A 110,409-nucleotide genomic window follows, 5' to 3' on the forward strand; every position below is an offset into this window, starting at 1 on the left:
TCCCTTTCCCATGAGGTGCTGCTTTTCTCTTGCTTTCAAGATTTCCTGTTGGTCTTTGATTTTTTTTTTTTTTTGGTAGTTTGATTATGGTGTATCTACGTGAGGATATCTGAGTTTGTTATAGTAGGAATTTGTTAAACCTCTAGTATTAACTAATATTTTCACTCAATTTGGAGAATGTTCTGGCTGTTCTTTCTTCAGATATTCTTTTTTGCCCCTTTTCTCTTCCCCTCTGTTACTGGTATGCTTGGTCAGAGTCCCACAGGTGACATCTTGTTCATTTTTTATTCATTTTTATATTAGTCTGTCCTTAGACTCTGTGATCTCAGTTGATCTCCAATCCTTTCTTCTGACAGTTTTATGCTGCAATCGAGCCCCAGAATGAATTTTAAATTTCCCCAAATTACTTTTTACCTCTAGAATTTATATTTGGCCCTTTATAGAATTTGGATTCCTGGTTGATAGCCTGTATTTGGTGATACATGCATTGTGTGTATGTGTGTGTGTGTGTGTGTGTGTGTGTGTGTGTGTGTGCCAATCCTGGGGCTTGAACTCAGGGCTTGGGCACTGTCCCTGAGCTTCTTTCACACAAGGCTAGCGCAATACCCCTTGAGCCACAGTTCCAGTTTTGGCTTTTTTGGTAGTTTAGTGGAAATAAGTCTCACACTCTTTCCTGGCCAGGCTGGCTTTGAACTGTGATCCTCAGATCTCAGTCTCCTGAGCAGTGATAATTACAGATGTGAGCCACTGGCTATGGATGTCTTTTGACATGATATTCTTTAGTACTTTGAATATATTTTTAAATTGCTAGTTAAAAAAATCTATTTATATTTTCTCAGGAGCACTGTCTGTTGACTGCTCTTCCAGTTTGTGTGTGTGTGTATTTTCATTCTTCTTTGCCCATCTTGTGACTTTTTGCTGAGACTTGGACATTTAAATAACATAGTCTGTCAACTTTAGAAATTGAATTTTTTCCTCTTTCCTAAAGTTATTATTATTATTAATAGTTATTGGTCCTTGTTTCTTTAGTAACTTTATTTCTGGAAAGGATATATATTCTTTGGTTTGTATGGTTCCTGAAGTTGCCTTGGCTAGCTAATAATTGCACAGATTTCTTTAAGTGATTTAAACCAGTAAATCTCTCAGCCTTTGTTTGGAAGCTGTGTGTATGTTTGGAGGTTGTCTTTAGTGTTCAGGCAAGCTATGGACCTAACTGCCTTACCTTTTACTTCTTGTTTATCCAGAGCCCCAAGGTCATGGAAGTGAAAGCCTAGAGCCTAGGAAGTTCTCCAGTATTTCCTGATCTTATGTACTGCTCTGTTTACACGTATGGCCTTCTAGATTGCTAGGCATGTATCAGTTTTTAACATTCCTCTGGGTCCCTCATACCTTGTCTTTTCTTCTGCTTTGGTAGGGTTGTTGGTTACTCCAGCTGTTTTGTAGCCTCAGTTGCTGTTGATGCTTTTCAGAAAATACTGCTGTGAAAGGATTGTTGACAATGGATGAACTCTTGAGTTGGAACAAAAATAAACCAGTGAGTGGGATTTTCCAAACACTGGCCAGACAGATCAAATGAAAAGGGTCTAATGGGCACTTCCAGAAGTGTCTGAAGGGGTGGCGCTCACACCCCATTCTGAGACAGTTTAGGCCGCTGTTCTCATTGTGATTGCAGGGCTCTAGATTTTAACTGGTCGTATGGAGGTGGAGTGAGAGGAATGGTGGAATCTACATTCAAATGCCATAAGGCTCATTGTTTTTACCAAGATTCAGTCATTTTCTAAACAGATGCTCATCAGGTTGATATATATTTTAGATTATTTTTAGAGTTTTGAAAAGTCAATTTAGATATTTTTTATCACAACTTTTAAAAAGGTGATGTCCAGAGTTCGTTACTCTTCTCTCTCTCTCTCCTCATGTTCTCCAAGATTCTTCCAAATGAATATTGATAACTTTTAGATTTTTTTTCTTTTGCAAATAAGACACATTTAGGCTAGGTACTAATGTTCCTCAAAACTGGATTTTAAAAGCTTTTGGAAAATGTCACTATATCTTGCTAATCTTACTTAAATGATTGATTGCTCTTTGATGACCTAAACACTTGCTCTTGCCTCTCTGTCTATGTGTATGCATATATACATTAGATTCTGAATCTTAGCTGAATTTATAAGTGACATGAATCATTCAAAGAATTATTTTTTTCTCCACATTTTAGTTAATGTCAAAATTCGGGCTTCCATTAAAAAATGTTATAAAGCAATGAGATTTCATAGATTTTTTTTTCTCCTTGTTAGGCATTACCATCAAAATATTTTGACTATTCTTTTCACCTCTTCATAGATGTTTTGGCACCCTGTGTCCAGCTTTTCAAGAAGGTTTTTAGAGGTATATTTTTCAGTTCTGATGTTTCCAGTCTGTTATGTCAGAAAAATATTCTAAGCTGTAATGCCTTTGGCCCTGTTATTTGAGTACTTATAGGCTCCCCACTAAATTACTTCTTCGACTTCAAATTGATGTGGAAAATACTCAGTACAGTTTCAAGAATGGATGCTGTACATCATGTACTTATTGCAGTTTTGAGAAAGAAATCTGACATGGAATGTCATACTCAGACACACATTGCATTATCGTTATCATCAATATTTTTATAATTTATTTTACTCAGTTTCAAAGTCTCTTTTTCAGTATCTGTAAACTTTTTATGTAGCAGAATAGGTAAATATTGCCCACACATACAATAGAACTCTATGCAGCTTTAAAAAAAACCAAGATAAATTTACATGACCATATGGAAAGACCTCCCTCCAGAGGGTATTCGAAAGTGAAAAGACAGATTACAGATCAGTATAAATGAACCCAAGTTTATAAAAGTATGCATATAGACACATGCTTTAACAGTTCCAGATTGATACCTGTAAGACATAGTAAGTTACTCTTGCATAGAGTGTATGGGTTGGTAGACAGGAAATGACTTATTTTTAAATATACTTGAACAAGAAAAAGAACCCAAAATACTAATTTTATAGCTTAAAAATAGTCTCAAAAATATATTTTCAACTTGACATGTGAACAATAAGCTGATCAAATGATTCTAGAGTTAAACCATCCCTGGAGAATCATATAGCTTTCATAACACTGAGATATATTTGAATTTCTCCTTTGCTTCTTATTCTCATGCATGTGATTTTCATTCTGTTTTTCTGTCCATTACAAAGTCCCTCTTAGTGGGAATGGGAGGGAAAATTGGGAGAGAGAGGGCAGGGGTGACATTGTCCAAAAAGAAATGTACTCTTTACCTGACTTATGTAGCTGTAACCCTTCTGGACATTACCTTTATAATAACAATAATGTTTTTTGGGGGGTCAGTCATGGAGCTCTTCAGCTCAAGGCTAGCACTCTACCATTTGAGTCTATTGGAGATTAGAATCTCAGGGACTTTCTTGCCTGGGCTGGCTTTGAACCATGATCCTCAGATCTCAGCCTCCTAAGTAGTTAGGATTACAGGCATGAACCACCAGTGCCTGGCTAATAACAATAATGTTTTAAGTCCCTCTTAGCCAGGTGCTAGTGGCTTATTTCTGTAATCCTAGTTACTCAAGAGGCTGAGATCTGAGGATAGCCAGGGGAAGGAAAGTCTGTGAGACTGTTATCGCCAGTTAATTACAAAAGCTGAAAGTGGAGCTGTGGCACAAGTGGTAGCACCTTAGCCTTAAGCAAAAATGTTCAGGGACAGCACCTAGCCCCTGAGTTTAAGCCCCAGGACCAGCCCCCCCCAACCCCCCCCCCACATTCTTCTCTTTTATCATCCATTTTTAAAAGTTATGAAAGTACATACATAACAAAGTTTACTATTTTAATCATATTTAAGTTGATGGTTGGGGGACATTTAGCATATTGATATTATAGTACAACCATCATCACTGTAATTCTATAGGAGTTGATCAGCTGGTAACTAACTGGTTATCAAGTTACTGGTATTATGATGATTGTTACTGAATTTTGATATCACAGTGTTGTCCTGGGTATTTTCAGTGGTAGGAAAAAGAACAGAAGAAAAGGAAGCCGAGACTTTGGCACAGTGGGGTGCACGTTAGGTTCTAGGGAATAACCTGAGCTCTGCCCCAGGCAGTAAATGGAGTAGGTAATGATAGGATGGGGCTTCAGAGCCTGTGCGTTGGCTGATTACATAGGAGGCACTAATTTGAGGGGTGTCTTCAAAGACCAAACAGCCCTTTGGTTTTATATCGAGTGAGCTGCCAATCCTGGCAAAAGATGGCTGGAACTATCCAAGCAAAATGGCAGAGACATGTGGTAACACTTGAAGAGGCAGTTTTGCTTCCTGCCCTTGTTTTCGCCTGTGTTGTTCTCCTACATCTTGTCCATTTTCCCAACGAAGGAACACTCTCAGAGACTTTACAGCACCTGAACAGCATAAGCCCAGGAACTTTTATTGTTTTTCAGCTTGGGCTCTGCCATTAAGCAGCCCATGTGAATGAGAATATACACTTTACTTTCTGAGGATCTTTTTTTCTTCTTCTCAATTATACAAAGTTGGAACAAATACCATTTTAGGATCTTCTAGTATTATTCTGTAGGTTGTACAGGTAAAGGGAATATGAAGGTTTTAAATAGACAGCTTGTCATATCGGTTATTCTGAAGAACTAATAGCTTGATGTTCATGAATCCTCGAAAAGAAATGTAGTCTTCCAGCTGTATAATGTGGGCAACAATGTTGGAAACCATAAATGTCTGTCCATGTGATGGGCTGGTGACAAGGACCACTCTAATTTCTCTCTAGAAAGGTAAGAAAATCACAAGTGCCCTGGGAAGTTAAGTGCTTAACCCAACTGGAGTGAACTAATCCTTCAAGACAGAAGGTGAGAGTATTGAGCATCAAACCTCTTTTTGTCCTTGAACTCCAGATCCATGAATTTATCATCCCCATAGGAACCAACTGAAATATAGGAAATAAACACATCTTATAGTACTGAAAACAGTTCCAAAAATAGACTATTGATCTCCCAGACAATACCTTTCAAGTGATCAGTAGTGCCACTTATTTACTCAACTAAGTTTTCTTCCAGTATTGAGGACTGAATTTAATAAAAATGGGTAGCTACTAAATGTGAGCAGCCACATAACAATATTTCTATTTAGTTTCCTCTGGCATCCCTAAGGGTATACTTACATTAAGGAAATATATTAATGAAGGCATTCTTAGGTATAAATGCTGGGCTGAATTATGGAACATTATTTTTTGTAAGCCCAAATGTTTCTTGAGTTGGGATTGGTGGCATGTGCCTATGATCCCAGCTACACTGGAAGTGGAAATGGACGTATCCTTTGAGCCTAGGAATTTGAGGCCAGCCTTGTCCGCCATAATAAGACCCCATCACTCCCTTAAATTGTTTTTGCTACTCAAGATCCTTTGTATTTCATGTAAATTTAAAAATCTGATTTTAAATAAACATATATATATCTTCTGAGCAGGGTGCTAGTGGCTCCCGCCTGTAATCCTAGCTACTAGCTACTCAGGAAGCTGAGATCTGAGAATCACTATTCAAAGCAAGCCTGGGCAGAAATCCATTAGACTCTTATCTCCAATAAACCACCAGAAGTGGCGCTGTGGCTCAAGAAGTAGAATGCTAGCCTTGAGCTGAAGAGCTCAGGACCAGCACCCAGGCCTAGAGTTCAAGCCCCACGACCGACTAAAAAAAAAAAAAAAAATCTTTTGAGACCTTTTATTGAAAAGGTGATGAAATCTATCAATCTACTGATCAGTTTTAGACACCTTAAATTTTTTTAATCTTTTATATCTCCCACATAATATAGGTCTTCAGTTATTTAAGGTTTCTTTGATTTCTTTCAATGATGTATTGTTTGCAGTGTAGAAGTCTAACTTTTTTTTTCTTAAATTAGAATTTTTCTTACAGTAGTTTGTTATTTAGTTTGTGCCAGTGCTCGAGTTTGAATTCAGGGCCTTGTGCTTCCTTGGCTTACATGCACATCTGGAACTTTACCATTAGATCCATACACCTTGTCCTGTTGTTTTTCTGATTATTTCAGAGGTAGAATCTAGCAGACTTTTTTGCTCAGGCTGGCTCAAACTCTGACCTTCTGTATCTCAACTGCCTAAGTTACTGAGATTGCAGATGTGAGCTACTGGTACCTGGCTAGATGTACGTTTTTTTTTTTTATAGCTGTCTTTCATCATATTAAAGAATTTCTACTCCTAGTTTGCTAAAGGTATTTTATTTTATTATTTATTTATGTTTTTTTGTCAGTTGCGGGGCTTGAACTCTGGGCCTGGGTGCTGTCCTTGAGCTCTTCGGCTCAAGGCTAGTGCTCTACCACTTGAGCCACAATGCCACTTCTGGTTTTCTAGTTGTTAATTGAAGATAAGAGTCTCATGGACTTTCCTGCCTGGGCTGGCTTTGATCTCAGCCTCCTAAGTAGCTAGGATTACAGGCATGAGCCACTGGCACCTGGCGGTTTATTATTTTTTGAAATCTGGGTTGGTATTAAGTATTTTTATCTTTTTCTAAACCTATGAAGGTAATAATATAAATTTTAATTTTTATTATGTTACTAGGGTGATGTCAATTGACTTTTAACCTACTCTGAAATAATTTTAGATTCAAAGGCAAGTTGCAATGATAGCCCAGAATCTACCTAGAATTTGTGTATTCTCATATCCCACTGGGAACATAACTATAGTCCATTTATCCAAACTAAGAAATTAATACTGACCCAATACTTTTTTCTCTTTCGTGTGTGTGTATGTGTGTGTGTGTGTGTGTGCCAGTATTGGGGCACTGTCCCTGAGCTTCTTTGTTCAAGGACAGCATTCTACCACTTGAGCCATAGTTCCACTTCTGGCTTTTTTGTAAGAGTCTCCTAGACTTTTCTGGCTGGACTGGCTTGGCACCACAACCCTCAGATCTCAGCCTTCGGAGTAGCTAGGATTGCAGGTGTGAATGAATGGTGTCCAGCTCTTAGTCCTTTGCCGCTATCAGTGTCGAGTTATGGCTATTTGGGTTAGGATTCAATGCTGGTGAGAGTGTAAAAGAACTGCCACTTGGTGGGCAGAAGCCACAGCAGCCACGGTTGGCGGCACACTGTCTCCATCAGATTGCAGGCAGCTCTTCTTCCACTGCTTCCCTCCAGCAGCCACCAATGTGATGTGTACGTTCACAGACAACACCACCTTGTTTTTAAAGCTAAAATGCAAAACACCTTGTAGCCTTGTGCATTTTTATAATTTTACTCATAGAAAGCTATACTACTGTTTTTTTATTAGGTCCTACCTTTGGGGGAAAAAATGTGTCATTGAAGAAGTATTGGAGTGCTCATTGTTCCCGTGACACCCATGGTTTTTACTGTGCAGCTTTGCATAGCGTGATGAGTTTTAAGAACACGTAAGACATGTGTGGCAGAACTGATTTTAACTTATTTTCCTAACAGTGAGAAATCTGCCTCCGGTCATCTACCGTTTATTGACTTATTTATTCAACACTGCTATACCTGGAGAGTGGTTTCAGAATTGCAAATCAATACTCCCGTGTGAGGTAAATTTGTCAAACAGTGTTTATGCACAGCTTCTTTTATCTTTAGCCTTCTACCATCCAATCAAAATATTATTATCCTAAGTTATTTAAGTCAGGTCCTTTCCCTCTCCCCTTGAGGGAAGTAATGTCATTTCTTAGTAAAATGGCTAAATTGTCGTTTCAGCCTGGCATTCTCCTATTATGGCTGACTTTTTATTAAGTTTGTATAAAGTCCTCTTTTGAAGTATCTACTTCTTCAGACTTTGAAAAATGTATAGAGTTATGTGTTTACTACTTAGATTTGGAACAGAGCAGGTTTGTCACCCTAAAAATTTCCTCATGTAGCCCCCGCCTTTCCATCTCCCTCATCTCCCTTAACACCAGCAAGCACTCAGCTGTTTCCCATCCCTACGCTTTTCCCTTTTGTGATATTATAGAAGTTAAACCATGTAACACGTAGCCTTCTGGACCTGGATTATTAAATTTAGTGAGATGTATTTAAGATCGACTTGAACTGTTGCATGAATCAGTAGCTCATTCTTCTTTGATGATGTGTATATTTTATTTTATGAATATACCATTCACTCACCCTGTTAAGGGAGATCTTCCAGTTATTGGTGATTATGAATAAAGTGTCTTCAAACATTTGTATACAGTTTTCATGTACTGGGATACATACATTGGCAGGAAATCTCGGGGTTGTATGGATAAGTATATGTTTAATCATTTTTGGCTTTTAAAAACTTCCTTTTAAGTAGTTGTATAAAGGGGTTCCAATTCAACATGTCAGTTTGTGAGTACACGGCATCTTGTTCAATGTCACCTCTTTCATGATCTCCCCCATCTCTTGCAACCCCACCCCTCCCCTCCTCTCAATTTACCTAGTTCCATTTTCACACCTACATTGAATATTATGCCTATATTTGCCCACTGTTTACATTTTTAAGAAAGTCTCAACCCTTCTCTCTCTATAATATATATGGATACATATGTGTGTGAGTGTATACATATACATGTATGTGTGTACACATCAATGCACACATTTTAAAAGTTTTAAATCAGACAATGTTTGGAGGTTAATAATGGCTCCAACGTCATGCTTGCAACATAATTCCCTCTTTGTATTATTAAACAGAACAAAAACTAATTATATCATGTCTATCCTTTCCATCAATATTCATATCCTATGAATAAACCATTATGTAATGGGAACTCTGTACCTGGGGTAAGTGACTCTAATTGCCATCCCAATAATTCATATCATGCCCTTGGGATAATACAGTATTGTGTTTCAGGTGACTGTCTTAATTTCAGAGAGGTTATAGGAGATCCATTTCAAGAGGCAGCAGATTCATTGTGGGACCAAAACTCTTGCTTGAGTGTAGCCTGGATAACTCTCTTGAACTCCAAAGACACTACTCAACTATAACTCAGTAGAGTCAAATCAGTGGAACTTTGTAAGCTAACCCAAGCTTCTGGTGGACACTCTGCTTAAACTTGGTAGGGAGAATGAACTTGTAGTTACTTGTGTTTGGTTGGGACTGGCTCCTCCCATTAGACAGAGTTAGGGTGGCTCTCCCCAGACTGCTCTACAAAGGCTAGATGGCCATGACTTGTCACCCCAATTTACTTTTATTTTCTTTCTGGAATAAGATTTCTCTTTACACAGAATACCTGTGTAAACTATTCCTCTTTTCATATAGTGGAGTATGAATTGCATCCTATTTCCTGGACTTCTTCAACTCTGAGGACTAAAATGCAATCCCAGGGTAAAGACCATGTGGTTATCCTCTGGATCTTCATAGCAGTTGATCTTCAAGTATTTTGAATTATCTTAGAAATACCAGAGAGAGGATGGAGTACAAAAACCTCATGCTAAAGTTATTTTTCAAGTTTCAACTTTTTATTTTCCTCCATTTAGAAGTACCAGAGCATTGGATCACTAAATTATGCACATTTAAAAAATACTATATTGCCATTTTGGAAAAGTAGAAAGCAATGCAACATTTCCCCCCTCCAAAACATTTATTTTGAATTAGTTTTTAGTAATGAATACCAGACAGATACCCATTACAGGACTTACCAAAATGCCAGCCTCCCTCCTTTTGCTATGTTGCCTGGTTTATTTGTTCTGGAGAGAGGGACACAGCACAGGACTGAGGGAAGTCTAAGCCAAGTGGCCTACTGAGACAGAAAACCTAGTGTGCCCAGTGGATTTAATTCAATTTGGGTTTACCTTGGATGCTTAATGACCAGTGTGAAAGGATGGTACCTGTTGCAGGTTGTAATTAGCAGCCAGAACTCTTTTTCAAAACTGTAATCTTTAAAAAAAAAAAAAAAAAGCTGCTGACTTTAGGATTTAGTGTTTTAATCATTTTCCTTCCCTGTGCATCCTTCCAACTTGTCCTGGAGGAAAACTGTCATTCCCCCCCACCCTCCACCATGCATGTGTGTGTGTGTGTGTGTGTGTCAATACTGTGGTTTGAAGTCAGGGTCTGAGGCCTGTCTCTCAGCTTTTCTGCTCAAGGCCGGGACTTTACCCACTTGAGCCACAGCCCTGCTTTCAGTTTTTTGCAAGTTAATGGGGAGATGCGAGGCTTATGGAGTTTCATGACCAGATTCTCTTTAGGACTTTGAGCCTCAGATTTCAGCCTGCTGAGTTACAAGTGTTAGCCACGATTGCTTGCCCAGCTCTTTTCCTTCTGTTTTTTTTTTTTTTTTTTTTTTTTTTTACTCTTATCTTTAAGTAGTTGTACAAAGGCACTGCCATTTCACAAAGCAGTTTTGGAACACATGCGTCTACAGCAGTGTCACACCTTTCAGCATTCCCATCCATACCGCTCCTAGCCTCACTTTGTGTAATTTTGTAGGATAAACATTGGATTCCTGACGACAGTCTCCCCCCTTCTCCTCTCTCTCCATGGCCACACCCTACTCCTTTCAAAGTACTCACTTGCTGGCGTTCTTTTAAGCTGAACTTTGACTGTCTTTCTAAGGAATTACACGGTGTTTCTAAGGAATTACACTCCCTTGAATCTGCCCTATTTCAGTTCATGCATTTGTACACTTGCCTACCATCTACTATATTTACTGACCAGTTTATAGGCTAATTCTGGCTTCCACCTATGAGGGAAAACATGAAACCTTTGTCTTTCTGGGCCTGACTTACCATCCTTTCTAACGAAGCTTTCCATTTCTTTACAAACGGTACAATAGCGTTCTACAGCTCCGCGGAGGGGAAGGAAGGGCCATTCATTGCTGGGCTCTGTGGCCCCTCGGCTCCGTGTGACCTTGGGCACTGGGGCTGAAGTGACAGCCTCCCTAGAGCTAAGGTCCTTCCGCGGGGAGCAGGGGACCCCACGGCCCTCCAGACCCAGAGCTCGCGCGGCGGGGCTTACGTCCCCGTCCTCCCCCCCCCCCCCCCGCCCCGGCCCGAGGCCTCGCCCTCCCTCCGCCCCGCGAGGTGACCCCGAGCCGCGTGGGGCGGACAGTCGGGCGCGCTGGCCCGGTGGGGTCTCGGCTCCGCTTTGGGGAGGGGCGGAGGGGCGCCCCGAGCGCACCTAGCTTTCCGGCATTGCCCGGGGAAGGCTCTTGCTTATTTACTGCCTGTGGCGTCTGTATTATTATTATTATTATTATTAGGGGGGGTTGCGATTCCCAGGGGGTCCCCGAAAGTGGGGTCCGCACAGGCGCTGTAAGGCGGGGACCTCGACGCGCGTCCCCGCGTCGGAGGGTGGAGACGGAGAGCGGGGCGCCCCTCGCCCGGCCCGCGGCCCCAGGGTGCAGCCCCCTCCCCGCGCCCGCGGCCCCGCCCCGCCCGGCCCCGCCCCGTCCGGCCGCGCGGGCGGCGCAGGTGCGCGGCGCGAGTAGGTGCGTGGGGATGATCTCACTCGCGCGCTCGGCGCCCGGAGGAGGAGGAGGAGGAGGAGGAGGAGGAGGAGGAGGAGGAGGAGGAGGGGGAGGAGGAGGAGCGGGAGCGAACCCGACTTCCGGGTAGAGCCGCCGCACGCCACCGGCGTCTCCTCGCTTTTTCCTTCCCCTCCCCCGGGTCCCCCTCGCCGCTCCCTCCTTTCCTTTGATTCCCAGCCCCACCCGCCAAAATGAACAGCTCGGACGAGGAGAAGCAGCTGCAGCTCATCACCAGCCTGAAGGAGCAAGGTAGGCGGGCCTGCGGGCGCCAGGTGTGGGAGCCGCGGCCCGGGGGCGGGACGGCGTCCGGGCGCTGCGGCAGGTGGCCTGGCGGCCGCCGCGGCCGCCCCGGGACGGGCGCCCTCCGCGCGCGCCCTGGAGAGCCCAGGGCGGAGGGTGAGGTGCCCGGGTCCCGGAGGGTAGGGCCGGGTGAGGGGAGGAGCGCTACCCGCCTGGGCCCGCGGCGATCGGGGCCGGGCAAAGGAACCTGCCGGCGATCGGCGTGCACGAGGAGGCCCAGCACCCCCTTCCACGCGGCAGAAGCGGGTGGGGCGGCGCGCAGGGCGGCCTGGGGTGGCTCTCCGGCTGTCTCAGGGCTCTGGGCCCGGCCCCACCCTTGCACACTTTGCGCGCGCCTGCTCGTGGGCCTGCAGTGCTGATTTCCAGCCCTTCCATCCCTGGGTTAGGTCCAGTTCCTCTTTTCCTTAGCTGGCTGGGATTTTCAGGCCACAGTGTGTGTGTGCGTGTGTGTGTGTGTGTGTGTGTGTGTGTGTGTGTGTGTGTGTGTTATCACTTCCCCATTTTTAGCAATTTATGAGTCAGAGCCAACACTGCCTGCGTGGGCCTCCTGGGTGTGCAGGGTCCGCCTGCCCCAGGCCCTGTGCATGCCTTTCACCAGGGCCTGGGAAATGGGGATTGTCCTTAAGAACTGTTGCAGACGGTCATTTTCATCCCTTACCACACCGAACAAAGCCAGGTCGGAGAGCCCGTGTGAGCCTAACCTTACGCTCTTGCAAAATGATTATCACCTGGACCAAAAGGTGGTTCGAGAATGTGGACCTAGAAAAGAGCGGAACCAGATTTAGGAAGTAAAAGTGTGGAGGGTCATGTGCTTTTCTGAGTGACTCGTTGACAGCACCATGCAGTGGACAGGGCTCTGCTCATGGCTAAGCCTCTTGGCTTAGTCCCAACTCGGCCTCTTACATTCTGTGAACTTGGAAGAGTCTCTTCCCTTCATTGGATCTTGTGGTTCAAAACTCCCACATGACTAGACAAGGGTAAACCAGATGACCTCATGAGGTCAGTGTGTAGGACTATGACCTGCTGCTGCTAGAGTCCACCCACCCCTCTGGAATCCACATTCCAGGGCAAACACATCTCTACCGGAATGTTTACTGTGACTTTTGGGGAAGTTACTTCACCTCATTGAAATGGACATGACCCACTTCTCTGTGGTTTGTAGCTTCTAGAAAGTGCTGGTTAAGTGTTAACTTGCATCTTTTAGCTCTCACTCTAGATTAGTTTACTATCATAAAAGTAGCTACCAGTGACTGACTATGGTAGGATGTGAGCAGGGGTGAGGGAGGACAGAAAATTCCTTCATCTGGAATCTCTCAAGTCAGGGCCAGATTCTGCAAATATTCTTCTTCATCTTCTTCTTCTTCTTTTTTTTTTTTGAGTAATATCTCCCATTCCATAACATAAAGACTTTGATTCACACTTAAGACTTACAGAACTTCCCTTATAGATAATAGTCGTCAATATTAGCTCTTTCCTTGGCTAATTTTTGAATAATAATAAACCATGACTCATGTTTATTCTTTATATGACTTCAAGAGTAGAATAACAATGTGCATAATCCACAATCGGTTTTTACTTGATTTTAGAACATATTCTGGTCTCTGTTGGATTCAGGGCTCTTGTGATTATTGTATTGGACGACCAGTTCATGACATTGGTATTTTTAGAGGCATATTTCCTTGATCAAGTACATATTAAAGTCAGTGAAACTATTAAGACTTGAAAATTTGTGTTATTTCTAAGTAAACTTTCGTAAGGGTATTGAATCTGCATGCATAGATGTTGGGATTTTTTTTCAGCATTGTAAAACCAGGGTGGGGGTGTGTGCCAGTAGATGGTAGTGTGAACAGTTGACTGCAATAATATTTGTTATTTGGCCTATGGAACTAACTGGGAAGCTAGGAATTTGAGATGGGAACAGGGCAGCTAGGTCTTTGGCGACTTGCCAGTGTCATGACCAATTTTGTAAGTTAGTTTTGGGTCAGAATTCCATCATCATTATTTAACATGTAGAAAGAGAACTGTGGGCTGGGAAGGTGGCTCAGTGGTAGAGTGCTCACCTTGCATGCATGAGGCCCTAGTTTTGATTCCCAGCATCACATAAGCAGAAAAAGCCAGAAGTGGTGATGTGGCTCTAACGGTAGAGTGCTAGCCTTGAGCTGAAGAGCTGAGGGACAGTGCCCATGCCCAGAGTTCAAGCCCCACGACCGGCCAAAAAAAAAACAAACTGTTATTAATCAGATGCCCTACTTTCCTTTTTTAATGCTGAGTAAACACAATGTATTCATACCTTTAACAGCTACCAGGAACTTACTATATATGACACCCATCTGGTAGACATGGGTGTTATGGGGTGTAAACCAAATAATCTATATTTCAATAAATATTCCTCCTTGTCAGTAGTCATTAAGATAATCATACAAATAGATGTACAGTTATGAAGTCTTTCTGGGGTAAACAGGAGTGGAGTTGTTGGATGGGAGGGCATGCAAGGGCATGTATAAAGTTTGGCTACACAGTGCCCTCCCCAGTGGCTGTACCAGTTTGCAACTTCCCCTGAAGCAGTGCCTGTATCTCCACAAGACTGGCTGAAGCCTCACAAGTTTCTGAGTTTTTGCCAGTCTAATGAGCAAAATGGAACCTTTTGAAATTCTCTTTGCTTGGGTTATTAATGAGGCTTGAGATCTCTTCAGTGTGTTCACTGGCCAGGTAGATATCCTCCTGTGGTTCCTTTGTCTGCAAGGTTCAAGTCTAAAACTTGAACCCATTCCCCAGGAGTGTGCTCAGAAAGAACGTAGCTGTCTGAGCTGCTGTGAGCTGCAGAGCTGACAGCAGCCTCGCCTAATGGGAAACCTTCAGTGGTGTGGTGAATGAGGTTGCTTTTGACAAAAGTTGTGAAATGTAATGACGGAGTCTGTCATAATATGAACAATCTCTAATTTCTACTTACCATTCCCTGAGCTCTATGTCTTATAAATCACACCCACTTCTGAATGACTTCAAAACATTGTATGTTCCCTTCTAGTGAATGGTGTAATTAGCTATATTATGTCTTTCTAGAAAGTTATATTATGTCCTTTTAAAAAAAATTAGCCAGTGTGTGATAGCTTATGTGCAGCAGATGTTGAGGTAATGAGGTAATTCTCCTTTTGTCTTTTTTTTTTTCTGGGCTTTATTTTATTGGACTGATTGACATCTTTAATGCCCAAGAAATGGCAACTTTGGATACTATTTCCGATGCATATTTCCTAGTCACTAAAAGTGGACATTTCCCTCACAAAACATCATACAATTTTCTCTCTCTTCAGAATTCTGTTGGAAAATGATAGACTTGGTTCAGCATTTGTTTTTAAGGTGCATGATTTTCTGTGTAATTAATTCAGTTCACGTGCACTGAATATTCATAGCCAGGCAGTGGGTTAGGCATCCACGATAAAGAGCGGAGTAAGACCTGGTCTTTGCTGGTGAGGGCATGTGAATGCCAAGAATATGTGTCTGATTGGCCTAGTTGGGGGTCATGAATTCAAGGCATTTGGCTAGAGAGCATCTTCACTGGCACCTTCCAGAAAAACCCAAGTTGGAGTAGTTGTTGTAAATCCTTACTGAAGGAAGTGTGCAGATGGGGCCCACATAAACAACAGGTGTCCACTAGACTGGTCATTGTAATAGTGCCATGTCACTTGGAGCTTGTTGATGACATTTTGATGAGAGTGAATGCATTTGCCTTTCACAATGGTGGTGGGGAGGAGGGAAAAAGGGTGGGAGAGAAAGGGAGAGAGAGAGAATGACAATGAGTTATGTGTGTATAGTATTAGGGATTGAACCCAGAGCCTCATGCATGTTAGCTAAGACCTAATACTAACACCAACAAAACAAAACCTCTGAAGTTACTAGCTGCTCTTGGGAAAATACTATCTAATGTGGATTTTCTAAGTTAAGATGGTTGCTTTTTATTTGTTTATTTTATTTATTTATTTTTTTGGTCTGGTCGTGGGCCTGAACTCTGGGCTTGGGCGCTGTCCCTCAGCTCTTCAGCTCAAGGCTAGCGCTCTACCACTTGAGCCACAGCGCCACTTCCGGCTTTTTTCCCCTGCTTATGTGGTGCTGAGGAATCGAACCTAGGGCCTCATGCATGCAAGGCAAGCGCTCTACCACTGAGCCATCCTTCCCAGCTCAGATGGTTGCTTTTTAAACCAAGTTAACCTGCTCTCATATTGAGTCAGTGTCATTTCCCCTAGGTTACTAAGACATATGTAAGGTTCAGGTGGAAACAGAGTCAAGCTTATTCTTAGAGCTGAGTTAGTAATCCACAATACTTCCACTGTCCCCTTGGCTTTTGGGTCTATATAGGCTAGAGCCTATTTTTGACAAAAGAGGCTCTGTGGCTCTATTCCCTCTAATGTATTGTTTTTTTCATGGACCCTTCTAGACATTTTATGTAGCATGATCATTTGGAATGTCATAAGTCATTGAAAGATATTCTTTTCTCACTCTCTCCTACCCCCAATGCCTGCTTCACCCCTATGATTCATGTAGTAGATGTAGCAGAGAACCCTCATCCTTAAGCGGGGACTGTTATATCTTTGTACTCCCAAAGCTCACAGTGAAAAAATGGGGATAGAGTAACTCTACAGTAGCAATACCGGAGGGAGGACACTAGCTCAGCCAGGTGACCCATGGCATCAGTGTCCTGATGAGTCATGCTGAGAACATGATGTTGTACAAATGGCCACATTTATCTTTGTTCTTTCCTAACACACGCACACACACACACACAAAACAAAATCCCCCAAAACCCAAAGCCCAATCTACTCAGAGGAAAATATCATAGATTCCAATTTGCACACATTCTACAAAGTACTTGGTCAACACTCTAATAAAGCTGCCAAGTTCTCTAGAAATAAAAGAATAACCTGTCTAGGAGGTCAAAATGGAAGAAAGTCTGAGAAACAGACAAGAGCCATTCCTTTAGACAGGGCAAAAGGAATGTGGCAGGTGGGGACCTGGAACAGAAAATGGGACCTTAGGTTAGAAGTAAAGGAAGTCTGAATAAGATAGAGACTTCAGTTCATCATAATGCATTCATATCAGTCTACTAATAGTAACAAACACACCAAGATGTAAGTAATGGGATGTAAGTATAGGCTGCCCTTCAAACTCACATCTGTGCATCCAACCAGCTTCAGATTGGAAATACTTGAAGAGAAAATGGAACATGTGCAGGCTTTTCTCTTATTATCCCCTGAAGTAATGTAACAACTCCTTATGTGGCATTTACAGTGCATGGGGTATGATAAGTGAGTGATCTGAGTAAGATTTAAAGAATACAGGAGACTGTGCCTGATCTTCCAGATTCTGGTGTGCGTGATGGTCTGACAACCAATACCTTGTGGATACCGAGAGGCCTTGTACTTACTGTCTTTGTGGGGTTTTTTGATACCTAACATATATGTAAAACTAAAAAAAAATAATGCCACGACATGCTATACACAAACCTATGTAAGTGTGACTATGGGGGAGGAATTCTTTTACAAAGTTTTATTTTTTTAATTTACAAATAATTGAGTATTTATGTGGTAAGCATTTTTTTTCTTTTTTTTTTTTTTTTGTTGGTTGTGGGGCTTGAACTCTGGGCCTGGATGCGGTCCCTGAGCTCTTCAGCTCAAGGTGAGTGTTCTACCACTTGAGCCACAGTGCCACTTCCGGTTTTCTAGTGGTTAATTGGAAGTATGAGTCTCATGGCTTTGAAACATGATCCTCAGATCTCATTCTCCTGAGTAGGATTACAGGCAGGAGCCACTGGTGCCTGGCTAAGAAAAAATTCTTTAAAGAGGAATTGTTGGCCAGAGGTATTCCTCGCTACTCAGGAAGCTGAAGTCCAAGGATCACAGTGCAAAGCCAAACTGGGCAGGCAATTCTTCAAGACTCTTATCTACAGTTAAGCAGCAAGGAAAAAAAAAATGCTGAACTGGAGTAGAATGACAGCTGTGGGTAAAACAGCCAAGTGAGGATTAAAGGCCTGAGTTCAAGCCCCCAATACACCCCTGTTCCCCTCCCCCATACACAGAAAGAATTGATGGATCCAAAATGTCTGTATATTTTAAGCTTTGTTCTGCTTTAGACTTTCACACTTCTTGTTTTTGTGGTGCTGGGAACGGAACCAAGGACCTTCTGTATGTGAGCCAAGTATTGTACTATTGAGTCACATACCTCAATAGTAGATTTTATTCCTTAAAGCTGAGATATAGCTAGGCTTTACTTTGAAATATAGAAGGAATGCACTTGAGAAAAAAAACATTCTAAGCATTTAAAACACGAGTTCACCTATTGAAGATCATCTTGGTTGCTTCAAGTTTGGAAAGTTTTATGTGGTGGTCTAAAGTATGGAAGTGTTCTTTTATTTTTTTTTTTACATTCTTAGGCGAGACTGGAAAGGCTAGACTTGGTTTCCCCACCCTCCCTCCAAAGTCTGTTAGGCTCCAGTAATAGTTTCTCTTGAAGGTCAGGCCTTAAGGATAGCAGAATTTCTAAGCATCTTTCAGAATGTCTCGTTTTCTCCTCTACCTGGTAGAAGTTGTAGAGAAATTTTCTCTGACCTGAAAAGTTTCCCAGAATCCTTTCTCCTGCTGCACTGCCATCCCTGGCATTTTAAATTCTTTAAACTCAGTTCAAATGGAGCCTCCAACAATTGGGCAATTACAGTTAAGCTTTCCCTGTGTTGGTGCTGGTTCTTGAGAGGAGGTTTCTGTTTGTGGGTGTCTGGTCTTATAGTTGTGTCCTCTGTATCTGCTAGGAAGTTTCTCCAGTTTTGCAGATGGTGGCTTGCCCTGGGCCTCATTTCTTTGTTGGATCTAAGTAGAGTTGTTTATATCCAGTTTTGTTTTGCTTTCTTTGTTGTCATGAGGATGGAGTGAATTACAAGCTACTTATGCCAGACCAGAAATTAGACCTCCCTATGAATTTTAAAGGTACTTGGTTTTCTGCTTTTCTGTTGATCATGAGAAGTCATTAATGTATGTTGACTGTACTTCTTAAGTATCATTACTTCATTAACACCAGATTATGTATTCTACCTAGTCTGAATGAATCTCAGGTTTGCCATCATTTCTTTTCTGATCTGAAATCTATCATCTTTATTTATTTTTTGGGTCAGTTTTTCCAGTAGTGTTTTCTCCAGCTTTATATGACGTAATTAACAAGTGAGATATAAATGGCTTCTCTTTTATACTATGGCGTTAAGAGGAAGACCCATTGGGATGTGTGCAGAAGGGAATCATGTCCTAATTAGCACTGTCGTTTGTGACTCATGTTCTCATTGTCCATTAATAAGGTCTCAAGGCTCCCCAAGTCTCAAAGATACAGACTCAGTGGATGCAAATCTGCATTAGAAGATCTCATGAGGCGGTGGTTTTCTGGTTACATCTGGTAGCTATTTAAAAGTTTCATTTCAATTAAGCATGTTGATGGGGCAAGAGAGTATGACCTCATTCATGATTTGCTGATGTGAACACTTAAATCCATTTTTCCTTCCTCCTGAGTTTAGCACATATTTATCATATGCCCAGTATAAATGGGGCATTGTGCTTGATTAGGGCATCTGGATTGATAGACATAGTGTTCACCCTAGAGGATTGTTTCCCTTTTAGTGCTTTGTTGAATTGGACACAGTAATAATGTTCAGTAATGTCTATTTTTCTTACATATGACTTTGGGAATCTGTAGACAGGTACTGCTTCCATTTCTTGCTGTGGAATTTGACTTCTTTGAATTTGTGTCTTCTTTTGCAAAATGGAGGTGTATTTTCCTTAATTATTTGGCATAAAAGACAGGTAGAATTTAACCATTCAACATAGATGTCTTTATGCCAAATAAAATGGATATATCACTATGAAGTAGGAGAATTGCAAGAAATAGGATTGCATGCATGTAGTTTATAATGTCATATGTAGGAGCTCTTCTAGAGGTACGGGCTGAGTATGCATTAGCCAAAATGCTTAGTTCAGATTTGGGGTCTTTTTGGATTTTGGAATATTTACATGCACTTTACTATTTGAGCATTCCTACTCTAAAAATCTGAAGTCCTTCTGGATTTCAGAGTGAGAGATGCTCAGCTCAAATATGAGCAGGGCACTTGGTAGTATTTTAAACTATGAGCACTCACTTTGCCTGGGGCATAGAAGACAATTGAATTATATTGCAAAGGGGGAGGAACACCTGCAGGCTGAATGGAGAACATTTGCAAAAGGTGTACAGGATTTGGGTGTGGTCCAGGTAGCATTGAAACTTTGGGTGTGATGGAGTGGGTTAGTTAGTTTCTGAGTCTCAAAAGACTGGAAGAGAGCAGTGGCTCCAGATTATGGTGCTCAAGTCTTTGCAGGATTATAAGCAAGAAAGTAAAATAATCAGCTTGCTTTGTCAGTGTGCTTAACTACCTTGTGAAGAATGAACACATCTAGGAGAGAGAGAAGCTCCATCCTCATTGTTGAGAGTCTGAGTTCAGGGTTGAGAACTTGGTTACAGGGAAGAATAGATTGGAGAGGCATTCTTTCAAGACCAGGGGAGTTTGATGGTTTTTTGGAGGTAGTAGAAAGTAGACTCAAGGTATCTGTAGGTGCTATCTTGAGGGATGAGTGGATGGTGACACAACTGAAGGAAATATTCGTGCAGGAAACAGAAAATTGGGTGGAGGGAGAGTGTTGAGTTCTATGTCTTACGTGGTTGAGGTTGAAGTACTTGAGAGGTAGCTCGACAGAGACACTCAGAATAGTAGCAGCTTGCTATGCTGGGAAGATTCTGTGTCCAGTGTCTAGCTTGCTGTCTTTAAACCACATGCTAAAAAGGGACCTGAAGAACCGGAACTTTACATTGTACTTAATTGCTTAAAATGGAAATAGCTGCAATGGCTGCCTTGTTGGGCAGTGCAAGTCTATCTGGCAAATGTCAGTTGGAAATGATAGTGTGAGAAGATGCTAGAAGGAGAGTGATTAGGCTGCCAGTGATGGAGAGGTTTGCCAGGGACACTGGACTTCCAGTGCTAACGCAGATGGTCCCAAGCAAGCCGGGTACCAATCCTCCCCGAAGTGTTGTTAGTGGCTTGTAGTTATGAACTTCAGTTGTTATATTTCTGAAACGAGTAAGTCTACTCAGCTGCCTCCTGGGCTGGCTATGTCATGATTTGTGGCGTGGGAGGAAAACTTGGCATTAGGGAGTTAGGAAATGGAAAAACAGCATGATTCTTGCAACACGTGCTCTGCCTGATATTATCCTCGTTTTCTCCAAAACCGTCCTTTTTCTTCCTTTACGTACTGTTATGTGGTGGTTCTCTACTTTGGTTGCACATTAGAATTGCTTGAGAACCCCTTACAAAAAGCAGTAAAGATGCCTCAACTAGACCCTCAATGAGCTAAATCAGAATCTTGTGGAAAGGGGAGTGTGGAGAGGGGGCTGGGGTCTGTGGGGTTGCAAAACCACTGGCTGATTCTGAGGAGCGGGCAGGATCAGAAAGAATGGCTCCATGCCTCGGCCACATTATTCTACACTAACTAATGGTTTGAACTTGATCTTTAGCTCCCTTTTCCCTTCCTTTTTTACTGGAGAAGAGTAGTATCTTGGGTTTCAGATTTTTGTTTGTTTGTTTCCAGTCAGCTATCTTTTGGACCATATGAGACAAAAGGAAGCCTGAAACTCAGGACATCAGAGGGGGCCATCTAATTGCTGGTCATGCCCTAAGATTCAATGAGCTTTCGGTAGTGAGTACTCTGGCCAACATTGGATGGACCAGTTCATGTGCCTTGAATAATCATGTATATTAACTCCTTTTCTTTTTATAACAACACACGGTGGAACCCAAGGGCTCAAAAGAAGACCTTACCTGTCCAAGTCCTTCCCACTACTGGTGATCAGGCTGGGAGTTAGCCATATGTTACTGTCATATGTGACCTTACAATGCAATGACACAATGCTGTATCTGTAAAACTGAGCACGGAAGTCTCCCAAGCAATGCGATTTTGTGTGTGTGTGTGTGTGATTTTTTTTTCTTTTGGTCAGAACATGGGGCCTGAACTCTGGGCCTGGGCGCTGTTCCTCAGCTCTTCAGCTCAAAGTTAGCTCTCTACCACTTGGGTCACAGCGCCACTTCTGGCTTTTCTGCTTACGTGGTGCTGAGGAATTGAATCCAGGGCCTCATGCAAGCAAAGCAGGCGCTCTACCACTGAGCCACCTTCCCAGCCCCTGTGAATAAATATTATTTAGGGTGGTGAATATGACTTTTAAACTTCCTTACAAACTCTTTTCTTCCCTTTTATGTCTTGGCCAAATTATCCTCTGTGCATCACCAGGTGGTCAAATTCTTCCTCTACTTTTTTGTTTCTTTTCTTTGTGCCCTATCTTTTTAAAGTTGCATATAGTCACAAGAAAGATGTCATTTCCATTAAAATAGGATTGTTGAAGGGCTCTTCCTTAATGTTTTTGAAGAAGACCCAGTAATGAGTTTATGATGTTTCATCTTGGGCTTATTGTTAGTATAATAGAATAGCATGGACATTTTAAAATCTTCAGAACCATTATCCAATGTTTTGAATTAGGAATTTCTTAATGTCAACATGAAATTATGGTTTTGTAAACCATTTTCGTTTGTGTGTATATCGATAAAGTAGCTCACCAATAGATTATTAAATCCATTTTGATTATTTAACTTTAACTACAAATACTTTTAATGTCAAGTCATCTAAGTCAAAGTCTCTCAGTGAAGTATTTGTGTTAATTCTTGAAGCAATATTAGGTACAATAAAAAGATTTGGGGCCTTGAGCATAGACTTCCCAGTGGAATAAGTACAGATATGTAGTCTTATTCTTAGTTAACGGGGAACATCTCATTGATGGTTTTTTTTTTGGGTTCAGTCATGAGGCCTGAAATCTGGGCCTGGGCGCTGTCCCTCAGCTCTTCAGCTCAAGGCTAGCACTCTACCACCTGAGCCACAGCTCCACTTCCGGCTTTTTTTCTTTTTTTGCTTATGTGGTGCTGAGGAATCAAACCCAGGGCCTCAGGCATGCAAGGCAAGCGCTCTACCACTGAGCCACCTTCCCAGCCCCTGATTTTTTTTTTTTTAAATTCAAGGACAATTTGGTTTACATTCAGCCATTGAGGTATATGTTCAGCTGATAAGCAGCTGAACTACAGGGGGTTTCATTGTATGATCCATAAAATTTTTTTTTATGTTGAAAAATAGTAATTTTCAAAAGGGCTGTATCTACTCAGAACTGTATGATGAGCTACTTAATGTCCAAGGGATTTAGGGGGTTATGGCTTCAATTAAATTATTATTTTATAGTAATAGATGCTAATAAAATCTCTGGACATTGATGGTATAATCCCATGAACATTTATTGATATGAATTAGATATTTAAGATTTCTGTGCTATTCAGCAAGTATTCTAAACCCTTTAGATCACTGTTGGGAACAAAGCAAATATTTTTCCTTGTTAATTGTTTATTTCTAGGGTGTTATTCACCCTAGTAGTTAGTTATGTATTTCTGGAATTGATGATCAGATTATCTGGGATGGTTTTAGATTTTTTTTTTTGGTAGATCTCTGATTTCAGATTGTTCAAAGAAATAATCCCTGTTAGTCTTATATTTTTATACATTTCAATTTTGAAAACCTTAAAGTTCAACCTAAGATTCACCGACTATCTGGGGCTATCTGGCTGGAGCAGGGTAAACAGCAGTTCTAGGCTTATCTTCTGTTTTCTGCTCCATCATCCATTTTAGGTCATTGCTACAAACTTTATGTTCTTTTTTGTCTTGTGCCAGTACTAGGGCTTGAACTCAGTGCCTAAGCACTATCCTTTTGCTTTTTTGCTCAAGGCTGGCACTCTGCCATTTGAACCACAGTTCTACTTCTGGCTTTTTGGTGGTTAGAGATAAGATTTTCATGGCCTTTCTTGCCCAGCCTGGTTTCAGACCTTGATCCTTAGAGGTCAGCCTCTTCAGATGCTAAGATTACAGTGCCTGACAAACTTTGTATCTTAACTTGTGAGATACTCAAAGAATAGTGCTTTTGCCAAAAGTTGAACATGTAGGTTCTGGTTGTTTAATTTTTTTTTTTTTTAGCAATAGAGTATTTTATGTAGCAACAACCTGCCCACCACAATTGTAACTATATCCTGTTTACATGTATTTCTGACCTAGTAATTTAATCTGGAGATTTCTGGTCATTGTTTGATGACTGCCAAAAAATAATCATTCTTAGTTGAATGTTCATAGCATAAACTTTTGCTCTAGATAAAGTAGATATGGACATGGAACTAAATATCCAAATCAATTTTTTTTTTCTTAGTGGTCATTTTCCCAATAAATTTGTGGTTACAATGACAGGGAAGCCTTTCAGGGACACCCCATGTCCAACTCCTAGGACCAAGCGTTGAGCACTGGAGAGGAGAGGGGGCTTGGCTCAGGTCACTTCTGCCTCAGCCATCTTCCTGTAACCTAGGGAGAACTGAAATTTAGTGTGGTAGACACACATCTGCTATGATCTCTTCTTTAAAAAAAATGACTAATCATGTACATATGTGAACATGGAACCCGGTATCTTGAGGGGAAAGGTAGGACTGGGGTACATGGGAGAGGGAGAACAATGAAGGGGTGACACTAAGATACATGGAACTCATGAATAGACATGTTGAATGGAAACCCATGTCTACAGCTGCTTAGAGATAATAAAAACGCACATTTAAAAGAAAGCAAGTTTTTTTTTTTTCTGACCTTTTCTACCCTATCTCAATTTAGTAAACGTAGTTGATGGGTAAGGGGGAGTTGGTCCCCAGGTTTTCTCAGAGTAAACTTATGACAGAGTTGTAATATTGCTTTGTTTTTTTTCTTTCTTTCTTTTTTTTTTTTTTTTTTTTAGCAATAGGCGAATATGAAGACCTCAGAGCAGAGAACCAGAAAACCAAGGAGAAGGTTTGTACTTTACTCTTCATTTTTTTCTCTTTTCTTAATGTGGGAAAGCCTAGGCAAAGTAGTATGTTGTTCAGCTATGGATTTCAGTTAAATGTGAGTGCATGAGGTTCTTTTTCTTTCTTCTTCTTTTCTCTTACATGTGTGGTTCGAGCTCATATCAACTCCACACTCCAGATGGTAGAGAATAGCAGGCATGCCAGTGTAGATGCCCCTCTGGGAGATTAACCACACAGCTAAATGTACAGCAAGGTACCAGGCCAATCAGTCCAAGGCTCCCAGAATCATACTTTTCCTGCGTCCGCAATTTGTATCTGGGAATGGACTGGAAGGTCTGAGATGTTTGCCTTTGGCACTTACCCATGTGTGCTCCATCTTGGAGAGACCTCTGGAATTAGCTGTTGGTGGTTAGCCAGAGAGCTCCATAAACCTTTTGTACATTTGCTTTTAGCCGTGTGATTAGCATACCGGAAGTTGAAAAACATTCAATGTGAAGTGGGAGAAGCCTGCCCAGTATTTTCAGGAGTTTGGCAGTCTTAATTTTTTTTGACTATTAAATAGTTCAATTGTACTTACTTCTATAAACTATGTTCTTTTGTCCTCTGAAAGTATTTTCTTAAAATTTTTGAATGTTTGCTAATATATACACAGTTCCTGTACATTTAGGGAAGAGGAAAAGCAGCAAGTCAGAAAAGAAGAGGGACTGGGTAGAAAATGAAAAAATGGAGAGGATGTAGTACTGCCCATTTTTGTTTTTAGATAGAAATACAATTTACTTTTAAAATTGCAGTTTTGATAGACCAAATATTTCTAAACCTATCTCTGGTAGAAAATTAATCAAAAGTTCCCAGTGTTTATTAAAGTGACTATCACTGCTGTAAATTGTGAAACCTCATTTAAAAAATTTCAGAGGAAGAACTGTTATAAAAATTGGCTGTGAAGCTGGGTTGGTATGGTGGTTCACACTTGTAATCTTACTGCTTGGGAGGTTAAGCCAAGAAAATCATGAGTTTGAGGTCAGCTTTGGCTGTAAAGCAACATAGGGAAACTGTCTTAAAAAAAAAAAGAAGTTATTTGTAAAATTTTTGACATATTGGAATTATTCATTGGGTTGTTTAAAATTATATTTTAATTTTTCAGCTGTATTAGTTCTCTATATAGCTACAGTATGATTAATACTATTAGTAATAAATACTTTAGTTCAAAGCAGAGTAAAATGGATTTTTAAAAATTATTATTTTGTTTCCTAGTTTTAAGTTTCCTTTGCTCTTTGGTAAATTAATTTTTGGTGGTCTCTGAAGTCTTATTTCCTATCTTCTCTCCTCCAGACAATTCAGGAGTTGGTAGCTGGTAATGATAAAACTGTACCACGCAAGTACAAATAGAAGATATGAAAGAACATATAAAATAGTGTGATATGTAGTCTTAAAAATTATTTTTAAATAATTGTACAAAGGATAAGATACCCAATTTCATCAAACCCCTCCCCACAATCAATTACAGATGCCCTGAGGATATTAACAGGTAGATACAGTGTGCTTCCTCTTTTTTTTTTTTCTTGTTTGAGTCCTGGGGTTTGAACTCAGAGCCTGGGCATACTGTGTGCTCAAGGAAAGTACTCTACCACCTGAGCCACAATGCTGCTTCCAGCCTTTTTGGTGGTTAATTGGAGACAGGAGTCTTGAGGACTTTCCTGCCAGGGCTGGCTTTGAACTGTGATTCACAGATCTCTGCCTCCTGAGTAGCCAGGATTACAGGCATGAGCTACTAGCATACTGCAAGCCTCCTCTTTTTGAAGCAGATTTACTGGGTGATGTCTACATCAGAGAGCTTGGTCGTCCTCTTTCCTAAGATGATAACCATCATTCAGCTCCAGGAGAAGAAGGCTGAGAAGTTGTTCTGCTGCCAAATCTCTTTCATAGCTACTCCTAGCTCAAGAAGGAGAAGAGAAAAGCAAGTTGGAGGGGTTAATGCAGGAGAAACATTTGACATAGAGGCAAAACCTAGTAGTAACAAGCCAGCACCTATAATTCTAGCTACTTAGGAGGCCAAGATCTGGGAATCATTATCTAAAGCCAGCCCCTGGAGGACAGTCCTTGAGACTCAAATTAACCACTAGGAAAACTGGAAGTGGACCTGTGGCTCAAGCAGTAGAGCACCAGCCTTGAATGAAAAAGCTCAGTGACAGCTCCTAGGCCCTGAGTTCAAGTCCTGTTACTGGTACAAAAGCAGCAACAACAACAAAAAAACAGTAGCAAGGAAGAGAAGATATGGAATCTCTCTCTCTTCTCTTTTAACCATTGTTTATAGTCCTCGCTGTACCCTTAAAGAAAGAAAATCAACTGAAAGCTAGTGGCTCATACTGCCTATAATCTAGTTACTCAGGAGGCTGAGATCTGAGGATCACAGTTCAAAGCCAGCCTAGACAGGAAAGTCTGTGAGACTCTTTTATCTCCAATTTACCACCAAAAAGCTGGAAGTGGAGCTGTGGATCCAAGGGGTAGAGCACTAGCCTTGAACAGTGGCCCACACCCTGAACACAAGCCCTAGGACCAGCACCAAAAGAACAAAAAACAAAACAACCCCCAACCCCCAGCTCCCCCCCAAAAGCAACATTCCCCCCCTAAAATCAATGCTCCGTAAACACCACCCTTTGGTAGAGATGATAGTTATTTAATGGAGAGCAACTTTGTGCAGTGAGGTTTTAACAGAACCGTCTTGTATGCACATATCAATATAGGTAAAATACATTTTGGTAAAAGGAGGATTATTAATGATCTCAGCCCATCAACTGTTTGCATGCTTCTCTCTCTATGCAGAGTCTGCCTAATACTTTTGTGACATCTGTAGGCATTATTGACCTGCTTCTGTCCTGATTCTTTAAAAATAACTGTTAACGGTAATGGGAAGAAAAGAACTGAAAGCAATATGGAATGCTATGTGGTTGGGTAAAACAAAAAGTAGAGAGGTTTTAAGTTCACTCCACTCTGTTTACCTTCTGTGAAAAGACTAGCTTGCTTATTACTGCAGATTTTTCCCCAAAAGGGGGGCCGTATTACAAAGGAGGGAAGCATATAATAAAAGCCTTTTATCCAACACAGAATGAGTAAAAGCAGCTTTAGTTCCGGAGGTGGTAAATGGAGGACACCATTTTCTCTGGGAAAGCACTTTCTTGTGCCGGGCTGGGTAAGCTTTGTCCACGTCAGCAAGAACACATGGCTATCTTTCCTCTGTGGCCCTGGTCTAGAGTTCAGCTAAATCCATCAGCATTAGCCATCTAAAATAAGACTTCTTTTGTCATCTTTAATTTGATGTGGGGAAATTTGGCACAAATAGGAAGGGCAAAAAAAAAAAAAAAGGCAAAGGGCAAAGTATTTCTCCTCTCTCCAAGTCTTAACCATGTCTTTTACCAGTGAGAAGAGGCAGTGGGTACAGTTTCTTTGGGTAGGATCTTCTTGTGCCCTATTGGCCTCTCCTCTTGGGGATGCCAGTGGCTGGACACGTGGTCTCTAGGAAAGGTGGTTGCTTCAGAGGCTGTGTTTATGAAGAAGCAACTGTGGAGCTGGGTGTGGTAGGGCAAGCGTGTGAGCTCAGCTCTCTGGGAGGCAGATAAAGAAGGATCAAGAATTTAAGACTTAGCCCCAGGCACATTTAACTAGTGATCATATCTTAAAAAAAAAAAATGAAAGGGCTGGAGGTGTAGCTCTGGAGAGGTTAGAGCTTCCTAGCAAATGTGAGGCTCTGGGCTCAATTCCTAGTACTACTATGGAAAAAGAAAATCCAACCAAACTTCTTTAGGAAGAAGGAAATGCCCCAAATAGTTGTGCCAGGCCTATTTCACAGAGAAGAGAATGGGCTTCGTGGGTTTCCCGAGGTTTTCTAGGTAGTAAGAGAGTGTAGATATAAACTTAGGTCTTCTGCAAGGCATGATCGCATGCACTGTAATCTCAGTCCTTAGGAGACTAATGGGAGAGGCTGAAGGAGTAAGAATTTGGGTTTAGTGGCTATCCTGGACTACATAGCAAGATGACATGTATGTGAACACACATGCATATGTATGCACATGTGCGTGCGCGCGCACACACACACACACACACACACACACACACACACACATACATTGATTCTTGACACTGCACTCCAAGGAGAAAAGTAGAAAGTAGGAGACTTAGGGGTGGGCCACTGTTTTGTTTTCAGTGATGTTTTCCTCTTCAGTTCTCTCTTAGAGGACAATGGAATGTTGGCTATTTATGTATTTTTTAATCATTGCCTTTGAAGATGGAATCAAACTGAGTATATAAGAGAAGCTCTTCTGAAGGAAAACCTTTTTGTTGAACACCTTTGGAGTTCCACCATATAAAGAAAAGTACATGATGGTCCTATACTCAAAATCATATGAATGGGGGACCCAGACCAGTGGACAAATAGCCATGATAAATTACTCAGTTCTTGTTTAAGTGAGTGGCTAGAGCCTAGCAGTGAATTGGAGGAGAGAAAAATAACAGGGTTTCCTGCTCTTTTCCACATGACAAACTTACTAACCCTTAGTGCTGGGCTTCTATGTCACTTGTTTTTCTTTTTAAAGCCTTCTGTCACATAAGCAGAATTAATTGCTTTTTTGGGGGGATAACAAACCATCTGTGTATTCCTGTGTACTTGTCACATTTACTAAATATAATGTGTTATTTAAAAATGTCACTCCATTTTGAACTAGTGCAAACTAATAAAAAAAAATAGCCAGGTGCCAGTGGTTCATGTCTGTAATCCTAGCTACTCCAGAGGCTGAAATGTGAGATTCTCAGTTCAAAGCTAGCTAGGGCAGCAAAGTCCATAAGACTCTTATCTCTAATTAACTAGAGGAAAAACAGAAGTAGACCTGTGACTCAAGTGGTAGAATACTACTCTTGAGTGAAAAAAGCTAAGCTGTCTGTTTACAAAATGTACAAAGCCCTGAGTTCTAGCCCCTGTACTTGCACGTGCGCGCGCGCGCACACACACACACACACACACACACACACACACACAGAGTGTGTTAAGCAACTGGTGTAGTTTGGATTAAATTTTCAAAGCTTGATTTTTCTCCCTCCCTCTCTCCTTCCCTCTCTGTCTACTTTTTCTCTCTCTTTCCTTCCCTCCCCCTTCCTTCCTTCCTTCCTTCCTTCTTTCCTTCCTTTCTTCCTTCCTTCTTTCCTTTTTTTTCTTTCTCTCTTTCTCCCTTTCCTTTCGCAAGTTGTGGAGCTTAAACTTAGGGCCTAGGTACTGTCCCTGAGCTGTTTTGCTCAAGACTAGAGCTCTACCACTTGAACCACAGCTCTACGTCTGGTTTTTTGGTGTTTAATTGGAGATAAAAGTCTCATGGGCTTTCCTACCTGGAATGGCTTTGAACTATGATTCTAAGATCTCAGCCTCTTGAGTAGCTAGGATTACAGGTGTGAGCATCAGAGAACTCAGCCTGAGTGTGTGTTTTAACATCAGGATCTGAAGATTTTGAAAGGATGCTACTAGTTGCAATTCTTTTTTTTTTTTGTCTATTCTCTAAGTGACATCATAAAGTGAGGAAATCAGAGAACCTATCACAAGGATTGAACAACTCTTTAAGTCTGTATTTTGGGGTGGGGAAAAATAGACAAGTGAACAGTTTGGAATTAGCCACGTGAAGTGTGATACTATGCTGTGTAACTGTTCCTGTAGTCCAGTGCTAGTCAAGCATCTACTGTTGAAGGACATTTTCTGATGACTCAATTAGGATCATTTGGGTGGTATTTATTTATTTATTTACTTCCAATATGTGGGGAGAGCCTCAATGAGCTTTGAATGGACTGGCTTTCACATTTCTCAGGGTAGTGGTATGTGTGTAGAGATCTGTATAATAGAAGAATGTCTACCATTAAATAGTAAGTATTTATGTTTAATGTTATATTCAGAGATGGAGTTTTGAAATGCATAAATTTTTAAGTGGCTGATTAGAAGTCCTTTGGTGAGCTACTCTAACAGTGTATCAGGCGCTCTGTCAGCCTGCCAGGAACAATGAATGAAAAGAGAAAAGAGACAGCCACTTCCCAAGACTTAGGTTTCAAGAAGCAAGATATCTGATACTGTTTGCCTCCTGGCTCTGTTGTCTATTGTTAATTTTCTTCCTCATATGTAATATTCACAGGTGAAGGTCCCAAAGTATCTTTTTTTTTTAAAGACCCACTAAAGAAGCCACTTTAAAGAGCAAGATATGCTTCTATTATGCTAACTGTTCATGCATAATACATCCACATACATGCAGTTTCTTTGAGACAGAGTGGCAAGTGGTTGTGCCAGAGAAAAAGTAATTACTTAGCAGTTTGAAAGTGAAAATGAGTCTCTTATTAACAGCAATCTATCCAGAAACAAAGAGCCAGGATCTTAGTTCCGATGACATGCCTTTCCAGCTAACACACAATACCTAGAATTTGGAGACTGCTACAAGACAGCTTGGGGTGGGGGTAGGGGACAGCTTCTACTTCTTTATGAACTGAAAACTGGAGGGAAAGAACTCTGAATTGGAAGAAAGAAAACACCAGAAGAGAAAAAAGAATGAAAGGAATTCCATGCTAGCAGGAATGAGTTATTGTGTTGCACCCTCCAAAGATAAAGGTAAGCATGTAGGAATCCAGAAAGCATAGACTTAACATACAAGGAACAATAGAATCGTGGATTATTTAAAAATGATGTGATGGTCCTCTCTCTGCACCACTGAGGATTCTGAAACAGGTAAAATTCAGATGCTATGCATGTTTAAATTGTTGAATTTTTAAACCTGATATAAAAAAGAATGAACTTGGAGAAAAATGGTGTGCGGTTAAAAATCCTTCTAGACTTAGCATGACTGCCTCTGCTAGCTGTTTCTGTAATAGGGTGGAATTTCTGTCATTATATGTAGTAGCTTTTTAAGTTGCTTGTTTTATTGTTGTTCTTTCCTGCTAGATTATAAATTTTATGCACACGTAGCATCTGTGATGCTCCTACCACATTTCCCTCTATTTTAACAGTGTCTGGCAGGTATAGGTACTCTATGGAAGGAATGATCACACTTAGTGATGACAGAACATCAGGAGTCTACTTCAGTAAATTGTAAGGTATATGTTTGCCTATGGATAGGTTGTCACTGCTCTGGGTAGTGTATATAGACAGTGCATACATGTAATTTTTGGGATACAAACTGCCTTTTTATAGGCAGGCAACCCTTTATAGTATTTGTGTATCAAGATAGAAATGAATGTTTACATTCGTGTAAGTTAGGCACAGAATGTTGAGATTTCTCTTGTATAAACTATCCACACAGCAAAATGGAGAGCTATCTGGGTCTCTCCATTGGTTGTCCAAACATAGTGGTCATTAGCAATGTCTGACCCTCTTTGGCAGGCCGGTAGGAGCTGCTAGGATGGGAGACTATCTTAAACAGGTTCTGTTGAATAAGAGTTTCCAACATCATGGCTTCTGATAAGGAGATGATACTTACCATTCACGGTAATGGGTGGTAAATGAGAGAGGAAAATTGAGCCCCTATTTGAAGATGCTAGTTCACACTGGAAGGACTTTCCTGTATGAACCTGTCAACCAGTGCTGGGACATCTGGGTAGGTCTCACAAGCCAGGTATGAGTCTGAGTGAAGCTCAAAGGAGAGATCTGGGAAACAGCCAAGACTTCTGATATTCAGGGCTTTCCTCCTCCAGTCAATTCATCACTTCATAAAGGGAGTCTGCAGAGTAAACCATTCATATTACCCAGCTTGATTACATCAGCCAGCACACAGGCCTCTGGGTTCTACCGTCGCCTTGAGCTGCAGAAAGTCGTTGAGCATCATAATTAAGTGACGTGGGCCCAAAAACATCTGTTGCTTTTGCAGAGTCTTCATGAGCAAGTCTCAGAACAAAAAGAAGCAGGTTTTTTTCTTTGCTTTTTCTTTCCTTTTTCTTTTTACAGATGGTGCAGCTGCATGTGCATGGAGGGAAGGGTGGGCTGGGGGAGGGGCTTCTGTGTGGCTCAAGAAGAAATGCTCTTCCATAAAGGCCCACAAACCTCCCTAACCTGTCTCTGATAGAATGAAGAATGAGAAGGAAATGGCAAGATGCCTTGATTCACCTGAAAGGACGAATTAGTGGACATTTGGAATTCTTGCTCAGTAAATGGTTACAATCCTTCAGATTTTGATCTGTTCTGGTTTGGAAGAAGTAATTTGCAGCATGTGTAAACCCCCCTCACCCGTAACACACACCCTTTTCAGCATAGCAGATGGTAAATTCAGTGGCTGCCAGTTCCATCACAATATGGTTGCAGAAAATAGAAAGCAAAGCCACATGAAGACCCCTGATAGAACACAGCTGGGGTTGGGAGACAGCCTGTGAATCTATTGGTGGTAACTAGAGCATTAGTGTGAGCTGAACTGTATAGAAACAAACCAGCAGAAACACCCCAGGTATGTAGCCTTTGCCACTCCTGACTTAGGCCCTGAGTCTAGCCAGGAATTGGGTTTCTCTTTGTGATCTAGACAAAGCACAGGCATTGTTGGGGGTGGGGTGGGGAGCGGAGTTGGCCAAACCAGCAGGAGTTTGGGGGAAGTCCAAAACAAACGGAAGACCTGGTCTAGAAAAGAAGAGGAACATTCTAGAATCTGCTGGGCAGCAGGCTCAGAGTTAGAGCCTGTATTGTATGGAGTAGACCACTTAGGTGGGAGAAGTTTATTTGAGACTCTAGAGCTTTGGCAAAGGGAAATTTAAATGACCGAAAGGGATAAAGTGTGTTTTACCTGTTAAATTGGTGGGAGCTAGCCTAGAAACATGTTAGATTTTTGTTTGTTTGTTTATGTAAGATAGATTCATCCTTGAAACCTAAATGAAACAATATGACATCTGTAAAAAATGATTTTCAGTTCAGCCCGACTCATTTTGAGGGTGCAGGTCAGAGCATCGCTGGTCTAGTCCTGTGCGCCCGCCTCAGGGTGTGGCAGGATGAGTTGTGTGAACAGAGATGGGCTTTTAACTCTTCAGTAGTTCTTTGAAGACTAAAAGAAAAATCGGAGTTGGTTGCTCTTTTCTTTATCTTTAATGTTTTAAACTAGGAAAGAGCAGAAAATAATACAAAAATACCCAAATGTACAGAATTAACTTACTGTTTTTTTTTTTTTTTTCTGTACTAAGGTCTAGGGTTTGAATGCAGGGCCTTCCTGTACTTGCTCTACTGTTGCTCCACTGTATGAGCCGTGCCTCCAAGCTGTTTTTTTGCTACATGTTTTGGAGATGGAGTCTTGCAGACTGTTCTGCTTAGGCTGGTTTCAAACTGCCATCCTCTGGTTCTGAGCCTTCTGAATAGTTAAGATTTGCGGGCATGAGCCACCAGTGTCCAGCCTTAACTGTTTTGTTTTTAAATTTTTAAAAAATGCTTGGTGCTGGTGGCTCACACTGTAATTCTATTAGCTACTCAGGAGGCTGAGATCTGAGGATCGTGGCTCAAAGCCAGTCCTGGCAGGAAAGTCCATGAGACTCTTCTCTGCAGTTTACCACCAGAAAACCAGAAGTGGTACTGTGACTCAAGTGGCAGAGCACTAGCCTTGAGCTGAAGAGCTGAGGGACAGTGCCCAGGCCCAGAGTTCAAGCCCCAAGACCGACTTAAAAAAAGCATTCATGAGGAGTGGTAGTCATTAGACACTATGTTGAAAATGAACTATACAACTTGTGGGTGGGGATGTGAGGGAAAACCCGAGAGTGCGAGGAAAGGGGTAACATTGTCCAAAAAGAAAGGTACTCTTCACCTGACTTACATAACCATAACCCTTCTGTACATCACCTTTGGAATAACAATAAAAATTTTTAAAAAACATTTGTGGATGCTGTGGATAAAATTGAAGATTTCTTTAGGCCTATTTTCCTCCTGTCCCCTAAGGGACAACTGCTGTTATAAGTTTGATTATATATTTTGCCATTTTACCTGTTCATATTTTAATATACCATGTATAATACATATGCACACATAGATCATAATGTATCATCTTTTTATATATACTCTATTCTTTGTGTACTTAAGGTATCATTTGATATATATTCTGCTGTTACTTTTAATCAACATGGTCTTTGAGACTTGTATTGACATACAAGTTTGATTAACTCATTTTCATTGCTGTGTAGTTTATTACATGAATAAGCTAGACTTTTTTTTTGGTTAATCTTGGGGTTTGAACTCAGAGACTCAAGCTTAGTCAGTTTGCTAGGCTGGCATTCTACACTTGAGCCAAGCCTCCAGCTCATCTTTTTGTTGGTTAATTGGTTATCAAGTCTTGAATACTCTGCTTTGGCTGGTTTTGAACTACAGTCTTCCATATCTCAGCCTCCTGAGTAGCTAAGAATACAGGTGTGAGCCAAGGGTATTTGACAACTTATTGTCATAATTGCCAAACATTTTGTACTATTTTGTGCTCATTATTAGGTACCTATACACTAGAAGAATTGAATATTTAGAATTTTGATAGTTTAGTTTCTAAGTATACGTACCAGTTCATCAACTGAAGAATGTGAGCTACCAGATTTTGACATGACATTTTTTTTTTTAGTCCAGTCTAGTAGATGAGAGTCTCACGGTTCCTTCTTTCAATTAAAAAAGTTTTTTTTTTGCCAGTCCTGGGGCTTGAAATCTAGGCCTAGGTGCTGTCCCTGAGCTGCTTTGTCTCGAGGCTAGCGCTATACCACTTGAGCCACAATTCTACTTCTGGCTTTTTGTGAGTAATTTATTAGAGATAAGAATCCCACGGACTTTTTTGCCCAGGCTTTGAGCCGCAATCCTCAAATCTCAGCCTCCAGAGTAGCTAGGATTACAGGCATGAGCCACTGGCGCCCGGTGAGAGTTCTCCTGTTTTAACTTTGAGTTTTCAAATTACTTGGTGCCATCACAATGTTTTGACCACTGAAATTTAAAATTTAAAACATCCAACAAGGCTGCAGATGTCCATTATGGTAGAATGCTTGCCTACTGCACTCAAGGCCCTAGGGTATGATCCTCAGTGCTACAAAAAATATATTTGTCTGACATGTTAGGAATCCAGCTTAGTGTTGTGCCTTATTTATATACTTCTTTTAAAGAACAAGGTATTACTAGAAGATTCACTTTTTAAGGATTACCTTAATAGTTTAATTTTAACTCTCTTTTTAAAAAGCTTTAGGCATCCTTTGAAGAAAAACATCCCTGTTTCATACTTCCGGATAAGAGTTTAGTTCTCATAATGAATACCTGTTTTTATATAAATCATTAATGCTCTTAGCACTTGTTGAAATGTAAGATACTTGCTTCCATTACTAGTGTAATGCTTTGATTGTTACTCCTGCTTGTTTATGGTCTTGCCAGCTAAAGTCTCTTCAGTGAACACCCCGACCTCTTTTGAATAAAATGTCAGTTTATATTTGGGAATGTTTTGCCTCCTCTCCTTTTTATTTCCCACCTTTTTCTATTCAAAATGCTGAAGACATGAAGAACACTTTTTGTTGGGTGAGAGAGGGCACAGTGGTGTGTCAGCACTTTTTCTTCATTTGCTTGTCCTCCCATTTGTTTCCAAGATGACATCAGCATTGTGGGTGGTTAAAACCTGACACGCAGGAGCAGGGTGGTCACTGTTTACCTTCCCCAAAATGAAGCACAAGCACTGCTCTAAAGAGAAAATACATTTGAACTCAAGGATGGCCTGTTGATCTGGTGTTCATACAATGAGGGTAGGGAGTCTCGTTATATTAGAAGATCCACGAATATTGGCCAGATACAAAATAACTACCTGTACCATGCTAGTTAAGCAATACACAAACCATGTATCATTAGAGTTCATAAGACACATTTTGTTTTTAAAAAAATTGCTATTGCTTATGTTTACTTTTGATGCTCACCTTTCGAGACTTAAAATTTATGAAGTTTAACATTTCCCTTTTTTTCTCATTTCAGTGTGACAAAATTAGGCAAGAACGAGATGAAGCTGTTAAAAAACTGGAAGAATTTCAGAAAAGTACGTAAGCATTTCAGTGAAAATAGTACAGACACATAACTTTCGGAATTGTTCAATAGGCAAGAACTTGTTTATTACATTAGGCATGCAACCAAGAAAACAGAAATTGTCCCATTTTCCCTGGAATTACTGTGAGTTTTAGAGAAATGCAGTGAACATTATTGTTATTATAAAATCTTGAGCCTGTTATAAGAAAACTTTGCTATATTAAAAAGTCAAAGGAAAGCAAAAAATGAGTTTATTTTGACTCCTTGAGAGAAGTCAGTGATAGTATTTTATAGTCTCTCCTTTCTGGCTTTTTTATTTGTCTTCTATATCTTTTACAGAAAAAAATTTTTGCATTCTATTTTGTAGCTTACTTTTTTTTCTGGTAAACTGTATTTTGTCATCTTGGTTTGTTTGTAGACTGATGCATCAGTTTAAATTGTTAATGGTTTATATAATAGTACCATAATGTATTTATTCCATCATCACTTTATTTGTTTTTTAACTTTTATAAATAATACCTCAGAAAATATTCTTACAGCTTTATAGTAATCTGATTAGTTTTCATAGGTTAATTAGGAAGAAAGGAATAACACTAGAGTTCTACTGTACAGCTTTGGGTCCATAGCTAACACAAGATTTTGTACTTAAAAGTGTCTTAAGATTAGAATAGATCTTACGTTAAGTGTTCTAAAATAAATAAGGGTTGAGGATGTAGTTAAGTGGTAGTTTAGCACTTTGCTGAGCATGTGTCAAGACCTAGGTTTGATCCCCAACACTGTAAAATAAATAAGATAAATAAGTAATGAAAATGAGTAGAGTAGAAGGGAACTTTGGGATAGGTATGGCCATGACTTTGGTCATGGTCATAGTTTCACACGTGTATACTTAAGCTCAAATTCATCAAGTTATGTTACTCACAGGGCACTTATACCTCAATAAGATTTTTTTTAAGGCAAAGCAATAACAGGTTTGCAGAGTTTAGACATTCTACAAGCACACGTGTTTGAAGTAGGTCTTTCCCTATGGCAGGTTTTAATCCCATAAAAGCTGCAATAACTGTCTTCTAAAATTTTGGTATTTTTTAAATGTGTCATAAATCTGGTATTTATCTTCCAAGATAGAACATAACCAATGAGATCCAGAATGTGAGATGGGAATAGAAAGGAGGCATGGCAGGGCAAATGCTCCTCTCTCGGAAGAAAGGCCCTTCTCTGTCATTCTCCAGAGGTGATGCTGTATCGTCAGGCCACTTGATTCTGTCATAAAACCTTGACTGGGTAACTACACCATGAATCATTTTACCCTTCTGGAAGGTGAAATAGCTGTAAAAGTGCAGCCTTATAGTTAAATAACTAGTGTATTCAGTACCTGGCTCTAACCAAGAAAAATCTGAGAGTAATCTAGTTGGTGGTGTTGCCTGTCTGAGAGACCAGTGTGCTGGAATAGAAATACCCCTTATTTGTGAATGCATGACTCACAATTGCAGGAGCCTTTCTCCTTCCTTAAAGTAGGGGTGATGGGACTAGGCTTACACTGGTGCTGACACTGCGCACATTTGAAAGACTGATCCAGTTCCACCGTTACATCTGTTTGAATTATTAATAGTGGATTGGTGTATTGTGTGCAGTGAAGATAGTTCAAGTTTCCTGTGGTAGGATTTATCACAAGATGTTTTGATCTAGGTAGATAGAAGGGATTTGGTCTCCTGCATTATGTAAAATGAGTAACACTTTTCATCTATCATTTCCTTTTTCCTTTTGTCTTCTAAGTACCTAGGGTAGTTAAAAAAAAAATTTCTCCCTAGAAGCAACTCAGAGTAAGACTTGTAAGGTTAGTACAATAATACCATTCATTTAATTTTTCATTTTATTAAGCCTGCTTAAAAAAATTTGGATGGCAGGAAAATGACTATTATTTATTTGGTCTTGAAGCAAAAATAAACAAACAAAACCCCCAAGCAACAAAAGACAGTAGGAAGTAAGAAAACTTCAGATATTTCTTTAAAATTATATCCAAGATAAATGGTTCATGGCTTTTGAATGGACTGTAGGGCTGGAAATCTGGGAGAGAATTGCTAGACTGTATTACTACTGGAGAGCCCCAGAATTTATGTAGCCCTAAGAAAGTTTCTGCATCAGTAAAGTTGGGATGTTCGACCATGCTATGTAGATGGGAGGCTAAAATGAGAGAATGCACACAAATAGTATCAACACTGGATCTGGAGTGTAATGAGAACTTGATCTGTTTTAGTTGCTCTTGCCGCCATTTTAACCTATGGAAGTATCCAGTGCCCAAACTCCACTCAGTATTGAGTCCATTCCATTAACAGTTAGGAAATTGGTCCTGTACAAATCTGCACATTTGCATACCTGGGGGGGCGGAGTTTCTTTTGGTAAACAGTTGAAATCTGAAATCCTTGTGCTTATTTACCTGCTTACTTATTTCTCGAAGTGTGAGAAGAACATGTTGAGTAGGATTCAGGGAAAGCTTTGTCAGGCCATCAAGCTCTGCTCGCCCTAGTTTAGTCTGCCTTTTCTAGGGTAAATATGTCACTACCCATATTTCATGCCACTCTTGGCCCTCTGCCAGTTCCCCCTGAGCCCGCCTCCTAGTCTTTCTACACAAAGAACACTCCCCAGAGCAAAGCTGTGTGCCCTGGAGGCCAGATTCCCATGAAAGGAGAAGTCACTAGAGTCCTTTCTCATTGATTTGAGACCACAGCATTAGATCTTGTGTTCTATTTCAGGGCACAGCAGACCACCAACCACCTGGCTGCTTTCTTGCCTCATGAAAACCTGTCTCAATGATCTGACCTTGAAGGAGAATTTGTGTTATGTGTGGGTTTTAGAGAGGAGTTTTGCTCTGAAAGCAACACCATTGGGGTTGACCTTTAACTAGACTAATGAAAGAAGACTGTGGAAAAAGGGAGTTGTCTAGAAATGGTCTTGGCTGGGCTTTCTCAGTTGAAGCTCTGTTCTTTGGAATGTTACTTCTCTGGGCTTCTGGTGTTGTGCAGAGACAAGTTGCTATGATGATCCCCTTTGTAGGATGCGATAAGGATTCCTGGAAAACCCACATGAAGGATCAGCATGAGGCTGGACAGTCAGGTTTACTGACAGTGAGCACTCGGATAAGAGGATGTGCACAAGCCAATGTAGCCTGATAGGTTTTTCAGTCCTTCAAACAAACACGAGTACCTTCTTGTGTTGTTCTAGACACAAGGGAACCAGAAATGCATGAAGCAAAGTTCTGCTTTAATATTCTGTGAATAGAACACAGAAACAAATTCAAACAAGCAAACCAAACAAAAGCCAGTTATCTGCAGTGTGACCTGCATTCAGTGATGTATATGTAGGAGTACAGTAGTTTGAAGTCACAGAGGAAGGATGTACTGCTAATTCAGCTAGCTGAGGCAAATGATGGTTGGCAGGCTTTTAGGCTATACTTTTGAATTCACAGGATCTTAATTATTTTTTTCTTTTGGTACCAGTCTTGGGGCTTGAACTCAGGGCCTGGGTGCTATCCCTGAGTTTCTTTTGGTCAAGGCTAGCACTGTATCACCTCAGCCAGGGCTCTACATCTGGCTTTTGTTGTTGTCTTATATATGTATCTCACACTTTTTTGCTTGGGCTGGCCTCAAACCAGGAACCATGCTACTTAGATCTCAGCCTCCTGAGTAGCTAGGACTATAGGTGTGAACCACTGGTGCCTAGCTCTTAATTTTTTTTTCATGCCAAGTGTCAAAGTTATTCAAAAGTGAGAAAATACATACGAACCTTCATGTGTCCTATCAACCAGCTGTAAATAGTTACCAATGCAAACCTGTCATCTTGATTATTTGCTTGCATATCTACTCGTACCCACCTCATATTACTATAAAACTGATGCCAATTGTTGTATTATTTTAATATTTGCTATCTATGAATATTTCAGCCAGAATTTCTAAAAGACTAGTTTGTTTTCAAAGCATAACTGCAACATCAGAGGACTTTACTTAAGCTTATCTTAAAAAAAAAAAAAAAAGGACTTCTTGTTGTCTGAGACTCAATTGTCACCAGCACAGTGGCTGCGAATTAGGATTTTACAGAACAAGCTTACATTCAAGACCAAAAGGTCAGTTATTACATGAACAGCCAAAGCTTTTGTATTTTCTTTTTTCTTTCTTTCTTTTTTTTAGCTTTTGTATTTTCTTTCCTCTTTTTCTCATCTCCCTTCCATTTTTTCCTTTCTCTTCCCTTCTTTTTCTTTTCTTTTAGTTTTTTGAATTTCAGTTCTTCAAAAGGTACATATTTTTTGTTTTGTGTCTTGTGACTTGACTTTCGGGTTTGGAAATGAGGTTATATATTTTTTTCAAGATGTAAATTGCCTTTAAAATATATTATTCCCTTTTGAACTTGGAAAGTTGATAGGCAGGTTTCTTTGCTTACCAGTTTAGCATTGGGATAATAGTTTTTTTTTTCCCCTCTTTTTTCCTTCTTTTTCTTCCTCTTTTCTTTTTAGAAATAAGGTCTTAGTATGTAGACCAAGTTGACCTTGAACTCACAAACATTCTTCCTCAGCTTCCTGAACACTAGGTTTATGGGTGTGTTCTACCAAACATGACAGGTTGGGATAGTTTTTTAAACTAAATGAAGCACAATTTAAAGATTTCTTCTGGTCCCCCTTTGAGAAAGACATAAAACCCCAACCTGATAGAGTACACAAACTCCAAATTGGAGAAGATGTTAGTGAGTCCTACCTCGCCATGTTTATCAAGTTAAATCACAGTGTAGCTCTTTACAAAATGTTTAGAGAAATGAATGTTTCTTTCTCCTCCCTTTTCAATCTTCATGCTAGGCCCAAACCTCACCACTGCAGAATGATTTTTCTTACGCTTTCATGAGCAAGAATGTTATTGAATAAAAAAGTCAAATTCCTGTGAAAAATGCAGAGTGTTTATGTTTTTGTTATGAGAGTAGAAATACCAGATTGTGGCAGAAGATGTCAAGTAGTTAAGGCTAAAAATTCAAAGTAATATTTGATGTTGTAAAAAATTGTATAGGTTTCTTTTCTCTTTCCTTCACATTTTTGAAGAACCTACCTTGTAAACATAGTGATAAAATGCCAGGAATATTAGGATTTTAAGGAAATAATAGAGCCTATTATTTAAACTACAATATAAAAGGCAATTATATTGATGAAGAGCTACATGGGCTTTGTGTGTGTGAATAAACTTGGCCTGTGTTCAGCTTCTATTTGTTCTTCTGGCATAAACACATATTGTGTGTGATTCCACTTTAATGGGGACCCGTTTGTATGCCAAGCAGCTGCATTTTAGGACCTATTGCGTGATTTCATAGCTCTCTGAAAATTGGTTCTATTCAGAACAAGAGATAGAAGAGGACAAGGAGGGGGGGTGGTGTGGAGGGGGGGAGCTTCAACACACAATCATTTCTTTTCAATTGGAGCCAGAAAGGTTGATGACAACATGACCATTGTGTTATAATGATAAGACCGCTAAGGCATCTGTACCGCTCATCAAGGCTTTCACTCCGCAGCAGATACAATTTAATTCACTGCTCCGTCAGCAGCGCTGATACCATTATGCCGTCTGTCTGCACAGTTATAATCACTGTCCTCTGAGAAATGCAGTTGGAAATGATCTTGAGCAGTCAAAGAAACTCTCAATTAAGGCTGCCACTTCCAATGTGTCAGATTGTGTCTTATGCACTTGGTACAATTTTCACTTCCAATCCTGTTTATTTACAATGTCTACCAGTAATTACGCTTAACGTGTCATTTAGTGAGGGGGGCCCCTGCCAAGCCGATTGTTGGGTGCTGCTGTACCATTGAGTGGGAGTTTCTCGAAGTCAATGCCATCAGCAGCTTTTAGGCCCTGATGGGATGCAGTAGTGATGTTGATAATGCAAGTATCGTGCTCATCAAGTCATAATTAGATGCCACTCAAATGTGCCACTTGTAATAACAGTGTTGATTCATGTTTTTCTCGGTGACTGCAACTACTAATTAGTTAAGTGGTTTTTGGTTGGCCTGCATTTGCGGCAGATTATTATTACCCCTGAAAAAAAAATGTCAAGGTTAGAGATGTTTCTGGCCATTTAGTGCTGCTTTATGAATTTGAATATTAACATAATAAGAACTTTGGGCAGACTTAGGAAGTAATACATTTTTTTGTATTTAATTTGGAGAGAAAAATTTTTCCCCTGAGTTTAATTATAATTGCAGGTTAATTAAGCGTAAATGAAGCAAAAGTAATCTCTCTTTGTGTTATGTGAGCCCAGTGCTTTTTTTTTTCTTTTTTTTTTTTTGCCTAACTTTGTTGGGTTTCACATTTGGATGAACTCTAATTTTTTTTTTAAAGCTAAACAAATGTCAATTAAGATACATGTCTACAGTATGTCTTAACTAGAAATATGGGTGGGAGGAATTGACATTTTTCTTTACTTGATTTTCAAAGTGTAGTTCAAGTTCTAAACTACTGGGTAGCCTTGTCTTAGTTTACATGAGCCAGCTACCGAAAAAGTAAAAAACCTAATTTTTTATGTTGATATCAGGTAAAATTTAGTTTTTCTTCTGATCCTATTCACAGTCTTTTATGCAAATATGAATTAGCACCTGGTTTCATCGCATAGTACATGAATCTTGGCATTATACTTTTTGGTCTTGGGGTTTGAAGAAATGGCAGTCATTCATTTGAAAGATTCTTAGCTAAGTTGCCCTATTGCTATTTTAGCCATAAACTCAATTTATTTTCCTTCTATTTCATATAAGACAGCTTTTCTTCTTAGATCCATATGTCATATCCCGCTGAGGATGGCCACTGTATATGCGGGAGATTCTTTTGCTTAAATTAGCAGATATATCTCTGAAGGTATGAATAGTTACACAGAAAAGAGACTCTTTAGATCTGGCACTAGTAGCTCACACTGTAATCCTAACTACTCAGGAGGCTGGGGTCTTGATTATGGTTTGAACCTACCCAGGACAGGAAAACCCATGAGATTCTTATCTCAAGTTAACCACCAAGAAGTGGGGCTGTGGCTCAAGAGGTAGAGCACCAGCCTTGAACAAAAAGCTAAGAGACAGCACCTAGATCCCGAGTTAAAGACCCAGTACACACACACACACACACACACACACACACACACACACACACACACACACACACACACACACACACACACACACACACACACACACACACACTGACCCTTTAAAAAAAATCGAAATAGCTTTTTATAAATGTATGGAATAGTAGCAAAAGTTATTGGATGGATTTTTTTTTTTTCTTTTTGCATTCCGGTATCAGCTGAGATTTAATCAGGATGGCTTCTGAGAAACTTATTTTAATGCTGGCTAAAAGGCCTGCAAGAAATAGAATTGCAGTATTCTTAATCATGGGATGATGTGTGGGCTACTGGAATAGCTAACTAATCTCTGAATGCTAAGACTTTCCCCCTTCATTCCTAGTTTCTCACATGGTTATAGAGGAAGTTAATTTCATGCAGAACCATCTTGAAATAGAGAAGACTTGTCGAGAAAGTGCAGAAGCCTTGGCAACAAAGGTGAGCCTCTTCGAATGGATGATTTGTACCTGAGCTTTCTTATATCACCCCAGTTGTCTAAAGAATGCCGTGTTTGCTGTTTTGCTTTTCTTCCTATCTAGTCACTTATTTGCACTGATGAGGAAGAAAATGTTCTAAGGTCTCAGAATCTTGGAATATGATTATGTAAATACCTGCTTCCATGCAGAGGTTACTTTGATTGTAGAAGATTCATTTATGCTGTTCAAAGCCTGTGAAAAAATGCCCCAGAGTATCTAGTTTGTTGGAAGACTTTCCAGATGTCTTTGCATTTGGTTAAAATGCTACCCAAGTTTAAAACTAACCTGGTGTGACCTAAGCGTGATGAATGTTTTCTGTTTGTATCGGATGAGAATGTCCGCCTCCAGCCTTACATCTCAGGTGATTATTTCTGAAAGCAGAGTGAGGGCATGCGAGAGGTGACCTCCAGTGCTCTGCTGATTGCTTCTAGCTGATGAATTTACCAAGTGTGTAATTTTCTATATTCTATCTCATCAGAAGTGCATTATTATTAAAGAATGTTTTTATCTCTGTCTTCTGTATTTTGGGTTGGGTAAAATGCATCTGAACCGCTTCATCAGAAAATGGATTACAGCAATTTTCAACCAAATTTCATTAGTAATTCCAGTTGGGCTCTTCTCACGCCCCCCCCCCCCCCACTTTCCTTTCCCTCCTGTCACCCTCCTCTGAAGTATTACTTTGGATGTGACTGAAATCCTATTCCAATAAATAATAAATAAATTTAATTCGCATGCATTAGCAGTATCCTTGCCCCAGAGGTTTTTGCTTAATTGTTTGCATAAAGATATTGCATTAGCATTCATAAGCTATGCAATCAGAGCCTAACTAACTTAAGAATATAAATTTATGTAACTTCTCTCCTGTTACTTGCCTGGTAAATACATAGCATTGCAGGCCCTTGCTTGGAAAACAACTATAACCCAGACTCTCTTTACCTCCTTCTTACTCCTATTGGAAATCCTCCTGGATTTCACTGGTCCCAAGATGTCATGTGAATTCTCTTTTCATTTTCTTTATCTCTTTTGGAACAAGAAGAGCAAAAAAATATATTTGGAGCACACTAGCTACTCTGAATCTTCCAGTACCTTAAGATAGTCTCTGTATTTTCTCTTGTTATGAACAAATTTCTGTTGCAGTAGCACAACCAAGTGAGGACATTGACCTCCTTTTTGGGATGGGCCAAATGTGTAGGGAGCAAAGGTTTAGGAGCAATGTATATGTTTCATCCCTGGCTATGTTATTGGTGCATATAGGGTCCTAGCATGGAAGTTCTGTTTCTCTCGGTGCAGTCTCTTGTTAGGGATTCCATGGACTAGAGTTAGGACTGGAACAACTTTAGGAATGGCCTATTTTTTTTTTCATGATGCCTTGTAATTCTTAGTCCACCTATGGGCCCCCTTTAAGAATTTTCTAGTCTCTACTCCCTTTAACAGGTGGGTTTTGGGTGACAGAATTCACGTCTTTATCTGCAATAGCTTATTTGATCTTCATGTCTGTGGAGAGAGCCTATGCACAGAGAGTCTAAGGCTAACTCACATGAACCTTAGCTTGCTGATGGGAAAACAGATACAGTAAGATTAGGTTGGTTCTAGAGACAGAGAGAGAGTTGGTTACTGAGGTAGGTTGTATATAGAATGTTACGTGACTGTGCACCAGTGATTCTTAGTGTTGATGTTCATCAGACTCTCCTGGGAAGCTCTGGGAGAGTCCTGTACAGGGGTTCCAGGAAGGAGATGTTTGGTTCAGGGTTTAACACTGAAACCTTAAATGTTCTCCATGGCTTCTGAAATGCAGCGTTGGAAACCTTTAGTTTAAATATTAGGAGGGAGAATTACAAACTGCCTTGACTTTCCCCCCTTTTTTTCTTAAAGTGGTCCTTTCTATAAACATTCAGAAAGATGGCACAGCTTGGGAATTGCAAGAAGGCTTTCATTTGTGGAGGCTGTGCTGTAGTGTTCATGGTTCAAAGTACCCACGACATTTGCCTGAACTTTGCATCCTGAGGAAGAGAGATTTGAACCCACAAGGTTCTTAGCCTAGATCCTCTAGTCTAAAGTAGGGAGACAAAAGCTGGGGCTAGAGAATGAGGACAGGATAAAGGTGTGTTGATGTCCTGAGCAGTGCTTTCCAGTCCTCCCAGAAAGCACCGGTGTGCAAGGGTTCATGGCCTTTCTAAAACCTTGTTCTTAATTTCCCAAAGATTTAGGGAAACCATTTGGGCTCTATAACATGCCACTTGGGGTACGTTTAGGCCCCACATTTTATTGAGATATGGGCCACATCTCCCAGATTGAAATGAGCAGTGAGATACCCAGAGGCTTGAATTATGATGATCGCAAATGCAGGGCCAAATTGCCATATTGAACTTAACTCTGGTATAAGGTTTAAATGCAGAAAGAGCAGTTAGCTTCCCATTGAATTATGTTCACCTCTTTCTAGTATTTTTTTTTTTTTTTTTTTGCCAGTCATGGGGCCTGAGCTCTGGGCCTGGGCACTGTCCCTCAGCTCTTCAGCTCAAGGCTAGCACTCTACCACTTGAGCCACAGTGCCACTTCTGGCTTTTTCTGCTTATGTGGTGCTGAGGAATCGAACCCAGGGCCTCAGGCATGCAAGGCAAGCACTCTACCACTGAGCCACCTTCCCAGCCCTCTTTCTAGTATTCTTAAATATAGCACCTGTCTTGGTGGCCTGGCCAGTGGCTTTAGCAAGGAACTATGTTTGTGTTTCTGCAGCCCAGATCCTACTCTACATTAGAGAAAAATAGTTGATTAGTTACTTCGATATGTGTAAATAAGAGAAAGCCTTTTGTTTTCCAGTCTTGGGAAGAGAAAGCATTTTAAAAAACACCTATTTTTCTTCTGTGGATATTGGGCCAAGTTTAATCTTTGTATGTGCTTTATACTACATATTTGTGCACAGAAGCATGTTAGCTAAAGACAGTGATGAATAGTTGAGTAACTAAAGTTAAAAACCCACTCATTTCTTTGCCAGGGAATAATAAATACATTTACAAATTAAGATTCCTTTTTGCTGCTGCATTAGAAGTCTTTTTGAAGTGTTATTCGGGCTCTGAACAGATAGCAGAAATCCATCTTGGACTAGCTTAGGCAAAGAAAAGGAGAAATGAAAGAACAGACAGTATATTGGAGATTCCTATTGGATCTATAAGCCAGGAGCAATTTGGGAATGGGCTGGAGACAAAGACTGAGGCCCTGGGGAGATCCTTTCTCTATTAGTTTTCCCTGCCTCTTTGAACATCAGCTCTATTTGTGGATTGACTGAGACTACTTTCTCTTCTTAACTCTGTAGTGGAATATGGTCATCAGTACCACTCAATAGCCAGACATAGAGCAATTCATTTCTGTCTTCTAGCCTTCAGATTTTTATAGGAAAGAGCTAATTGGCCAAGCTTGGGTCATGTGTCTAATCCCTGGATTGGCTACAGCCAATAAGATGAAGAACATTTTGTTTGTGTGTATGTGTGTATGTTCGTGTGGAAAGTAGTTGGGGGGAAGGGGGTTCCACAAAAACCAGGTAAACAATGAAGAAGAATTGTAATGCCTCCAAAGAGATAGCACTCTGTCAGATTTGTATGACATAAAGCACGTTTATAAAGACAATTATGATAGAAATATTAGTATTTCATCTGAATTCCTTATAGTTCTTATTGGTTATGCTTGCTTAGTATCTTCACTTACACTGGCTGTAATCCAGGTGTCAGGTTTTACTTAAAGTAATAAATTTAATATTAAAATGCATGCATAATGCCCTGTTTAATGAGTTCTAATTGTTATGCCCTGCTGTGAATGTTGATGAATACGTAAGACAAAAATACACTTAATTCGTCTATTGTTTAAAAATCCAAGAACCTCATTTGACTGCTGTTAAAATAACCGTTTTTGTATTTTGTCTTAGCTAAATAAAGAAAATAAGACACTAAAAAGAATCAGCATGTTATACATGGCCAAGCTGGGACCAGACGTAATAACGGAGGAGATAAATATCGACGAGGAGGATTCAGCCACCGACACAGAAGGTGCAGCTGAAATGTGTGTCTCAGTCCAGTGTCAGAAGCAAATCAAAGGTGAGATTCTACACTTCACTCCTGAGAACTTTCTTGAGGCCCATTACCATAATACTTCTTGCTTCGACTGTACATGAGAACTTTAAACACGATAGTGTCTGGCTCTTACTGTCCCGCAATTCTGATTTACCTGATTGGCCTGGGATGTGTATGTGTGTGTGTGGTGGGAGGATGGGGGAGTCCTAACTAAGAATCATGACGGTGTATAACATTTGTGAGTTGCTTTCTTGTTTGGAATTAGGTACTTTTGAAGGTGTTGTCTGTGTAAAAGTAGTCATATACCACATCTTTAAGAGTAAACCATGCACCAACCTTTTTTTTTTTTTGTTTTGGGTCCAGTCGTGGGGCCTGAACTCTGGGCCTGGGCGCTGTCCCTCAGCTCTTCAGCTCAAGGCTAGCGCTTTACCACTTGAGCCACAGCGCCATTTCTGGCTTTTTTCTTTTTGCTTATGTGGTGCTGAGGAATTGAACCCAGGGCCTCAGGCATGCAAGGCAAGCACTCTACCACTCAGCTACCTTCCCAGTCCCCTATTTTTATTATGTGAAAGAAACTATGGATAAAAGTACATGTAGTAGGGCTGGGAAGGTAGCTCAGTGGTAGAGTGCTTGCCTTGCATATTTGAGGCCCTGGGTTCAATTCCTCAGCACCACATAAGCAGAAAAAGCCAGAAGTGGCACTGTGGCTCAATTGGTAGAGTGCTAGCCTTGAGCTGAAGAGCTGAGGGACAGTGCCCAGACCCAGAGTTCAGACCACATGACCAGCAAAAATAAATAAATAAATAAAGTATACATAGTAAAGCCAGGTGCTGGTAGATCATGCTTGTAATCTTGGCTACTCTAGAGGCTGAGATCTGAGGATTGCAGTTTGAAGTCAGCCCAGGGCAGGAAAGTCCCTGGGACTCTTATGTCTAATTAACCACCAAAAAACTGGAAGTGATCATTTGACTCAAAGTGAGAGAGCTCTAGCCTTGAGCAGAAATGTTCTGGGACAGTGAGTGCTCAGGCCTTGAGTTCAGGCCCCGTGACCAAAGGGGGAAAAAAAAAAACTAAAGTCACATAGTTGATCTGGACATTGTTGGTTGACACGTGTAATCCTAGCTATTCAAGAGACTGATCTGAGGACCATGATTTGAAGGCAGCCTGGCTAGAAAACTTCAGTTAACTAACAGAAAGCCATCAATGGAGGTGTGGCTAAAGTGATTGAATACCAGCATTGGGCAAAAAAGCTCACTGAGAACTTGGTAGCTTGAGGTCTTGAGTTCAGGCTGTGCGAGCGCGCGCGCGCGCGCACACACACACACACACACACAAATGTCTCTATAGCTCAAAGTGTAGTTCAGTGATATACATCAAACTCAGCATGCATAAGACAGTTCCTGAACAATGTGCGCACATGCGCATGGGTGTGTAACCAATATGCCTTTCTTTTTTGGGGGGGGGGCTCTTAACTCTGGGCCTGGGCGCTGTCCCTAGCTCAAGTGGTAGAGCGCTAGCCTTGAGCTGAAGAACTGAGGGACAGCACCCAGGCCTAGAGTTCAGGCACCACAACTGACCACAAAAAAAAAAAAAAAAAAGAGAGTCTCATGTACTTTCTTGCCCTGGCTGGCTTTGAACCATGATCCTCAGATCATAGCCTCCTGAGAGGTAGGATTACAGGCGTGAGCCATTGGTGCCCTGCCTCAATATGCCTTTTATGTTGTTTTGGTCTCTTCCTTCCAAGACAACTCTCATTCAGTTAATGAGCTAAAAGCAATATTCAGTAGTAGACAAGCACCACATGGTTGCTCTAAGAAAAGATTACATGTTCCATCTTTATTAATTGTACACAGATTTTATTTCTACACATATAGACACTTGGCTTAAGTTGAAAGAAAACCAGTTCTTGTTAAATAATTATTGGATTGTTTAACTTAGAACACATCCAAGAGCAGTGTTTCTTTCTTGGAAGATAAAACTTCAGATGGAAGTGATTTTACTTGATTCTTCAGTCCCTTGAGCTAAGACAAAATAGAATTTGTTCTGGTATTCAAGTATTTTCTTGTTCATTGTTCGATCTTGAACAATGGGGTCTCATGTTCTTCCTTTTGGAATGAGCCAGCCAGTGGAGAAAGTGATTTAGAACTGAATTTCAAAACTTCTTCAAGCTGGGCTCATGTAAAAAATTTAATTCAGTTTATAAATAGCCACATAGCAGGTTTTCTTACTGCCCTTGGAGAAAGGTAGGAAATTAAAAGCCATTAAAAATGAAGTGACAAAACCCTAGTCCTAGGTATAAACTTAAGTTGTCTGTGTTAATCTGGATATTTTTAAATATTTCAGTGGCAAAAGTAGCTTTAACCTAATGCCAGGAGCTTTTGACTGAGGGTCGCTAATACTTTCATTCTCCTAACACTTTTTTTAAATTAAATTTCAATACTAAAAAAATAGAAACAAATTAAGAAACAAAATACTCACATTTCTGGAGGGAAAATTACTAGCATTAACTCTTCTTTATATTTGCAAGTCAGTTCAAATAATGTTTAAGGGCTATAAATTGGCAGTGAGTCAGGCTCTTTTCCTTCAACTCAAAATCTCCAAGTTATTAACTGCCCAATTGTTTGTTTATATTGTATTGTGGCAAGAGCTCATGGTCATTATGAAATGAAAAAAAGAATCAGTACAATGCCTTAATTTGTTTTTGCTGGAAGCTTAACATTTTTACTCCAAAATGTCAGATAGTTTTTTAGAACGTGGTTAGCTAGGTTGTAAAGAAAACTCCAAAAGTCCTATGAGTCCTTGGTTCTTCATCTTCTTCCTAACTGTTAAATAACCTTGTCTTTAAACTGCATATGAACTGACTTTTTGACTTGTTTTGTCCAGATTGGTTTCTTCTTTGAAAAATAAGTATAATTTCTACATTTTTTCCCTTTAAAAAAATGCAGAACTTCGAGATGAAATTGTATCTGTTCAGGAAGAAAAGAAGAAGCTAGCTATTGAGCTGGAAAATCTCAAGAGCAAACTTGTAGAAGTAATGGATGAAGTATGTATCTCAGGCCGAAAGGCTAAAACCTTTCAGCTTTTTAAACTAAAAGCTAGATTGAAAACTGACTAGCCGAGTTAAACATTTGCTGTTGGAATCTGATTTCTGCTGGGAAAGCTATCTACCAGTTTTCATCTCCTCTCCTCTCTCCTAGTTCAGACTAATAAAAAGGTACAGAAAATAGGATCATGAACAACAGGGACCCACTCTGCAGGTTAATAAATTAGGACATTAAATAGCACTGGCTGCTTCTTGTTGTCCCCTACTACTGCTGCTTTTGGTGAAGAAGGAAGCATTTTACTTCTCCACTGGCTGCTGGTGCAGAGGGGAAGGCTAATTCTCTGCACACTTCCTGCACAGCTATAGATGGCACAAGGAAGAGTGTGTTCAGTGAGGATTTGAAGAACCTTTTGTTTTCCTCCTGAATTGTCATCAAGAAAAGGGCCACACGATTACCTTTTATTTGTACCTGCCTTCATAATCTCCATTCACTTTGCCTCCTGGTTCTCAGAGTCTATAGCCCAGAGTTTCCCAGCCCTTGTGTAGCTCCCTTCTATGGCCTGCAAGGGTGCCAGGCACTGGTCTTGTCACTTGAGTAGCTGCATCCTTCATTCCCACCTGCATGCTCATCTTCCCTGAAGGTGCCACATGAGAAGGTTGAGAAGCAGTGCCACCAGCCTCCCAGCCCCTGCTGCTTTCCCTTTGTTTTGCCAAAACCTTGTTCTTATAGGAAAGAGGGAGGTGGCCATCTTGGAAAGGGAGTTTCTTAGTGAACAGTGTATACCACTTCCTAATTTAAATCCCAAGCAAAACCAGTTCACAGCCTAGAGGTGAGGAAAGATTCAGAACCCCTGGTCAATTCATTATCTTAGTTTCTTCCTTCCTTCCTTCCTTCCTTCCTTCCTTCCTTCCTTCCTTCCTTCCTTTTCCTCCCTCCCTCCCCCTCCCCCTCCCCCTCTTTCTTTTTCTTTTCTTTTTTTTTTTATTGTGAAAATACCATACAGAGGGGTTATAATTACATGGGCAAGGTAATGAGTGCATTTCTTTTTTTTTGGGGGGGGGGGGTCTGGTCATGGGCCTGAACTCTGGGCCTGGGTGCTGTCCCTCAGCTCTTCAGCTCAAGGCTTACGCTCTACCATTTGAGCCACAGCGCCACTTCCGGCTTTTTTTTCTTTTTGCTTATGTGGTGCTGAGGAATCGAACCCAGGGCCTCATGCATGCAAGGCAAGCGCTCTACCCCTGAGCCACCTTCCCAGCCCATGAGTACATTTCTTATCAAGCATTGTTGCCTCCTCCTTTGTTTCCCCTTGCCTTCCTTCCCATCTCCCCCCACCCCTCCAACCTCTTCTCCCCTTCTTTCTTTCTTTAGTTGGTCGTGGGGCTTGAACTCCGGGCCTGGGTGCTGTCCCTGAGCTCTTCAGCTCAAGGCTAGTTTCTGCCACTTGAGCCATAGCGCTACTTCCGGCTTTTTCTGTTTACATGGTGCTGAGGAATCAAACACAGGGCCTCATGCATGCAAAGCAAAGCACTCTACCATTGAGCTACCTTCCCAGCCTGATTTGATACTTTTGGGATGATTTCTAGCATTAAAAATAGACACTGAATGTCTAGAGTGTGAGTACTGTCCTGATGAGGGACAAATGCCATCCATCCAGAATATGGGAGTATGATCAGTATTCACCACACATCCCAACATAAGCAGCCACCCTGCCATCTAGAGAACAGCCAAGCGACCACTGCCTCCTTTGAGGCAGTGCCTCCTGTTTACATTGCCATGTCACGTGGCTGGGAAACTAGACAGCCTTTTGAGCGTCGCACATTGCCATCTGTCCTGTTTCACCATTTTGGACGTTCTCTCTCTTCCACATCTTGCATTTCTAGGTAAATAAAGTTAAACAAGAGAAGGCTGCTTTAAATTCAGAAGTTCTTGAACAGAGAAAAGTCTTAGAAAAATGCAACAGAGGTACGTATGTCTTCCTGGTTTTTGTTCTCGAGTATGTACGTGATGTGTTTTCTGTATTTGTATATGGTATCATTTTACACGGTGCTCTACAGATCCTCATAACCAGATTCTCCTCTCCTCGCTTGAGTCTCCCCAGCAGTGAATTCTTCTCATTCCTATTATTTTTGTCATTGGAGACATTTAAATGCAGTTTCTTTGAAGGACTTAGAGTCCACTCATTTTGAAACTTCAAATAGAAAAACACTTCCTTTGTTCTATGTGTATCTGGGACCGTGGGCATTTTTGCTGTTCCTACAGTGTCAACCTATTTGACAGGTTCTTTAGTGAGTTAGGAAATCTAGGTTATTTAGTCAATCCAGAATTGATTAGGACATCTACAGAAGTACATGCGACATGATTACATTTTAAATGAAGAGGGTGTTTGGGTGGAAAGCGGTCTATGGGAAAGGGCGAGAAGAGTTGGACATGCAACGTATACTTGCTCTGAGCTCTTGTACATTTCTTGTTTGTGTACCTGAAATCTATTTCTCAGCTATCTGCAGTCAACACCATGAACAAACCCAGGGCAAAATTTGATAGTCATGGGGAAAGTCAGACCTGGCCTCATTGAAAGATGGAAGTGTTCATGATGTCTGCTTGCAGAGGGAACTGTATGACTTTGTCAACTGTGACCCATCATCCTTGTCAAACCTAGTATCAAGTCTCCTCCTGTGTAAGATGGGGAATGATGCCAAAGTGCAGTTCTGCAAAAGTCGTTCTAAGGGAGGGGACTGTATTAGTCCATTTTCTGTTGCTATTATAAAATGCCAGAGGCTAGCTGCTTGATAGAGAAGAAAAGGTTCAGAGATTCAAGAGCAGGCCATCAGTCTCTGGCTGTGGTGAGGCCTTCCTTGTTGAGGTCACACCGTGGTGGATGGCATCACCACCGTGGCTGTGTGGCTGTGTGGGTGTGCTAGAAAGACAGGAGGTCATTGCCTTTCGGGGGAGGCGGGCAGTCTTATACTTTTAATAACAAGCCCCTCTGGTGAGAACTCACTCACTCCATGGGTAATCCCTTCTGGGGCTGCTGACTGCACCTCCATTTACCTGATCACCCTGCAGTACACTCCCCTCTTAAAGGCCCATCACCTCTTGGTCCCTCCACCCGGAACCAAATATTCAGCACATAACCTTGGAGAATAAACTACTTCCAAAGCATAGCAGAGAATACATGTGTTGTCCGGTTTCCCTTTTCCCCTTGGCCATTCGATGTAATTAGGTCTGAAGCTCTGATACTAACAGGATATCCTTTATGACCCACAGGGCTTTCATTGTCTTTCATGGTAGTGCACTACCTTTGTGTCATTCCTTGCCTGAGTCTTTGTACTGAAAGGCGCTGTAATTGAGAGTGGAAAGTGGGTTAGGTTGTGGCGTTTCTTCAGGTCCTACCTTCTTTACAGATAGGAGGATTTGCTGTCCTGCTGCGGTGGGTTAGAACAGGGGGCTGTGGGGGTCAGTCATATGGCCCTTGCCTGCAGGGAGCCCCTCCTCTAGGGAGAGAGGATATGTGTGAACAAATAAATACACTATAGGACCAACTTCATGTCTACAAAATCCAAGTCAGCGGGACCTGGTCATGTGACAATTCTCTTTTTATTACAGTGTTCTGGACATAGGAAAGAACGTCAATTATCTAGCCCAGGGCTTCAGACAGTCAGAGTCTTCATTGTTTTCTTTGCGAAATTTCTTTTTTTAAATAGGTTTGAAAATCATTTAGCTCTCAGGGCCCTATAATTCACATCCCAACCTACCACTTACATGACTTTACCTGAGTAAGACTCCTTGCCTTCCGTCTGAGGAGGCAGTAGATTTACAGAGTGCAGAGTTTGAAATTCTATGTCATTAAGCACCAAACCTGTCCTTAGTCAGTTAGGCTTGAAGTGCGCAGCAGAACAGTGAGTGAAAGCAGCCATTAAGGGGGCCTTGGAGAGATGTTATTGCTGTGACTCGGCTCAAGATTGAGGGGAGGCCAGGCCAGAAGCAGACAGAGGCCGTACCTTTGGAATCCCTATGGGTACCACAGCTCCCTCCTGCCTATCTATACCATTTCTTAACAGGGCGGGCCACCAAATGTCAAATGTAGCAAAAAATCACAAGTTGCTTTGATTGACAGGACCTTCATGTTGAAGGCTGATGTCCTCCAGTAATGCTTCAATGCAAAGCTCCATAATGTGGGCCTGAATGAAGCTAAGGCTATTAAAAATGATCAGTTCTTCAACCGGGTCCTGTTGGCTCATGCCTGTAATGCTAACTACTCAGGAGGCTGAGATCTGAGGATTGTGGTTCAAAGCCAGCCCAGGCAGGAAAGTCTGTGAGACTTATCTCCAGTTAACCACCAGAAAACCAGAAGAGGCTCCGTGACTCAAGTGGTAGAGTGCTAGCCTTGAGCTAAAGAGCTCAGGGACAGCGCCTAGGCCCAGAGTTCAAGCCCCATGACTGACACACACACACACAAATAAATTTTTCTTTCTATTTGTCTGCCTGTCTATGCACATACATACATATATGCACATGTATGTAGATATATGTGTGGGTATGGGTATATATATGTATATATTCTTTCTATTGGATAATGCAGTTTTTGTTGGAAAATTTAAATTCATAGAGGAAAAGAAAAAATTTAACCTTTGTAATCTAAAGGTAAATACATTTGATGGATAGATAGATATACAGTGTATATTCTTCTAATCAAAAAAAACAAAACAAAACCGGTATAAGCTGGGTACCTGTGGCTCATATCTATTATCGTTGCTACTCAGGAGGCTGAGATCTAAGGATTATGGTTCGAAACCAGCCTAGGCAAGAAAGTCTGTGACACTTATCTTCAATTAATCACCAAAAAGCTGGAAGTGGAATTGTGGCAGAGCTCTGCTTGAGCAATAACTAAATTCAGAGATACAGCCCAGGTCCTGCATTCAAGCCACAGGGCTGGTGCACATGTATGCACACACACTGTGTGTGTGTGTGTGTGTATATGTATATACATATATATGCATATATATATATGTTTGTTATATATCTTCTAATGTATATGGAAGAAAAAGAATACCAGCAAATGAAATCTGTATCTTTCTTCCAACATAGAAGCCTCTGAATGTCTCTTTATCCTCATACTCCATCCTTGAAGCTTTTATCATTTCCTTTCTCTTATTTGTAGTTTTGCCAAACATACATGTATCCTTAGACAGCACATTAATGAAGCAGGCTTTTCACTTGATGGAAGTGCAGTGATTTTGCATATGACTTGTGTTACTGTTGGTGTTCGTGAGATTCATCCGTGTTGAAGGATGTAGCTGGGACATGTTTATTTTCACTAGTGCATAGTATTTCATGAGCTAACTATACCAAAATTCCAGTGTCTTATTGTCAGATAATGTCTCCAGTTATTTATTTGCTTTTTGCCATTCTGAGTCATGCTGTTATGAAAAGTCTTCCACATTTTTTTTTCTGGAACATATGTCTAAGAGTTTTTCCACAGTGGGTGTCAAATGTCAAGTCTTACCTTCAGTTTCAATTATAAGTAAATCTGCTAGTTTATACTCCTTTTATACTTTTATACTTATAGTTGTTTTGTGTCCTCTTCCCACTTCATAAAAGCCACATTCTACCAATGTTTTCATGTTTACCAATTCCTTCCTTCATGTATAAGGGGGCTTTGTTTACTTTGCATTTCACAAGTTCTAACACAGATGAAAGTCTTTCCTCATGTCTTTCCTGTGCCTCCTCCCCTGTGAAATGCTTTTGAGGTCTCTCATCTGTGACTTTAAAAACAAAAATGAATTTATTTTGCACTAATTATTTACTACTTAAAATACATCACAAGTGTCTTTCTTTTCCATTCCTGTGTTCATTACAATACAATTTTGATGAAAGAGTCATTTTTTTTGTAGTACAGTTTAATTGATGCTTGGATATTAGGAGATTCCAGTGTTTTTGGCGATGATATGAACATTTTTGCAAACAAATCTGTGTGTGTGCTTAGGATTTTTTTGTGTGTAGAGGGGGCAGTACTGAGTTTTAAATTCATAGCTTTACACTGCAAGGCAGATACTCTCCTGCTTTTAGCCACACTTCCAGCCCTTTGGGTTCTGGTTGTTTTTGAGATAGGGTCTCACATTTTTCCCATGGCCAGCCTGGACCCCAATCTTCCTATTTACCTTTGCTACCATACCTAGGATGATAGGTGGGTTTCACCACACCCAGCTGTTGGTTGTGATAGTTCTTGCAAGATTTTTTTTTTGCTTGGACCACTATGGAACAACAATCCTGATCTCAGCCTCCCAAGTCTCTGGTACATGTCTTCACACTCAACTGTGGGTGAGAAAGAGGTCTTGTAACCTTTTGGCCTGGGCTGGTCTTGAACTGTGATTCTCCCAATCTCTACCCTAAGTAGATAGGATTAGATATAAGCACCTTTTAGGAGAGGGATTTCTAGAAGTGGAATTGTTGAGTCAAAGAGTATAAATAGTATTTGTTTATTTTAATCTCGCTAGTACTAGGGCTTGAACTCAGAGCTTAGGCACTGTCCCTTAGTCCCCCCACCCCCAAAGGCTAGTACTCTATCACTTACACCACAGCTACACTTTCACTTTTTGATGATTCATTGGAGATAAATCTCAATACTATGGGATGTCTTTGGACCACAATCCTCAGATCTCAGTCTTCTGAGTAGTTAGGATTGCAGGAACCTGTCTAGCTTTTGGTTTTTGATTGACATTGCCAACATGTCTTCCAGATAGCTTTTTATCAACTTATACTCCAAGTAGGATTGAAGGAGGTAAGTAGCCTGCTGGGCTGTGTGGGCTTCCTTCCAGACTTTTCTACTCGTGTTCTGATCATCTGTGCTGCATACTGCCTCTTGTTTTTTCCTCCTGAAGTGTCCATGTTAGCTGTGGAAGAGTATGAGGAGATGCAGGTGAATCTGGAACTGGAGAAAGACCTTCGGAAGAAAGCCGAGTCATTTGCACAAGAGGTGGGTGTGTGCTAAATACCTCATCTCTTTTTTTTAAGAGGCTCTGCAGGTAACATGGGGGGAAAAAGGTACATTGTCAGATAGGAGGAATAGAGCTCTTGTGTCCTACAGCAGAGTAAGAGAATTGAAATTTACAGTAATTACTGTATGTTTTGTAAAGAACTCAAAGATAGGCTTTTTATTTTGTCAGTTGTGGGGCTTGAACTCTGGGCCTGGGTGCTGTCCCTCAGCTCTTCAGCTCAAGGCTAGCACTCTACCACTGAGCCATACTGCCACTTCTGGTTTTTAGTGATTTATTGGAGATAAGAGTCTCATGGACTTTCCTGCCCAGGCTGGCTTTGAACCATGATCCTCAGATCTCAACCTCCTGAGTAGCTAGGATTACAGGTGTGAGCCACTGGTGCCCGGCTAAGATAGGCATTTTGAAGGTAACCCAAATAGTAAATGTTGAAGGAGATGGAAATGTACTTATCCTGATTTGATCACTATACATTATATACATGAATCAAATTTTCATGGTGTAAATCATAAATGTGCATGATTATTATGTCAGTTAAAAAATTAAAAGCCCACCTTTTGAGGCTGCTTGATAATTTACCACTTTAATGAAGAACCACCTAAATGCAGGAGGCAACTGTGCTGGGTTTGGAATTTTGGTCATGTTGGATGTTGGTTCCGTGACCATCTTCCCTTTCCCCCCAAAAGCTGGCTTTAACCTCTTGGGACTTGTCACTGTAATATGGGTGCTGCTACAAATTGAACAGAGTCGATTTTGGAATCAAATGGAGCAATTAAAACATTTCATAAATAATCAAATACTCTGTACGGAAAAGGAATTGCCTTTAGAGATAGCCATAAGTTGTGGTGAAAGTCAGCTGGAAGACAAGACATCTCTGGGTTACAGATAACTTTGAGAATCAGACCACATCTCCATGTGTCGTCTCAGATCACAGTGAGGTGGGATCAGCCATTGTCTGCTGTTCTCATTCAAGCTGCTTCTTCCACTGTTTGTGGAACACTGCCATGTTGTACAGCCATTGTGTCAGCCTTTCATCCATGTAATCATTTCCCTCTGCTGCTCTAGATAAGCCTTGAGCTCCTCTACTTACACCTGACCTTGTTGGTGTGTGCAGTTGGGTATTCTGTGGCTTAGAGCTGCGCTGCAATGGGAGCTCCACCCTGCATAAATACTTTGAATCGGTCCCTCATATGGGTTGCAGGAAGTAGCTAAGGAAATGTGGAGTACGTAGGTAGTCATAGGGAAAAGTATCCAAGACACAGAAAGAAGATATGGGTGTAATAGAAATGACATTTGACAATCAGATTATGGTTTTGTGGAAGGGCGGGGGGAGCCTTTCTGTGCTTGAGTGTGCTAGCAGTGTTCGCTATGCTAGCAGTGAACTCTCCAGAAGGTTTAGTCCAAGTGCATCTGATTTGAAATATCATGACCCATTTTATTCAAGGGAGTTTAATGAGAAGTGAGTGAATGCTGTTCTCATTTTACTTGTAAGAAAGAAAAAAGAATCCAAGTGTGTCAAGCACTCTGTTGGGAGCGGCAGCAATATAAACAATGTGACTGCATGCACAGTGCCAGGAGAGCGAGGTCTGGTAAACAGAAGGGTAGGGATAAAGCAAAGGCCCCTCCATTGCAAAATTAAACAGATCTGCTAAGCTTGACCCGAATGCCAAGGTGTTATCTCAAGACATTGCAATCTCCCATATGCTGTTATTTCAATGACGTTAGACTACAAAACAGCTCGAAGAAAATCTTGAAGGCCGTGCTATAGCTGAGAAGACAGATGGGAGAAGCAAGATTCCAGGAAGAGGGTCAGAAATGGAGTGATTTCCTCAGCCATTCACCTGGTAGTGTGTTAAGCCTTGGGGATGGGTGGTGACAGTAAGACGGGCCATCAGGCCGACCCAGCGCAGGAGGCAGGAAGTAGGTCCCTGGCTGAGGCGGGAAGGCTTATGTTACTGCTAGCGTAGATATTTACAGTGGTGCCTGATACTTTTACAGTGTCTAGCTTTGGTCTACAAAATAATGAAAAGAAAGCTTTTTAAAAAAATAATAGCACTCAATTGGAACAAGTATGTTTTCCCTTTCCCGTAGATTGCAGATTCTCAGATTTGCAACAAGGTGCACTCACTTTGTTCATGGCTAGCACTCTTAACCACTGGAGCCATACCTCCAGCCCAACATTTTGCTGGTTAATTGGAATAGAATTACAGGTTTAAGCCACTGTACTTAACATTTTTAATTGCAAAAGGAATACATGTATATGCATATATACATATGTATGTATATAAACACATACATTTGGAAAAAAAATATAACCGGTTCTCAAGTATGTTAAGAAACAATTGAAAGTTTTTCCACTTCTACTAATATACTCATTTAAAATAGAACAAAGAACCCAATCTTCCACAAGAAAAAAATTAAATTGTCTTCAGAACTATATTATTTTTAAAATTTCCCTAGCATACTCCCAATTTTTAATATAATGTTCTTATACTTTTTAATATATTTATCTTGCTACTCAGTATAGTGGTTCTTTTTAAAGATATAGATGCTTTGATACGTATTCCCAGTAACCTATAAAACTATTATGCAAATGTTTTTTTCCCTTCTGTATAAGTCAGATAATAGTGGAGTGTTATTTTGTAAACAGTGAATTATACATTAGCAACCTAAGATCTTTCTTCTCCACTCTTCGCAAAGATTTGTGAAATTTCTCAGAAATTCTGATGCCCGCGGGTATCGTTGTCTGATTAGAGACCCACTTCCTATCTGTACCTCATGAACTCAAAGCCAAGTTCCTTCGTGTTTGGTGAATAAATTTTCTTGAGATTTTTTTTTTAGAAGAGTAGTTATTTAGACTTTTTTTTTTAAATATTTTTTATTAGCATCTGTTAGTGGGATGGGGAGGTTTATGTGATACTTCTTTCATGCATATGAGATACTCCATCAAACTCACCACCTCTACTGCTCCCCCAGGATTCATTGTTCTATTTACATATATGCAAATAAGACACTTGGACAGCATTCCCTCATTCATCTTTGTATTGCCACCCCCCCATTCCTGTTGGTAACCCTTACCACACAGCACCTATTTTTCTTGTCATTCATTTTTTTCATCATTGGGAAATGTATATTAATTATACAAAGGAGTTACACCATGGTATTTCACATATTTGCATATTATTCCTTATTCAGATTGATTATATTTTAGTCAGATTTAGAGATTTTGTGTGTGTATGTGTGTGCGCGTGTATGCGTGTGTGTACCTACACTGGGGCTTGAACTCAAGGCCTCTAGCTCTTGCTCAGCTTTTTTCAGTCACAGTGGGGGCCCCTACTACTTGAACCTTGGCCTCCATTTCAGGCTTTTTGATAGTTATTTCACACTAACAGTCTCTCATATTTGTCACCTCAGCTGGCTCGGAACAGTGATTCTCAGATCTTAGCCTCTTGAGTAGCTAGGATTATAGATAGGAGCCACTAGGGCCTAGCTTATATATTTTATATATAATTTTATAATTTTATTTTTAATTTTAGTATCTTGAGGTTTAGAGATCTAAAGACAATAGAATGGATATTATTTTCTTTTAAATTAGGACTTTTACTTAAAGGAAGACTTCCATTTGTATATTTATATACTTCCTCTTGTAATATTATTATAAGGGATTTTGCAAAAGAAATTCACATGATTAATATTTCTAAGATGTGATGTCATATAGCTTGACTCTTGTCTCCAAAACAATGCAGACGAAGTAATTTGTAATTGATGTTGAGCAAGTATCCAGAGTGCTTGTGGAAAACTTCCCTTTTCTCACAAGAAGGAAGCAAAACCCAAGGATTCATCTGCACCTCTCTCTTGCAGAAGCGAGGGTGGAGTAAAGGAAGAATGTGGGCTTCTTGGACCACACAAAATGGTCCATGGGAGTTGGGTACTGGTAGCTCACACCTATAATTCTAACTACTCAAGAGGCTGAGATCTGAGGATTGTGGTTCAAAACCAGCCAAGGAAGGAAAGTCCACAAGACTATCTCTAATTAACCACCAGAAAACCGGAAGTATTGCTGTGGCTCAAAGTGATAGAGCGCTAGCCTTGAGCAAAAGCGCTCAGGGACAGAACCCAGGCCCTGAATTCAAGCCTCACAACCAACCCTCCCCCCTCCAAAAACAAAACTGTCTATGGGCCTGTGTGAATTTGTAGTGGGTTTAGTTTTTTTTTTTGCAGAACACATGCAGTTGAGTAGGCTTTTCATAAATCCCTAAACATCAAGGACTGAGTGCTCCTGCCCATTTTCCCCTTCCTAAGACAGTGTACTGGACAGGAAATGTGAGGGTCTTGCTTTATTGTATTCATAATTTTTGACTTGAAAATCAACACTGGCAAAGGATCAAGCTTGAGGATTGTCTAAATCATTCAAGCTCTCGTCTTAATACATGAAGGTGGTTAAAATATTTTTTTGTCTCAGGTTTCACTTACCGACTTTTTCTGTTCCCTGATGGGTAGAATTACTGAACAAACTGATATATGCTCTACAGCAAGTTGTTTTTCCATATAGATCTTATGCCAGACTGTGTTCTTTTCAATGCTGTTAAGAATCTGAAAATGGGAAGTTCTACTGTTCAGAAATTGTAGAGTGGGAAAATGTTTCAGAGATTGCCAGACATTTCATGCTTGGAATCACCTGCTGGTTTACTGTAGTATAGTGTAAACAACAAAAAAAAAAAAGAAATAAGAAATGAATAGAGAGAGTTATTGGAGCTGGGTGCTCGTGGCTCACTCCTATTATCTTAACTGCTCAAGAGGGTGAGACCTGGACGGTGGTGGTTCAAAGGCAGCCTGGACAGAAAGTTCTGTGAGACTCCCATCTGCAGTTTACCAGCAAAATGTCAGACTGGAGGTGTAGCTCAAGTGGTAGATTGCCAGCTATGAGCAAGAAAGCAGATTGAGAGGGTTCAGCCCTAAGTTCAAACCCTGGTACTGACACAAAAGAAAAAAAAAAAAGCATGTTGATTTTGGTCATGTCAAAATGTGAGAATTGGATGAATAGTATGTATTGCTTAATAAAATGCTCTGTGTATACAAGCATACTTCCAGCCTTCTCGGCATTCCTCTACTGTGAACAACTTTTGTCACTGAGTGAAAATGATTGGTTTAAAACTAAACAGGAAGTCTAATAAATAGCAGAGGATATTATTCAGGTTGCTAAGAATATTGGCTTGTAAATCAGACAGACCTAGTTTTAAATCCTGATTTTTACCGTTTATGTGTATCTTTGGCAAAGTTGTTCACCCCCTCTGAGCCTATTTCATTATCAGTAATAGTATCCCCTTGACAAAATGGTTCCAAATACCAGACATTATTGTGAATATAAGATTATCTCCGCTGCATTTATCATAGTGTTAGCAAATGTTACCTATTCATGATACTCGTTAACTCACGTTTGATTAAAGCAATGCATATAGAACCATGAGTAGAGTACCTGGCATAAGGTAAAATTTTGGCGCCTTAGCTACTATGTTAAATAGTGACAATATTAAAAACTGAAATCTAAAATTCGTTTATTCTATAAACACCTCATTTGGGGCAGGGCTAAGGCACTGAAGGTTAGGAATATCATAATAAGAACTCCACAGCCTGCCCTTGGGCTCTGTTACAGTTTGGGGAATAGTGGGATTGAGTGAGATCTATGGGGGTTTTTTCTTTTTTTGTTCTAATTTTTTATTGTGAAAATACCGTAAGATCTATGTTTTTGTAATGAATTTTTGCAGATGTTCATTGAGCAAAACAAGCTGAAGAGACAAAGCCGCCTGCTGTTGCAGAGCTCCGTCCCTGACCAGCAGCTTGTGCAAGCGCTAGATGAAAACGCAAAACTCATCCAGCAGCTTGAAGAGGAAAGAATTCAGCATCAGCAAAAGGTAACAGATTTCATTCTGGAGTTATAGAGACACACTTGTTTTAAAATGAGAGGCATCGGTCCATATCTTGTATCTTATTAATTTCTTCTAAGCAACTTTCAGAAAAAGAAAGCTACCAAGGGAATTTAGTGTATTGCCCAACTAAAATTTCTAGCATACTTTTGTAGACTTTATAATAACCTTGAAACTGGTCATTGAAGAGAGATCTTAGCAAAACAGGGTAAAGATACATGATTCAAAAATGAGATAAAATGGATGGAACTAGAAATCATATTAAATGAGTCAAGCCATGCTCAAAAAGTTAAGTATCAACCTTAACACCAACGCCTTGCACCTATAATCCTAACTAGTCAGGACGCTGAGAGCTGAGCCTTGTAGTTTGAAACCAGCTTGGGTGGACAAACCTATGAGATTCTTACCTCCAGTTAAACCACCAAAAAGGCTGAAATGGGAGGTGAATGAGAACACAACGTCCTAAGTTCAAGCACCAATCCCAGTGCATGCATGCATGTGTGTGCACATGTACGTGTGTGCACGCACACACACGCGCAGTGATGATGATGATGATGATGATATATGAGTGTAAAAGGTAGTAATCAATGGGACAGGTGGGGAAAAGGAGGATAATGGAAGATGTAGACGTATGTTACTTTTACACACACACAGAAATATAGCATAATGAAATCCATCAAGTACTGTTTGAAAGGGGAGAGTTAGAAGGAATGTGTTAATATTGCACTGTACCCCTCCCTAGAATCATCACCTTGAAATCCCCCTGCTGTATTAATTCATGCTAATTTTTTTAAAGAAGGGACCACAAAAACTTTCTTTTATAAATGTAGTGTGGAAATATGCTTTTTGGGAAGACGTGGTTTTTGGAGAGCTTGTTGGAGGCCATAGGTCTTACTCCAAGAAGAAAGGACAGAAAAGTTATGGCATGCAGAAAAAGTTAAAGAAACTTAAGATTATTTAAGAATCCCACACTTTGGTGTATATCTAAATTATGCATATGTATAATTTCATGAGTATATAGTCTGCCTAGATGGAATTGTACCACATACTAGTCTATAACCATTTCAATTGGCAAAATATATCTTCTCATGCTAAGGTATGTGATTTTTAAATGGTTGTCTAGAATTTCATTTAATGAACATTATAGTTCATCAAGTCTATAATATTGGTAGGTATTTAGGTTATTTCCAGCTATTTACTATTATAATTAGTGAATATATTTGCACATTTGTCTGAATTTTTTTTCTTCAGTGCTAGAGAATGAACCCTGTACATGTTAGATAAGTACTCTACCACTGAGCCACAATCCCAACCCCTGTCTGAATCTAAACAGGACAAAACAATTTTCTAACAAGGGTATTACTGGAGCAGAGTCTTTCCCTCTTTTTTTTTTTGAAGATTTTTGGTACTTTCTAGCAATTTATAATTGTACTTCACCAAGCGTCTTTAAAAATGAAAATGGATACAGAAGTATTAATCTGTTGTGTTTGTGTGTTTTGTGTGTGTGTGTGTGCTGGTCCTGGGGCTTGAACTCAGTACCTGGACACTGTCCCTGAGCCTTTGTGCTCAAAATTAGCACTCTACCACTTGAGTCTCAGCTCCACTTCTTGCTTTTTGATGGTTATTGGAGATCAGAGTCTCACAGACTTTCCTGCTCTGGCTGGCTTCAAACCATGATCCTCTGTTCTCAGCCTCCTGAATAGCTAGGATTGCACATGTGAACCACTGGGGCCCAACAATCTGTTTTAAGTGAGTTTTTAGTCATTATTGTAGTTATTTTATTTACTTAAGAAGCTGACAGTGATTGTAAGGATTGTCTGTATTCATAATTTGTGTGATTTTAAGATCTGTTAGAATTTTTCTGCTGTGAGAATGATGTCAAAGATATTTTTCCCTTTTCTTGTCATGGACAAAGGACAACTTATCACCCTACTAAAGTTTGTGTGAAACCTCTAGGTCAAAGAATTAGAGGAGCAGCTGGAAAATGAAACATTGCACAAGGAGATACATAACCTCAAACAGCAACTAGAGCTTCTAGAAGAAGACAAGAAAGAATTGGAATCAAAATACCAGGGTTCTGAAGAGAAGGCCAGGAATTTAAAGCATTCTGGTAAAAGCATTGAGTACTTCCTACATCTTAATCATTCACCTGTAAAGCTCTCCTATCCAGGACAAAACCTGGCATATAGCTAGTACTGAGTGCTATAGGAAATTACCAAGATTTGTATTTAAATTCCTTCATTGTTAACAAAAAAGAAGAAAAGCTTCGGTCATCAATTGATTCACAAGTAGTCAGGCTCCTTCTTTTTTGGGGGGACATAAGGCCTTTGTGAACACATATACAGTATTAAGACACAAAGATGCTAGAAGCATGGATAGACAAAAAAATGTCAGCATTCTCAGGCCTTCAGAGGCATTCATACAATAAAGAACTCTGTTTTGTTCATTTTAGAGCACACTTTTAAAAGAAATCAAGTCATTTTTTTATAATACCTTCGTCTTTGGTACTCACACTCCATCTTTGCCTGTAATTATACCCATGAAATAATACTTCCTATGTCATGCCTAACAATGTAATGGGCAACTATAGATATATATATTAAATGGAAAAACTTTTGAAACACCAGGGATGCTTAAATCAAAGGATTTATTCATTCATTGTGGGAATGTGTGAGTTGGATTACTACACAGGCCTAAGTATAAGTCTTGGTGGGAAAGCAGGTAATTTCTGGAGGCAGGTACATTCCCTTTATAACAGCTTCAATATTCACGTCAGACGTTTTTGGTTAATTTTATACTAGAATTTTGAAATCTGTTCAGAAGAACCTTTGGAGGCTTTTCCTCCCCTTTCAAGTATATTCAGATATTAGGCTTGCTGCCTCATGCCTGTAGTTGGTTGGCAGAGAGGAAATTGGGAGGCAGAAATTAGGAGGATCCTGGGTCAAATCTAGCCGAGGCAAAATTTTTATGAGAACTCATCTCAGCCAATAAAAAGCTGGGCAGGGTGATGCAATTTCTTAGCTTTGGTGAGAAGTATAAATAGGAGGGTTGCAGTTCAAGCTGGTTCTAGCAAAAAAGCAGGGCTCCAAAGTAGCCAAAGCCCAAAGAGCTGAAGGCCTGGCTCAAATAGTGGAGCTCTTGCCTACCAAGTGTGATACCCTGAGTTCAAACACTACTCCTGTCAAATGATTTAAAAATTTTTTAATGTTTTTTAATTGACAGTGAAAATTGATTATACTTTTTTAATTGACCTAATTAAAAAAAAATTATTTTGGTCAGTCATGGGGCTTGAACTCTGGGCCTGGGAGCTGTCCCTCAGCTCTTCAGCATAAGGCAAGCAGTCTACCACTTGAGCCACAGCACCACTTTTGGTTTTCTGGTGGTTTATTGGAGATAAGAGTCTCGTGGACTTTCCTGCCCAGACTGGTTTTTTTTTTTTTTTGGGTCCGGTTGTGGGGACTGAACTCTGGGCCTGGACGCTGTCCCTCAGCTCTTCAGCTCAAGGCTAGCGCTCTACCACTTGAGCCACAGTGCCACTTCCGGCTTTTTTCTTTTTGCTTATGTGGTGCTGAGGAATGGAACCCAGGGCCTCGAGCATGCAAGGCAAGCGCTCTACCACTAAGCCACCTTCCCAGCCCCCCAGACTGGTTTTGAACTGTGATCCTCAGATCCTCAGCCTCCTGAGTAGCGAGGATTACAGGCATAAACCACCAGCTCCCTGCTTAATTGAGCTAATCTCCCCAGCCCCCACCCAGGGATAATTGAGCTAATTTTAAGGAACATTCTGTTCTTTTTTAGCCAGTATCAGAGGAGCTTGAAGCCAAAGCTATCTCATGACTGAAAGCAGCAGACATTGGACATATTTGAGTTTCAGATTTGAGTGTGTTTGTTTAGAATCTGCTGTGAGAGTCCCCAGTCCTACTTTGGTGTACAGTCAGAAATAGATAAGAGTAGGCATGCCTTTTGTCTCCAAAGATCTCTGAATCTCTGGAGCAACAAATATATGTTTTTGAATTAAAGGGAGGATTCTTGCCCACTCTGGTTTGGGGGTGCCATAGCAAACAGGTCAGCTTGTTTGCTACTCTGAGGACAAACAGCATTTGGCACCTGTCACCTGTTGCCCATATTAAAGAGGTTTTTTTTTGTTTTTTTGGGGAGTCCAGTCGTGGGGCCTGAACTCTGGGCCTGGGCTCTGTCCCTCAGCTCTTTAGCTCAAGGCTAGGGCTCTACCACTAGAGCCACAGCACCACTTCCGGCTTTTTTCTTTTTGCTTATGTGGTGCTAAGGAATCGAACCCAGGACCTCATGCATGCAAGGCAAGCATTCTACCACTGAGCCACCTTCCCAGCCCCAAGAGGTTTTTTTTTTTAAATGAATACATTCTTATTATTATTGAGGTGCTATACAGATAGGTTACCATTTCCTAAGTCAGGTAATGAGTACATTTCTCTTTTTTTTTTTTTTGATAATGTTACCCCTTCCTTTGCTTTCCCCCAGGTTCCCCTCTCATTCTTGCCCACAATTTTCCACATAGTGTATACTGAATAGCACAATTGCGTTTGTTCATGGTCCCTCCCTCTCTCTGTGCCCTCCTTTTGTCCCCCCTTAAAACAACCCAAAAGCAAAAACAAACACCACCAACAGCCACCACCACAAAACAGGTTTCTATTTTCGGAATGAAGTTTGATAAATAGCATTTTAAATGTTTTTAAACTTTTGCCATGCTGGTTATTGAACCCAGAGCCTTGTGCGTGCTAGGCAAGCTGGGCCCCTGGGCTCTATTCCCTACATCCCCAAGCCCTGTGGCGTACATTTAAATTGATCTTGAAGTCAGGATCTATACTGTGTCTCCAACAGCATTGTGGGTGTATAGTAATGTCTGTCTCATTGATTGGGCAAATTCTGTTTCTAGAATGTTCTTCAAAAGAAGAGAAAGCTTTTGAGTTACAGGCTTTTAGGAATTTAAGCCTAGTTAAAATAAAAGACTCCTAGTATTTGCAGTTTGTGAAGGAAATTAAGCAGTGGAGAGAAGTATGCAGCTATTAAAATTCATCACTAAATGTCATCTTTAAAAGTCATTCTTGGTCTCTACGCTTTTCAAGTCAAGTCTTAACAATATCTTAGTGTTTGAGTAGTATACTCTGTTGTTACAAATATTTCTTCGGCCTACTCAAATCTAACTTTCCACCCATTAGCCATTGTCTTGCATTCTTTTTCCTAGGTTGTCTGTGCAGGAAAATGATCGTCATGTTATACTGAAACAAATGGAAAAAACCTCTCTTGCATTAATGATAGACTCGATTTTTTTTTAAAGTCTGAAATGCTACAGTTTCATATGGAAATGCCCAACTCTGCCTTCCTAAGAAGCACTTGACTTGAGAGAGGTTATGTTTTTTCTTTCTTTCTTGTACACATGTAAAAGTTGCTTATTTCTCTTCTCTTCCGAATGTTTGTTCCCTGTGCAGTGGATGAACTCCAGAAGCGAGTGAACCAGTCTGAAAATTCGGTGCCTCCGCCTCCACCTCCACCTCCGCCACTTCCCCCTCCGCCTCCCAATCCTATCCGGTAAGCACAGGCTGGAGCCCCAGGGGCGGTACTGGCCTTGCTTTCCAGCACCAGCTTAGGATATGTCATTAGAGGAACTGTGAGAAAGCATCAAAGATAGCAACTTGAGAGCCGGGCGCTGGTGGCTCACGCCTGTAATCCTAGCTACTCAGGAGGCTGAGATCTGAGGATCGCGGTTCAAAGCCAGCCCGGGCAGGAGAGACCGTGAGACTCCTATCTCCAATAAACCACCAGAAGACCAGAAGTGGCGCTGTAGCTCAAGTGGTAGAGTGCTCACCTTGAGCTGAAGAGCTGAGGGACAGCGCCCAGGCCCAGAGTTCAAGCCCCACGACTGACCAAAAAAAAAAAGATAGCAACTTGTGTTTTTTTTCTCAGAAGATGTCTGTCTCTTCTCGTAATGTATGCAGTAGGGGCCTTCAAAAAACATTTGGCAAGGAAATTCCTGTGGGATCTCTGGTAGACCTTGAACTTCTATGTGGATACTCCACCCTCAAAAAAAACTAGGCACTTTTTTTTTTTTTAAGCGTGGATATACTGTGAGGATTGCTTTGAACAAGCACATCAAGGGGATTTTTGAATGTCACTAGAATGTTTTTATCTTTTTCTCCCACTAATTTGAATTTGAAAAGCTCTAGTTGATTCATTTTGTTTTTTTAAAAATTAAAGCAGCAAATTAAAACCTAAACCTACTAATTGTTATAAACTAGTAATTAAACTGAAAGTGCTAATTATTTTCATCCTTATCCTTGTATTTAAACCTTGATGAATGCTGAGAGAGGAACCTTCCATGAGGAAATCAATGATGTTTAAGTTCTTGGGAAAGGAAATCATCTATGCCAACAGGAACAAAAGTTTCCCCAAGCCTGACTCACCTGGTGGTCTTACTCACTTGAGCACAGCATCCTCCAGGGAGATCTAGTGTCACATTTTTGCCTTCTTTGTGGTTTGACATAACCCCACCTAGATCTACAAGGACCACCTGCTTCTTCTGGTGACCACTTAACCTCTTCATGTCAGGATGTTAGCTGCTTTTGAATAACTTATTCTTGAACAAATGGCATTTAAACTTTTGCTTTATTTTTTTTTTAGCTTTCATTAACTCATGTGATTTGTTTAATCCCTTCATGCAGAGAGGCCATTTATTCATGCTTTGCACCTTTGCTGATCTATCTGAATAGAACATGTAGCATGTTCCTCCCACACGACTAGGAAAATGGGACTTTGCCTTTCACAAAGATTCTCATTACTGTTCCTCACTGAGTAGGGTATGACATAATCTACTTGAAGCCATTGAAGTAGTTAAGACTAAATCATTTTTACACGTGATCGATCCAAGAGTCAATTGAAAGAATTTCAGGTATTTTAAAATTCTTTCTCTCCTGGGTAGCTGAATCTGTAGGCGATAGTCTAAATTTGACATTTAAAATGGGAAAGTCACCACTTTGATCTCTCTTGAAGGTGTAGAATTTTGAGCTAATAAGAAAGGTCACTTCTGTAAGAAGGGAGAACTGTTAAAAAGCAATTACAGCCTTGCTGTTGGCCTTTAATTTTTAGGCTCAGAAATGTTGAGAGCCCCTAGAATTAAAAGTAAAGTAAAACCTAAATAGAATTTTCCTCCAAAGAGTACTTTACCATTATACTGAGCAATCAGTGTAAGATTGAAGATTATGTGTGTTTCAAGAATGAACTCTTTTATAGGGCTCTTTGAAGAATTTTTTTCTTGAACAATATGAATAGCTTTATTTTTAACATAAATTTAAATCATATGGGGTATATTTTCTGGTAAGAATACTTCATGTGAAGAAATATCTTGAGTTTTGGTGTACTTTGAGCCCACTAGGCAAGGTTTTCCAACTTGTTCCTAACCCACATGTTGTTTCCCTAATGTCCCTTAGGTCCATAATAGAAATGACTAGAAATGGAAGTAGCAGGTGGAGAGAAGATCGAGACAACTGTAGGGCTTCTCTGCTTGGCTTTGTTGCTACTCGGGATTTCCCACTCCTTTGATTCAGGGAACAACAGGTTGGAGAGAAGAAAGAGAGGAATAAAGCATGCCTTAGTCATTTTTGTTGTGAAGCAAGTGTGGGTCGTGGGGACAGAGCCTGCAAGATGTCTGTGTAAGATCTGGAAACATAGAAATACAGTCATGTGATATATTCTGAGAAATAGTTTATTTGATGATTTTGTTGTGCAAACTTCATGGGGTGTACTGATACAAACTAAGCCCTGTCTTGACAATTGGTCTTTTTAATACAGTAGGTGATTTTTCTCTGGGTGCCACTTGTCTCCAATTTCTGCTTCAACTCAGAACATTTTAGGGAAACATTTTCTGCCATCTACTTAGGCAATTTACAGTAATGGACACATAATTGTTACCTCACATATGAAAACTCATATAAATACTGAGCAGCATAGATAAATTCTGGCCTCATCACCTTTGTATACAAGAATGTGTGCTCTCAGAATTTCCTCTCAGAACCATACGTGAGCCAGTTCCATAGACTATAGTGACAGGTTGAGGAGAGGCCTCTGATCTGTATGAATGTCCCCAAACCCACCCTGCCAGACATGGTGATGAGTAGATACGGAATCTTCCTGTGTTAGTCATTCAGTTGACTGAATGGAAAAAAATCAATAAATGAGGTTTACAGTTTCTCATTTCTGTTTTTCAAAGTTTTGTGTGGATTCCAGTGTCTAGCTTTTACAGAAATGATTATTTCCATTTTGTGCCCACTTTGAGTCCAGAGATGATAAACCAGACGGACTCAGCTTCAAGGTGAATTGTCTCCCAGTTGGAAAGGTGTAGAGATGTCAGAGGAGGGGCTAGAGTGTGGTGGTTTCTTTTTCCTGTGCATTGTGGAAGAGCTTTTTCAGTGTGTGTGACAATTTTTAGAAAAGACAACTGAAAGGTGATTAGTAATATAACCAAAGATTGAAATGAACACATTTTTTAAATCTAAAAATTATAGGAATTAAGAAAACACTGAGCATGGCAGGTGTAGCTTTGTAACAGAGCACTAACTAGCCTAGCATTTGTGACACTTAGCACCAGATAGGTCGGATACATAGATGAATGGATCGATGGATGGGTAGGTGGATGATGAATAGCTATACCAGCTTGCTGTGTTTTCCAAGCAAATGTTAATATATTCATTTGTTCCTTTTTTGAAAGATAATGTGATACTTTCCTACCACTTAAGTATACGTTTTTCTTTGCCAGCTTCCCAAGTTGTCTTTCTTAGGGGCTGTATTGTCCAATAAGAGTTCACCACATTGAAGGCATTTATAATACAGTGGAATGAATTCAGACATTCTCAATGCATTTGTTTGCTGTGAACTTTTTATAGTGGAAATGTTAACATGTATGCAGAAATGTACACACTCATGTGCAGTTTTAAAATAATATAAAACAAAGCCAGACACTAGCTCTTGACTGTAATCTTAGCTATACAGGAAGCTGAGATCTGAGGATTCTGACTCAAAGCCAGCCCAGGCAGAAAAGTTGGTGAGACTTTTGGTTAATCTCCAATTAATCAACAAAAAGCTGGAAATAGAGATGTGGCTCAAGTGTACTACTAGAGTACTAGTCTTGAGGGGAAAATAAAAAAGCCAAGTGAGAGTATGAAGCTCTGAGTTCAAGCTCTAGTACCTGAACAACAACAACAAAACTTGTTTGCCTTGTATTTCCTCTACTGAATATTAGTTTTATACCAAGAGGGGTGAACTATTTCTTTCCTGTAAAATCATCAAAAATTTGCTATTACCAAGAATGGATAGCATATGACTTAAATTCATTAGTTTGTAGGAGAGTTGGATTTCTACTGATGATTTGGAATCTGCATTTTATCTGTTTGATTGAGAGACCTCCAGTGATCTGCTGTTGATCTTTTGTCTTCCTCCCAAAGATCTCTCATGTCCATGATCCGGAAACGATCCCACCCCAGTGGCAGTGGTGCTAAGAAAGAGAAAGCAACCCAACCAGAAACAAGTAAGTACCAGCTTGTATATTTTCCTTTTATGACTTGATGATGTATGATTTTTCAGCAGTTCATATGCTTGCTGATCTTCTTGGAGGGGAAGTGTAAAGAGAAGCTGTAAGAAGGAAACAAGCAACTGCCATTGCCTTCCCAAGTTGGTTGTCTATAGATTAACATGTACACATGTCCACTACGAAGAGGGAAATCCAGTTCCATAGAGGAACAGATACTTCCAGGTGTCAAGGAGATTGAGCAGTTCCAGATGAAGGGCTGAGAGCTTCTCAAGAACTTAGGTGCTACTCCAGTGTCATGATTGGGAAATACAGTGAGCCTGCCTTACTTGCGGATTTATCACACGTAGTTTTAGCCAAGTGTGGTAGAAATAAATAAAATTTAAGCCAGGTGCCATTAGCTCACTCTTGTAATCCTGACTACCTAAGAAGCTGAGATTTGAGGCTTGTGATTTGAAGCCACACCAGATAGAAAAGTGTCTGAGATTCTTATCTCCAGTTAACTAGCAAAAATGCCAGAAGTGGAGTTGTGGCTCAAAGTGATAGAGTGTTAGCCTTAAGCCAAGAAAAGCTCAGGGACAGTGCTGAGGGAGGCCCTGAGTCCAGGATCCAGGACGGGAGGAAGGAAGAAGGAAGCATGCATATGAAAGAGAGAGAGACAGACAGAGAGACAGAGGCAGAGACAGAGAGACAGAGACAGAGAGAGACAGAGAGAGGGACAGAGAGGGAGCGAGGGATGGGGGGAAGCATGGGCAGATGCATTCCTAATAGTGTATATGTGTGAAAACGGAACTAGGAAAATTGAGGAGGTGGGTGAGGTTGGGAGAGTTGTAGTAGAATGATAGAAGGGATGACATTGATCAGGATGTACCTACAACAAACTGGTCACTGTTAAGTTCTTTGTACTTTTTTTAAAGTACAATTTTGGAGGAGAACAAGTTCCTATGAGATTATGGCAGTGGGCCACTAGTGTCAGAAGGTGGCATTCCAGCTGAGCAGTCATGCATTTCTGATATAAGGTGGGGGTGTTCAGTAGTGACACAGTAGGATCAGAGTTCCCGAATGCGGAAGGAGCTTGCCATAAGAGGAAGCTGAGAGAGCACTGCTATGGTAGAGCACTGCTATGGTAGAGCACAGGAGCGAGAAAGGGGTGCTGAAAATTTATTGGGAGCCAGATTCTGATGACTGTTCGAGACTCTGATGTTACTCCAAAAAGCAGAAGGTTTAAGTAGAGGTTTTATCCTGATAAAGTTTATCTTTTCTTTGGGGGAGGGGGCAGGAAGATCACTTCAGTGCAATTGGGAAGAGTATAGACTGAAGAAGGAGGGTAGATAAGGGAGGGTATTGTAGCCTTTCAGACAAATGATGATGACTTAGACCAGTTGGTAACAATTAGCTAAAAAAAAAAAAAAAAAAAACTTTAGGGAGGTAGAATATGTAGGACTCTGGGAATCACTAGGGACCAGGCAGGAAGGACAGCACGAGGAAATGGACTTAGAAAGAGGAGGACAGAAACACCAATGGCTGGTGCAGAGTCTGCACAGAGCTGTGGGTGAGTTGATGGGTAACCACTTGGAGATCAAAGATGTCCAGTGCTGGGACAGACTTTAATCCTTTGGGCCTTGACACTAGATCTCAAATTAAACTTCAGTAGTTTGTTTGGCCCCTGGAAGTTATGCAGCACCATGGATTTGCCAGGTTCAAGCCCCGAGTAGTGTAAGCTCCTTTTGATCCTTGTTCTCTGCCCCAGTCCAGTCCATTGCATCTCACTGGCATTGTGACATTCTCCGATCACGGGTTGGTCATTGTCATCCATCTATGACATCTATGTCTGTGTTAGACTAGAGCACACATTCTGTATTCTGCTTGTAGATGGTCCTTTGCTTTTACTTCAGCCACATTTCTCACTATGTCTGTCCCACTTTCTGGCTAGGACATTATGTGAAGGCTCACTGTGCATTGGTTCTTTCCCATCTTCATTCCCGAATTGGCCATCCTGCCCCATCCTTCTGTTATCGCCTTCTCAGGCAAGATGCTATTTCTCCTTGCACATCTCTGAAAATTCACCTTTGCACTCCAGGCTTCTCCTCCACCTTCTCTGACTTGCTAGCTTAATAATGAGTTGCTTGTAGCATTTTGCTTTAAATTCCATTGCTTTAGGAATTTACCGTCCTACCCCTAGCTTCTACTCTCTAGGCTCTGTGTTTGACACATTGCTGGGTATTCCAGTCTGCCTCTGAGCAGGTGGAAAGTTCTTTGTGGGTTTACTTTCCTCTGCAGCCACAGCTCTGTTGTATGAGTTTGGACTTAGTGTTGGTTTTATCAGGAAGCTTGCCTCACATTTACAACAGAAAGTTGAGTTTGTCTCTGAGTGGGTTCTGTGTGCCTGTCCCCTGCTGGCCTAGGAATCTGTCCCTCTGCCTGTCTGTGGGGCTGAAGGGCCCCAGGCTTTGCATGAGATATCGCAGGAGTCCAAAGCAGTCTGGCTACTGGTGATTTATAGGGCAGCCCTGCTCTGGGTTTACTGGCTATTACTTCTTTCTGATACTGTCATTTAAGTTTTACTTCCCTAGTTTTCAGGATTTTCAGTATATCTATACTGCTAGGAGGATAGTCAGAATGGAGTAATTTTTTCCTCCATAAAAGATGATATCAACTTGTCAACCTCAACTAAATTTGTTTTTTAATGTCTTTAAAACATTATTTCAGGAAATGGTACTGTGACTCAAGAGGTAGAGCTCCTTGAGCACAAATTGGCTCAGGGACAGACAGTGGCCAGGCCCTGAGTTAAAGCCCCGTGGAACTGTTAGCACCCATGCCATTTTCCTTATGACTCATGAACTGTAACATCCTTGAGCTATTAGTTATTTGGGGAATCTATATTGTTACTGACACAGGGGTAAATTGTGAAATTTTAGACTGAACACATCCTAAAAATCACACAGCCTGACATGGTATATACTGTGAAGTGGCTACACATAGCTAGAATAGCATCTTATCTCTGTCTGGCAAAGTGGCTATTTATAAGATCCTTGTTAATAGTTCACACAGTGGTTTAAAAGCATCCTGAGTGAACATAGAACATCAGATGCTGGGAACATCAGCAGCTATCAGGAATATGCATCTTGAACAGAGGCACTGTCTCAACGCTCAGTTTGCTTTCTCATATGAGCACGTTAGGGCAGCTTTTCATATATAGTTCATGGGGTTTTTGGAGCTTATGAATAGGAAACTCCTAGCTTAAGGGAGGTCTGGAAGATTTTAGATGTAGTTTTAACATCTGAAAATAAATCATGAATTTTAAAGTTAGCAACCTGGATTTTGACAAGAATGTATCTAGCAGGTCAATTCTGAGATTTCAAAGCCATGCCTCTATTGACACATGTTTCAATCATCACTGAAGATTTTTACCTCTGTGTCTCAGTTTCCTGATCTGTTCCACAGGGACAATATGATAGTATTGTATTATAGTATTATCTATGTCTATATTATTATTTTCTGTGGCTTCATTGGCCCTCAGTCACGATTGAAAATATTTATAGAAAATTCCAGAGTTAAGCAATGTTTAAAATTAACTTAGAGTTAAAATTAACTTAGAAATTTAAATCACTGTTCTGGCCCTCAGTGATACAAATCATCTCTCTTTTTTTTTTCTCCACAGTATATCCTTTCTGTAAATGCTATCTGCCTTGTGGCAGTTGAGAGAAAGGGAAAAAAAAAAAAAAACACAAAACATGCCCATATAACTTGTACTAAAATCTGCTGTTATAGTGGTTGTGTCTTATTATTACATATTATGATTAAGCTTTTACTGTGCCTTGTTTATAAACTAGACTATCACAAGTAAATAAGCACGAACAGAAGTATGTTAGTGTAGAAGATTCTATAGAACATTGTACACGGATGGTTGTTATTCAAAGTTTTAGGTACCCTCTGGGGTTTGGGGACATATCCTCTGCAAATAAGGAAGACCTATTATATCTGAAAAGTGTTTACAGTAGGACCCAGCACACAGAAAACTCTCAAAATACTGGCTAAAAAGTGGGTAAGGTACCAGCTGCCCATTGGGAGAGTCAAGGAGGGACTTCATTCCAGCATGCTTCCTCCGCATTGTAGTTAAAGAAATTTTCTTGGAAGTGCCACTGTGGCTCCAGTGGTAGAGCGCCAGCCTTGATCTGAAGAGCTGAGGGACAGCGCCCAGGCCCAGAGTTCAGGCCTCACAACTGACAAAAAAAAAAAAAAAAAAAGAAATTTTCTTTAAGACTATCACTGAAATTGAAACATACTTAAACATATATAGTACCTTTGAAATTCTGTTCATCATGATGGCATATAGTTTTAAAATACCTTTTGTTTTTAAAGTTAGTCAAAGAGAAAGGTAATTCTATGGTTTAGAAATTCAGTTTCTTCTAGATTTTATTAAGTAACAAAGTGATGGTTTTCTTTGTAGATTTGGTAGTGGGTTTGGTTGTTTTTTTTTTATTTTTTTAGAGGAACTTATTTTTCAAGTGGGTCTTAAAATTTAAGCCCCAATTAATTACATGTAGCTTTTTGATCCAAGACTGACCTTGAAGCACTAGCTCCGCGAACATTTGATTTTATTTTCTCCTGGCAGTTCAATAACGTTAGACCTGTTGTCTTCATTTGTCCCTTTCCTTAATCTGCAGTATCCTGCATATTTCTATTGTCCCCCTGATTACATGCTTTTGTGAGACAATTACCAAGTGCCTGATTGCAGAAAGAATTACAAAACATACCATGAGCTCTCTGTAGGTGATTCTCGCCAGTTTATTAGAACTGCTTAATAGTTTAGAAGTTCATATAGATTGCTTTTTGCTATTTCAAAAACAGGGTCTAGGAGAGACAGAAAGCTTATGTTGCTAACCTAGTGCTGCCCTTGTTTGGTGCCCAAGTAGGGAATCTGATAAGAGTGATTTCTTTTCCTTAAGACCAATTAAGCCTTTACATTTGAAAAAGACTGGGAAATTAAAGCCTGGTTTATAATCTGTACACAATACAGATAGTGGCACTTCTCTGAATTATCACTATGATTCTGGCAAGCAAATATAAGAAACTACTTTAAATTCCTACTATGTTAGATGCTGTAGCAGATTTGAATGGTGTTGACCATAATTCTCCATCTGTCTGCCTTAATTAGTTTTTGTATGGTGCATTTAATTGGGTTCCCGTCATTCCTTACAGAGGGCTAATCTGTTTGTAGGCGGTGTTCCTATTGCCCAGGCTGCTCTTCCTAGTTCACTCAAAATGGCAGTCTTTCTGGAAAAAAAAGCAACTGTGTTTTGAAGTGATTTTCTCAATTCCCAGGAATAAATCTCATCCCCATACCAGGTGCTTGAGCAGCAGATCTGGATTCTATCTCCTCTGATTTTGAATAGAATCGGCCAGAGTGCTATGTAGAGTACAATAGATATTCAGCTATTGAGTAAATGGATGGATGGATGGATGGATGGATGGATGGATGGATGGATGGATGGATGGATGGATGGATTTGTCTGTCCCCCTGTTGATATTTGTGAATCATCAGAGCCACCTGAACAAATGCTACTTAAGGCCACACAGTTGGCCAATTTAAGGCTTTGTCATCTTTTGTTTACTGGGAGATGAGTTTGAACATTGTTGACCACATTTCCCCTATTATCTGGCAAAAGATAGTTTGTTGACTTGTTTGAATATTGAGAAGTTTGAGTTCTGAGCTTTCCATTGGCTTCTGAGGATGACAACTTTCTCTGAAGTCAGGACTGTATCAGAAGACCTGGGTTGTGCACTGGCCCCTTCTTTGTGGTGTGCTACAGAGGTGAGGAGAATGGAAACTTCTGAATTCTGTTAATATTCCTCTAGACACCTGTATAAGTGGAATACCTATCCAGAATCAGTGTTAAGTCTTCTGTGGAAAGGAAACCAAAAATTGAGCCTCTGTCATACAAAACCTGACACTGGTGCTAATTATCTTGGGGATGCAGTTGTGGTTACTTCCATGTAGAGGCCCAGATAGGTTTTTGCTGCTGAGACCGTGGGCAACTTCATAGCCATTTAAAGCCCCGAACTTCACAAATCGGTCAGTAGATAGATACTTGCTGAGTGTCCATTATATGTATGCCAAGTAATGAGAAATATACTAGAGATACTAATTGGAAGGTCTTTATTAGATATTCAGACTGAAACATATGATCTGTAGTGAGTTCAGGTGATGTTCAATGCAAGATCTAACTGGTGACACATGTTCTGGAATGGTTCTGTGTTTTTGCTTGAGCTATTCTGCAAGAAAGGACTATTCTGATGAATAGGTTTAGATGTAGGTCCATTGCATTCATTTGATATGCATCTTAGCAGCTTGATTTGTTTTCTTATTTATTTGGGCAGTAAAGGTTATACAATAGACTGCATTTAGTGGATGAACTTTCCCTTCGGTCGGTTGGTGTTGGGGATGGAGCCCCAGGGCCTCACTGATGTAGGCACTGGCTAGTTAAGTGCTCTGCCTCTGAGCTACATCCTCAAACTAATAGTGGAAATTTTTAATCACATTTAATTACTTAATTTCAATTATTGCTAGATGTATTTTTTAACATGTCCAATTTTAACTTACAAAGAATTTGTTTAAATGTTCCCTCTATGTGTGATTCTTAGACAAAAGATGCCATTTTAAAAACAGATTTTCCCCCTATTTTTTATTTGACTTTGACTATGGATTTCTTCTAATCAGAAAACATCTCTTTGATGTCTCTTTTTTTTTCAAATAAGCTATGGATTGATTTCTTTGACATAGGATATACTATAAATCCTACCAGCATCTTTGAGGATAGGAAGAATTGACTATTTGAGAAGGAACAAAGCTGAATTTTTTTCCTCTTGTCCTGGGGCTTGAAATCAGGACATAGGTGCTGTCCCTGGGATTTTTTTTTTTTTTTTTTGGTGCTGGTCCTGAGGCTTGAACTCAGTCTGGGCACTAATCCCTGCAATTCTTTTTCTCAAAGCTGGCCCTCTACCACTTGAGCCACAGTGCTTCTAGCTTTTCTGAGTAGTTTATTGGAATAGTTTTTTGGGCTTTCCTACCTGGCCTGGCTTACCAGAGCTCAGCCTTCTGAGGAGCTGGGATTACAGGTCTGAGCCACTAGTACCTGGCTCTGAACTACTTTTTGCTTAAGGCTGCTCTACAACTTGGGCCAAAACTCTACTTCCAGTTCTTTGTGGGTTTTTTTTTGTTTGTTTTTCTGTTTTTTTGTTTTAGTTTATTGGAGATCAGAATCTCATGGACTTTCCTGCCCAGACTGGCTTCAAACTGCCCTCCTCAAATCTCAGCATTCTGAGGAGGTAGGAATATAGACATGAGCCAACTTTTTTTTTTTTTTTTTTTTTTTTGCCAGTCCTGGGGCTTGAACTCAGGGCCTGGGTACTGCCCCTGAGTTTCTTTTGCTCAACGATAGCACTCTACCATTTGAGCCACAGTGCCACTTTGGGCTTTTTTTTGTTTATGTGGTATTGAGGAATTGAACCCAAGGCTTCATGCATGCTAGACAAACCACTTTTCCAGCCCAAAAACTGTATTTTTAAGACCTGAATATTATCCAGTTTATTCTTTTGTTAATGAACAAATTGGCTTTGTTAAACATAGATGAGACAATACTCCATGATCCAAATTTGACCTTAATTATTAAAACTATTTGTCTGAGCAGATCTTTTATTCTTAAAAACAAATTATTTCAAAAGTGTTGCCACCTGGTAGCTGTTAACCTTGGTAAATTATTGGTGTTCTGCAACTGTCTGAGAAATTACTATGATTAATTATATAGTACAATCTCTCTAAGCCACCAAAAATAGGAATTAGCTGTTTTTCTGTAACCTAAGATGATTTATGTATATGTTCTTTAAACAGCTGAGGAAGTCACGGATCTAAAGAGGCAAGCAGTTGAAGAGATGATGGATAGAATTAAAAAGGGAGTTCATCTTAGACCTGTTAATCAGACTACCAGACCGAAGACAAAGGTTGGTAATGACTGTTAGATGTTTTTTCCTCCCCTTGGTCTTTCCTTCTTTAAATGTAACAATTTGAAAGTTGATGAAATCTCCAACTGGACTGCCATAAAGGTGTCATAAAAGCTTTCACCTCTACAGGTTTCTGAAGGGCGTGGTTTGACAACCATGGCAAACCTAAGTTAAAAGAAAATACATCATGTTGCCCAAAGTACTGATAGCACCTCCAAAGGGAACTGAGCGAATCTCTTCCAGCAGACAGCGTGCAATTGTTACGTCCATTCTTTTCTGATTCCTTATTGGTTATGTGATTCTACCAACTACTCCATGCCAAGTACTGGGCACATGGAAGCAAGCAGGATAGAAAGCTTCCCTGAGGCTTTAAGAGGTTTGGTGAGGGTGTCATATAATAATGGCAGAACAGATTGGTATAGAAATGACAGAACTACAATGGCATTTTAATTTTTGACACAATAGAGTTGGAATCAGGACCCTCAAGCTTGCTATACTGGTTCTCTATTGCTGACACATGCTTACAGCTCTTTTCTGTGCTATTATTTTTGAAAGAGAGTCTTCTTTCTTGCCCAGGTGGGTGCCTGGACTACACTTCTCCTACTTACACTTCCCATTGTAGTTGGATTGATAGGTGCAATACACTATACCGAGCTCTTCATTGAGAAGATTTCTTAGGAACTTTTCTGCCTTGACCAGGCTTTAACCACTATCTTCTCATCTCAGCCTCCCTGGTAGCTAGGATTACAGTTGTGAGCCACTGACTCCTGACTAGATTACATTACAAATTGCATTACAGTTTTTTTTCTTTGTTCACTTTAATCCTGTAGGAACAAACTAGTTCTCTTTCTTCTTTTCCTTTTTTTTTTTCTTAAACCATACTTAATGCTTTCCATCCCTCTTTAACTTCTTAAATGTCTGTCTCTCCATGTTATGCTATTTTATGGAAGTTTCTGGTGTCCTTTGAAAGTTGCTACTTTTCCCGCATAGGCAGGCCAGATAACCAGGCAAAGTGCGAGTGGCCATGGTGTGGGATGTCCTATGCAAAGGAGACTGCAAAGAAAGAGGGAATGGATGCTCAACTCCAAGAGCAGACTTACATGTTTGAGGCAGAAGTTTGAGCAGCCAAATAGAGTAGGTCAGTGTGTGCCCATGTTCTAGGCAAAGAACAGAACGTGGAACCACAGGATGTGGAGCCACGGGATATGGAACCAGGGGGAGGCTAGGAGGATGATCCAGTACACAAGGTTAAAAGAAGGGTGAGTCCTGTGCGAGGGTTAGTGCTCAGGCAGTACCAGCAGCTGCCCTCCACTTTTTCCTGTGCAGTTGAGGAGAATACCTGCCCTGTCTGACTCATGGGCTTGTCAGGATCAAATTGAATGAAGTGTAAAAACACTTTAGAATGTAAGGTCTGAGTGCCACTTTGCAAAAGAATACACTTTTTATGACATCCATGACTCAACGATTATAGAAAGAATAAGCGAAACCAAACTATTACCAGAGAGAAATGTAGTGTCCAAAAGAAATTAGTTCAGAGGAAAAGGCTGTTGGAAATGTCAACCATAAGTAGTCAGCGTTCTGTATGTACTTTTCATTTCCAGAGCATCACTCTGTCATCTTCCTTTCTTGCCCTACCTTCCACAATCACACCTTATTTAATGCCAGTTCAAAATCCAGAAAACAACTGAACAAGGATGAGTGGACGACTGGGTTTTTCACTGGTAATCATTAAACACGGTAGATGTAGTGTTAAGTGAAAAGGTCCCTGCATGCCTGAGTGCAGACTGTCCCCCTTCCCCCCTCCCCCCCCCCAAACTCTGTGCTGTCCTAAAGTGTCACCGTACGGGAGGATGTGGTCCAGGCGTCGAGGCTGCTGCAGTCAGGGCAGCTTGAGGGGCCCGGCTTTGAGTATCGTAGAAAGCATGGCATTTGCTCAAAGTTCACCTTGTAACCTGGCCAGTTTACCCACAGAAGTCAAGGCTGCCTTGCGAGGGCTGATAGAAAGGCATGTGTTCTCAATTCCTTGATGTTGTGGGTGGAGCTGGCCTGGTTGATGTTGCATATGACTCTCTGTGGTGGGGGGAGCAGGGTCAGGGGTGTTAATGTGCATTTTACAGATGAGGCTATGAAAGTTAAATACCTTAGCCTAATTTTTCCTCTATCTTCATTTAAAAATGCTGAAATAGAATCATAGTCTTGTGTTATTTTTTGAGAGGAAATGGTTATGGATTGCTATTGGTTGCTCCCCATTGCTGGATGAGAGGAAAAAAATCTCACCCTATCTCTCTTTGGGGAAGGAGTGGCTCATGTCAGTGTCCTGCTCGTTTTCTCTTCATCTCTGTCCTTTGTGAAAGTAGTACAGGGGAGATCAGAGGTCTGCCTTCAGTTACTTCCTCATGGAGGCCCCAGGCTCCATTTGCTTCCCAGCAGACCCACAGAAATTGTTAAACATGGCAGAGATTACCACCATTTTATTAGAAGTTATTTTTTTTTTTGTTCTTGGTATAGTCAAATGTGAATTGGGCTCACACTACAGACTGCTGCCCCCAATCTCCCTTCCTCATTTCTGACTTTTCTCCATGAGATATTCAGGTTGCATCTCCATGAGGCTCTTGAGTGCTCGGCCAGCCCAGGATGTTAACATCCTCCTGTAGTCCATGTTCTTCCCAGCCTGTTTTCTCCCACTTGATCATACGATGAAATTTCTGAATCAAGACATTGCAAGTCTCTGTCTCTGGCCTTTTCCTGGAGTTAATGGAGCCCAGAGAGTTTTGGGCCAACCACTTGATTTTAGTTGGGCTATTTCCACTCTCTACTTGGCTTGTTGACAGAAATCAACCATACCAATGGAGGACAGTGTATTACGAAGAATGCTGAATAATTTGAGATCAAATCTTTAAAATCTGGTGTTCACTAAATCCTTTCCATCTAAGATGATAACCATGAGGTTAAAAAAATAATATTTAGAAGGTAGCGTGAGTCTTCTGCTTTGAATGTAAGTTCTAATTGTGGCTCGAGTGGTAGAGCACTCTCTTTGAGTGCCCAGGCCTAGAGTTGAAGGTCACTACCAACCAAAAAAAAAAAAAAAAAGCTTCTGATTTCCTATGCATCTACCACTTGGGTACAATTACATGGCTAAGATTTTTTTCCAAATTTTAGACAGAAAACTACTTGCTATAAAAATCTCTAGTATTTTCTTGGGGTTCATTTTCAACCTGAATTACTCAGTAACTTGTTTTGTTTTTAAAATTGTAGCCAGAATCCTCGAAAGGCTGTGAAAGTGCAGTGAATGAACTAAAAGGAATACTGGTAAGATTTAATGCTGGTTTATTATTTACTTAATGGGGAAATGAATAATTTTTTTCCTGAATAATTGATTTTGGTGTTTCTATTTACAATTAAAGTCATTGTTATTTGATTGTCCTATGCTAATAACATATAACACATTGCTGTTCCTATTCTAAAAGAATTGTTTCTATTGTGAAATGAAGTCCTTGCTTCCTATTCTTGCCCTAAAATCCTGGCATTGCAGCATCAAGGTCAAGTGTCTGGCCATATGTGCGGATCGATCAGCGTGTGTGAGTAACAGAGCTATAAGAGATGAATAGTGTTTTCCTTTGAGACATGACAGTAGATTTTGAAACATGCAAATCTGAGCTGCCCTCCACCCCCACCCCAGAAGTGTGGACCTCTCAGGGTCATATCCACTTTTCTCACAATTGAAAAATCCTTTGATGAGAACTTAGAGGATAAAATGAGTCCCTTCCCTTACGCCCCCCGGTTTCATTTGCTAAAGCTAACTCTTGTCCACTAGAGAATGGGCATAATGTCCATCTCTATGGTCTTAGTTCTGTTTTCCCAAATGGGAGGTTTGGCCAGTGGCTGCCTTCTCCAGCAGTCGCCCTCAGAGACAAATGCCCTCATGTAGGAAGTGCTTCAGACATTGAGCTCTATTTTCAGTCCCTGTTCCAGTCCAACCCCAGTTATTATGCACAGTAAGTCAACAAACATGGGGGCGGAGGTACAGGACTAAATACTCCCCTGTTTGTTGTTACTGTGCTAATTATGCATTGTACAGAGACATCCACATAATGATGGTAAACAAAATTATTTTCATCAAGCATGTCTTTAAACAGTAGACTTAGCTCAGAATGGCTTAATTAGTTTGCTTTAGTTTTTAAGTGAGTGGGATTAGCCTTGAAGAGGGGTATATCACTGGCTAACAGTGGTGGTCTACCTACAGAAACAAGGATTAAAACCATTGCCTGAGGATGTGGTTATTATCTAATGGATTCTGTGATCAGAAGATTTTTGTTATCCAGTGTTGAGTTAAGGAGCACTCCCTGTGACAGCGCCTTTTGTTGCCTTGGCATTGTTATGCTAATTCATGTTGATGAAGATGTCCCCTGGGGCTGTGCGAGGTGCTGAAGAGCTGCTCTACTCAGCAGTGAAAGTAAACAGTAATGAGTTTAGTTCACTTAGCAAATCAGATGCGTTTATGACGTTCATATTACAATACTTGATTATGCAAAATACTCCAGTGCCTCCTCATGATGCTTGGTGGCAGGTTTATTAATTCAGCTTTACTCTGTGTGCATGTGTGCTGTGTGTGCTTGTGTGTGCTTGTGTGCCTGTGTATAACCCAGGACCGCACATGCTTAGGCTAGTTCTATCACTGACCTACACCTCCAGCTCCAATGTTACTCTTAAATATAATCACTTTCACTTTAATTTTATATCACTTTAAGGAGATAAACAGGAAATTATTTACTTACCTGGCATTGATATATCACCAGTAGTTATTATCCTAGCAATGTTATTTCTTTGCATTAAGGATTTTGCTTTTTTTTGTTGTTGTTGTTTAAGTGGAATTTATGATCCTCTCCCTACTCTTCTTTACCAATTGACACCTCTCCTTTACCTCAATAGAAATTTTTCTTGAGGGGTGGCAGACCAGTAATAAAGTTCTATACAGAAATGGAGAACCAGCAGGAAGAGCCATGTGCTTAGTTTTCCTGGAAAGCAAACACCAGGAGGCAGTTCAGAGAGGAGTATTTTTACTGAGAAGGAATGTGAGCCCAGGCAGAGGTAGAGATTGGCCTGCTGCTCAGCATTTGTACATACCTAGGAATAGGTATGATTGGGAGGAACTAGAAAACCCTACTGTATTTTTTTAGTTGTATAGTTTTCAAGCCAGCTTTGAAGGTGTAAATGTTGTCTGAATTCATTTCCCCCCCAAATTTCTACTTCTAAAGCTATGTATTTTGCAAATTATGTGTGTGTGTGTGTGTGTATGTATGTGTGTGTGTGTAGTGTTTTTAGTCAGACCAAGCTTTTGAGGTTTAGAAATTGAGCCAATCTAAGGGGAAACAGTACTTTTCACCCCCTTTAAAAAAATGGACATAACTTAATCTAAAAGTCTCTCTTTAAGTTCAGTTGGTGCTAAATTAAAGAAACAAAATCTGCTTTACACAAATTCTCACCCCTCTCCCACATCAATTTGATTCATGAACATTTGGCAAGCATGAAAACAGACAGTTTGAATACAAACAGTACTGGTTTGAGAATTAGACCCAAGTTCAAGGTGCAACCCTATCACTGATTTACCATAACATGCTTATGGTAAATCAGCCCAGTCTTTTATGGGAGTCACTGAGTTTGAGTTCTTTCTGGGAAGTGAAGAAATGGTATGCATCTACCCTATGTTGTCAGAGTGAGTTTCCGATTCTTCTATGTTACGATTCTAGTGTAAACAGATAACGGAGAGCTTCTTACTCTGTTAGCTGAGTTCTTTATCATTCCAGCTGAGAGTCCCACAGAAGTCTTTCTGTCCTTCCTCCACAATTGCTTATATATTTAAAGTTACTCCAATATTCTGAGCCAACCACAGTTACAGGAAGAAAGAAGCTGGGACTCAGGGGTTAGGACTTGAAGGATGAATTGCTTCAGTGTCCTGTGCAACAAGAGGACAGCTCACCATAGTCAGAAATTTGGGAAGATGATTCTTTTATCCAAGTAGAAAACTAGGGAACATTGTAAAAGATAAATTCATCAGTAGAGGGTATCCTCTAACTTTTCCTTGGGTTAATTCCACATTGGGATTGGGCAAGGTGGATTACATAGTGGATTTGAGAGTTAAACAGAATAACAGTTTTATATGTTATTAATAATAATAACCTTAAAAAAATTAAAAATATCAGCCAGGCTCTGGTGGCTCACACCTATAATCCTAGCTACAGGAGTCTGAGATCTGAGGATCATGGTTCAAAGCCAACCTGGGTAGGAAAGTCCGTGAGACTCCTATCTCCAATAAAATACTCACAAAAGGCTGGAAGTGTTGCTGTGGCTCGAGTGATATAGTGTTAGCCTTGAACACAAAGACACTAAGGCCCAGAGTTCAAGCCCCAGAATTGGCAAAATAAATAAATAATTTTAATATCTACTTAAAAATAATGCAAATGGTAAGTTTTTTAAAGTTGCAAATACAGGTCCTTAGGGGGATGGTTGTTTGAATACATTCTTTTATCTATTTATCTACTTACCTAAAGTAGCTGTGCTGTTTTCTTTGTCCATGATAATCATTCCTCATTGTATCTCTTCAGTGAGTAACTTCAGACCTGCAATGTGAAATAAACCAAAATGATCTCCCTATTATAAAATCGGCTTTCATAGTATTACATATAAAACAACACCTTAAACTATCCCATATGAGATTTTTGTAAGAACTTTTTGTAAGAACTTTTTTTTGTTTTGTAGGCTAAAGGATGTGGTTACCGTTTCTAGTGAGTAGGATTCTTGGAATCCTTCTGGAAGCTGGCAGAGGTCATAAGGGATCAGGTCATAAGGCAGGTCCATAGTACAGAGTACTTGTCAGCCTTGCTGGACGAAAGCCACCTTCTCATCCTGGCATGAAGCCTGGCAAGTCATACTAGACCTTAAGTTCTTATATCCTGCAGCTAGGAGATCATAGTGCTCCTTTTGCCCCTGCTCCTGAGCCTGCAGCACAGCCAAGGAGCATTTCAAAGAAATCATGGACATTTCTTAGAACAGACTTGAGAAAGAATGTGAAACTCTACATCTAGTTGAGGAAAAGTGTTTCACCATGTTCTGAAGAAACACTTGACTAGAAATGGAGAAGGAAGCCATAGCTCTTCTCTGTCACCTGCTTCCAGAGGGGCCAGAAGGGAACCACAGCTTGGGTCTTTTTCTTCTTGGAACCAAGAACAGTTTCATTGCCTTGTTTCCTTCAATGTCTTCTGGGCACCGAATAGAATATTCATGTCTCCTCTGGTAGGTATACAGAATCAGAGGTCGACCTGTCTGATGATAACTTTCCTCTTCCTCAGGGAAATTAAGGTATACTCGATGTGGCCTTTCTTTGGGTCTGCCACTGGAGACCATTATTACATGCCTCCCTTGCAGCTTTATTACCATTGTCACTAGGCTTGCAGCCAGGGTCCCTCTCTTTCAGCCACAAGGAGTTGGTTCAGTAGCTCATGGCTACCATTTCAAGACAGCCTTCTAAGGTGAGTTTAATATATCCACTTTCTTCTCCATCTGAACATTACACATCAGAATTTACAGCGTCAGTGGACCTAGTCTCTTCCCACTGCTGAGTCTCTTAGGATCAAGCTCATCAAAAGTGTTCCAGTACCGCTCTTCAGAAATGAAGCTAGTGCCTGCACCATCAGTAGCATCTTCCTAAATGATCCTTCACATCGTTTTGTCAAGGATGCGCCTGTTTAAATTAGGCATATATGTTAATATAGAGCAAATTTGTTTTGTTTCTTAATTCTGTTCAAATTCTGATGTTTTGTTGTTTTGCATTTTATATTCTTTTGCATATTAACCTTTTTGTTCTTGTTTTGTTTTGTTTTGTTTTTCACTTTAGGGGACACTTAACAAATCCACTAGTTCAAGAAGCTTAAAATCCCTTGACCCTGAAAACAGTGAAACTGAGTTAGAAAGGATTTTGCGTCGCAGAAAGGTGACGGCAGAAGCAGATAGCAGTAGTAAGCTGGTTTATGTTCTCCACAGTTCTCTTCATCTCGGACATCTCTTCCTTTAAGACGCTTCCTTCTTTAACACAAAATTACCTTTGAAAGATTGTTACCAAAATGTTTTGTTTTTAATGTGAATGAGAAGTATTGGGTGGGCAAAGAGTGCTTAGGATGGACAACTAACAAGAATTCTTACAAATTTTATCTGTTGATGTTTAAAGTTTCTATTTTCAGCTAACTAGGCATTTAAAGCTCTGATTTGTTTATTGTGAGATAATCCAGTGTAAATACATTCCAGGTGGATGTGGGCCACAACATGATATCACATGCAGACTCTGGAAGTAGACTGAGTTTGAATACTGGCTCTGTCATTTACTCTCTGCTTGTCCTTAAGCAAATTACTCAATCTCTTGCTGCTTCAGTTTCCTTGTTTGTCCAGTGAAGATAATAAAAGCACTGTTTCATAGGATTATTCTCAGGATTCAGTCAATACATGGAAAGTACTAACATAGAGTAAGCACACCATACCTAATCAGTCATTTCAGTTGTGGTTCCACACAGTTACAAATGTGAAGAAAGAAATCTTACTCTCCATTAGTTTGTGGCTCTGCCTGTGAACCAATGACCACATGGGTGGGTATTTTTGATTTCACTAAAAATAGTGAGATTGAATTAGAAAGGAGTTTGCATAAGAAAGGTTCCACTACCTACACAGGCCTGAGCTCACAGCATCTTGAGTTTTGTTAATGGTATCACAGACTCAGAATCTGCTCTAGAACAGAGTTTGTGTGGCTTCTGATGCTTTCAGGAGTTTCATCAGGTAAATTAGCAGACCCCTTCATGAGATTTTCCTCTTGTGTCCAGGTAGAAGTTTGGCTTTGAAAAGCTGTTGGCCAGCAGAGATGGCTTAGATACAACTCAGTTAATTAGTCTATTGCATCTATTGAAATCTGCAGCATTACTGATTCATGTTGACCAGATTTAAGTCACTAGAATGGCAAAATCTGGGATTTGATCATCAAGTTCTTGTCTGTGATGATGTTACTGTGATGATGTGCATCTTGCTATACAAATGATTGAATAAATAGTATGTTCCTTAAATCAAAATCAGGAAAATACCAAGCCCAACTTGCATTACAAAAATATGAAAGCCTTGTTTTCAATTATTAAAAATCAGTTGTTCAGTTTTTAGGTTGGCTTGCAAATTGTGTTAAAGTTTTTAAGGATTCTTCTCCCCACCCCGAAATAACCACCTCTAAGGATATTGAAAGAGGTAGCCCCTTACCCCTATATCTTTGTTGAGTGCTTTGCAATTACCAGAAGACTCCATATGAATCACCATTCATTTGGTGCCTGGCTCAAGGCCAGCTTCCCATCATTTAAGTTCGGATCATTTTTAGGACTTTTAGTGCCCTGTCTTTTACATGTGTCTAGCAGTGGAACCTTCCATTCTTCCAGCACCATTCTTACTTTAATGAAGTTGGTCAAACATGTACAACACTCCACTGTTTCAGAGGTGGATAACATACATTCAGTAGAACCATTAGTACATGAATACAGTAAGAACTGTCTTTGGTAATGCAGACAGGAAGTGCCTACTGAAAGAGTAACTTATAATTGAGCAGAAATTTCCTTTGAGCTTTCTAATAGCTGCAGTTAAAGGAAACAAGTGATCCAGGTCTCACTCTTATCATCTAGAAATCACACCATTTTTTGGTTGTATTGTTGGTCAGGTAGACATTTTCCCAGCAACAAACTGGAGGAGCCATTTACTGGATCTTTCTCTAAAGGCCATGAGGTTAAAAAGTGAGAATTCCAGAGGGAGAGAAGGGAAGAGGAAAAGGCTGTTAGTTGCATGGCAAGAGTCCATTATGAGTGCTGGATAGATTTATGCCTCATTGCAATTGGACCTCCAAGATTGTTTCCTATGCTAGGCTTATAAGAGGGATCATAAGAGAGGCAATCTGAGCTATAAGCTCAAATCCCAGGTTAGCGGCCCAGAGGCCAGGGATGACGCATTTTTGCGTGTTGTTCAGTTTTTCTTCTAGGTCTAAGTGATATTTTGCTTTGCCTAGCCTCAGGCCTGCCAAACTGTTATCTTCAAGAGTAGCAGGTGCCTCTTAGAAAACACCAGGTAGCATAAGCAGGGTGAAGTAATATCCTCAGACATTATGTATTTTTATTTTTTATGTATATAAGAAAAACGACAGGGGGGCTGGGGAGGTGGCTCAGTGGCAAAGTGCTTACCTTGCATGCCTGAGGCCCTGGGTTCGATTCCTCAGCACCACATAAGCAAAAAGAAAAAAGCCGGAAGTAGCGCTGTGGCTCAAGTGATAGAGCGCTAGCCTTGAGCTGAGGGACAGCGCCCAGGCCCAGAGTTCAGGCCCCAAGACCGGACCCAAAAAAAAAAAAAAAAAAAATGACAGCATTGACTCAGCTTCCAGCTCTCCCTTCTTTTTAATTGGCCCTACTTGCAGAACAAGATCTCTTGTCTTAACTTCTTACAAGATTCTTTCAAGCTATCTAGTACTGCGGTCAACAATTAACCCAGGCAGAACAGAGCTGAGCTGAAGCCAGTCTTGAACTTGACTTCACATCTATGTCTGGGGGCTTGCTCTCTTCACCTCTCCTTCTCTTTACTCTCGTACCCCCATGCAACTGGAGGCTCTCCATAGCTGAGAAGTAAAAGCCTTTTAAACAGAACATTAAGTAGTGTCACAAATCTGCCGCCAGCCCTCTAGCATAGATGAAGGTAGGAAAGAAGTCAAACATGGGTGCTTTGTGGGCTGGGTTTTTCACCAGACTGAAAGGGTTCTGGTTCTTCCACATGGAGTCAGCCTGAGCGGGGTGGGGGGTGTAAGTGGCGGGGGGAAGGTGTTCAACAGAGGGATGATTTTCCTCTCTCTCTTAGGTAGTTTTTCAAATTAGATTTTCCAGAATTCACATATTGACGCCACAGTAGGTTATCAATCACATACAGAGGTAAGCGTGAGAATCAAATTCCAGAACTATATACTACTGATCGGGCATCAGTTAACATTTTGGGTTGTATTACCAACTAGAAAACTGTCTTGGGAGATGATCTGCCCCTTTCAAGGTTGTCCCCTAACTTTATTTTTTAGGGGGAATTTAATTTGTATATTTGTGATTTATTTACTCTCGAAGCAGGTCTGAAGTTTCAGGGCACATCTACTCGAATCTCACTTTGAAACCTATCATATTGGATAGAATCTTTGTGCCTAAAAGTAGAGTGAAGTCACAAAGAATCTAGTTGTAGTGACCAGGATTTTTAGACTGAATGCCAATAATTTCAGTAACAAGCCCTATTGTAGTTTTCAAATCCTGTCCAAAGAGCAGAGAAAGTCCAAAAGGTAAACAGCCAAACTCTTTTGCCACTTAATTTTTATAATCCTGTGTCTGTATTTTAAGAGGCAATAAATCCACTTACTTCTCATTCACATTAAAATGAAAATGTTCATAAAAGCTGTTTAATGCTCAAGAAGCCTTCATGAGCCTTTTAAAAAGAACCTTTTGACATTGGTCCATTTTCTGTTTCAAATGCGGAGCTGAGTTTGAGGAAGAATTAACTCTTGAGAGGCAAAATGGTTCAAGCAGGGTTGTCAGAGAGCCACATTCTGGGAGAAGAAAAGAATTCCCACAATTCCAGTATTGCAAAGGACTCTGGCCAGTGAGGGACCCCTAGCCTGATATTCTGTGGCTTCTTAAAAGGTCTGTGCACAATCTCAGCATGGCTGGGGTGCATTGAAAATGTAGTAGTGTCCCCCAAGCCGAGCAGGTTGTTAGTAGGGACATTTTCCAGCATGTTCTTGAAATTTCTAACAAACTTGGCCTTTTCACTTCTTGAGGGATTTTTTTCCAAGCTAATATGTTTTTCAGTGTCATATTAATAAGCATCACGCCGAATTATTAAACTTCAGGTATGTGTTTGGTTTTAAGGTCCTACCGGGATATTAGCCACGTCAGAGTCTAAATCCATGCCAGTGTTGGGTTCTGTATCCAGTGTAACAAAAACAGCCTTGAACAAGAAAACTCTGGAGGCAGAATTCAACAGCCCGGCCCCTCTAACACCTGAGCCAGGTGAAGGGTCCTATAAATTGGAAGGATGCACAAGTTCCAAGGTTACATTTCAGTAAGTAATGATGCTCTTTATTAAGTAGTATGTAGAAGAAATCTGTCATGACTAACCTGTATTGCTTTGGTTTGTTTCTCTTGGAAGAGGTTTTGATTTGGCTAGCCAAGACTCTTCTTCCTTTGATGAGCCAGCTCCTGCTTCTAAACTTCTAGCTCTGAGCTGCCCTTGAGATTCAAAGCACATAGTGTGTCTAAAGAGAATCCCTTCCCCTAAACTAGTTTGTTCATTTTCTTCTCCTTCATCACAAAGAGCCGCCCTTCTGCATCAGAAAACAATTAAGTCTGAAAAGTCAAATGCTTAGATCATTCCTTTAATGGTCCCTGAGCAGCCAGAGTAGGTACTAGATCTTCACACTACTTTGGAGGGGACCTTTGTTCAAGTTTACTTTCTGAAAGATGTGCCTTCATATTGCTGGATCCTGAGAACGGAAACATACTATGTAAAGAATTATTTACACAGACCCTCTTCCAAAGTGGCACTTTGTCAGAGTTAATCCTGCAGTGAAACGTGTTTCCGACAGGTCTAGTGGAGGATCAATTTGTTTTATAACAATGGCAAGCTCCTTTTTAAATTAGTCTACACTTGAGCTTTAGTTCTCTTGCCAGGATATCAGCTAGTTTGTCACTTCAAGAAAAGGAAGAGGTGAGACAAATCAGATCAGCCGAATATTGTAATCACAGTTAATTAAACCTTAAATTTCCTGTTCTGTCAAGAGAGAAACAGCCCCCCACCCTGCTCTGCTTTTTTTTTTTTTTTTTTTTTGTAGCTTTGGATATCTTGAAGAGCTTAAAAGGTACAACTTGGACAAATGACATTGAAATTCAATTTGGTTCTATTTTTACCAACGGGTATTTTCTTGCTCTCTTTGCTTTTCTCTCTATTGGTACTATTAACTTTTTCCGCCTTCTTTGCTGATTTAGTTTTATCTAATATCATTGTGTTTAAAAGCACATTTTCTCCTGCAGTCATGGGCTTCCTTTCTTTTGACTGCAGCTATTTGCACAGTTCTAACAGGAAGATGATCTATATTCATTCTTCATCTTTCCTATTAAATTTGTTTAACACCTAATTTGACATCAACAATCTGGCTGCATTTGAACCAATATCCAGACACAAAAGCAATTTGGCTGAGACAAGTTGGTTTTCTGAGAAATGCTTCGGTGTGTGTGTGTATAGATTTTTTTTCCTCTACCATTTTACACAGATAATCTTAATCAGAAAATACCACAACTCTTTCCTCCCTTTTGTCTGCCTTTTATTCTCCAAAAGTAAGTGGAAATTACATTTCCAAGAAGGAAATGAAATAATTGCAGGCCCAAGGTCTGCAAAATGTGTGCTGAATTGACAGTGAAAAGGATCCGTGTGTTGACAGACACAGTTGTTAGATGCCATAAAGGCCGAAGTGAAGCTCAATTTATTTCTCATCTTGCTTGTTCAATGACTGCTTAAGAGACACATTTCAATTTAATTTATCTACTTAAAGCACTAATATAAGTACCGGGAGCTGCTGAATTAACTTTTAAACTTTGTAACTTAATGCTTGATTATTCAGTTCTTGACATTCTTTTAGCTGCAATAATCAGTGCCATAGATTTGTACATCAACAATCTGTTAGGAAATAAGAATGCTTTTCTGGAAAGTCTTATCTCTTAAGCACAGCTAGGCCAAATGAATCCAAGAATTCCACGTCTATACAGGGTATCTATTCACTCCCCAGACAGGCACACTTCATCCTCTTAAGTTTTCACCTAGCTTTTTGATGGAGTAAAAGAAGTTGAACTTAGCCCAGTTATCTGTGAACTGTAAAAGTGAAAAATCTGGTGATTTGTCGATTTCCCCTGAAGCTGACCTAGCTACCAGAAGGGACAAGGGTGATTTTTCAGGTCTAATAAATTCACTCTGTTATACTATTAAAGTGGAGGAGACGATATATCCTCCCTTATAGACCTGAGCTAGCAAAGCACATGGATGTCAGGTCAGTGATTAAGAAAGTTCAATACTTCTTTCCCTTTGAAGAAGTATCTTGGTGCTCTAGTAGTTACTCCCTCTTTTTTTGTTGTTGTTGTTGGCTGTCGGGCTTGAACTCATGGCCTGGGTCCTGTCCCTGGGCTCTTTTGCTCAAGGCTAGTGCTTTGCCACTTTGAGCCACAGCACCACATCCAGTTTTCTGGTGATTAATTGGAGGTAAGAGTTGAAAGTCCCACCTGGCTTTGAACCACAGTCTTCATATCTCAGCCTCCTGAGTAGTTAACGACTAACAGGCATGGACCACTGGAGCCTGGCTGCTCCCTCTATTTTTGTCCATGGCAAAACCATGATGGTGTTACAAGTAGATGGAACGACCAGTTCTCACCAGGAATCAAGGTCAAGGGAGAATGCCAGTCATAGTGGCTCTAACACATCTGTTATTGCCCCCGTGTACATATGTGTGCATGTGTGGACAACACACATAGACACACACTCACTGTTTTCACCTCCCTTCCTCCCTCTACTTTGGCCTTCTTGACCAAGTCTGATTCCACTGTTGGCCCTTTGCTGGTGCCTTTTTCTCTGTCTACTTTGGTATTCCCTGTGGTTGCCTGGCTGACTGACCCCTCAGCTCCTCTGTTCTTTGCTCTGATGTCATAATCTCCAGGTGCTCTCCCTGAATAAAGTTGTAACCATCTTCTCCTGAGCTCTGATTCCTCCATCTACTCCACAGCGTTTACCATTTCTGATACATCATCTACTGTACTATATTTTTGTTTCTTCCCTACAGTTATTTGTTTTTCTCTCTCTGGGAATGGAAGCTCCATGAGGGTAGAAATTTTTCATCTGTTTTGTTCATAGGTGTCTCTCAAACACCTGAGACATTTCCTGCCAGGTGGCCAGCTGACAATAAATGAATAGATGAGCACATTTTCACTGTCAGTAACATGGTGGATATCAATTAATGAGACTGTTCAGCTAGCCAACATTCTCTAAGCATTCAGCAGTCATACACAAGCACAAATTAGGAGAGATATTTGTTGATTTTTTTATTTATTCGTTTTTTTAGTACTGAGGTTTGAACTCAAGGCCTCATGCTTGCTAAGTATGTATGTATTCAATCCCATTTTCCACTGGTTGCTTCTGAGATAAGAGTATTGCTTCCTGCCAGGCATGTGTCTGGACTATAATCCCCCTATTTTAGGGTTCCTGATGTTGCTGAGATGCAAGGATACAATGCTATATCTAGCTTCCTGCCATCAAGATGGAGTCTCGTGGATTTTTCTGCTTGGGCTGGCCTATAAGTGTGATCCTCCTGATCACAGTCTCCCTCATAGCTTAGGATGACAGGCATATACCTCTGCACCCACCTATGACATGAAATAGGGTCTCTCAAATATTTCTGTGCGGGCTAATCACAGTTTTACCAGTCTCCACTAGGATTACAAGGGCATGATTTTGTAAACAGCCATCATTTACATTTAGCTCAGTCTTGTCTATCTTCTTTACCTTTGTACCTACTCGAGACAGTTAATAGAGCTCTGAGGGAAAAAACCTAGGTATAACACAAGATTCAGTAATGTCCACTGAACTGGTTCAGATAGGCTCAAAAGATGGCTAACCCACCAGAAAGGTTGTAAATGTGAACATAGAATAATGTTTCTTCATGATGTCTTAATCATAAATAACTTTCCAAGCTATCCCTTGACAATTCTTTTCCTTTCAATAAACTTCTGAAATTAACCTGTGCAATCCATATACTTGAGTAATTATTGTCCATAAACTATAAATTCAGAAATATATTAGTTCATTTTTCTAGGGAACTTCCAAGAGGAAAAAGGACATTTTTAATAATTAAAAGAATTAATAAAAAAAAATAATGTCACCTGCATAAGCAAAGCAAGTTTCTTTCCCTGCCTTTTCTTCTCTCTCTCTCCTTCCCTCCCTCTTTCCCTTCTCCTTTCCTTTCTTTCTTCCCCTCTCCTCCCCCTCCCTTAACACAAAAGAAAAGATAATCAGGGCTTGGGGAAGTATAAGTCACTGTTCTACTTTAATAATAGCCTTAAAAATACTTGCATCCTGTTACTTATAATGTCTCAAATCATAGTGAATTTGAATCTTGTTAATTCTGATTGGCAGTAGTTCATACAAGAATTGTGGTTATAATCTCCTTTTATGCTGAGAAAGATAAAGAGTGAGCCAAAGCAAATAAGACTGTGTGATCCTGCATTTTGCCTTTGTGCTCTTTCCTGTTGATCTGTGTTGTTCTGCTAATATTAAAGTGCAGTAAGAGTCCTTGAATCAAGATAATCAATGGGTAGGATGATCAATACAAAAAAGTGAAAATTTTACATTGTAGAATTGTTAAAGAAAACAATCATAATACTTTCAAATAGCTGTAGTGCCCCCAAAGTAGACTAACCAAGTATTGCAGAGGATCAGATACAAGAATGGTTTGTATCTTAATTTATGAAAGCCCCCAGGCAGGGGGAGGGAGTTAATAACTAAATTTAGTCACCCCTCCTGTAGGTCAAGATAGAGCAATTTATAGAACTTTTAAGGGCAGCAAATGCTAGCCCTTTGAATAGAGACCAGTCATTGAAAGCAGTGGACATTATTGCATATATAAGCTGTCTTTTTTTTTTTTTTTTTTGGGTCCAGTCATGGGGCCTGAACTCTGGGCCTGGGCACTGTCCCTCAGCTCTTCAGCTCAAGGCTAGCGCTTTACCACTTGAGCCACAGCGCCACTTCCGGCTTTTTTCTTTTTGCTTATGTGGTGCTGAGGAATCGAACCCAGAGCCTCAGGCATGCAAGGCAAGCGCTCTACCACTGAGCCACCTTCCCAGCCCCTATATAAGCTGTCTTTGAATTTATTTCTAATATTCCTGTCCTACAACCCCAGCAGTGGCTTGCCAAACCTGCCCCTTTCCACAACTGCATGAGTGGGAAGGAGCATCTGGTTATTTCAAGACTTGAGCTTTACACTTAGATTGCCTAGGGATTCAGGACTTGGATCTATTTATTGTTATCATGACTCCTCCAAGTTGTTTAATCTATGAGCTAGTTTTCTCAAACACAAATAGAGTATAGCAATACCTACTACCTTATAGGATTATCACCTAAATTAAGTAACATTTATAAAGTATTTTAATAAATTATTACCTTATGTTCAAACTATATTGCTGAGAGAACACTCAAAGACCAAAGTTGAGGTGAAATCCAAGATTAATTCAACCAAGTCTTTTGTCTGTTTTGTTTTCTCTTTGTTGTGTTTCTTATCTGAAATGGAGGCAAATAGATAAGGCACTCTCCTCAGTCTCTTTCGGCCCCAATAATTCCTAACAAATAAGATCACTTGGTAAAAATGTTCACAGGATAAAGAAAAAGAGGTTAAGTACATGTTTTCAACCTATAATATGTCTTTCAGTACTTCATAGATGTATCATAAAACAAACCCAGAAATGTAACATGATGATTTTTTTAATACATGGAAATTTCTATGTTCCCATGAAGAGGGTTTGTCATTCTGAGTAGTACTCTCAGGACTTGGGTCAGCTCTGTCACCCTTCTGTTAGAGACAGTGGGTCACAGAGGAAGTAAACATGCCGTCTTTTCTGTTTATTTCTGGGGAAGAGAAAGAGGATGAAAAGGTAAGACTGCTTCCAAGCCAGTCTGCTGGTTCTGTAAGAGACTTGGTATTAGGGCTCATTTGCATCAGCAAATGATGTGACTCATTTTAATTAGTCTATATGTCCAACATGTTTTCAAGTGGCTTTGGCTTTTTAAAAGTGGCTTCGATTTTTGGAAATAACTGTCAGTTTGCCACCTTTGGGGTGCCATAGATACTTGATAGGCTCCAACCACATGTCCAGAAAGAACACCATGCTGTACAGTCAAGCACCAGCTGGTTGGCCCTGGCCTTTCTTCTTCCACTGTTGTTACATAGCCTTGTCTACATCTGTCTGTGAAGCAGTTGTGTTGAGCAATAAATAAGGAAGGCCAGTACACTTGCCTGTGGGTTAATCCTGTCTTCCATTTTAATCCTAAGCAGAGTACCTGAAATACATGAATTCTGTTATCAACAACATGCATACATCTAATCATTTTTATTCATATTAGTATAGTAAACCAAGAAACCATTATTTTAGAAGAAGCCTGCGATATTCCATTTATTATTCCATTTAATATTTTCTCTTAGTCTTTAGCAATCTATAGTCATAATAACCTAATTTGCATCTAAGAGGAAATGGACTGAAATTGCAGTAGGCTGAGTAGGTATGTTGACTGCTGTTGGTAAGAGAACCATTTTCCAGTTTTGACAGGGGAGGTCATTATTTTATAGCTTGTTTCCATGGTATTGTGTTGTTTTTATTACATTTCACTAACATTTATTAAGCAGGTATTTGTGTGTATGTGTGTGTGTGTGCACACGTGCGTGCATGTACTACATTTGTGTGAGAGTGTACTTCGTGGTACTAGGGTTGACCTCAGGATGTGGTGCTTGCTAGACAGATGCCCTATCACTTGAACCACAGCCCAACCTTTTGGGGTTTTTGTATTTTGGGGGGGTGTTTTTTTTGGCTGTTGCTGTTTTTTGTTATTGTGGTTTTTTACTGTAGTTATTTTTGGGATAAGATCTTTCTTTTTTGCCCAGGAACAGCCTCAAACCACAATCCTGAACCACCATATCCAGCTTGTTCTTTTAAAATGAAATATTGCTAACTTCCTGTCTGGGTTAGCCTATAATCACCCCCTCCTGATCTCTACCTCCCACGTAGCTGAGATTACAGGTGTGTACCACCACACCTGTCTTCTATGATTTTAGTTCTCCAAAATCTATGGATTGAACATTATCCCCTTTTTACAGATGAGAAAACGGAGGCTCATTGACACAAACAACTTTATTCCTTATAATTATATTCCTGATAGTTGGGTTAGATTTCAGTGGAAATGTTCAGATCTATGTCCACAGCCTAGACTTTCTAAATGATAGCATACTGCACATAGTGTATGGAGAACTTAAGGAAGAGAAGAGAAAAGGGTCACAGGGAGGCAGCAATTGTGTGCTTAAGTCACTCCATCAGCCCTACTCTGCACAGTCTGCACAGCCTCAGGTTGCATCATCTCTCCCCAGGTTGCATCCTCTTCCCAAGAAGGTGTTGGTTTCTTGCCAAGTGGAGAAGATATTACCCAGGAAAACCATGAAAAGGAGAGCCAGCCCAAATGAGCAAAACAGTCTTAATAATTGGGAAGAGGTTGTTTTATTGTTTTTCTAATAAAAGGGTATACTTTAGAATAAAATTTGGAAGTTAGCTTATCAGAACATAGCCTAAGCCACTCTAGTCTTCAATATAAGTGTCATTTACACATTTAAAAAAATGTTTTTGGATGCTTCAAACATACTGAACCAGTACTTTATTCCCAGAAGTCAAAACTCTTGAATATCTCACTCTAATGACTGGATTAGAAAGCCCCAAATACATTTGATTATTGGATCCACTTTATGCTGTACCTTGTTTTTTTTTTTGTTTTGTTTTGTTTTTTGAGAAAGCTCCATGTTTGGTCAGTTCTTGATTTGAGTCATTTAAATGTGTGCTTCATATCGGATTCTGTGATCAGGAGGGCAAGACAGTGGGGCCATTGGTAAGGAGAACTGCTGAGCAGTTCTGAGAAGGCATCTGCCTCCCAAACCAGACAGAGGCTCTAGTGAGGGTCTCACAGTCTGGCCATCTTGCCTTTTGACTCTGACTCCATTTCATCTGGAAATAGCCCTGCTTATCTGAACTGGGTTTTATGCATCTATATATTCATTAATTTCATTTGCTGTTAGTTACTTTGGGGAAGGAGTGTATCCTCCAAACAGTTACAGGCAGCAATGTAGTCACAGAAGACCATTTCTCATTTGATACCTTACTACTAAAGGAAGAGCACATTTGAAACGGAGCTTGGGCACTACTGTAATAGTGTGGTTTGTGGTGATTTCCTGTCCCTGTCATCCTCTCTCGGTCATTCTTGAAGTCCTTTTAAGCCACAATTGCCAGAGACTCTTCACTAAGTGCTTTTCAAATCCATCATATTTCTCTTCAACCCCATGCCCCCCCAAAATGGCAGGCTTTATCAAACTCTTAAATTTCCTTTTGAATCATCAGACAGGCAGTTAGCTTGCTTTTTTGTTTGAGGGGTCAACACAGGTCACATTCTGCCCTAGAAGAATTTAAAAAACAAAAACCTACATAGCAATTATACGATTTCAGTTTCAATAGAAAAATATCCATTTCCGGTGAAACCATTTTTATTTTAATTTGCATCTAATTTCTAGATCTACAGTATCTCTAAATACATGTGACTTTTGGCCCCGAGGTCATCTTGTTTGGGTCATTAACTGAAAATACCAAAGGGTAGTTGATAAAAAGAGAAATTTTAGATGTCTCTTGGTTGGTGTGACCAGTCAAACATTTCCATACAAGGAAAAAAAAAACCCAACTCTAATTGCCTTTCATGTTTTTAGTGAAAACGGATTGACTTTTATCATTACTTGACCTCTACCTGATCTCTTCAGTTTTAATTCATTATTAGTGGAAAACTAAAGAAGAAAAATTTTCAACTTTTTCAGTTGGAGCTAGAAAGCCCAAGCTTTTGAAGTATGTTAGTTAACAGAAATTGCAATCCTAAGCTTACTTGTAGAGGAACTTGGCATAAAATGATTATGCCAAGCATTGGTATCAGCAGGAAATGTATGTGGTTGGCCCTGTAACCATTCCTTAAGAGGTTTGGGAGGACAGCTTTGATCCAGTGGAGACCAAGGCAGTTTTCTGTGGTGGGAGGAGTGTGTTTTCTTCCTTGGCTCCTACCCCTCCATTCTTCCTCACTTCCTCTGTCACTCTTTCTCTCCTGGGTCTTCGGTATGTCTGCTCTCCACGGCAGGAAGTGGGGAGGGCAGCACCCTCCGTGTTCTTAGTAAACATTTGTTTGGAAGAAGAGACTACCAGCTAGCTCAATGAGTCACATGGATGGTCCAGCTTAATCTGATGCTCTTATACAATTAAAGGATTTACTCTGCTCTCAACTGTAATCTTAGTACTGCTGAATTGTGTGTGGACACTACAGGAAACAGCTCTGTTCGGCAAAGCACCACTACAATGCTTCTCCCTGTGTGCCTGTACATGGACAATTAACTTCTAACAACAAAATTAGCTGAACAACTGGATGCTCTGGAAGTTGAGATCCCTTTAGCTTCATCTTTTCTTCCCCTCCACCAAGGAGGAGAACTTAAGGATTGCCTCCCAGAAACATCGGCTGCCAGTGTTGCCTTACAGCTGTCTGGGTAGCTATACAGACAGACAGCAACTTTCTTCTTCCAGACTAATTGCTCAGGGTTATCTTGTACCAAGAGGAAAAGCAACTGCTAAAATGCTGTTGAATAAAGCTTAAAATTACTGTGCATGTGCCACTGAGTAATTCTCCATGCTTCAGAGAATTAATTGTCTCTTTTAACAGGTGCTTGCAGTTGCTAAGCGTCTTTGAGTTTACAAAACTTGGCATAAAATACATCATTTCTGCGAATTGCTTTTGGAGCTTTGTAGGGCTTTTTTCCCCTGTTTTTCCGTTGTCTTTGCAGTTTTTGTATTTTTTTATTTGTGCAGAGTGGAGTGGAGGTTTTTGTTTTATTCAAAAGAAGAAACTCACTAGAAGGTAAAAGCCATTTCACAGATCAGGCTAAAAAGATCAAACTTCTGAAACCTGATAAACACATTTCTACATTTCACTTGAAATTACTTTTATCATGTCAGAAAAAAATATGAAAAATGGCCAGTGAGTTCCTTGTGACTTCCATTTAACTAGTGTTTGATGTACTTAATGCAGTTAATTGAAAAAGAAAAAAACCTTAAAATATATCTTGCCAAATTGCAGCCTGAAAAATGTGAGCATTTTGTACCTGGCAGCCCCTCCCCCCTTTTTTTTCTTTAAAAGAACCAGTATTATGTATGGTAACTTTTATTCTCAACATAATTCTTGTAAATATAATAACACCTGGGTTTTTTTTTTTGCTTAGATCTGTATGACATTTTCATGATGTAAAGTTGTACAAAATTACAAAAAGCCAGAAAGTAAGAAAAGTATGAGCTATTTCATACATTATCAGCAGTGTTTTTTGCTGGTGTGGAGGTTTTCCTGCTTCAGATTGAGTAAATGTCCCCAGTCTGGCTTACACTAGTGGAATAAAGATGCTTGCACTGGCTTTGGCCTCATAGTATGCACCGTGCACTGTGGGCTGGGATGTTAGCTGTGCCCCCGGCTGCCTGGGCAGCAGTTATAAAACTAAAGGAAATACTGCTGAGCTGGGATGCAAGGTCTTTGCCCAGCCTTTGTTACCTATGATAAAAGAAACTCTGGTTAATCCTGAGAGCTAGAGACCAATGTCAGATTTCCAAATATGGCCATGTTCTCTCTAATAATGTTAGTTTTTTAATCATCAAAAAAATTTCCATCAAGGAAAGCGAACTCATATGAACAAACTAGCATATTCCTTGAGTTAAAATGGATTGTTAAGAAAAGTGCAGCCCCAGCCTCAAAAGCTTTGTTCTGGCTCTGCTTATACTTAAAAAAATATATAAAATAGCCATGATATAAAAGTCTCAAGCTTATGTTGCAAACTTCGTTTTGTGAAGTTTTGGATGAGTGTGTTCAAAGCTCTGAAAAGCAGAATTTCAGAAAGAATAAATGTTATCTCTGCTGAATATCACGTTCCCTTAGCTGTTGTAGGGACTGTGTAAAAGGGTTTGGAGGGGTGGGGGGAAAGGACTTATTTTTACACTGGGGAAAATAGAAAGCTGACTTCCTCTTTGGATATTTCCCAGGAAACTACTTTGTAAAGACAAATTTAAATCTTTCCGTTTTCTGTCCTTGAAGGTGGTAAATACGATTGTGGGGTTTTTTTTATCCATTTTTATTGTAAATGAAACAGAGTTCAGACCGTCCGGCTGTGCGTCATTTGTTGGACGGCTGCCACAGACTAATGCAGACGTCCCACTGGGAGACCAGAGAAGAGCTGTACTTTGATTCACCAGATTGTGTTAAATAGTCCAGCTGTTGCGATTTGAAAGATAGTTACCTCAGAAGTGAAATAGAAATGAACTTGGCATTTATGCCTCAAACCATTTTTATACTGTTTGGCAATCCGCTTTTCAGAGGTAGCATTTTATAAAATAACTCTCACTGCTTAAAAGTTTCATTCACTGTAATGTTCAAAATGTCCCACCTTTATATTATCAGTAAAATTAAGCTTGAGTGATATGCAGAATTTGCATGAAATAAGCATGTCCCCCTTCATTTCATGAGCTTTGATTGTATTCAATTGAGCTCAGAACCATGTCGATTAGGGCTCTTTGGAGCATTAGTTAATTTGAATTGCAGCCGAAATGTTAGCTAGAATGTTGTTGAATATAATTGGGATGTGGAAAGTTGATTTTGAAAGGAATTTCATTGAATGCAAACAATGATGTGCTTTTTAAAAATCCGAATGGTGCACTTTAGTCTCTTGTGACATAGTCTGAGAAATCTCTGAATCCCTTTATCAAGTTCTGCAGTGGTGGAACCATTGGCAATTGTTCTCATACTTTCCGGAACCAGTATAGTTGGGAGTCAGCTCTTTCCTTTCACCCAGCGGGGGGTCCCACCTGCTACAGCCCCACCTTCTGGTTCTCCTGCAGTTGGGGAACAGTAGCTGCTTTCTAAAAGGGCGCCTACATTGTACCTGGGCATTGGGCTCTGAAGAGTAGTGTAGGTTGGCACATTTTGTCCTAGCATTTTGCTTATTGGTTTCTTTGTCTTGAAATTACCTTTGAGCATATGGTCTAAAATAGCCTGTGAAGAATATATATTTGAGTGGATCATAAATGACTTACAAGGAAAAAGCTTTGGCTAGGAGATCAGGATTCCACAGTGTGTTCTGTATTTGCTGTTTAGGTTTTGTGCTGTCGATCCAGCCATTTCATCTCTCCTGGAGTCTTCTTCTGACCAATGAAGGGGTTAGACCAGTACACATTGGAGATCTCTTCAAGCCTGAGTGTTCTAGAATTCTAGTCTCACTTCTTGCCACTTGTAACATTTCAGTTTTATTTGGCAGATTTTGCTGCATGTAGGGGAAGGATTGCCATGACTTTTTATGCAGACTGACTTTTATTTGCGTATCTGTGGTCATCCTCAGGCCTGAGAGTTAGCCAGGGGGCTCCTGTTGACACGACATGGGCCTGCAAGGGACAGAATAGTTGAATCTGCAGCTGAGCAGCTTAATTCAGGAAGACTGTTTTTTGGGCTTTGAGATGATTCCAGGACAGTGTCATCTGACAGTACAGTTTCTGAGTTTTCAGTTCACTCAACCTGTTCATTGCTGTTACAAAGCGCGGAGAGCACTTCCTGGAGGTGCTTGGACCCTGCCAAACACTGATGAAGACAGCTTTTTCTAGGACACGCTCACCGCCCTTCACCTGCCCACACTCAGGGGCATGAAACATTCTTCATAGTTGCACCAGTGACCAGGTTGGTATGGCTTGATGGACGTTGCTGACTCCCAATGGCAGAATGAAACAAAGACATCTTTTGCATGCTTTCTGCAGACTGGCTGGCTTACACGATCAAGGGCTCAAGACTCCAGCTGGTAAAGCTGCCTGAACTTGGCCTGCAGATTTCCACATGGCTTTTCCCAGAAACCTAAGCAAGGCTGCAGCTTCACTTCCTAGAATTCTCTCACATATTTGTTTCCAATTACCCCCAGGAGAAATTTGCATGTGATATAGAAGGCAGAAGTGAAGTCATCATCCTTTAAAAAAGTCATGAGTGGCAGGGCAGATTTTGTTACAGCTCCTGCACGGCAATGCTGACATGCAGACTGGCCTAATTGGCATGTGGCAGTGGCCGGCCTGCTGTTCTCCAGCTTCTCCCATGTCCTCTAGCTTCTCCCCATCCCAGATCAGGTGCATTTACAGCAATGGGTGGACAGCTCCAGCTGATCTCACAGGTCATATGCATGGTGAGGATTGGTACTTGTGGGGGATAGACAAAGCAGCTCTGGTTTGTCATCAGTCTCTGCCACTTTAAGACCACCTTCCCTTTCAGCTGCAGAACAATGGTCTTCAGGCCCAGCCTCAGGCGCAGGGGCAGCCTGGTCTTACCCTCCAGCACCCAGGGTCCTTTCTTTCTGAGTCTTCTGGCTCTGTTTCTCTGATGACAGACTTTCAGTTGTTACTGGAGCCACAGAACATGATAAAAGGTACCCTTGGGGATCCCACACCTCATACCTAACCCCTAGTTCAGTAGCAGATGGCTAAGTGGTTCTTTGGCCAGGGCAGATAGACAGTGTGATAATGCTTTCTAGTGAAGACACACTGGCACCATCTTTATTACAGTATAAGCACCCAGGTCTCCTTACTTTTCTTACCTCAAGGAAGACAGCGCGCGCACGCACACACACACACACACACACACACACACCACGATGGCCATGTCCCCAAGTTGATAGGACCTGATAGTCTGAAAACAACTTCTAAGCATGTGGACTGAGCTTGTAGCACAGTTCAGAAAGTGAAGTGCTGTGTTTGCATTTAGTGGTTTGGACTTCACCTGGGTCATACAGGACACTTTCTAGGAGTTGACCACTTCCTCTGTGGTTTTGGATATAAGAGACCTCCAGACGTGCTCACACCAAATGCTTTGGCTTCTCCTGTTCATTCTAAGCTATTCTCAGTTTGTTAGTATTTGATCATTGGGCTCTTTTACAAACAGTCCGTGCTCTGTTGGGGATAGAGTTGTGAATGAGAAAAGATTGCTGCCTCGTGGATGCTTGCATGCTGTCAGAAGACAGGAAGCAGTTGACAGTGGTAAGCCTAGCAAGAGAAATGAACAAGGTGAAAAAGTTCACAGGCCCATCTAGCCTGCTTAGCGGTCAGGGGTAGTGGAAGCCACTCCTGGGGCGGGGCCAGCCAGCAGCTCAGAAGCGCTGTACCCATCAGGAGCAGGAGAGCAAGGTTCTGTTGCCCAGGCAGTCTCATCTCTGAGGCTTAAAGAAAGCCTGGTCCTAGAGCCAGCCAAGAGGCCCAGAACATTCTATAGAGCCCTAGCTCTGTGCTCAATCTCCGGGTAACAGCAGCCCAGGGCTTTCTCCTTAGTAGCTTCTGGCCATAGTTTTTCAGTTACAGGATTTGAACTCAGAGGCTGGTGCTTGCTGGATAGGTTCCTTACCACTTGAGCCATGCCTTTGCCTCCCCTGCCTCCTTTTTTTATTACTTTATTTTTTTGGGGGTAGGATTTCGGGTTTCTGTCTAGGGCTACCTTTGGACTATAATCCTACCATCACGTCTGGCTTGTTGATTGAGCTGGGATCTTGTGAACTTTCTTCTTGGGCTGGCCTCAAATTAAAATTCTCTTGATCTCTGCCTCCCAAACCACCTCTGAAATTCATTAAGAAAATGTCTCAAGAACCCAGATTGTCCTATTTTTAAAAACCATATTCCCCGAACTCTGCCACCTCCCGCTTGCTCCCCTCCCTGAGCTCAGGTCTCTGTGGGCACAGCTGGCTGCGGCCCTCACCTGTCCCATCAGTGAGGGGGGGAGGGCCATATCCTCTCTCCATGAAGTCTCAGAGCTAAGCTGCAGCCAGCTGCTCTGGAGCAAGAGGAGGGGAAGGGGTTGGACTGGCTCCTTCCAGCTGAGAGGGAGCTGTGGGGTAGGGATCAGGGCGTGGGCAATGGTGGGATACACAATGGACCCATGGGCTTTGTACTTCCTGAGAGGAGCAAGCCATTAAGCAGGTAGGTACATTTGGCTTTTAAAACACATCCGTACTTAATCGCTTTAACTTTTCCTGCCTTCCCTCACTTGGCCTTGCGCTCCTAACATGTAATCTGATAGCTTTATTATTATTATTTTTTTAATGGCTGGCATCTCAAAGACTACTACATGCATGTTGATTAGACTTAGAATATCGCAGAATTTTTTTTTTTTTTCAATTTGGTCTGAATCCAGGAATAGGAAAGACATGTTTTCTATGTCTGCCTTTTATTTTTCCCATTTAACTTTCTATCCCATAGGCCTCCCAGTAATGGCGGATACAGGAGAAGATGCTTTGGCGGTGAAAAACAAGCTGAACCAGTTGTAGTTTTAGATCCCGTTTCTACACGTGAATCCCAAACCAAAGACCAGGTCACTGCAAAAGATCCAACTCAATGTAAGGAAGAGGAAGGCGAAATTGAACCAGAATACAAAGAAGACAGCGTTGAAAAAATGAGAGAGACAGACAGCTCCAACTGCTGATGGGAAACCGGAAGGCTGACCTGTTGGAATCCTTTTTCATAAGCACATGCTTTGTCTTGGTGTGTTGTCTAAGGCTATAGCCATTCTGTTCTCCCTGTATTTCTGATACACGTTTTTCTGGTATCACTTTTGTAAGTAGCAACTATACACATAAGTAAGTGATTTAACAACATATACATTCTAAGTAGCTTTGGGTTTGTTTTTTCTTTGTCTTAATAAGATTTTTCCTGATTACTGTATTAAGTACGACTTCTTGCTAAAGGCTAAGATACAAATGCTGATATCTTTGGAGGAATTGTGCATACCACTTATCAAATGTAATGCTGAAAACTTTTGAGGTGCTTGTGGATCATTGGATAAACAGAACTGACCAACTTAATGTGACTTACAAAGTCCCCAGAGCCAGCTGTAGTGGCACATACCTGTAGTCTCAGCACTCAGAAGGTGGAGGTATCTCATCATTTGAACCCAGGAGTTAACAGACTAGCCTAAGCAGCACAGTTAGACCCCATCACAATTTTCTTTTTAAACTCTATTCCAAAGAGGCTTCTGTTTGGGGTCTCCTCGTCTTTTGATGGAGAAACTACAGCAGCATGGGACCTGCTGGGGACTGTGGCCTACAGGTTATTTTCTAGGGCAGCCTGGGATGAACTTTGAACTTGGGCTCTGGCATTATCTAGTCGTCCCTTAGTTCAGGGCTAATTACACAGTTTTTTAAAAAGGTGCAATTAATTGTTCATGCCTAACACCTGCCAAGGACTTCAGTGGGAATGTTCCAGTGGCCTGAATACAGAATTGAGGTGAAAAGTCCGAAGCTTGAAATTCACAGTAATATCTTGATAAGCCATGTTTTCTGTACTGTGAGTTGTGTTTTCCCATATACTAACCCGGTGTGAGTACCGTATTTTATCACAGTTCTTATGCACAGTGACAAGCACACCTTTTTTTCTGGCTTCACTGCTGTTCTGCATTACCCAGGTTTTTTGTTTTGTTTTGCTTTTTTTTCTTTTTTAAAGAAATTAAGTGGTAGTTAGTCTCTAAAAATACAACGTTTCAGGCTACCACCGCGAATAAATAGAAATGTAATCAGGGATT

At 40.5% G+C, this 110,409-nt stretch overlaps 1 protein-coding gene across 1 annotated transcript; it reads left to right on the forward strand.

The window, feature by feature from the left end:
* The first annotated feature begins 11,499 nt into the window (after positions 1 to 11,499).
* On the forward strand, positions 11,500 to 110,027 carry Shtn1 (shootin 1). Its single transcript, XM_042689124.1, has 17 exons — positions 11,500 to 11,703; positions 24,663 to 24,715; positions 36,659 to 36,719; positions 44,178 to 44,272; positions 48,227 to 48,395; positions 51,317 to 51,414; positions 53,296 to 53,377; positions 58,294 to 58,388; positions 64,173 to 64,319; positions 66,288 to 66,441; positions 69,797 to 69,896; positions 73,802 to 73,884; positions 81,776 to 81,885; positions 85,141 to 85,194; positions 89,777 to 89,897; positions 93,843 to 94,035; positions 109,092 to 110,027. The coding sequence occupies exons 1-17, from the start codon at positions 11,646 to 11,648 to the stop codon at positions 109,312 to 109,314; spliced, it is 1,896 nt and encodes a 631-aa protein (XP_042545058.1). The 5' UTR covers positions 11,500 to 11,645; the 3' UTR covers positions 109,315 to 110,027.
* Positions 110,028 to 110,409: the final 382 nt, after the last annotated feature.

This window comes from Dipodomys spectabilis, unplaced genomic scaffold (assembly GCF_019054845.1).
Source record: "Dipodomys spectabilis isolate Male_0828 unplaced genomic scaffold, ASM1905484v1 ptg000125l, whole genome shotgun sequence".
NCBI classification, from domain to species: Eukaryota; Metazoa; Chordata; class Mammalia; order Rodentia; family Heteromyidae; genus Dipodomys; species Dipodomys spectabilis.

Coding starts and splice junctions, on each gene's coding strand:
- Shtn1 (XM_042689124.1), top strand. CDS start 11,646: ATGAACAGCTCGGACGAGGAGAAGCAGCTGCAGCTCATCACCAGCCTG. Junction 36,720..44,177: donor ACTGGAAGAATTTCAGAAAA/GTACGTAAGCAT, acceptor CTTCATTCCTAG/TTTCTCACATGGTTATAGAG. Junction 53,378..58,293: donor CTTAGAAAAATGCAACAGAG/GTACGTATGTCT, acceptor TTCCTCCTGAAG/TGTCCATGTTAGCTGTGGAA.